General features: G+C 40.7%; 2 protein-coding genes and 1 pseudogene across 3 annotated transcripts; 1 reads left to right on the top strand and 2 right to left on the bottom strand.

Annotated features, from left to right (window-relative positions):
* Nucleotides 1-930: 930 nt before the first annotated feature.
* SPTLC2 (serine palmitoyltransferase long chain base subunit 2) lies at nt 931-102,289 on the bottom strand. Of its 2 annotated transcripts, XM_021679803.2 has the most exons (13): nt 102,070-102,289; nt 78,476-78,670; nt 65,938-66,092; nt 64,115-64,263; nt 61,944-62,068; nt 57,237-57,330; nt 54,007-54,112; nt 53,044-53,263; nt 50,300-50,426; nt 8,856-8,991; nt 6,214-6,343; nt 3,628-3,673; nt 1,209-1,312 (listed from the first exon to the last, which is right to left on the bottom strand). In XM_021679803.2, exons 1-13 carry the CDS (start codon nt 102,196-102,198, stop codon nt 1,293-1,295), a joined length of 1,632 nt encoding a protein of 543 aa, XP_021535478.1. In that variant the 5' UTR covers nt 102,199-102,289; the 3' UTR covers nt 1,209-1,292. The 2 variants fall into 2 exon arrangements, with proteins under 2 accessions (XP_021535477.1, XP_021535478.1); XM_021679802.1 differs by lacking the exon at nt 3,628-3,673 and having other exon boundaries at nt 931-1,312.
* Nucleotides 24,553-50,211, bottom strand: LOC110571705 (ubiquitin carboxyl-terminal hydrolase isozyme L5-like). Its single transcript, XM_044918012.1, is given in 2 exon segments — nt 24,553-25,536; nt 50,175-50,211. Coding segments are annotated over 2 exon segments (984 nt in total). The 3' UTR covers nt 24,553-24,589.
* Nucleotides 102,290-106,751: 4,462 nt separating the features above from the next.
* On the top strand, nt 106,752-107,029 carry LOC110571734 (annotated as a pseudogene).
* Nucleotides 107,030-121,896: the final 14,867 nt, after the last annotated feature.

Here is a 121,896-nt window from a genome sequence, read left to right as displayed (position 1 = left end):
AATAAAAGAAAAAAAAGAGACCCTAAACCCCAGATGCCAGATTAGAATTGTCTTAGGACATTAAGAGTAAAGGAGAACTAGCACTCAGAAGAGTAATGTTTAAATGGGTCAGCTTCTAAAAAGGGTAAGTTAACTTTAATCCTTAAACAGGAACATGACAAATGATTTCTGAGCAGAGGATTTACCAACATTTTCTTTTATCAGTTTAAATCCTCATCTGGACCCAGACCCAGGCAGAGGCACTGACAGTTCTGAAAGGCAGAAAGCAGTAGGAACCAAGCACGGACGTTCTGCCAGCTCTGTGCCCGCGGCCCCGGCCCCCGGGCCACTGTGCACACAGGACACACAGGGAGGCGGCAGGCGGCCTCACCACACAGGGCTGACCGGGGCGGGGGGGCGGGGGGGGGGGGGGGGGGGCTTTCTCAACAATGTAAGCATTTTAAATAGCAGGTGGGAGTGTTAGTTTAGAGCTTAGGAAGGACCCAGAAATTGGACATACCCCTCAGACAGTGACCATCATCAATATCTGATGGTGAAAGAAGAAATCACCTGGTGACCAGAACAAGACCAAACCTTGGGAGGCTCCTGGCCAGGGCGAGTTACACAACGAGGGGCAGTTTTTAGCCATGTTAGTGTTTACGGTTTTCCTTAAACAGCTGAACTTCAGACAAAAGGGAGAACACTTAGGTTGAACACTTGACTGGTTCAGTAAGGTTTCCAAGGTTGGCGGCCTCTGAGACCTGGACTGGAAGTAAGTGGAAGGCACTTGCTCCCTGGGGAGGAGGGCTGGGTGAGTCTCGAGGCTGCAGTTCCGGGGCGAGCAGGAGCTTTGGATGGGCCAAGTCTGTAGGCGGCGGGGAGAGGGTAATGGCCTGTGTGGTTAGCCAGGGCCAGGCTAGGGTCAGCGGGATTTCATAAGAAGAAGAGTTATAAAATAAAATATTTTTAATGGACAAAAAAGTAGAGTGAGGTCACCTCTTTTCTTAAAGGTGAAATGTAGCAAAGGAAGAATGTGAAGCAGTTTTTTTACTATTTACAAAATGCCATTTAGAACGAGGTGGCCACCGTCAGTAGTTGAGGAAACGTCTCTTGCGTGAGATGGCCACAGAAGTATGGTTCCTGGAACTGGCTCAGAAAGGCCACACGCTGTCCTGGGGGAGGGAGAGTTCCTCCAAGGGAGCACCAAAAAGGCTCAGTCTTCTGTTTCTTCATAGGTAGTCTCGTCAAAGGGCCTGTCCAGTAGAGGCACCAACCGATGACGGGAATACTTGAGTTGCAACAGGTCCCCAACTTCATCTATCTCCTTTAAAGCCTAAAAATATATAAGGGTAGAGGTCAGTCGGAGCCAGTAGGATGCAGGCATGCCTGGTGCTTTATGGTTCTAAAAACATCCATGGCACGATTATCCTCTCGTGTAACCATGTGCATCTAGTGCATTAACTCTGATCAGACTACAGGACAGCTATGGAAAGAGCCACTTTTTGAGCAAGAACGTCAGGCTGGTCATGAATAATAGGTTGTGAAGAGCAGTTATGTAGGATAAGGGGTAGAGCTCATCAAAGTATGCTATGCTTAGGAGAAAAAGGAATATGCGCCCTGAACTGCCAGGCTGGCTACCACTGTCATTCGTCCTTTCATACTTCAGTCCTTGCTGTTTCTATTTAACTACAAGAAAACCGATGGGAAGTCTGCGTTGAGATGCTTCCTAGATACAAGATGAAGAGAGTCCCCAAAGTGCACTGAGGATCAGACTTAGTAAGAAAGAGGAGAAGCTGTTAGGAGACTCTGGGTAGGTCATGGACAGGGTGGGGGTGAGGTAGCAAGAATGGACAGAGCCGGGACTTAAACTCAGACATGAGTTTGAACTCTAAAATCCTAATCTTGAGAGATCATCTTATCTTCCCATCAAAAACTAGTTATCTCAGTGTAACTTTCTTTCTTATAAAACTTCCTCTTTTGTTTTTCAAAAAAAATTCAAGCACTAAGAAAAGTTACGAAATGGAAAGTTTCTTCCTGATTGCTACACCCATCAGCTCACTGAGTTAACCTTTCCAAACAGCGGCACAGAGTGTCAGAACAGAAAATCCCAATACAAGAAGGGGATACGTGTTCACGATTTCTCAGGAAAAATCTAATAGAAGGACATGGACACTCGAAGCCCCAGATACTTCTCAGAGAAATCCAAAGAAGACTGTAAAAATATTGTAATCTTAGGTTCTAAGGCTTTTTAATAAAAGCACCTCACGCAGGCCTCACAAATGCAGTTTCCATGGCAGCTCTCCAGCCCTATTATTCACTCCCCAGCACCTGTGGATATTACCCAGTGGATCCAGTGACAAATCTAGGGGGAAGGGCCTTAGCTTTGGAGACAGGGCTCTCTCTGTGACACCATCTCATTAGACTAGGAAATGGTGAGGTGAGCAGTAGATGCCGGAATGTGACTGTCCAAATTCCCATCACATCATATACATCTGTCCACTCTTACGTTCATAATTTCATATGAAAATTTATACCTTCTACTTCATAACAGGAGTCAGTCAGTTGAATATTAGTAAAAGACACATTTACTTGTTCTTAAATTTTAACTTTTATCTTTTAAAAAGATTTTATTTATTTGAGAGAGAGAATGAATGAGTGGGGGGAGGGACAGAGGGAGAAAGAGAATCCTCAAACAGACTCCCCGCTGAGCACGGAGCCCAAAGAGGGGCTCAATCTCATGACCTGCGCTGAAATCAAGAGTCAGACACTTAACCGAGTGAGCCACCCAGGCGCCCCTAAATTTAACTTAAAAATCAGCATTCATAGGGGCACCTGGGTGGCTCAGTCGGTTAAGTGTCTGCCTTCAGCTTAGGTCTTGATCTCTGGGTCCTGGGATAGAGCCCCACATTGGGCTTCCTGCTTGGCAGGGAGTCTGCTTCTCTCTCTCCCATCACTCGTTCTCTCTCTCAAATAAAACCTTAAAAAAAAAAAAATCAGCATTTGTAGAGAGAAAAAAACCCCACCAATAAATATTCCTTATTTATTCTAGCATAAGAAAAAAATTCTTCATTCCAAATGTGGAAAATATAGAAAGCAAATTAAGAGCTGGACCTCAGTATGCTTTCAGAACAGGGCTATCTTGGGGCGCCTGGGTGGCTCAGTCAGTTAAGTGTCTGCCTTTGGCTCAGGTCATGATTCCAGGGTCCTGTGATCGAGCCTCACATCAGGCTCCCTGCTCAGCGGGGGTCTGCTTCTACCTCTCCTGTTCCCCCTGCTTATGCTCTCTAATAAATTAAAAAAAAAAAAAAAATCTTAAAAAGAAAAAAAAAGAACAGTGGTTATCTTTAAGAAAAGGTTTAACTGAAAGCTCCATATGGAAACAATTTAGGATTGAATTTCAGCTGGGAGAACCCATTAACCATTTATCCCCCCTGACCTCTGATATAGGATTTATTAATTTAAAACAACACATGACTAAGATCACAAAGTAAAAGACATTTATGAACTCTGACTTTAGAATATTTTTTTCATCGATGTAAAAAAAGAAAATGAATAGACAGAAAAACCCACAGTAGCCCAAAGGGATCTAGATTCCATGATTTCCTCTGATCCCATACCAAATATTTCAGATAAATAGGTTTTACTTACATAAAACTGCAACTAGAAACTGCCAGTTTGCCATTATGTGGGTCACCTGGTTTGAGTAGGAATAAGGGACCGTTACAAGTATCCTCATCTGTTAGCAGATAATCTACACTCAACCACTGGATTACAAGGTGAGATGGGTTCTTAGGGGGAAAAACATGTAAATCACAGAGTTGAGTTTGGTCCTTGAATGAGAGAATATTCTAGGACAGCTGTGCCCTGGAGCTGATCGATAACCTTGCCTTTCTCATTTTTAAAAATAAGTTTTATTGTGATACAATTCACATGCCATAAAAGTCACCTTATTAAAGTGTACAATTCAGTGCTTCTTAGTATATTCACAGAGCTGTACAATTTTCATCAGTATCTAAAGTATTATCACCTTAAAAAAGAAACCCCATACTCACATCCTCACCTCTGCCTTCCCCAGGCCCTGACAACCATCAGTCTATTTTCTGACCCTATGGATTTGCCTATTCTGGGCATTTCATAATGTGGTCTTTTGTGCCTGGCTTCTTTTACGTAGCATGATGTTTTCGGGTTCATCCATGTTGTAGGGCTCCAACTTCATTCTTTTGCATGTGGTTATCCAGTTGTCCAGTACCATTTGTTGAAGAGACTATTCTTATCCTATTAACTAGTCTGGGCTCTCTTGTAGAAAATCAACTGGCCATAGATGCTTGAGTGTATTTATGGACTCTCAATTCTCTTCCACCATTAGTCTACATGTCTATCCTTATGCTAGTCCACCACTGCCTTAATTACTGTAGCTTGTAGTAAGTTTCACATCTGGGAAGTTTGACTCCACCGACTTAGATTTTCTCTCTCCGTACTGTTTTGGCTACCTGGGGTCCCTTAACAGTTCCATATAAACTTTTTTTAAAGGCAAGTCAAACTTTTAAACACCTAAATAGAAGAGAATGGAAGAAAAGCTGGTATCAGTGGGTTAAAAAAATAATCAGTGCAGAAATTGCTAGTAAGATTTTTGAGAAATGGGAAAATCTATTGAAAAAAATCTGAAAGGCACAATCAAAATAAAGATACAGTACCAGTAATAAACTGAATCCAATTTTCCAGTGTCAGAATGTGATTAAGAATATACTCATACTGGGGCGCCTGGGTGGCTCAGTCGTTAAGCGTCTGCCTTCGGCTCAGGTCATGGTCCCAGGGTCCTGGGATCGAGCCCCGCATCGGGCTCCCTGCTCCGCGGGAAGCCTGCTTCTCCCTCTCCCATTCCCCCTGCTTGTGTTCCCTCTCTCACTTTGTCTCTCTCTGTCATATAAATAAAATCTTAAAAAAAATATATATATATATATATACTCATACTTGTGGAAGTTTTGTTATATAGAAATAAGGAAGAAAAATCAGTCTTCAGCTGCTCAGAAATAAAAGTGTCAATTAAATTGCTACAATGAACTCTTAAAAACATGTATTCATAATATTCTTTAGTAGCTCTCCAATGAATTAATGGGTACTTCTAGCAACTGCAGCTGACCCATGAACAACGAGGGTTTGAACTGTGTGTGGGTCCACTTACATGTGGATTTTTTCGATAAATACAGTACTATAAATGTCTTTTTTCCTTATGATCTTCTTAATAACATTTTTCTTCTAGCTTACTTTATTGTAAGACTATAGTATATAACACATATAACTTACAAAATATGTATTAAATGCCTGTTTGTTATCAGTAAGGCTTCCAGTTGAATAGTACTTAAGTTTTGGGGGAGGCAAAAGTTACATGTAGATTTTTTTACTTTGGGATGGGGGGGTGTGTTAGCTCTCCTACCCCTGCGCCCGTGTTGTTCAAGGTCAACCATAATTTTATGCAAATACCACATTCTAGAGTTCTATAAACTCCCAGAAAGCAATACTTATTTAAAGTCTGAAGTCTTGGATGTGAAATAACAGCATGTTAAGAGAATATCACAAGAATAAATAAAGAAACCATAATTAAATTCAGTAATTATGAGCCCTTACTATGCCTGGCACTGTGGTAGGTCCTGGAGATATAGAACGAGCAAAAGAGACTTAGTCTCTGCCCTCAAGCTTTATCCAGTGGAGAAGATCGCCATTAAATAATTCCAGGTGGGAAGGATTTACTAAGGGGGTATCTTAAGATTCCAAGGAAATGGCAAGCAAGAGGACTGGGGAATACCCTTGAGCAAGTTTACTTTAAGTGGAGATGTGAAGAGTCAGTAGAAGTCAGCCAGGCAAAGGAGAGAGAGGGCTCAAGAGAGAAAATTCTAGAGACACAAAACAAGATACAAGAAGGCTTGCAGTAGAAACAGCTAGAGTACAAAGAGAGACAGTTGTAGAGGCCATAAGGGAGAGCGTGGAACAAGATAAAGCCATAAATTCCCCAGAGCCCTGACTGCACAGGGTCTAGTGGGCAATGCTAAACAGTTTTGAATTTTTTTTTTGTAAATAGCAATGTTTTAAGCAGCATCGCATACTCCCTCCTCTATTTTACCAGTTAATACCTCAGGTGCTCAAAGAACATCAGGATCAACAGATGATCAATTTCATCTGATATCCAGGCCTCCTTAGTATAGGTATATTTATATCAAGGTGAGAGTGTCTACTTACAGTATCAAGTATTTCTTTGGTATGAGCTGCTGACAGGCAAAACCGGGCTCTGGACTCAATAATTGGAGTAGCAGGAAATCCCACCACAACTACACCAATATTCCGCTTTAGCATCTCCCGTCCAAAGGCGCTGTGAGGAGAAAACAGGGTAAAGACACCAGGAAGAGTAATAAACCACAGAACAAAGGTCCTGAATGATTTAAACTCTTAGATGATACAGACATTGGCAACTTCTATTAGGAATTTCCTCTTCTTTTTAAGTTAAAATTGCCAGACTTAGGGGCATCCGGGTGGCTCAGTCGGTTAGGCAGCTGACTCTTGATTTCGGCTCAGGTCGTGACCTCGGGGTCCTGGGATTGAGCCCCACATTGCAGCACTGCATCGGGCTTCATGCTCAGCGGGGAGTCTGTCTGTCTCCCCCTCTCTCTGCTCCTCCCCACTGCTGGCTCGCACACACATGCTCACACACACTCTCTCTCTCAGATGGATAAATAAATCTTAAAAAAAATTGCCAGACTTCAATTCAATCCTAAAGTGGTCTTCTCCCAAATGGTTTCCTTCACAAAGGTGAAGAATATAGTTGTCAGAGACCAAATTTTAATAGGGCTTCTCTAAACTAATTTGCAGTTACAGCCTTAAAATGTTCCTGACACGTAAGAATGGTTCAGAGGCTTCAAAATGAACTCAAGTTTAAAAGTTTGTCCTTGAGGGGTGCCTGGGTGGCTCAGTCGTTGAGCGTCTGCCTTCGGCTCAGGTCACGATCCCAGGGTCCTGGGATTGAGCCGCGCATCAGGCTCCCTGCTCAGCAGGAGAGTCTGCTTCTCCCTCTCCCACTCCTCCTGCTTGTGTTCCCTCTCTCGCTGTGTCTCTCTCTGTCAAGTAAAGAAATAAGATCTTTAAAATAAATAAATAAATAAATAAATAAATAAATAAATAAATAAAATCTTATTCCCTGAAATGTTAGATTTGGCAGCTCAAACAATTCTTTTTTTTTTTTTTTTTTTAAGATTTTATTTATTTGACAGAGAGTGCACAAGCAGGGGGAGCCACAGGCAGAGGGAGAGGGGAAGCAGGCTTCCCGCTGAGTGGGGAGTCGGATGAGGGGCTCGATCCCAGGACCCTGGGATCAGGGCCTGAGCCGAAGGCAGACGCTTAACCGACTGAGCCACCCAGGCGCCCCAGTTTAAACAATTCTTAAGATTAAGGATGCCGATGGGACGCCTGGGTGGCTCAGTCGGTTAAGCATCTGCCTTTGGCTCGAGTCATGGTCCCGGGGTCCTAGGATTGAGTCCCAAGTTGGGCTCCTTGCTCAGCAGGGTGCCTGCTTCTCCCTCTGCCTGCCCCTCCCCCTGCCGCTCCCCCTGCTTGTGCTCTCTCTCTCTGACAAATAAATAAATAAAATCTTTAAAAACAAAAAACAAAAAGATTAAGGATGCAGAGGATCTGCTATAACATGGACATCTTTCTGCTGACAGAATGACTGACTAGCATTAGCCCTCTAGATCAGGCACTTCTTTTTTCCCCAAGTTTATTTATTTATTTATTATTATTTTTTTTTAAGAAGATTTTATTTATTTATTTATTTGACAGAGAGAGAGAGAGACACAGCGAGAGAGGGTACACAAGCAGGGGGAGCGGGAGAGGGAGAAGCAGGTTTTCCGCGGAGCAGGAAGCCCGATGCGGGGATCCCAGGACCCCGGGCCCACGACCCGAGCCGAAGGTAGACACCCAACGACTGAGCCACCCAGGCGCCCCTGTTTATTTATTTATTTCAGTGATCTCTACACCCAACGCGGGACTCGAACTCACCACCCCGAGATCAAGAGTCATCTGCCTGCCCTCTCAATCTCCCATATCCTGGTCTACTTTTCCCCGTAACATGTATCGTCTTCTTCTTTTTTTTTTAAAGATTTATTTATTTGAGAGAGAGAGAGAGAGAGAGTGAGCATGAGAGGGTGGAGGGTCAGAGGGAGAAGCAACGCCCCGCTGAGCAGGGAGCCCGATGCGGGACTCGATCCTGGGACTCCGGGATCATGACCTGAGCCGAAGGCAGTTGCTTAACCAACTGAGCCACCCATGCGCCCCCATCTTCTAACAAATTACATAATGTATTTATTACATTTGTCTGACTCCTGCCCCGTTAGAACATAAGCTCCACAATGGCAGGGATTTTTATGTTTGTGTTCTGTCCACTGACCTATCCTAATCTCCTAGAAGAGTGCATTAAACTCAGTATTTGTTTAATAAAAGACTAACAAGTTAACTTATTTTATAAATTGGAATCCACTATTTAATCTATGGAATTTCTAGCAAATCTAGAAGGTTAACATAATGAGGCCAAGACAATTTTTCCTAACAAAATACACAAGCCTGAGTGTAATATCACGGAAGCCTTGAGTCTAATGAGACCAGTCTGTAGCCTGCAACAGAACATACCCAATTTTGGGGCACCTGAGTGGCTCAGTTGTTAAGCGTCTGCCTTCAGCTCAGGTCATGATCCCAGGGTCCTGGGATCAAGCCCTGCATCGGGGCTCCCTGCTCCGCAAGAAGCCTCCTTCTCCCTCTCCCACTCTCCCTGCTTGTGTTCCCTCTCTCGCTGTGTCTCTGTCAAAAAAAAAAAAAAAAAAAAAAAAAGAACATACCCAATTTTGGCCGGCATGTAGAGCATCAAAGGCACCACTGGAGAGTCTTCATTCCCATAGATGATGAAGCCCATCTCTTTCAGACGTCTCCTGAAATACTTCGTGTTTTCAGCTAACTGCTGGATACACTCTGTGCCTGGAAAATCATGAGGAGGAAAACACAAATAACACTAAGAAAAAAGGAGTGGAAAAAAGACAGCAATGTATCTCCATTTTGTCAATCAGTCCTATGTTTGGTTCTTCATTTCTAACATAAAATGTTTTCACGTAACAAACTGTATGAAATATAAATATAAACAAATCTTGCTTTGTGGTCTGCCACAGGTGTTCCTAGCAGCTTTTGTAATAACATACAAAATGAAGTTTAATGATTAGTATTGTCATGGCACATTAGCATCCTTAAACATTTTCATCAATACACCTCATTTAACACTCTACCATCCCTTCACAGTAGGTAGAATGTTCACTGTTCTCTTCATTTTATCGATTAGGTGACTCTCACAAAGGTGGTGACTGGCCTGCAGTCACAAGGTAATAAGGCACAGTTGAGACTAGAATCTAGGTCTCTCAACCTCAATATTCATCCCAATGAACCAAGCTGCAAATACTTTTACACATATGACCAGATGTAGAGCCATTAGAGCCCCAAATTTTCCTCTTAAGAGTTTGATTTTATGTCACCATCTCCCTGAAACTTCTATCAGACAACAGTTGTGTATCCATAATAACATATATATTTTTTTAAAGATTTTATTTATTTATTTGACAGAGAGAGACACAGCGAGAGAAGGATCACAAGCAGGGGGGAGTGGGAGAGGGAGAAGCAGGCTTCCCACAGAGCAGGGAGCCCTATGTGGGGCTCAATCCCAGGACCCTGGGATCATGACCTGAGCAGAAGGCAGACGCTTAATGACTGAGCCACCCAGGTGCCCCCATAATATCATATTTTTAATCCTAGTTTGTTCATCTTCCCTAAAATATAAAGGGATTAAAACAAACATTTCTCAAACTGCTAACTAACTAACTAAATGTTTAGACTGGGTTTTGACATTACGGTAGGTCAATCTATGAACAGACGTCCAAACAATCATTCTGTTCTAAAAAGAGTAAGCCTAAATTCAAAACATCAGCTTGCAAAGGGCTAAGAACTGTTTCAGGGTCTTCTCGACCACAAATACTCATAAACAAGAAAAGGTTGCAGTCATTTTCTCACATATATTAGAAAGCCAACAAATTCACATTTTAAAAAATACAAATTTCATACAATTCAAAAGATAAGTAATCAGTTTATCAGAAATACAGGTGGTTAACAAATGTCCTTAGAATACCAACTTATCCAACCATTCACTGATGAAAAGCTACCCTCAATAAGTCTGCTATAAATAACCCACAGTTAATACTTTGTGCAAATAATTTCAGGTTGACTTCGATTGGCTTACTGTGAGCGCTGAAGAACGCCACTTCAGTTATGAACCCTGTCTCACAATAAAGCAGACATTAAAGTATGGTACATTTCGGTATGTCTATAACTGATGATCCTGTGCCCAGTTTTTCCCCAGAAATACCAATACATGCTTACTCCACATTTAGAAAAAGAGACTTCCACTTCTGGCCAGGATAGAGTACCCGGGACCAGATTTACCTTTCTGCTGTCCACAACAGAAAACTGGACAAAGCACATAAAACAAAATGCATATAAAATGATTTTCAAACACCAGGTCATAGGCAGCACTGGACTGTGCTATTGGAGAGAAGGAAAACAAAACATGAGCCTCTGGATTGCTCCCTGACTGGCTAGAGGCAGGTCCCAGGCTGTTTGCTGCCCAGGGAGAGGAACCTAGTCTGGTTAGGGGAGGACACCAGAGACTGGAGTTGGGGGTTCTGCAGCAGGGTCCCCTACAGCCTTTGGAGGAGTGCCATCTGCTCTGCATGAGAAGAAACCACCAGGGGCTGGGGAAAGAACCACCAGAAAGCAGCAGAGTCAATAGTTCCTGGTGCTCATATGGAGTTGGCAACAGTTTGTATTTTCATCTCCCAAAATGGGAAGACCTCAGAATCACACTAGCCGTGGAGTGAAATTAGCCCTAGACTAAAAGTTGCTGTGGGTCTATCCTAACAAACCTTAAAAGCAAGTCTGGAAAGGATCCAACTGATTCCAAGAACAAAGTCCAACAACACTACCTAAAGGAATACAACAAAGCGCAACCCCTGATAATGTAAAATTTACAACGTCTGGCATACAATAAAAAATTCCAGGCATTCAAAGAAACAGGAAAATATGACCCATCAACCAGGAGATAAGTCAATCAACAGAAACAGACCAGAAATGACAGAGTATCAGGAGACAAGGATGTACAAAATGCTATTATAAATACCCTCCATACATTCAGAAAGGTGGAGGAAACACGATAAAGGGAGAAAGGAAATATATAAAAAGGAACAAACAATTGATACAGGCAACAATGCTGATGGATCTCAAAAGCATTATGTTACATGAAATAAGCCAGACACAAATAAGCCTCTCACAAAGGTGGTGACTGGCCTGCAGTCACAAGGTAATAAGGCACAGTTGAGACTAGAATCTAGGTCTCTCAACCTCAATATTCATCCCAATGAACGAAGCTGCAAATACTTTTATACATATGACCAGATGTAGAGCCATTAGATCCCCCAATTTTCCTCTTAAGAGTTTGATTTTATGTCACCATCTCCCTGAAACTTCTATCAGACAACAGTTGTGTATCCATAATAACATATATTTTTTTAAAGATTTTATTTATTTATTTGACAGAGAGAGACACAGCGAGAGAAGGATCACAAGCAGGGGGGAGTGGGAGAGGGAGAAGCAGGCTTATACACTGTATGCATTCATTTATAGGAAAAGTCTAAAAGACATAATTATAGATACAGAAAACAGATTAGTGATTGCCAGGGACTGGAGAGAGAACTGACAGCACAGGGGTATGAGGGAACTTTTGGGGGGTGACAAAAATATTCTAGCCCTTGATTGTGGTATGGTTACCTGACTGTATACATTTATCAAAACTCATGGAATTATACACTTAAAATTGGTGAATTTTACTGTATACAAATGATATCTCGTTAAAGATTATTTATTATTTTTTAAAAGTTTATTTATTTATTTGACAGAGAGAGAGAGAGACACAGCGAGAGAGGGAACATAAGCAGGGGGAGTGGGAGAGGGAGAAGCAGGCTTCCCGCGGAGCAGGGAGCCCGATGCGAGTCTCGATCCCAGGACCCTGGGATCATGACCTGAGCCGAAGGCAGACGCTTAACGACTGAGCCACCCATGCGCCCCTAAAGATTTTTTTAAAAATTTAATGAAACACTTGCATATTAGTATATGTTATTTTTTTTTTCTGTACCCACTTTATTATTTTGCAACTTGCTACCTTTTTCTCATCACAAACCAACTAGTTAAAAATTTTTTTTTCTCCAAGAATATCAAGAAAAATTATCAAGGAAGAAAAGAAATCTTAAGGATGTAGACCTTAACTTTTCCTTTTTTTTTTTTTAAAGATTTTATTTATTTATGAGAGAGAGAGAGCACAAGCAGGAGGAGGGGCTGAGGGAGAAGCAGGCTCCCCAATGAGTGGGGAGCCCAACTCGGGGCTTGATCCCAGGACTCCGGGATCATGACCTGAGCCAAAGGCAGATGCTTAACTGACTGAGCCATCCAAGTGCCCCAGACCTTAACTTTTCCAATTAGTGTATCATTCTAAGTAAGTTTTCTTTAATGAAAGGAAGTGAAAATCTCAGTCTCACTATTCATCACCATCTGCTCCCTGACAAGAAGAGTCCCAGAAGAAAATACATCTAAAACGACACTCACATAACACAACCTGAAGATAGTGGGAATAGCATTTAAAGTCTCCAACTTACACATCCCATTATTGTTGAACAGTATTCCTTTGTAAAGATACACCACCATTGTTTTGTTTGTATATCCACTCATATGTTACTGGACATCAGGGATTACCAACCTTCACTTTGGCAGCTATAAAGTTTAGATTAAAAAGAATTCTCTCCTAAACATGTATTTAAGCATCCTAGTCACACTGGAATTGAAATAAAATTTAAAAATAAAATGAAAAGAATTAAAAAAAAAAGAATTAACAGCTCAATTTCACTTGATCCTGACTGCTTTTAGATGGTTATAATAAAAGAATGTACTATTTATACTTTACACATAAAGAAACAGGCCCAGGGGTGTTAAATTATTTCTCTAAGGCCTTTCAGGAGGCAGATCAAGGTTTTCTGATTCTGTCAGTGCTTTTTCTTCTACACCAAACCAAGCAATTATGTATTTTTCAAACTTTAAAGTGTTCAGCCCTTTATTGGGTAAGAGTACCTGTGTCTTATTTTTAAACAGCACTTACTGGCAATGAATGGGGTAGGGATGAATGGGTGCAGGAGCCTAAGGAGACACAGGGCAAGTATGAGACAAGTGAAAAGCAATTCTTCCAATAAATTCACCCTGAACAGCAAACTGCAATCTCTGCTGTTGAGTACCGGAATAAAGACTGAGCGGAAGTGTCAGGCCAGTGCTAAAGAAGTCGGCTCAGAAATGGCAGTCGTAGGGAATCACACAAATTAAGTGGTCTGTTGGACCTACAGAAGTCATAGCCTGAACCAGAAACTGCTGATATTTGACTGTCACCTAAAAATGGCAATTTCTTATGGTTCAACCAAATAATTTCAAAGACAATAATAGGAAAAGTAGACAAATAACTGCAGACAATTCAGTAAGCTCTGGCGCTTATACATACTGGGAAGTAGTTACATAGTTATTCCTTATTCTTAAGGTGATGCTGAATTTTAAAGACAACACAGTTACCCATTTTGAATTAAATATCATCTAAAATACTAGTTAAGAGGCACCTGGGTGGCTCAGTCAGTTAAGCGTCTGCCTTCAGCTCAGGTCATGATCCTAGGGTCCTGGGATCCAGCCCCAGGCTGGGCTCTCTGCTCAGCAGGAAGCCTGCTTCTCCCTCTCCCCAACCCATCCCCACCATGTGCGTGCTCTCTGTCTGAAATAAATAAGATCCTTAATAATATAAAATAAAATACTAGTTAATACTAATGCAAGAAGTGTAATTGCTACTTAAATCCAATCTGCTAGCTCAATTCGAAGAAGTTTTCTTACCGGAGCTGCAGCAAGTTATAATGGGCTGGAAGAATGGTCTAACAGCGATTTTTTTCTTTCTTTCTTTCTTTTTTAAGTAATCTCTACACCAACACGGGCTCAAACTGATGACCCCAACAAGAGTCACATGTTCTACCAAGTGAGCCAGGCAGATGCCCCTCTAACAGGGATTTAAAACATGTAAAAAAAGAAGGCTTAGCCTTATTTAAAAAAAATTCTAACTCTTAAAATGTCTTTATTCTTTTAAGAACACAGATGGTAACAGAAGAGGTCAGCATTCTTCTCCACTTTTCAAACATAAATCTTTACTTTTAAGGATGATAAAAAGCAAAGCAATTCTGAGAAAATCTCTACACTGATTCTCTTGAACTTTACAACTAAACCTCACTCTGTGGCTGTGTTTGTGGAGTCCTTCAGTAAAAATCTGTGGCATGGTATAAAAGAGAAAGAAAAGGAAACAGGAGTACATAATTTAATTTTTCAGAAAATGTAAAAGATAACTTTAATAGGTCATTTTTAGTCCTCAACTTCTTTGCAATAAATTTTATGCTTAGGAAGTGATGAAGGATCAAAAGATTGTGATGGCATCATTAGATTTAATTCTTTTAAGGAAAGAGAAAACCTAAAAAGGAGGGGCATCACAATTATTTACCTATTGATAACCTATATTAATAACTTTACATCACTTTTATGAAATAGGATTAGATTTGGAGCTATATATATTAACCACTGCCAAACAGATTGTGAAGTTGAACCAACTGCATTCCAGATGTTCTCCAAAAGGTATATTTTATCACGTCTTAATCCAGATTCCTCGGGATTTTCATTCAGCCATGTAAACTTAATGTTTGAAGGAACTACTGGTTTATCACTCAAATGAAATTTCAATGCCCCCTCAGGTATCAATCAGACCAGATAGTATTCTATGAGCTACAAATTTTCTAAAGTCTCAGGACTGGTTAAAAAAACGGGATAAGACCTATGTACAAAGTAAGGGGATACAAAAGGCAGCAGATATTTTGTCTTAAATGGCATTAGTGCTAACTACTCAGAAGTTATGCTTGAAAGAATATAACATGTACTCACCTGCTTAAATAGCAATATAATTGTCAATTTAGCTGATGAGCTTTTATATAACTTATAACACAATCAACAAAATATGTCTCAGTCTGCAACTTCAAAAACAACATTTCCGGTGTTAACTGAAATCTTTCAAAATAAAGGACACAAATATAAATGATGTTCAGCCAGAGTTGATCCCCTAACTCACATCATACTCCATTATACAGCTCCTAATCTTCTTAGATTTCCTGGATATGCTGATATAATCTGCTTTCCTGGGAAAAATAAAATAAAATTACTGCTACTCTTCAGACTTCTACTTCCCAATTAATTATAATGGGCTGGAAGAATTTGAAATTGAAGAACTTCTTCCCCCACTCCCCCCTTCTTCTTAAAGGTCATAATTTCAAAGCAGATAAGGGTTTTCTTAATTGAGGGTCCCCCAAACAAAACAGGTAGCCCCAAGAATGGTTTCAATTAGTTTTCAGCATTAACCACAAGGTAAGGGTCATAAGGCAGGATAAAATATGGAAAAAAAACTACCCAACACCTTGTTCTAATTTATACTATTAAACACATTACATTGTGGATATTTCACATAATATCTCTTAATACTTTATGTCTCAGAATTGAATTTAACTATCAATCTTTTATTTTTTTTTTAAAGATTTTATTTATTTATTTGACAGAGAGAGACACAGCGAGAGAGGGAACACAAGCAGGGGGAGTGGGAGAGGGAGAAGCAGGCTTCCAGCCGAGCAGGGAGCCCGACGCGGGGCTCGATCCCAGGACCCCGGGATCATGACCTGAGCCGAAGGCAGACGCTTAAAGACTGAGCCACCCAGGCGCCCCTTAACTATCAATCTTTTAGTTTAATCATCTGTCCAAATGTCTCATTTTTGCTATCTGGAAAGTTACTTTTTCTAATATTTTACTGTGGTTGGATTATACTGCAGAGTGGAAAGGAACGATGTTTCACTCCAGTGGTTTTTCCTCTTGAAAAGCATTTTTTAAAAATAGAATAAACAGGGACATTCTGTGTTTACTTTGCCTATGTTAAGCATGTGTTGCCACTGAAATCTACAATGAGGTTATATCTTAAAGATCTCTTAAATAAATGTTTATATAATATTAGGTGAATGAGATCACATGCAAACTATGTTTTCAAAGGCTATTCCCATGATTATGGAAGCTCTTCGTACTTTTCTCTTCAAGGCACAGAAAGGATGTAATCTAGCAAGCACAGTGCCAGGCTCCATAAATCCTTCTTTCCTTTCCTTTTTGTTTCAGCTACTGTATCTCGAAATATTACCAGGTTGACTACCACCCAGCCTTATCTTCTGATAAGATACTACTTTATAGTCTACTGTCAGTGAATGTAAGAATATGGTGATTCATATTAATCTAAATTGGCGTTCTCTTCTACTAGCGGTGCTACATCTGAAATCCAATGTTAGGCCAACAGCTCAATCTCTTGCTAGCCTGGAAGTATTCTGGGCCGAGGTGAAGAGGGAATCAGGTCTGCCTTAACTATTGCCACCATGGCAGTTCCGAGAACTGTCAATTATTTGCATGGTAGAAGATCTCAGATGCAAAATCACGATGACACTTTCCAAAGAGACAAGTACACCTAAGGCTGAGAATAAAAATTCCTTTTATGCTCAATACGTAAACCACAGCGTCTTTCCTACATCAGTAACTTCTAAGAGGAAGAACAGACTTAGTAGGGCTGCACTCCTTTCCCTTTTAGAAACAGGAAATTTAAGAGTTATTTCGCAGCAGAGGAAACTAAACCAATGCCCAGAGGTGCTAAGTCACTCCAATGGAGGAACCAGGATTTGAACACCCTGGTTCTTCTAGTCTTTTTTCTTTTCTTCTCTCTCTTTTTTTTTAAGATTTATTTATTTATTTTAAAGGGGCAGGGAGAGAAAAACTTAGGCAGACTCTACTAGATGCTGAGCCAGACGCAGAGCTCGATCTCTTGACCCCTGAGATCACGACCTGAGCTGAAACCAAGAGCCGGAGGCTTAACTGATGGAGCCACCCAGACGCCCCACTGGTTCTTCTAGTTTCTAAGACTGTGCCCTTAACCACTGCTCGCTGATCCACTCCAGCTTCTGTATTAAGTAGGTCTTGAAAGGGAATGGTAGTTAACGGGAATGAAAAAGGAGAACTGAGTAACTGTTTAATTGAAGTCACTGACAGGGCTTGCTGGCGCATACCCTGGAGACTTACCTGCCTCTTAGGACCTTTCACTAACTTTGCCTCCACCACCCCGGCCCAGGAGGCCACTCGGCTCCTGGATTCTTGGGCCCTGTCCATCTGGTCCTAGGGAAAGAGATGGTGCCCAGAGACTTCCTTTCATCTGTAGCCTCCTTCGTAACAGCGCACCAACTGGTCTTAAGGGTTAAACTGCTTCAAGCTTCTGCATTCTTCGCTTCCTGACCTAAGTCCCTGATCTGTCGCAGACCTGACTTATTTCCTTTGAGATTTGCAGACCACTGGTCTTGAGGCGTGGAGGACTCAACCTTCCCGCAGATAAGGCCTGACTCCACGCGAAAACAGCTGCCCTGATGCCAGACGTCTGTTCAGGCTCATGTCCACTCAGGAGTAGCTGCCGGACGCTGGCTTCTCCTGCATGCAGCCCCCTCCCCTTTCCCATGCCTTCCCTTTTAAAAGCCTCGGGCTTGCCCTGGATGGGGAAGATGGTCTTTGAGACGCTAGTCTACCATCTTCCCAGGTTGCTGGTTTTCTGAATAAAGCAACCTTTCTTTTCCCACCATCACTTGTCTCTCCAGTATCGATTTTCGTATGGCAAGGAGCCGAATCTGAGTTTGGAACTGGTTCTCTTGTCTGGTAAATTTCCATTCTAAGATTTCTATCACTGCTCCACCTTCCAAAGGGGGGCATCCTGGAATATTTCAGTCAACCATTGCCAGTATTTCTTAGTAAGACTGCTATTGGCATTTGGGGCACAGTTCTTGGTTAAGGCTGTCCAGTGTCCTGAAGAACATTTAGAATCACTGATCCCTTGGCGATAAATGCCAATACCACTTCCTCACAGCCCAGTCTGTGACAACCAAACATGCCCCTAGATGTTTCCCAATGTGTCTTAGGAAGGCAGCACAGTTCTTGGTTAGTTGAGAACTACTATTGGCCCTAAAGTTATTTCTTTACAGGGAGCATGGGTTTCTTTTCTCTTTAGCCTTAAACTTAAGCTGGAGATGCATTAGCTGTATATAGATCTTGGGCATGTTTTTACCTCCCTTAGATTCAATTACCAATTATCTAGAAGAAGATATACATGTGGGGCAATCTGGTATATTTAAAGTATAAAACCACACATGGGAAAAACCAATATAAAATAAAAGCTAACTGATTAACAGTGTATTAAAAGGCAATACTTTATGATTAGGTAGGGCCTCTCTTCAGCAGGCCCTTTCCTTACCTTTCTGGAATTTTATTTCTGTTCCATTAATTTGGACTGTTCCAAATTATTACAGCTTATATCATAAATTGTACTCCCTCATTACTCTACTCTCTCCAGTTTTTCTCCTCCTTCTATTGAGATATAATTCACGTCCTGTAAAATTCACCCCTTTACAATGTACAATTCAGTGGTTTTTAGTATAGTCACAAAGTTGTGCCACCATCACCGGTATGTCATTCATCCCCCTTTCCCCCCAAGGAAACTCCATACCTGTTAGCAGTCGTTCCCCATTTCCTCTCCCATTAATCTACTTCTTGTCTCTAGGAATTTGCCTATTCTGGACGTTTCATATAAATGGAAAAATATGATATGTGGCCCATGGTGTCTTCCTCCTTTCACTTAACATGATGTTTTCAAGGTTCATCCGTGTTGTAGCATGCGTTGGTACTTCATTCTTTTTTAATTGTCTTTGCATGGATACACCACATTTTGTTTACCCACTCGTCAGCTGATGCCCACTGGGTTGTTTTCACTTTTTGGCTATTGTGAATAATGCTGCTTTAAACATTCATGTACAAGTTATCATGTAGACATACGTTTTCAATTTGGTTGGGAATATACCTAGGAAGAGAATTTCTGGGTAATATGCTAATTCCATGCTTGCTGTGCGAGAAACTGGGAACTGTTTTCCAAAGTAGCCTGGCAATTTTACATTTCCACCAGTAACGTGGGAGCATTCCAATTTCTTGGATCCTCACTAACAATGTTAGTCTGTCTTTTTTATTCTGGTGCATGTAAAGTGCTTTCCTGTGGTTTTCATTTGCAAATCCCTAATGTCTAACAGGTTTGAATAACTTCTTTTTTTTGCGCTTATTGGCCATTTATGTATCTTTTTTGGAGAGATACTTATTTAAATCCTTTGCCCATTTTTTAATTGGGTGTTTTAATTGGTTTTAGTGTGAGTTGTAAAAGTTCTTTCTTATCAGACATGATTTACAAAATTCCTCCCATTCTGAGGGCTGTATTTTCACTTTCTGGATGAGGTGTCTTTCAAAGAACAAAAGCTTTGATGAAGTACAATTTATTTTTCTTGGTTGCTTGTTCTTTTGGGTGTTAGAACTGAGAAATCACTGCCTGCGTGCCTCGATGGTGCAGTCGGTAAGACTCTCTCCCCCTCTCCCTCTGTCCTTCCCTGGATGCACACACTCTCTTTCTCAAAAATAAATAAATCTTAAAAAAAAAAAAAAAAAAAAAATGAAATCCGTCTAATCCCACAGTTATGAGGATTTACATCTACGTTTCTTCTAAGAGTTTTGTAAATTTAGCTCTTACATTTAGGCCTTTGATCCATTTTGAGTTATTTTTATATATGGTGGGAGGTAGGGGTCCAACTTCATTTTTTTGCATGTGGATATGCAGTTTTCTCAGAATCCTTCATTAGAAGAGACTGTTCTTTCCCCATTGGACAGTCTTGTTGAATACCAACTAATCATAAATTAAAAAGTTTACTTCTGGACTCTCAGTTGTATAGCTTTTTTTTTTTTAAGATTTATTTATTTTAGATAGAGCGAGCAGGAGAAGGGTCGCAGAGGGAGAGAGAGAATCCTGAAGCAGATTCCCCGCTGAGTGCAGAGCCCGACACAGGGCTCAATTCCAGGACCCCGAGATCATGACCTGAGCCGAAACTGAGAGTCAGCCACTCAACTGACTGAGCCATCCTGGTGGCCTAGACTCTCAGTTGTATTTCTTGGTCTGTGTATTTATACTTGTGCTGGTATGACACTATCTTGATACTACAGCTTTGGGACATGAGACTCCTCTAACTTTGTTCTTTTTCAAGTCTATTATAGGTCTCTTGCATTTCCACATGAATATTAGGATTTGCTTGCCAATTTCTACAAAAAAGGTAGCTGGGATTTTGAAAGGGATATTGTTGAATCTATAGATCAACTTGGGAGGTACTGTCATCTTAACAATACTAAGTCCTCCAACCCATGAGCACAGGTATCTTTCCATTTGCTTAGGTCTTCTTCCTGCTTTTTTGGTACATTTTTTTCTTGGGTAGAATGTAGTAAATATTGCCAAAATATTGAGTTGGGTTGAGAAGGCAAGGCAAAGGAAGAAATGAATAAACACATTTAATATAAAATGATACAGTTCCTTAACCATCTGAGCCACCCAGGTGCCCCAAAATGATACAGTCCCTAATTTGAGTAAGAATAAATAATGTTTCTTCTTTTCTCCACTTCCATCTCTAATCCCCTCTGGAAATGTGTTTTTAAATGTATTAAAATGTGTTGGAAAGGTTATACTGAGTATTGACAAAAGAGTATCTGGAACTCTCAAGATGTTGCTAGTGAGACTGTGAACTGGGACTTTGTAAAAATGGCAATAAATGCTGAACCTAAGCATATGTCTATTCTATGACCTGGCAATTCTATTCCTAGGTACAAACACCCAACAGAATTGTGTACCAAAAGACACATACAAGAGTGCCACTCTTTTTTTTTTTAAAGAATTTTTTTTTTTTAGATTTATTTATTTATTTATTTGAGAGAGAGAGAGAATGAGAGAGAGAGCATGAGAGGGAAGAGGGTCAGAGGGAGAAGCAGACTCCCTGCCAAGCAGGGAGCCCGATGCGGGACTCGATCCCGGGACTCCAGGATCATGACCTGAGCCAAAGGCAGTCGCTTAACCAACTGAGCCACCCAGGCGCCCTAGAAATATATTCTAACAATATTTATTGTTTGATACTAGGCAGCAATGCAAATGAACTTATTGTTCCACCCAAATGTGCAGATAAATCTCAAAAGACATAATGATGAATAATACACAACAGATTCAAAAGAGTGATTATACGTATTATATGTATGATTCCACTCATATGAAGTTCAAGAACAGGCAAAACTAATAAATAGTGACAGAAGTCAAAATAGTGTCAAAATTATCTTTAGCCACTACATCAAAAACTAATGATGTAATGTATGGTGATTAACATAACATAAAAAAACAAACAAACCATTATGTTGCATGCCTTAAACTTAAAAAAAAAAATTATCTTTAGCAAGTTGGAATGGAGACTGGGAAGAGGCACAAGATAGCTTTTTGGGAAACAGAAATGTTCTATCTCATGATCTGGGTGGTGGTTAGACAGGTGTGTATTCACTGAACTGTATGCCTAAGATTTGTGCACATTACTGTAGGAATGTTAATACTTAAATAAAAGTAAAAATTAACATTTAAATACTTGGAAAATCAAAGGAAGTTAAAAAAACTGGAATGAGGGGCGCCTGGGTGGCTCAGTTGGTTAAGCGACTGCCTTCGGCTCAGGTCATGGTCCTGGAGTCCCGGGATCGAGTCCCGCATCGGACTCCCTGCTCGGCGGGGAGTCTGCTTCTCCCTCTGACCCTCCCCCCTCTCATGTGCTCTCTCTCAAATAAATAAATAAAATCTTTAAAAAAAAAAAAAAACTGGAATGAGATTAAATTTCTGATCCCTCAATTTATAATCTTAAGTATATCCAACTACTATTTAAGTAATCACCCTTAATAAAAACCACCCTTTTACTTAAAAAACAAAACCAAACAGAACCATCTAGATATTACAGGGTAGTCTCAGGCATTCTCCTGCCAGCCTTTGTTACTCAAGACAAACCTGGAAAAATACTGAAATTTTTTGGTGCTGTGTGTTCCAGGAATTTCTAAGACAGGGGAAGTGTTATGAAGCCCTTGCCTGGAGGCAGGAAATGAAAGCATAAAGGGGCTGGCCCTTCCTTTCTTTCCTCCGTTGTCTTTTTATTTATTTATTTATTTTTAAATTTTTAAGATTTTATTTATTTATTTGAGAGAGAGAGTGAGAGAGAGAGCACATGAGAGGGGGGAGGGTCAGAGGGAGAAGCAGACCCCCCGCCGAGCAGGGAGCCCGATGCGGGACTCGATCCAGGGACTCCAGGATCATGACCTGAGCCGAAGGCAGTCGCCCAACCAACTGAGCCACCCAGGCGCCCGCCTCCGTTGTCTTTTTAAATGATCATATGAATAAAGGCACAAATCAGACAATACTAGCCATAAAAATATTTATTTTCCACCTGTGCATCTGCTTTCATTCTCATAAAGTCATTTTTCCCTAGACGTTTTAGTATCAGGTTTTTCTTCTACATACTTTGCAAGAGGGAGAAACTGAGGAAAGGCCAGCACAAAGTATCGCTAACAAGTCTGGTTCCCACTGCCTACTGGACGACTGCCTTTTAGGAGAGCTACGGGGCATTATAATTGGAATTATCAGCATGTGATGGGGCACAGAACTACTCAGCAGAGAACAAGTTAAAATGATGCTACCGTAGGACTGCAGCAGGAATAAGCGTTCACTAGAGAGATCAACTTGGGATTAAAAAAGCTTAACCGTCTCTGGGTGAGTGTAGTATTATCAAGGCACAAAAGAACACGGTCTCTTGAGACTGTGTTTTCTAAGAAAGACTCAAATCTGATAATCTGACCATCAAATATGGTAATGTTGGCAAAATATTAATTTCTTAGGACTAATGCTTTTGATAAATTAGAAGAGAAGGATGGGTTTTTTGGAAAGTGGAGGGTGTGACTTCCATTTTAAAAGGGGTAAAGCTGAGCAGAGGGAGTAGATGCAGGCAGACAGTTTAGGAAAGGCTGGACTTGTCCCAGGACTTAAGAGATTCCTGAACTATTTAACCCCAGGTAAACAGAACATTCCTTACATGTGCAAGCATATCCTTTAACACGGAGAACTGCTGGGATTCCTGACTCCACTTAATCAGGAAATCAGAGTTCTAAAAATAACTTTTATTTCTTCCAAGAAAGAAGAAGTGGGTTGGCAAGTGAACATTTAGATTTGACAACCAACAGTAATAAAAAATATTCTGAAGTCTCTGGGGTTTTCAGGAGCCTAAAGGAAAACAGCTGAATGTTGAATCCCCATTAAAACTGCTACTTATTTTTTTTTAAATATGTACATCTACAAAAGTCTCAATAAAATGTGTAAGTTTGTTTCACACCATATTACTACTCCATATAAATGATGAACTATTCCATCAAATTCAATATTGTCAATTAAAAGTGCTCAGATTTGAGAAAAATGACCAATTTATATTAAGTTCACCAAGTAAGAGTTAAAACTGTGCATATACAGTAGCTGTGAATATGCTTTAGGATTTTTTTTAAGTCTGCTAAAATAAAATTGGGATGTTTATTACTTTTTCTACTGGCAGCAGCGAAAATCAGTAGACACTATACTTTTGTCTTTTTCAAATGAGCTGCATTAAAACTACACTTTCTCAAGACAATACTCAGTTTCAAAATCCTCAAAATGTATAGATATCAAAAAAAAAATACAGATTTTTTTTTTCATTAATGAGGAGAAACAAGAGATCCAGTTTAATCAAGATCTGCCATTTATATGATAGTGTACATCCACAGAACCAACAGAAGTTCTCAGATCCAGTGTCAAATAATGGAATTGAACAAGCACTCTTTTCTTTTCTTTTTTTTTTTTTAAAGATTATTTATTTGAGAGAGAGAGAGAGACAGAAAGAGCAGGAGCAGGGGCAGGGGGAAGGGCAGAGGAAGAGGGAGAAGCAGACTCCCTGCTGGGCAGGGAGCCCAAAGAGGGGCCAAAGGCAGACACTTAACCCACTGGCACCCTGGACAAACTTTCGTAACATCACTTTTATTTAATATGCACTACATACACATGATGCAGGTAAGGAAAGAGTCCATGCATTAAAGACAAGACAGATTGGTACTATTGCCAAACATTGCAGAGTCAATTAGGATGTTGCTCAAAGTTCTTTTATTTATTTTTTTTAAAGATTTTATTTGAGATGGGGGGGGAGGAGCAGCAGAGGGAGAGAGAGAAGCAGGCTCTCCACTGAGCAGGGAGCCCAACGTGGGGCTTGATCCCAGGACCCTAGGATCATGACATGAGCTGAAGGCAGACACTTAACCGACTGAGCCACCCAGGTGCCCCTCAAAGTTCTTTATACTTAATGGTTTCCATTAAATAAGTGCAGAAGCAGAAATGTGTACACATCGCACAGCATCTTCTTCATTTGGTTTCCTGTGCTTTCTTTGCATTCTGTTTTTCTTTTGCCTTTTCTACTAGTGGTATTAACTGCTGGTGTTCTACTAGAGTCTTTAATGATTCCATAATGAAAGGCAGATAATTATGCTTCCTTCTGATATTTTCAAATCTTTTTAGTTTCTGTATTTCTTCTTCAGTAAGCATCTGATTTTTGGTAACCTCTGACTGAATAGCATTTAACATATTATTACCCTGATCTGTATCCATGGGTTCCTCAGCAAGTTGTCTTTGTAACTCTGCTATCGTCTCTTCAGATATCATTTTTCTATCAGATACAATGGCTGTTAAGTTAAATCGAATTTCACCTTCACTGTACTTTTGTACCCTTTTTTCTATGACTGGCCTCACTGTGCTGATCCAGTCATCTTGATGGTGTGCACTGAAACCAATCGGTCCTTCTCTTAATCCATCTAATTCATGCAATCTTGCATTTCCAGGAACATAACTGACAAAGTGAAAATGAAAAGCATCTTCTTCTTTTGCTGATGTCTTTGCACCAAATTCAAACATCTGCTGTCTGGCAAAACTGTTGTGTACATGTCAAATCACATCTGAACTGCTGAGTGCCAAACCTTTCATAGCTGCATCAAAGCTCTGTGAAAATTCTTTAAACTCTGATAATGCCTCTCCTAAATGGACATCTTGATGGGTATAGTTCAATAACACACTTACTATGGCTTGAGTAGCACAATCATTATTAATTACCCGCTTGACAAAAAATATCGTGTCAGGTCTGGCGTCCTGAACTACAGAGCCCGCTGGTTCTTCTGGCTGCCACTTGAAAAGGAAAATTAACCCATCAACTGGCTTTAACTTTTCAAAACTCCGTATTTCTTCTACTTGGGCTCCTTGGCAACCAAATTCTTCAATGAGTTCAGTGAAGACCCTGGGGTTGCTTTTCATGAGGCACACTCCCCGGGCCACACACAGCCCCAGCTGCTACCTCAGGCTCTGCCCACCTCCCACCTCCCCAACCAACTGCCACGGGCCGGGCCGCTGGTCTCAGTGATCACAGCAAATCTGCCGCTGAGTTCATCAGCCCCTTTGTCATCCTGCCTACTCCCCCTGACAGCCTGCTTCAGGATTTCTTAAAGAAATAAAAGTAAACACCTAAAGAAGTTCAGTTTGGGGACTACTAACATTTTTTGAAGGCTTATTTAACTTTAAGATATAAAACTGCTAAAAAAAAAATCTAGTACATAAAAATAAAGAATAAAAATTTCATTTATTTTAGCATATATTTGGTAGAAATACAGGAGATAGAAAAGTAGCATCATAGTCTTCACACCAAAGACAAAAATCTCTCTAGGAAGATGACACAGAAAGGGAAGAACGGCTTATGTGCTCGGCAAGCAGCCATTAAACAAATATATCCTGAGTATCCACCCAGTGTGTGGCAGACATCTAGGCCCTGGATATACTATATGGAATGAAAGAGACAAAACTCCTGCCTGCATGGAGCATACATTCCGATGTGGGAGATGGACAACAAAAAAGGTAAATAGCCCACCTTCTGATGTGTGAGAAATAACCTGGATGAGCCAAACACTATCTCCACGAAGTGCCAAGGCCCAGAAGCAAAAGCACGGGATGCCTGGGTGGCTCCGTTGGGCAGCTGCCTTCGGCTCGGGAGTCTGCTTCTCCTTCTGACCCTCCCTGCTCTTGTACTCTCTCTCTCTTAAATAAATGAATAAAATCTTAAAAAAAAAAAAAAAAAAAAGCAGCAGCAGCAGCAGAAGCACACGTGGCATTTCCTAGGGCAGAGTGAACCAGCAGGGTTGGAACAGAACGTCCACAGGGGGCCAGATCACAAGGGACTCATAGTCTTTACTGTAAGAAAGGATCTGACTCTGACTTTGCTTTGAGAAGCAGGAGAGTCCCCGGGAGAATTCTTAAACAGAAGATTGATAAGATCTCCTATGTTTCCACAGGATCACCCAGAGTGCTGCATTTAAACAGAGGTGAGGACAGAAGTAGAGAGGGCATGGGAGGGGACAGTGGCTCAGACTAAGGTGACAGCAACACGTATGAAAAGTAGATAGGGGATATATTTTGAAGGTAGACAGAAATGTTACAAATCATTAAAGAGCATAGAAGATACAGAATAAATGTTTAATGAATGAATGAATCTTGGATAGGAAGGAGACCTATGTGGACTAGAGTACTCAGGAAAGGCATCCAAGAATCATCACACTGCACGGGAACTCTCTGCATGGAGGTCTCTAATTTTCAGCATTGTTTATCTATCTTAATTCTTCCAGTTCATTTTTTCTTGACTGATCCCTCTATGACTATTAAATCCATGTGAAAATAGAAGTCTAAGTCAAGTCAGTAACAGTGGGAATACAGAATATGTTCAAAGATATTAAGGAGGCACAATCTAAAGGCTCTGGTGATTAAATATATGGAATGGAGAAGCAAAGAAAATATAATAGTGATTTCTTGTTTGGACAACTTCATAAACAGTGATGCCATTATCTGAGGGAACACAAAAGGAAAAGCATGTTTGAGGGGAAACAAATGGAAAAGGCTAAAAACTTTAGAGAAACAAAACTCGATTTGGGAGGACCAAGTATTTTTAAAGTCTAAAGGTTTAGGGGTGCCTGAGTGCCTCAGTCTTTAAGCATCTGCCTTCACCTCAGGTCATGATCCCAGGGTCCTGGGATCGAGCCCCGCAACAGGGAGCCTGCTTCTCCCTCTCCCACTCCCTCTGCTTGTGTTCCCTCTTTCGCTGTGTCTCTGTCAAATAAATAAATAAAATCTTTAAAAAAAAAAAAAAGTCTAAAGGTTTAAAATCAAGTAGGTCAAGACTACTGCTTCTAAACTTGGATTGGCATATTAAAAGTTAATTACTGTTTGGAATGATGAGAAGATTCTGGAAATGGACAGTGGTAATGGTTGCACAACGCTGTAAAATGTACTTGATGCCAGTGAAGTGTAGACCCCAAATTAGTTAAAATGTTAAATTTTATGTTACATATATTTTACCACAGTGTTCACTCACTAGAGGTCAAGTTTTTTTTAATGAGATATAATTCACATTCTATACAGTTCACCCATTTAAAACATGTAATTCAATGTTTTTAGTATATTTGTAGAATTATGCAACCATCATAAACATTAATTTTAGAATATTTTTATTGCCCCTCAAAAGAAAACAGTACACATCAGCAGTCAGTCATTCCCATTTCAACCGAATCTTCCAGCCTATATGTCAGGTGTAAGCAATACTTTTTTTTGTTTTTGAAGGATGTAATATAATTTATCTGAAAGTCACTTTTTTCTATGTAAACAAAAGACTTAAGGGGTAACTTCTGAAAAAAGTCCACACCTCTTCTAACCTTGAGTCTTTCTCCACCATTAGCTTGATGGTAAAATACACAGCTCTACTGTGTAAAAATTCCTGGACAATTTTTCTGCAGTTTAGATGAAAATCATACAAATCAGTAAATACGAGCAATTTGCTTTTTCATTTCCATTTTGTTTTTGTTATTTTCTACCAATGTTTTATGTATTTCTAAGCCTGAAAAACTCCAAAGGAACCACGAGCTCTATGAAAGATGAAGGACAGAAGTAAAAAAAAAAAAAAAATTAGGTTATGGAAAAATTCCTGGGACCTTTTAAGACATGCCTCTGCTCTGTACATCATTAATTTGCTCTTTTTGTAAGTTTCTGTTTCTGTTCTTACACCTTTCATGTGTGGTCTCCTGTCTTCAAAACAAACTGCAAACTCTGAGGGCAAATACAGTTTTCTCTCCAGCACCTCCCCCCAAAACATTCAAGTTGGTCTGAGAAAATGGAAACCCTTTTATGTGCTCAAACTAATTTGGATTCACAGCAGAATTAACTATATCCAATTACACTAAGGCAAATAATAATGAAATATCTCATATACAAAAAGCATTCTGACATCTGAAACTGGATGTCCAGGTTCAAATTCTGGCTCTAACACTTAGTAATTCTGTGACCTTGGGGAAGCAACTTAACCTCTCTGCTGCCTCATTTTATAAAAGTAGGAGAATTATGTCTAATACTTGTTCTAAGAATTTATTTACAAACTTAGAGCAGTGCTCAGTATATAGTAAACACAGTAACATGTTCACTATTATTACTTCCTTCCATTTGTGTATTTTTCCCTTAAAATTATGCCATTTATATCTTCCACAACATTACATGATCTGACCCTGCAGCTTAGCTTTCAAAGATGAAATAAAGGATCCTCTTGCTTTCCCTCACTGTTTCTAGTTCTCCACTTTTTAATCCCTTTTCATACTCTTAACACATAACACAGGCCACAGCTGATATTACCAACATTTAAACACATAACAGATAAAGGTTTACAATTTATAAATACGCCTCATGTATTACATGCTCTACCATACTATCGACTTTCCAAAGCTAGTTTTAGCCAGTGTTCCCAAATCTCTGCCATCACATCACCCATTAATTGCCATCCAGATGAGGCTAACTTCCTATGCAACTGGAGTATTCAAGATGGCAAGCAGATGCCCTTATTTTCTGAAAACCACTCCTCACCATAACAGGGATGGAACCTGGTCTCTACCTGGGCTAAACAGATTGTCTCCCCTAATACGGAACAGGCATACAGAGTTGCTTGTGCTGGCATTTTAAAATCTGAAACCATCAGACAGCTATTTTGAAGTGAGACATCAAAGCAGTAAAAGCAGGTCTGAGAAAGACAGGAAATAACTCTACTGTCTTCCTAAATTTCACTCCTGAGCTGTAGCTTGGTTCTTTGGTGGCATGGACACTTCTGAAGTCAGACTGTCTGGGTTTATGTTCTGGCTCCATCCTCCACTAGCTGTAACGTTGTGGCTAGGTCACTTAACCTCTCTGAGCACAGTTTCCTCATCTGCAAAATGGAATTCATAATGACAATGATTTCACCTACTTTGTAAGGTTGTTTTAAGGATTAAGTGAAGTAATACAGGCAAAGTGCTTAATAAAATGCCTTGTACATAGTGTTTAAAAACTCATTATTTCAATTATTTTATGTTTATATATGTAAGAATTTATTATTTTTATTATTTTACCTGTAACATTATTTTAAGGTCTTATTCTTCTTTCTTCAAATCAGAAAAAAGCCAGGAATAGATGAGTATATATACTTTGTCTTCTAAGGATATACTAAAGATCTTGAGCAAAAAGAGAAAAAGCAAGCCAACTGACTCTTCTAACTCTAAAACCTAATCAGATGCTAAAAAGGACAGAATAAAAATTAATAAAACATAGAAGGGGTTAGGAGGTATTAAGAAATACTAGGAAAATGTTGTTCATTTTGAGAATTCAAAAAACTGAATGTTTTGCCTTAAGAAGTTTTTGAAGATTCTATGTCATTTTTCATGGCTGACACACGATAAGTAGTTAAAAAGTGATTGCTGAGTAATGAAACCTTATTGTGTCTTAAACTAAAAAAAAAAAAAAAGCCAAAACCAGATAGAGGAGGTAGAAGAAGTTCTCTCTGGATGTGTTAAAGATCAGATATCAATTAAAGGAATAATATGCTTTAAAAAGACTAAAAAAGATAAAAATGTGACACAGCTCTTATCTGCTAATAAAATAAATTTAACAACATATTCTCAATTAACTATGCAGATGGGGGAAGAGTGAGGTACAACAACAGTGGTGCTCACATAACCAAGAAAGTCTCCATTTGAATTTGAAATATATATTTTATTTGTTAATTTTTAAAGATTTTTATTTATTTATTTGAGAGAGGGAGAGAGAGTGTGAGCCATGAGGAGTGGAGAGGGGCAGAGGGAGAAGCAGACCCCCCTACTGAGCAGGGAGCCCAACGTGGAGCTCGATCCCAGGACCCTGAGATCATGACCTGAGCCAAAGGCAGACGCTTAATTGACTAAGCCGCCCAGACGCCCCTGAAATATATTTTAGTATCTTAAAAGCAGACTTACCTTATTGCTAACATTTAACTTTGGCATAAGTCTACATACGGCAGTTCCACCAAGAGGGGAAAAGACTAACACATATTTAGGGGAAATGATATACACGTTTAGTTGCAGAGGTGGATTAGGATGACAAATGTGCCATAATCTGTTTGTAAAACCAAAAATATATGAAACATGCAAAATCTAAGAATAAACAAAAATTAAGAAGGTCTGTTTGCAATCACTTTAAACATACAGAAGAACAAACAAGTTCAACCCAAAGCAGCACATTCAGCTATCAAAAGTAACTTTTCCCAAGCAATGCCTTATCATGGCCTCTTTTCATTTCAATTACTGTTTTGAGCTTAGAAGTGCAAGAATTCTAGGTATAGAGACTGTGTGATCTGGACATAACATAACCCCTTTCAGGAGGGATGAGGGATCTGTAAGCAAATGTGTTCCAGCATAATCCTATGGAGATGCACCTTCAGACTTTCAGGCTTCTCCTCTTGAATCTCCTGTAATTATGGCAGGTTTCTGGCAATTCACTGTTTCTTCTACTATCCTCACAATTACTGGTCAATAGTCCCAGGCTGCAGTGACATTTGTGATGCTTTACACAGTATCAAAGGCCTTCACTAACTAATCCTATTTCTTGCTGATCATTACTAGCTGAGTTCTCAACCACTGCCTCGAAGAAACCTCCAGAAGTCATGAAATGTGCATTTGAACACCTGGCATAATTCACTCCTTACTTGTGTGATAGCTCTATCACTTGCACACATTTGCTGGCCATTTCACATAGGTCCAAACTGTTTGACAGAACACAAAACACACAACAGAAAAAGAAGACACCACCAATGCTCAAGTTAAGATAGAGAAAGAGCCTCTTGCCCAAGAGTTATCTGTGTTCTGCCGGGGCACAGAGTAATTCTCACTGGTCTAAAGTTGAGGAGGGCAACTGGCGAGACTCAACCCTCACCAACTCTTGAACTGTGGGGAGGAATTAACAAGGAACAGTAACAGAATGGCTTATTTTAGGGGCGCCTGGGTGGCCTCTGCCTCTCTCTCTCTCTGACTCTCATGAATAAATAAAACATTAAAAAAAAATGGCTTATTTTATTTTGTTTCATTTTTTTAATACTTCAGAGAGAATTAACATTGTAATACATTAGCCTCATATGGGGTGCTACCAGGTGAAGGTATGCACATGAAATGCTGGAACAATATGGAACACTTCACTTACCATATTGACAAGATCCTGACATTCAAGCCAACTTGGATATGATCAATTGTTTAGGCATTGTTAGCGCCCCCATTTACAGAGAATTCACAAGCTGACAGTCCTCTCACAATGTGATTTCCTTCTCTTTTGTTATTCTTTTTTTTTTTTCCAAAGGTTTTATTTATTTATTTGACAGAGAGAGAGAGAGAGCGAGAGCAGGAACACAAGCAGCAGGGGTGGGAGAGGGAGAAGCAGGCTCCCCACCCAGCAGGGAGCCCGATGCCGGGCTCGATCCCAGGACCCTGGGATCATGACCTGAGCTGAAGGCAGACGCTTAACGACTGAGCCACCCAGGCGCCCCTCTTCTGTTATTCTTAAGCACTATTAAACACAGAGGGTAGAGGAGGTATCCTAGCAGGACTCATCTGTTTTTTGTTCTGCCAAAATTATGGAGTACAGTCTAACAACCCTAGAACAAAACTGTCTCCAGTAACTGCTAAAAAGGAAATAAGTATTCTCATTTTCTTCCCTCCCATAACTACCGAACTCTTCTAATCAAGTGGTGTTATTTATATGCTATTGCTAAAAAGGAGTAACAGTAATAATCTGTAGACTATATGCCAAACAACTGACATGGGTTATCCAAGGACATACGATCATAGGGACTATACTTTCTGTGACATATGTATAATATCTGGGTTTTGAAAATAAGCATGTATTAGTTTTATAAACAAAATAAAGAATGAATAGACGAATACATTTAAATTGGTATTAAAAATCCTGCATTTTGGATCCTTAAGACTGATCCCTGAACTTCATATATTCATTCATGTTATTGATAATCTACTTTCTAGCAAATTGCCCAGGGTATAAACATCATTAATGGGACCAACTAAAAATCAACTAACAAATAGAAACTAAAATATAAAGTTAACTAACTTAATATTATAAAAACTGTTTACATTTGAAGAAAACCAGAGTTTAGAACCCAAAGCTGAGTCTTCACTGCCAAGCACAATATGGAGGGGGGGGAAAAACTGACAGGCCTAGAACAGAGTTTATTCACTTATTTACATCTACTGAACCTGGAAAACTTTGCAGGCAATTTTTAATATTCAAAAAAGTGGGCTAATCCACTGAGAATGCAGTGATGGCTAGTTTTATGTGTCAACCTGCCTGAGCCACAGTGACCAGATATTTGGTCAAACATAATTTGGGTGTGCTTTGTGAGGACATTTGGGATGAGATTAACATTTGAATTGGTGGACTGAGTAAAACTGAGTAAAGACTGTGCTCTGGGGAGACCTGGGTGGCGCAGTTAGTTGTCTGACTCTTGGGGTTTCGACTCAGGTTATGATCTAGGGTTGTGAGATCTGAGCCCTGTGACAGGCTCTGCGCTCAGTGGAGTGTCTGCTTAAGACCCTCTCTCCCTCTCCCTCTGCCCCCCTCCCCCGCTCTCTCTAAAATAAATAAATAAATCTTAAAAAAAAGGATTGTCTTCCCTAATGTGGGTGGGCTTCATCCAATCGTTTGAAGGTCTCAAAAGAACAAACGGGCCCTCCCAAACAGGGAGGAATTCCTCCTGCCTGTCATGCTGGCACATCAGGTTTTTTTCTGCCTTCAGACTTGAACTGAAGCATCAGCTCTTCCTGGGTCCCGAGACTAATGGCATTTGGACTAGAATTATATCAGTTCTTTTGGGTCTCCAGCTTGCCAAATGCAGATCTTAAAACTTTTTTTTTTTTTTAAGATTTTATTTATTTATTTGACAGAGAGAGACACAGCGAGGGAGGGAACACAAGCAAGGGGAGTGGGAGAGGGAGAAGCAGGCTTCCCGCGGAGCAGGGAGCCCGATGCGGGGCTCGATCCCAGGACCCTGAGATCATGACCTGAGCCGAAGGCAGACGCTTAACGACTGAGCCACCCAGGCATCCCTGGATCTTGAGACTTGTGAGCCTCCATAACTATGTGAGCCAATTTCCTATAATATCTCTGTTTTCCACTCTCCTTTTTCCTCTCTATAAAAACACCAAATAGGAAAAGTCCAGCAAATTCTTTATGATGATGATTGCAACTCTGATGCCTCAGAAAGCTTAGGATCCTGTCCAAGAAATAGCCATCTATTCTTCTGACCAAGTTATCCCAAGCCCAATGGGACTCAGATGATACTTAATGGAACATTTTCTTGAACAATGGCCACACTTTTACTTAGACATTAAAAATAATCTCTAACTGCTGTTAAAACCAGTCATCTTTAACTATCTTCTTTCTACTTCTCTCCCCAAACGGTTACCATCCCCACCATTAATGTTTGAAGAATAAGCACAGAATTAGAAAGAGTACTAACCCATACAATTACTGTACTTCATTTAGACAGTTTTGGTTATAAAAAAGAGATAAGAACGCCCTCCCCATACCAAACACAGAAGCTGCTAGGTACTTCCTTTACTCTTCATCAATGGCAAAAAATAGCACTCTAGGTCTCCACGGAAGACCCCACCCTGCCATTGATGGGGTGTTGTTTAGGAATCACTGAATGGTACACATTACTCAAGTCACATATAGCAGCAAGTATCTTAGACCGAAAATCTTGTAGCCAATACTCTCTGTACATTCCTCCAAGAACAGGGTATGTTAAAGAATTAAAAACTGAATAAGTGTAGTAAAGGTAAAGATCCATTAATGGAGAAAAGAAAACCAAAATGGAGAAAAGAAAAATTTTTGCTTATCTTATGAATCTTATGAGTACATAAGTACCAAAGTTGATTTCCATGCCAACAGAAATATATTGATAATTAACAAGGTTAAACCACAAAGGAACTTCCACTCCATATTATTTTTATTTTTTCACATTTAGATGATACCTTAGTGTAGAGGATGGCAGAACAGGGATGAATTCTTAACTAAGTCATCCAAGTTTCTTTCCTAAAGAAGCAGCAGTCTCTCCTTCACTCACGTTTCTTAATTATCAACGGTCACCTTCTATGGACAGGTCTAAAGTGGGTGGAGAAGGCGGCAGACAACACTTTCCACTCATCACAGCACTTTCTAGAGCAATAAATTGTACATTTATCACAAGTACCCAATCAGGATGTACTGGGAAGAGTAGGATCTCATAGCTTACTGGAAAGGACAGAGAGGGACAAAAGAATGCCTAAAGACACAAATCAGCCGCCATTAAAGGTCTTCCTTTGTTCTTTAACTTCTACATGAACAGCTGCAGAATTTCAACCTGTAGATTGAAATTAAGATCACTATACCCAAAAATACCTTCAAGTACTAAATAAGACTAGAGAAGGAAGGAAGGGTGGGAGAGAGAGGAGAGCATGGGATGTAAAGAAAAAAACATTAGCAAAGCTATTCCAACACCCCACACTGTGCTGGAATTTGAATTTATGAGTTCAGGTTTTTCACATGATTTCAGAGAAAGAAGGATAAAGTATCTTATCCAGAAATGTTAACCTAAAACAAAAGAAGTATTAGCTAGAAGGCAGGGCAGACTGATTTGAATAACATGTTCCCCTTAAGTAAACTGCACTAGAAAATCTTGGTTTTAAGGTCCTTAAGAGACCCAAGGAATAGGAAAATAAATGTACCTCCGACCCACTCTTTACAAGCTACTTTCGGGCTCCAGTGAACAGTCTTGTAAAAGGGATATTTATAAGGGACTTCTAGAAAGCAAGAGTTCAATAACTGTTTAACACTAAAGCAAAATGAGAAGGAGCTACGTTCACCATCTCCTAGAAGCAGCCCTATTTTGCCAGACTGGCAACAAATAAAGTGCTCAGCTCAGGTAATTGTCAAGCTGATGAACATCAAAGCAGACAGCCTGCCTCTCCCTCCCCTAGGGACACTGTTCCAAAGCTGACTTTGGTGTTTTGTCTCCCTACAAGAATTCGGCCAAGGATCTGACTCTACTCTCCCGTATTACTACTGCTATTTCTCTCATCTGCAACCAGAGCAGCTTTTGCTAAGTGACTCTCTCAAGCACCGTTTATCACCCTCTCCATAGTGACAGCTTAATCCTTTAATTAGTTTCAATGCCAAAAACTAGGATTTCCTGAGGACTGCCACAGGATGTGCACCAAGCAGCAGGGGCCAAGGCTTAAAGTTGTTCAAGAGTTTCAAAGAATGGTTGCTAACGCACAGCCAGGAACAGAGAGCCCTAAACAAAAGGAAGAAAGGAGGGGAAGTGCCTTCGAAAAATTAAGGAAATGAGTTTTATTTGAAAGCGAGAGAGAGAGAGAGAGAGAGAGAGAGAGAGAGAGAGAGCATGATCAGGAGGGAGGGGCAGAGGGAGAGAAAAGCAGACTCCCAGGACTCTGGGATCATGACCTAAGCAGATGCTTAACCCACTGAACCACCCAGGCACCCCAAGGAACTGAGTTTTAGAGAGTGCCAGCTCACTATCAGGACAGAAAGTCTTCATTTGTCCAAAGATCATCCTACTGTCGGGCGCCTGGGTGGCTCAGATGGTTAAGCGTCTGCCTTCGGCTCGGGTCGTGATCCCGGGGTCCTGGGATCGAGTCCCACATCGGGCTCCCCGCTCAGCGGGGAGCCTGCTTCTCCCTCTGACCCTCTCCCCTCTTATGCTGTTTCTCTCTCGCTCGCTCTCTAAAAAATAAATAAAATCTTTAAAAAAAAAAAAAAAAAAAGATCATCCTACTGTCCTTTGGGGCTGGAACACATAACAAGCTACTTTTAAGTCCAAACTCCAGGGATGAGGAAATCTGTGTACCTCGCTCAAGCACCCACCACCTTCAGATGAGGGAGGAGGATCAGCAAATAAGGCAATTGCTGGTAAAGGCAAGGCTTGGAATTAACCTAGGAGTTGCAGAGGTGGAAGACAAGGACATAATAAGTTTCACAAACTAATCAGTATTGAACTTTTTAAAGTTTATAGTGGGCAAGGCCATCTGTAGGTTATGCACTAAAAAATTTGATTCTGAATTAATAGGCCATTAAAAAAAAAGTGAAACAAAAATAAATGCAACCAGACTTAAAGAGCCAACCATGGGTCTCTGAATTCTTAGTTCTCTTTCTCCCCTCTTAGTTGGTTTCTGAGTTCTCCACCCATGCCTCTGACTCATTCAGCAAGGATCATCAGCTCTCTAGAAGAAAGCATAAAGGGATCCAGATTTCCAAAAATGATGAAAACTGGCAACCCAGCTTTACCACTAAGCTCCTGTTCCACAAGCCAACATGTCCCTTATTTTTCTTTCAAAAGAAAGAGACCATATGTCTGGCTTTCCAGTTTCCTTTCCTTCCCAAGTTACTACCTCTCAGTAGAGCAGCTCTTGGTTCTCTTTGGTGTAAACAAGCCCAAACAAAGAAACAAACAAATAGCCCTTAAGTCCCTTAAAAATTAGTTTGCATTTTAAACTGAGGTTTTCTTCAAAATGCACATTCTAGGACCTGGTCCACCAAGACTTGGTGGTCTGGTAGAGTGGACTAGAATCCTCATTTCTAACAAGCTCTACAACAGTGGTGCTCAACCCTGGCTACACATTAAGATCTGGGGTGCTTTTAAGTAACACCCTGCAGGGGCCTCACCCCCCAGAAACTCAAACGGTCTGCAAGGGGCCCTGACATCAGCAATATGACTAATTTTGAAGCTTTCCTCTGTGAAAGCAAGGTTAGGGACCACCACACGAACAGTTCCTCTGATGCAACACGGCCCATGGACAAAGTGTGAGAACAGAGGCTCACAAGAGTACACCTGAATGAGGTCTTTCTGAACCTTGCTCCACCACCAAAGCAGATGGCAGGCAGAGTAAAATATTTAGATAATTAGAAAAACCATAAGTGACTTTTTTTTTTTTTAATCAATTCCTCTTCAGAAAGCTCTTCAGAAGGGTATCTGGTTCTTAATTGAGAACAGAGTCCATCTATCTTCTCACTTGTTTATACATATTAAGTATTCTGTAGCAGTAAATCGCAAAGTTGATGAAAAACTAGGGTCAAGTCTCCTAGACAAGGTCCTCCGAAATAATTCTGGGGAAAAAAACACTTCTAACCATGTAAAGGTTTAGAAAGTTATTCTTCTTCAAACAAAACAGAGCCTGGATTATAAGGTTCACAAATTACAAGTCATAAGAAGAATAGGTTGAAGTAATAATGGTCATAAGTCTCAGCTAAACAGTAACTGAATAAATCCAATTGTGGGGGAAAAATCTTTAAAATAAATTTGATTATGAAATAAAACTAAGGTAACTCACCCACTTCAATCTTAAAAAACAAACAACTCTGACTCACAGTACTTTAAGAATTAGTTTCCTTATATCATCTTACTAAATCTCCAAAATGAGGGACATCTAGTCAGGGCTCCTTTCCTGTCCTAGGGGAACAACCTCAAACTCCTTATTTATGTTTTGTATTAAGAACAATATTCTACTAAATGAACAAGTCTACATTTGTTCAAAGATTAGCTCCCAGGGCTGCTGCCTGTGGGCATCTTACTTAATAGCTAGCTTCAAACAAACTCTGAAACAAGACACAAAAGGAGAGACCACTCTTGTGGTGAGAAACTTTTATTAGCATTTGGATTTGGAAGACAGAAAGAAACTGGAAGTGGAAAAAGAAACATACCCGAGCAACAGAAAGCTCTTGAGTATTCTGAACAAATTTCTGAAGCAGAGAGGGAGGCTAAGAGGGTTACTGATCCACAGAGAGGAAACAGATAGGTAAATGCCCCCAAAGGGCTTTCATTTGTATAGCTGATTACTCAGAACTATATTTAGCTGTGTTTTGGAAAATTAACAGACCAGAAATCAGAAAATTAGAAAGAGGTTAAAAGGTCTGTTTTAATAAAATGTTAAATACCCTTACTGCAACTTTAGAAGAGGCTGGAGTTCAAGAAAGCCACGTTCTTTCTATTCAGAGACAAGATACTGAGAAAACTGGTACCATTTGTGGGCGCAAATTTCTCCACCAATAAAGTGGTCGTATTGCTTGCTGACTTTAGAAAGCTTAAGCCATTGGTTTAAAAGCCCTTTGGGCTAGATAATAATGAAGCTAACTTACAAAAGGAAAATCCTTCTTTTCCTTTGACAGCTGGTAATTTACTAGAGTGATAAGCTTCTATAGAAAAAATCTGCTTAGGGGCGCCTGGGTGGCTCAGTCGGTTAAGCGTCTGCCTTCGGCTCAGGTCATGGTCCCAGGGTCCTGGGATCGAGCCCCGCATCAGGCTCCCTGCTCGGCGGGGAGCCTGCTTCTCCCTCTCCCTCTGCTGCTCCCCCTGCTTGTGCTCTCTCTCTGTCAAATAAATAAATAAAATATTTAAAAAAAAAAAAAGAAAAAGAAAAAATCTGCTTAGAAAGATTGATAAGGAACGTAAGACTAATAAGATCTGAGTTGGCTTCAAATAATTAACTGGTTTTAAGGAAGTTTAAGATTTTGGTGGTGGGCGCGGGGTGGTGGTGGTAAGGAAGGAGCTTTTTGGAGAGGAGACAGAAGGAGGAACCGGAGAAAAAGGGAAGCTGAACAAAGGAAGAATTTGCCTGTGTCTCTGAGACCAGCCATTCTCTGGAATCCTATCCTTACCACTAGACTGGATATTTTTTCAAAGGCAGAGATCATGTATTGTTCAACCCTGCACTGCTCAACTGCAAACCCACCACAGGATACAGAGTAGATGCTTGATAAATGTTTTATAAATGTGGAATCCAATATTTTTTTTAACGGCATCCTAGGCAGTCAGTTATAAAGAAAGGAGGTAATCTAGTCTGACTCTCAGGGTCAGATACATTGCTAAGTATCTGTAAGTAAGAAGAAAACTGTGTTTATGAGAATTTGATTTTTATTTACATGAATTTCTAATAGTGAAATAAACAAATTAGGTAAAAGCAGATAAATAATGATAAAGAAGAAAGTGGAACCAAAACAGTCCGGGGCTCAGAAAGCACAGGACTTGGAGGGGGATGTCCAGGCTCAGCCAGTCCACCAAACAACAAGGGGATGTAAAAGCCATCAGCCTCCTGCAGAGAAGCAGGAAATTCTCCCTATGCCCGCTCCCCATCCAAGATTGTTTTCTTTAACAGTTCTGCCTCCTTAGCAGAACTCCTTTTTTTTTTTTTTTAAAGTTTCTCAGTTCTCCTAAATCAATTTTTGACAGTCCCTGGGATTCTCAAGATGATCATTTAACACCTCATTAACAAGTCTATTATAGGAATTAATTCAAATGAGCCAAAACTAATTTTAATTAAACCTCAATCTGCCCAAGGTATTCCTTTTTTCTCCTACACCAGTAGCCGCTGAAATAGGCCCAGTTCTTTCAAAATTAAGAAGTACAAAAAGTGCAGTTTTCTGGAAAATTACCTGTCATTTTTAAAAAAGATTTTATGTATTTATTTGAGAGAGAGAGCCCGTGTGCACTGGAGCAGGAAGGAGGGGCAGAGGGAGGGAGAAGCAGACTCCCTGCTGAGCAGGGAGCCTGAGGACACAGGGCTCCTCCATCCCAGGACCCTGGGATCAAGACCTGAGCCAAAGGCAGATGCTTAACCAACTGAGCCACCCAGGCGCCCCACTTGTCATCATTTTTAAATTTACCTAGTAAAATGTACCTATTTATTTTGTTCCATGATTTGGCCATTTGGTTTAACATTCATCTACTCAAGCAACATTCATCTACTCAAGCAACCATTTTCTAATAGTTATGGATCATGTGTGCATCCATTCATTCATTCATTCATTCAGCAAATTTATCAAAAGGCTACTGGATGTCAGACACTAAGCTGGGTGCTGTGCATGTTCTTAATTACATCTCTGGCCAGAAATAAAATACAGCCACGCACAGCTCTGGAAAATGGAAAAGCACAATTTTAGTTTCTTTGCTCAGACATGTTTTGCCTTGACTCATAAATAGATCTTACAGCTAAGTTTCCATTACTGGATGGATGTGTGTGTGTGTGTGTGTGTGTTTATGAAGTAAAAGCTAGAATTTCAAATGTCTAATGGAATTTGTCAGAATTTCCTTGGTGTCAGTTTTCTACTCACCAGCCTGTCCTCACTCCTATGTCCACCAAGCAGGCTGGCAGCACACCTCCCACCCACCAGTCCCTCCCTTCGGTTCTGAGGTAAGATGCCTCCCAATGTCTACTCACCAACCTAGTGGCATGTCCCTCTCTTCTTTGGGAAAAGGATAACGACTGGAGGGAGAATGCAGGAAAGGTGTGAGGAAGAAAAAGGAGTGCTTACAAAGTAGGGTAGGGGATGGATCTCAACTTCCCTTGCATGCTGTAGCTTTCCTGAAGGCTCTACATTCTGATCACCGCAGAGCAACCCATCTTCTCACCAAAAAAAATGAGAACATTGCTTAACAATCAATCATGTAATATTTGTGTGTATGTTTAAGCCTTACTTTCAACCATATTTTAAGCAAGATTTATTTCCAAAGAAGTTATTCATGTAGTGTGGAATCTGATAACAAAAAAAGTCTAACTCATAAAAGTAACACATTCATACGGTAAAATAAAATTCTAGCAGTACAGAATATTAAATACAAAGTACAGAAGTCCCCCCTCCCCGCCTTGGCCAGCCACCTCCATTCCCATCCCAGGAAGCAGTGCCAGGTTCTCCTTCCCGCATTTTTGACAGCTAGCACTACAGTGCTGAATCCACTTACCCCTCTGCTTCTCCTTCCAAAAACCCTATGTGGTAGTGTGGTGAGACAGCTGTGCTCCTGCTACTTTCCATGTTTCTTTGACTAATCACCACCAAGTTTTGTCATATTACCATTTTTAATTCTAGTAGCCAGTCACCTTCATAAACCTAAAGACAATTCCTTAACGTAAAAACGTGCTGATTTATAAACAAGATAGTATCTATTAACTCTTCACCAAGTACATAACAGAAACTGATACACTTCCATGTCCCTCACCTTCCTATATCCCCTTTCTACACCTCCTGTCTGCTACTGTTTACATTGTCAAGGTTTTTGTTCTTTATATCTGGTTTATAATCACTGCTCAAGTTTCCATGCTTTACCTGTAACTGACCCTACGAACTAGAAACTAACTGAAAGCAATAATACTATGATTATTTTACCCCACTTGTATTAAACAAAAGAAAATCTTCCAAGTGTCAAAGCTAAGTGATTTCTCCTCTTTTTTTTTTTGAAGATTTTATTTATTTATTTATTTGACAGAGAGAGACACAGGGAGAGAAGGAACACAAGCAGGGGGAGTGGGAGAGGGAGAAGCAGGCTTCCTGCGGAGCAGGGAGCCCCATGTGGGGGCTCGATCCCAGGACACTGGGATCATGACCTGAGCTGAAGGCAGATGCCTAATGACTGAGCCACGCAGGAGCCCCTGATTTCTCTTTTTTTAACCCCTAACAATTCAAGTCACATTTTAGTTTTGATTTCATCTTAAATGAGGATGAGTTGTTCACCCATTTCATAGCTCATCGTATTATCATTACAAAACAACTATTTCAGATCCACTAATTCTGGCTTGGAAGGGAAAAAAGAGAAAAATCATACTAAGTCCAGAACTGGAGAGAGAACAGTAGCCCCTGTGAAAACATACAGTGCCATAAATCCTACATTCTGACACAGGTAGTATCTTTGCTTAGAATAGAATAGATACTGGGGAGCCTGGGTGGCTCAGTCGTTAAGCGTCTGCCTTCGGCTCAGGTCATGATCCCAGGGTCCTAGGATCGAGCCCCACATCGGGCTCCCTGCTCTGCGGGAAGCCTGCTTCTCCCTCTTCCGCTCTCCCTGCTTGTGTTCCCTCTCTTGCTGTATCTCTCTCTGTCAAATAAATAAATAAAATCTTTAAAAAAAAAAAAAAAAGAATAGAATAGATATTAGTGGACAACCTTAAAATCCAACTGGAGTACTTAATGATAAGCAAATATTTATATTTTAATTCAAGACTAATCTGTTTTACAGTTACCTATAAATCCTATTTATAAGAAACTAAGTTTAGCTTCTCTATCCTAATCTGATTTATAATGTTCCTCCAATGATTCTTAGGCTCCATTTCTTTTTTACTGATGAGATACACCTGCCAGTTAGAATGGAACAAATGCTTCCTGGGCTTGGAAGGTGAGCTTACAAATGGTTGCTGCTGGTTACAAGAGGACCTGGCTAGGGAGAGCAAAGGCCAAACCACCTGTATCATCGAAGTATGAAGATTTATCCCACTAAGAGAAAATCAGTAACAGCATCAAAGATACATTTATATTTTTTAAACTAAATTATTAATCTTAAATCTAACATATTTTTTTCCCCCAAGTCCTATTATTCTAAGAACATTGATCAGTATACATGAGGCTTCCATTCAAGAATGATCCTGTATAAGTGAATGAGGGATCTTATCCTCTTAGGTGTATAAATTTCTTAAGTCCTCAGCATTTAAGAACACAAAGAATATAATAAGAGACTAAATCATAGATCATTAACTCTTACAATGCCTCTCTTCAAGGCACCAAAGTATTACTCATTTAACCATCTACCAAGCATTTACTGCATGCCTACTATGTGCCAAACATGGTTTTAAACAGAAGCAATAAAGTGAACACGACGGCCAAATCTCCATGTTTTCATGGAGTTTATAATCCACTTTGGGAAGATAGATAACAATTTTGTGAATAATCAAGTCAAACAAACTACTGACTCTAAGTTCCTGATACAGGCACTATTTAAGATGCAAAGGAGGAGCAGGACAAGGGTCCTAACAGGGGAGCTGACACTGACATGCAAAAACCACATAAAGGGTTAGTGAGGCTTTCACACATTATACTGTGATATCCCTAAGCTACTGGTTGATGATCTGTGTCACCTGGCCAACAAGCTTTCGGAGTTACTGCCCAATAATACTGCCTATTAAACTGAAAGTTCATTTTTGGGAAAGTCTCCCTCTTTCTAGAACAGTATTATTCTAGTACTTTATTCCATTTCATCTCTGTATTACCAAACATGTTTGCTAAAGGTACAAAATAAAGTGTGGATACTAATAAGATAACACAGGATCAGGGGTGCCCAGGTGGCGCAGTCGTTTAACTGTCCAACTCTTTTTTTTTTTTAGCATCCAACTCTTGATTTCATCTGAGGTCATGATCTCGGGCTCCTGAGATAGAGCCCTGAGTTGGGCTCAGTGCTCAGCATGGAGTCTGCTTGGATTCTCTCTCCTTCCCCCCACCCCCTGCCACCCCCCACATGTGCTCTCTCTTTTCCAAAAATAAGTAAATGAATTTTAAAGAAAAAATTTAACATGGGACTCAAACTTCAAGACAAAACCAAAAATTATTAGACATACTGAATGAGGCAATAATAAACTTTATATGCTCGTTGGAATTGTGCTGTAGCTACACAATCAGTTATGAAGAAAAGGATCAAAATCAAGTAACAAAATACTTGAAACAGTCAAAATTATAATGAAAAGGTAAGGCTTAGAGATTTCATTATATGTTCGGTATTTTAGGACTGGACACAAACTGTAACATGTAGCAGTTAAGTCTACTGATTGACTTGCATACACACTTTAAACAAAACATTGTGTTCAAACATTAAACACTGGCTCTGTGAGACAAGATTATAAATTTGTGATATTATAAAGTTGTGAAATAGGGCTTTTGGGAGAAAAAGGGTATTAGCACAAAAGACACAGCCTTTCAGCTCCCCCCATTTCCAATCCACAGCACTATGGAAATTCAATGAGAGACAGAAATATTGTTGCAGCTCAGATGTAAACCTGACTCCTTCCAGGCAAATTTCTTCAAAATATAGAAACTGAAGAACAGGGGCGCCTGGGTGGCTCAGGTGTTAAGCATCTGCCTTCAGCTCAGGTCATGATCCCAGGGTCCTGGGATCGAGCCCCGCATCGGGCTCCCTGCTCCGCGGGAAGCCTGCTTCTCCCTCTCCCACTCCCCCTGCTTGTGTTCCCTCTCTCACTATATCTCTCTCTGTCAAATAAATAAATAAAATCTTAAACAAACAAACTACAATGAGATTGTATTTCACAAAGATTATGTTTGCAGAAATTAAAGGGATCGACAAAATCTAAAAAGGGATGGAAATGGATAAACTATAACTTTCATACTAGAATGGGAGACTAAACTGCTAAGGACTCTTGAAAGAATCTGGCAACTTCTATCACTGTTAAGATGAAGAATCTCAGCCACCGGAAAGGGGCAAAATTATCTCAGCAAATGAGACCCATGTAAGGATTGTCACTGTGGTACTATGTAACAACAGTTAAAAAGACCTAACAATCTAAATGTCCATCAATAGAGTAATGAACACAGAAGCTGTGGTAATACTTGGTGGAATATTACATAACACTGAAAATGAATAAGAACCTCCTACACTCAACAGGGATAATGCAAACAAATAATATTAAGCAAATAAAATAAGTTGTGGAAAAACTTCCCCAATATGACCAATCTATGTAACATTTAAAACACAGGGGTGCCTGGGTGGCTCAGATGGTTAAGTGTTTGTCTTCAGCTTGGGTCACAATCTCCAGGTCTCGGGATTGAGCTCCATATCGGGCTCCCTGCTCAGCGGGGAGCCTGCTTCTCCCTCTCCCTCTGCCTCTTCTCCTTCTTGTGCTCTGTCTCTCAAACAAATAAATAAAATCTTAAAAAAAAAACATTTAAAAACACAAAACAACAGGAGCATCTGGGTGGCTCAGTCAGTTAAGTGTCTGACTCTGGCCCAGGTCATGATCTCAGGGTCCTGTGGGGGGGGCTCCCTGCTCAGCACGGAATCTGCTTCTCCCTCTCCCTCTGCTCCTTCCCCTGCTCATGCTCTGGCGTGCACGCTCACTCTTTCTCTCTCAAATAAGCAAAATCTTTTGGGGAAAAAAATCACACACACAAAACAACATAGACAGTCCTTGTTACTGGAATCCAGGCTGTTCCTAAAAGTGTGTTACAGTGTGAATTTTCAGGTAGCAGAGTCTGTATTACATCATTCAAAAACAGGAAAAATCACATGTTCCTGGCTCATCCAAAACTCCAAACAATTTTTTTCCCAAGCTATGAAATACTCTTAAATATCTACATAATAACCTATCAAAAATTCCTATAAAATAGAAAGCATCGGGGCACCTGGGTGGCTCAGTCGTTAAGAGTCTGCCTTAGCTCGGGTCATGATCCCAGGGTCCTGGGATCGAGCCCCGCATCGGGCTCCCTGCTCGGCGGGAAGCCTGCTTCTCTCTCTCCCACTCACCCTGCTTGTGTTCCCTCTCTCGCTGAATCTGTCAAATAAATAAAATCTTTAAAAAAAAAAAATAGAGGGCGCCTGGGTGGCTCAGTTGGTTAAGCGACTGCCTTCGGCTCAGGTCATGATCCTGGAGTCCCTGGATCGAGTCCCGCATCGGGCTCCCTGCTCGGCAGGGAGCCTACTTCTGCCTCTGACCCTCCCCCTTCTCATGTGCGCTCTCTCTCTCTCTCTCTCATTCTGTCTCAAATAAATAAATAAAATCTTTAAAAAAAAAAAAATAGAAAGCATCTAAAATACCAATGACCTATTTTAACCCCGAGATAACTGACTCAGTGTAAGACTCAGTGATGAGGCACAATATGGAGTCCATTATATTCCCAGGTAGGCATTCCCTTGTCTCAATGAGCTTTAGCATTCCCACATGTTCCGCAAATGCAGGGAAATCTGTGGTCCTCCTTTGCTCATCTACTTTCTTCATAGGTTTTTCTGCATGTCACAGGACATTTTCATTAGTAATGTGGGGAAGATGACAGAAATATTGTACAACACATTTAACAACTCAAAGTGAACAGGAGACCAGGTCCTATCAGGAAAAGAGCAGAAGTACCACTGAAATACACTCCACAGCCTCTTCCCCAGACTCATGCCCAACCGAAAACATCTTTACTGGTGTGCTCATGACAATTTATTATAGTGGGTTTTGATTCAGTTAAATGTCATAAGCATTTCTGCAAGTCGTCACGGCAAAGAGTAAGCCTTCAAACAGTGGGGGTACTGACACTATATGGATACGGTCATAGTAAGTGCACAGAAGCACAGAAAGAAACAATTTCAGAATAGTGATTATCTCTGGGGAAGGGGTGAGAGAAACAGAATCAAGAAGGGACCCTAAAGGGAGTTTTAGCTACCTTTTTCTTTTTAAAAAGTGAGATAAATGGGGTGAGATATTATCATTAAAATATGGGATCATGGGTACATTATTTTCTGTACCTTTTCATAAAATATGAAGGACCAATAACATTCTTAACCTGTCTGATGCACGCCAGAAGCCTGCCAGCATTAAGCAGCCCACGGATTCAAAGGAATCTGAATTCAATACCAAACAAGACTCTGAATTTGATTTTAGGGCAAGAGAACCAGTGTGTGTCTTTCTGTGGCACCCTAACACCCTTCACTAGTCTGCCTCCCATCAGAACTGCCATCCTTCGAACCTCTACCTTTCCCCACTCAATCATTCACAATCCCTCTATCTCTACTACGATGCTCAGGCCATAGTGGCCTCCATCTGCAGGTCTTTTTATCCCTGGATTTTCAGGGCCAAGTCCTCACCTTCTTCAAATTCTTGCTAAAAGTCTTACCTTTTCAATGACTGCCTTATTTGAAATTGCAAACTGGGTCCCCAGAACCCCTGGTCACCCATCTTCCCTACTTCCCTTTTTGCCAGGGTACTTATCATTTTCTAGCACACTGTATAATTTACTTCCTACACTAGAAACCCCATTATGCAAAAACTTTGGGGTGTTTCATTCTTGATGAATCACAAGTGTCTAGCAATAGCACCTAGCACACAGAGGGCAAATACTTGGTAAAGTGATTAATATAACAATTTTCCTGTTACAGTACTCTCTGGGACTAATAGAACAAGCCACTATCCTCTGTATCTCCAATACTCCACAAGTATATACTCCTCTCAAATCATCTGCTTGTATGCCCATTTCCTGTGGATTCTGATTCAGAGTCTAACACAGAGTGAGATACTCAATGTTTGTGGAAGGAATGAAATTCAAGGTCTTGAACATAAAATATTAAGTTTCACTCAGGGCAGACCACTTCTACTATAAACTCACACTCAGGTAAATTAATTGCAGATACCTCTTTTTTTAAAAAGATTTTTATTTATTTATTTGACAGAGAGAGACACAGCGAGAGAGGGAACACAAGCAGGGGGAGCGGGAGAGGGAGAAGCAGGCTTCCCGCTGAGCAGGGAGCCCAATGCGGGGCTTGATCCCAGGACCCCAGGATCATGACCTGAGCCGAAGGCAGACGCTTAACCCACTGAGCCACCCAGGCGCCCCGCAGATACCTCTTTTTAAAGGTCACCTTAAGGCACAAAGGGCTGCTACTTGATTCACACTTTCTTTCTACTACAAGGACAATAAAAAGATGCATTTAATGATGCCATAAAAATAAGCATTACCTTACACACTCAAATCTAAAAGAAATCAGGTCAAATTTAATTAAGATCAGGTAGCTAGATTTAAGAAAGACGGTACTTCTACTTTTGGTTACATTTTTATTATCCTCTATTTTGGCAGAGAAGCAATGTAGCCAAAAGTTTGCCTATACTAATTAAAAGTTTTAGAGAGCAATTTTTAAAATATATAAAAGCTGGTGGTGGCAAATCGTAAAAATGGCCACAAATTCTTGGACCCACTTTCCATTTGATGTGGAATCTGATTTCCCATGCTCTGCAATCTGGACTGGCCTTAGTGACCTGCTTGTTAACAACAAATCAGCAAAGGTCATGGGGTTTCAGCAGGTTATTTGGGAACACTTGCTCTGAAGCATCCCCTCTGGATTCCCATGCTATGAGGAGCCCATGACTCATAGGAAAGACATGTGAAGGTGCTCTGGTCAACAGCCTCAGTTCAGCCCAGTGTTCAAGTCACTTCAGCCCAAGTGACATGGGAGGGAAGAAGCTTCCAGATGATCCCAGCCCCTAGCCATCTAAGTCCTCCCGGAGGCTTGGGTCTTCCAAGCTCAAGCCCTGGATATTATGGAGCAAAGACAAGCCATCCCTGCTGTGCCCTGACCGAATTCCTGACCTGCAGAATCTGTGAGCATAATAAGATGGCTGTTGTTTCACACCACTAAGCTGGGGGCGGGGGGGGGGGGGGCCCGTCAGAGAGGCAATAAATAAACTGGAAAATGAGTGCTAACCCAAAGCCTGTAACTAATTACCACATTTCATTTTCTCACCACCAGCAGAGCCTAGATTTCATTACTTAGTACAGATAAGTCATATATGCAGAGGTCACATATCACACAGATCCACGTTCTAGGACAGGGCAAAGAAATTATCCAAAATTAACTCTGATAGCTATTAGCCATTCAATTTAGTCACCTTTCTGTACCCTGAATCAATAAGGTTGATGCACCTATGTGAAGTAACTAGATAATTGCTAGCTATATAAACATATATCTCAGATCAAAACACACTACTTCTACTAACACCATGAGGAAGGACAGAAGATAACGTAGCTACTGTTAAGAGGCGGTTACTCCCAAGGCTCCATGCTGTGTTCACAACATGAATGAAATATTTTCTTTCCCAAGGAATCAATTCATGAAACTGAAAATGATCAACACTTTGAAAATCTATTTCCAAAAATCTCTCGCTAGAGATAAGAATATACCACAGATGAGAAAAAAATTAAGGAAAAATTCTGATTTAAGAAAACAGGTTTGCATCCATCAAAATCAGATTACTTTCTTCTTGTTTTCCAATACAAATCAAAACAATCTTACCATAAAATTTATATAAATGAAGAGTGGAGAGCTCAAGGCTGATAGTGTAAAATCTTTTACAAGAATAAAACTCATTTTAGAAGCATTTAAAAAGCAAGTAAAATTAATGTATGTCTCATACAATGGAAATACTTTTAGAAGTAAAAAAACAAAACAAAACAAAAATCCCAATTGTTCTAACTTTTCTGCAATCAACACTGCCCTCTAGTGATGCAGAATAAAAGTAAAATAAAAAAGCAAGTACCACATTTTATTTATTGTTCATTTCAGTGTGTTTATGTCAGAGCATCTAGTTCGGACTACAAATTCCACCAAAGACAGAATAAACAAATTCCGGATGACTTTTATTACCTATTGTTAAATTAGAAACTCTTTAAAAAGGCATTAAATCAAGGACATTAATACATGCAAAGAGCAGCTTTTAAATACAATAGGAATGAAACATCGCTACACAGTGAGTTACATCTTCATACAAAATTCAGGAAAGACCCTGCAACTTAGACCCTAAGACCTTAAGACCCTGCAAAATTCATACAATTCAGGAAAGACCCTGCGGCTTATCACTGAAGACTTATGAAAATAGGTAGAACAGTAAGATTAAATAAAGCTTCACCATCTATAAACAAGAAAATTCAACAGGAAGCAAGCCAGGCTAGTTCTCATGGCAGATGTTTATCAAACACACTGAAAAATGTCCGTAGCAACCAAGGCCTCACACACCTGACAGTTCTGCCCAGTAGTATACCCGACTCCTCATTTTAGGAAAAAAGTTCGAGGAAAAGAGCATGTTTGGTTGCTAAGCCTTTATTGAGCAGGGGAAGTTTTCCAAGAAAACATAGACTTACCAAGGGTCGTGCCATCCTGCCCCATGATGCACTTCATAGAGGTGACAATCTGTTCCACGACAGGTGGCGACAGTGACGTGGCGTACACAGCACTGTGAGAATGTGTCCGCAGATAGTCTATCAGCTCCTGGGGAGTTCACAGAAGCAAGGCGTTAGAGGGAAAGCCTGAATTCTCTGCAATGTCACTGAACTCCTTCCAGGTGCAAGCACACTCTTCCTCCCTTCACCACCACTGAAAGAGGGACACTAATCTGAGATGCAGAGGTCAGAGGATACTATCAGCAACAACTGCATCTGACACATGCGAACCTCCTTAGGCTCAGGCTTTGTTTTGTTTTTTAAACATGCCACAACATGAAAGAAAGAAAAACTAGTTTTAAAGAAGCCCTCTAAATTTGGAGAACATATCACACTTAATGTTATAAACAGATCTACAATGCTGAATTAAAGTGCTTAGATTGCTTTTCAGACACAATAATTCACTTATAACTATTACAAAAAATATCATCTGCATATTACCCTATACCTGCAAAGCCCTGAGTAAGAGAAAGACAGTTCTCTAACATCAATTTTAAAGGGATTAAATGTCCTCCAGATACATAGAAGTTTATAAAATGATATAAATATGGCAGAAATTAAATAGAAATTCACTGGGTCTTTCATGACAACAGGAAAGCCATCTCACTGAATAAAGAAAAACTTTGTATGTCAGTTACAAGGAGTCCAAAACAATCAGTTGTATATCCCTATTCTCTCCTTTTAACTTCACTAAATCTTTAAATAAAATGTGCAAAGTAGCTTACGTACCAGAACCCAACAAGGAGATACAAAATAGGACTGTAAAACAGTATATCACTTCAAAAACACTAAAAACTGTACAAAAGCCACAAAAGCATAGATACACCAGACCTATGATGTCCCAGATTATTACTTTAAGTCCTTTGGTTTAGCAATAAATCTTACCAAAAAGCAAGCAACTTTCCAAAGTGAGCCTGGTCCCATTAACAAAAATTTGAGGTAAAAATCTATCAAACTTGGGGCGCCTGGGTGGCTCAGTCGTTAAGCGTCTGCCTTCAGCTCAGGTCATGATCCCAGGGTCCGGGGATCGAGCCCCGCATCGGGCTCCCTGCTCGGCGGGAAGCCTGCTTCTCCCTCTCCCACTCCCCCTGCTTGTGTTCCCTCTCTCGTTCTGTCGCTCTCTGTCAAATAAATAAAATTAAAAAAAAAAAAATCTATCAAACTTGACTAAAACCACTAATGAGTTTTCTCTAAAAGGCAATTTTTTTTTTTTAAAGATTTTATTTATTTATTTGACAGAGAGATAGAGAGAACAAGTATGCAGAGAGGCAGGCAGAGGGAGAGGGAGAAACAGGCTCCCCGCTGAGCAGGGAGCCCGATGCGGGACTTGATCCCAGGACTCCGGGACCACGACCTGAGCCAAAGGCAGTCGCTTAACCGACTGAGCCACCCAGGCGCCCCCAATGTCAAGTTTTAAAAAGGAATTAAAGATATTTATGAGCTCCTACTACATGCCACATACAAATACTTGACAATGTATTTTTATTAATACTATGGAGTTTTTTTTTTACAGTAACAGTTTTATTGAGATATAATTCACTTTTCTAAAGTGTACAGTTCAGTGGCTTTTAGTATATTCACAGAACTGTGCAACTTTCATCACTAATTTTTTTAATTTAATTAATTAATTATTAAGTAGGCTCCACGCCCAACATGGGACTTGAACTCACGACTCCAGGATCAAGAGTCATACGCTCTACCGACTGAGCCAGCCAGGCACCCCCACTATCTAATTTTAGAACATTTCATTATCTCAGAAAGAAACCTCATACCCATCAGAAGTCACCTTCCACTCACCCCATCCCCTCAGCCCTTGGCAACTACGAACGTACCTTCTGTCTCTGATTTACCTGTTCCGCATATATCACATAAAAGAAATACTACGTGACCTTTTGTGATTGACTTCTTTAAATTAACACAATGCTTTCAAGTTCATCCATGTTGTAGCATGGACGTACACTATTCTTTCAACCCTTACTACAATCTTATAAGCTGGGCATATTTATCTCTGTTTTACTGATAAGGAAATGGGAAGGTTAAATGCTTTGCCCCAGGGCTCACAAAGTTAGGGAAATATTCAAACCTAGGCCTCTGTCTCATGGTTCAACCATTTCCACCACACCACATTGATTCTCAAATGCCTCAGAATTCATTACACAATTTTTAAATTGAAAAATACAATGCCTTATAGTAAACCAGAGCAGGCAAAATAATCTTTTAACTTTCTATCTTTATGCTCACCCAAGATGCATTTGAGGCCAAGGGCAAGGAAACTGGTCTTCTATTCCCACTGGCTCTCATTATAAACTCACTACTTTTGAAATTGTGGGTACAACTCAAACCCAGAAGAAGACTGTGGCAAACAGGCAGCACCACTGTGTGTCCTTTCATATAAGAGGGTGTTCTGTATGTCGGACCAGCATGTGGTTTAGAAAGAAGCTCAAGTAAGAAAACAACAAACAATGAACAGAACCAGCCTTTAGTTCATCAGTCACTCACTGAGCAGCTCAAGTGTGAAGCCCACTGGCACTGTGAGCCTATGCCACAAACAAATTCAGGATCTCTACATCCCAGTTCGGGATGCTTACCTGCCACACGCTGAGTTACCAAATGTGGTAGCCAGAACCACCTTTACCCTTAATTGTTCAATTTGCATGCCCATTTACCTTCTTGCCTCCAATGTATCCTCCAGAAGCACCAAAGCTCTTTGTGAATGTGCCCATCATAACGTCCACATCCTCAGGATCCAGGCCAAAGTAATCTACCACACCTCGACCTCTAGGGCCCAGAGCCCCAATGCTGTGAGCTTCATCTAGATATAAGTACGCCTTGTATTTCTTCTTAAGGGCAATCACTTCAGGAAGGCGAACAATAGATCCCTCCATGCTGGCAAAATGGATAAAAAATACACACACTGAGACTTTTTAACTCTCAAAATTAGGAGTTGGTCACCTTACTACTACTATTAATTTTCCCAGTTTATTGCTTTTTTAAATGGTTTGACAACTCTGCCTGTGATTTTAAACTGGCAAAGTTAAATGATGCCATGGCTAGGCAGATGTCTAGGGGAAAGGAAACTGGATCTTTTCAAACAAGCACCAGAACAGAATTGACCTTAATTCACCCCCGATGGATAAAGGTCACAGCAGATTCTTCTAACACTTGCAATGACAGGCAAGGTTAGATTTTGCATTACACTGCAGATGAAATTAAAATAGCAGAATAAAAGAATAAAAAAGATAGGAGGTAAGAGAGTTAAGTGCAAGGGCTGCAAATAAACCCAAATAAAATTGTTCTTAAAATGGAATGATGTAGAATTTGTTTTGACACATTAGAAAACATATTCCAATTCTTGCCCCTATGTATACATTCCCTCTACAAACAGTAGAAAAATAAAGGATGCAAAAAGAAAGGGAATTTGAAGACCATTAGCAAGATGGAAAGAATAAAGAAAAGCCAGACAAAAGACTTCTGTGCCAGTGCTGACTCTGCTTCCAGGTATTTTATCAAGTCATAAACACTGCCTCCTTGGTGTCCAGAGGGGTCCAGATTACTGTTCCCTTCTGCTTAAAAACTCTGTAACTTCCTGGAGCCAAATCAGAAAGATAAGAATAAGAAAACAGGATTACCTATATATTCCCTCCACAAGGATTAGAATTTTCTTCCAGGGCCTTCGTGTCCGAGGCTGACCATAAACAATGGCATCTTTCAACAGCTTCTCTAGGCTTTGCATATCTGTATGTAGCACACAAAAAAGAATTTCAACACAAAGTACCTTCCTCTTTCTGAACCCTACTTCCCAAATGCAAATACACATTTCTTCTTCAGGAAGTGTGTCTCAGATGGCACAGGACATTAACATAATCATAACTGAGCCGAAAAAGATAAGGCAAAATGGGTGAGCTACTGCTAGCTTGAATGACAACCTCATCCAAAACGTAATGAATGTTCAAAACCACGGGAACTCCACTAAATGACTGTGGCACAGGCAGTTCCACTGGGTAGCATGCCTGTGAAATGACTGATGTTTCATGTTAAATACCAGGCCGTTCAGTTAGTGGGGTTTGTTTGTTTTGTTTTGTTGTTTTGTATTTGTAGAGTCAACTGTATCTTTAATCCTAGTGAGTCATCCAGAAATACATGCATAAAGAAGACTGAGCAAGAGAGTGCAAATAAACAAATACATACACCTCCTAAAAAGCAAATATGGGGGAAAATTCAAACCGTACGCCCCATTTCCTTTCACCTAGGATACCCTCAATAAACGCTTGTTAAATAGCTTTATCTTAGCAGTGGGCTCAAAATACACCAGTCTGGGCATGCATGAGACTATGTGGTAAGAAAGCTTGGCAATCAGTTGAGACTTCCATGTTTGACTTGATCAGCTCTCTTGGTCCTTAAGGATGGTTACCAGGCCCAGAAACAACTTGGCTGGTACTACCACTAATGAGGATCATAATTTTCCTGTTAAAGATAAATGCTGTGAAGACCACTGTTACCACGACAGTAGAATTCATACTTAAAATATCTGCCCTGAAATAATGGCCTTAAGGACCTTTCCCCCAAAATCTATGCACTATTAAGTCTGGGGTATATTTAACAGGGGTGGAAGGCACCCCATCATGAAATGTGATTTTATATTCTTTATTGCTCAGGACTGAAGGAGGGGGTTACAAAGTTACATGATTTTGCTCTTTCTATGAAAGGACTTTGGTTAGGAAAGAGAAGTAAGGTAATAAAAACACATACCACAAGTGAGATGGCCAAAAGTTGTGACTGTGTTCATCCCTTCGGTTATTCAGAACAAAACAGTCTGCTACCTAACCCACAAAGGAGATGCTACCACAGAAGTATGTCTATTGTGAAGCTGCTATTTCTGCTGCAGAGACCAATGTGTGGCACCCAGCAGGAGACAAATAAAAATGCACTCATTGTTTTAGTTTCCTCTGTTTATATACAGAAAGGAAGAGAAAAATATTGACTCAAAATTTTAGATGAAAGGAAGTACCTATACAATGCTTGACCATTATCACCTACTCAGGGAAAAAAAATTCAATTATCTCTCTCATATTATGCTTCCTAAATTCCATGCAAATTAAAGATTTAAATAAAAAATATACCACAAAACCACGAAAAGAAAATATAAGAGAGTAACTTTATGATCTTAAAACGGGGGAGGCATTATGCAAAATCTAAAACTCATAAGAATAAATGTGTCAACATCACCAGTTTAATAAATCTACCAGCAAGACACTAAAAGTTAAAAACGAAATAAAAAATATTGCAACATAGAAAAAAGAGTAATTAATATAAAGGGCTCTTATACTCAGTGGAAAACAGAAACAGCTTGAAAATGGCCAATTCACAAAGAAATACAAACACAATTAACTGTATAAAAAAGTTGCTTAAAACCTAATAATCAAAGAAACAGAAATTAACATGTTATTGACTTATTCAACTAGAAAATATTTTAAGTGATTCATAATGTCCTATGTCAGCCTGTAAGTAGAGTCACTGTCATGTTGTTGAGTAAAAATTTGTACCATATTTGGAGGCAATTTGGAAAAGTCTAAAAATTTTATAACCTTTTAATCAGGCATCCTAAGACTGCTAGGAATTTATCCTAAGGCATTAATCAGACCACTGAGCAAAAATGTGAGTAGGTAGTACTCTTTCTAGTAGAAAAATTTAGAAACCACCTTGATGTCCAAATTGAGGGATGGACTGAATGAGGGCAACTCTAGACACCACCTGCCACCCTGGCCTTAGGGGAGGAGGAGAGTCACATGGACTGTCAAACAAAGTTCACGATGTGTTTTAAGGAAATAGGTTACACAATTGTGCTTAATAATGCCATGTACTTCATAAAACAAAATACTGTATGGGGGCGCCTGGGTGGCTCAGTCATTAAGTGTCTGCCTTCGGCTCAGGTCATGGTCCCAGGGTCCTGGGATCGAGCCCCACATCGGGTTCCCTGCTCCGCGGGAAGCCTGCTTCTCCCTCTCCCATTCCCCCCTGCTTGTGTTCCCTCTCTCGCTGTGTCTCTGTCAAATAAATACAATCTTTAAAAAAAAAAACAAAAAACAAAAAATAAAATACTGTATGTATCATTCTCATTATAAAACATTTTAGACAAGACAAAGACAGAAGGAAGAAAGTTATTAGCATCCACACGCCTCCCAACCAGAGTACAGATCTAACATTTGGGTGTTTATTCTTCCAGACTTTTGTCTGTACGTGTACGCATTTTGGCAAAAAAATGGTATTAGATGTACACTTTGGTAATCTTTCCTTCCTACACGCTAGTATTTTAACTGTAAAAGTTACTTTCTTCTTGTAAATCATTATTTTAATAATACACAAGACGCCTCCACTTGGGGAGCAAGTTCTGGCAGAGCCGTCTTCCTCTATGAAGCAGCTGTTCACACCGGCACTCCAGTACCTGTTCTGTATCGGTGGTATTCCACTAGGGCTTTCTCTAGAGTCTCTTCATTAACCGGCCAGAGCTCCTTAAGATGAGACCCTGCTTTATTCATCTCAGTAGCCCTGGTGTTATGGCAAGACACACCATAGGCATCTAGTAAATGCCTACTGAGCAAGTGACTCGTACACAAGGAAGATGAAAGAGCTGAAAGCTAAATAAAAGGAGAATATTGTATTTTGTACAGCCTCTGTAGAAATATGTATGAAATAGAGGCCGAAGAGGATAACTTTTAAAAGACTGGACCAGAAGGACACTTTAAATGTTGCTACATGCTTCATTTAGATCTTCCACTATTAATGTAACTAATGTTACCACTGCCATTAACCCAAAGAATATTAAACACTAAGGCTGCAGTGAATTCCACATCAAACTCACTGTTGTGTTTGAAGATTCGAATGGTTGCTCCCGAGAGTCTGGCTCCTAGAACCAGCGAAGCATGGTTCAGTTCATCACTCAGAATCAAGCAACCCTGCAAAACCACCAGCACAGAAAGGTAAGAAGCTAGGGGGAAAGGTTTACTTACACAAATTACAAAATGCTAAAATCATTAATAATGGTATCTTACTAAGGAAAGCTTATACAACAGCAAAATTATCAATTTCAAGAAGGAAAGTATACATGTTTTTGTTTTTGCAAAATTAACTTAGTTAAGTAGATACAAAATTCTAGCCTTTTAATTTCTTCAGTTCTATGACTGACTTAAATATTCAGATATGTAGCAACAGGCTATTATTTATACCTAAAATCTGATATATCAGATAGTCTTCATGGGGTTTCAGTTTCGCTGGTTTGATGGCATTCCATATGAGTTTTGGTATGATGTGCTACTGTTTGTGGAAAAAGTGGTGGACAAGGGAGCTGAGGGAGTAAAACTTTCTTCCTCTCACTCCTAATAATACCCTGAATTCAATGAGGATTCCACTTACTAATACTCTCCCCACTGACATGAAGTGTAGGCCTCAATTTTGCCTTTAAAATCCCTCAGTAAGCTCTACTTTAACATGTTAACATGAGTTTCTCCTAAGGCAACAAGAAAAGGCTGAAATTCTCAGGGATTTTATTTCATCCCAGGTTCTTACTCTTCCACAGCTCAGGCCCTTCAACCTGTAAGAACTGAACTCAGAAACAGGTTTTTCTGCCAACAGTGTCCTCAAAATATCCACTTAGATTTTACAGTAAGGTGCAGAAAGTATCAGCATGTTCCCGGGAGAAAAAAAAAAGAAGACACACACACACAAACACACACACACACAGATTTATAACAAAATATTCTTAGAGGGATACTTAAGAAACTCATAACAGCAGATGTCTGCAATTTTTACACTGTGCAAAATTTTTATTATTAAGATAAAAAGCTACCTAGTTAAAAATGTGTACGTTAAAAAGGAGAAGTAGAGCTGGAGGTACCAGTATGGGCTGATGGGTTTTAAAATGTATATGTAAAGTATACACATACACACAGACCTGTGTATGCATGAGTTAGGATACAAGCATATATTTTTCTAGCTCTAAGCACTGAGGGACAAGAAGCAGTGACACCCAAGTGGCCGTAAACACAACAGACCTTGATTTCTAAATACCACCCTCCAGTAAAAGGAACCAGGGCTCAATGGAGAACTGGTTGACCCCAAAGCTAAAACAGGTTTAAAAAAAAAAAAAAAAGCTCAGAGCCTCTTGTCATGCTACAAAGTAAGAAAGTGCTCTTCAGGGGGAAAAAAAAGGATGAGCACATATTCAAATGGCACAGGAGCCCACCTGAAAGATCTCCCAATGGCCAAAACTGGAACAACCCAAGCAACAAAATAAAGGGCAATCATGCTGGACCCAAATAATAAAATATTCACGAATCTATACTAATGTAAATGAATAGGGGAGAAGCAACAACTCTTCCTTCAGAAGAGTCAAGGTAAGGAAAGACAGGAACTGTCACACATTGGAGACTGAGGAGATACCATGCAGATCCTCGACAGAAAATGGTATCGGTGGAAAACCTGGTGAAATTGAAATAAGTTCTGTACTTCAGTGAATTGTATTGTATCAAGATTAATTTTTTGGGTCTGAAAAATTCCACTGTTATGTACGATATTAACATAAAAGGAAGCTGAGTGAAGGGTATACAGGAACTCTGTATTCTTTTACAACTCTAAATTAATCTTTGAAAAAAGTGTTAAAATTGGGGGGGGGTGGAAAAGGAGAGAAACTGGGGAAGAAAATGAAGAGATACTGAATTTCTCTTCTGCAAGTCTTCAGCCCTTTACTTACCACTCTTGGCATTCCACTATACCTTAAAAGGATCCCCCTCCTTCCCCTCCATACAATTTTATTTTCTTCTCTTTACAGCTCATTTTTTTCTTGACAAAATCTGCAATATAACTTGCTATTTGCCTCCTTTTTAGACAGCCTTATTCACCATTTCTATGTATCAATCTACTATGAGGCTCTATTATATCGTTAGTTCAAAAATAAAATAAAAATTAAATGTCAGCAGTTAAAAGCTAAGTGCTTAATATGTTCCAGGCCTTATGTTAAGGGTTTTAAAGGCAATATTACTTTTAATCCCCATTAAAAAAATCTATGAGGCAGGTACTATTATTATCCCCACTTTACATAAGAGGAAGCTCCCTTTTAGAGGAGTTACAAATCTTGCTCAAGGTCACAAGCTTAGTGAGTGTGACTCATTACAAAGCTTCTGCTTCCAGAACACATGATCTTAATCTATAATACACTACTTCCCACCTTTAAGCTGAAAAATCAACCACCTCACAAATTTAGTATCAGATTCAAAGAAATATTAAAACTGGATTAGTTTCTGTCTTTAATGGATTAAATGATACTTAATAACATTCAGCTATAAAGTTTGATTTGAAAGATAAATCTTTAAGGTAGTATCTTCCAAGTCTGTATACAAGATCTCTAATTCTACATGATTAGTTTCTGAACATACAGGGAAGAGCAGGATGAGATCATTTAACCCTCTAGTGTGAAAAGTTCTGAGAAATTCCAAATAAGAATCTCAAGATTTATGCCACTCAAACGCAGGACAGGAATGTATTATAATCAATATGAAGTCAAAGAACTATACATTTATGTCTTTCGAGGTATCTGTCCATTGTATCTAAGTTATTGAATTTACCAGCATAAAGTTGTTCTTAATATTTCCTGTTATCCTTTTAATGTCTGTAGGATGTGTAGTGATGTATCCTTTCTCATTCCTGCTACTGGTATTTGTGTCTTCTCTAGTTTTTGTCTTCACCATCACCAGTCTGGCTAGAGATTTATCAATTTTATTCATTTTCTCAAAGAACCACCTTTGCGGGACACCTGGGGGCTTGCTTAGTTGGTTAAGTGTTTGCCTTTGGCTCAGGTCATGATCCCGGGGTCCTGGGATCGGGCCTCGGGTCTGGCTCCCTGCTCAGAGGGGAACCTGCTTCTCCCTCTCCCTCTGTCTCTCAAATAAATAAATAAAATCTTAAAAAAAAAAAAAAAAAAAAAAGAACCACCTTGGTTTCACTCATTTTTCCTAATTCATTGACTTCTGAATTTAGCTTTATTTTATCCTTCCTCTATTTGAAATCTTTGGGTTTAATCTGCTCTTCTTTTTTGAAGTCCTTATGTAGATGGCTGATTCAAAACTTTTCTTTTTTTCTTAATACAAGCCCTTAACAGCTATATATTCCATCTGAGTATTGCTTTAGCTTCATCCCACATACTGTAATATGCTGCATTTCCATTTAGCTCAAAGTATTTTCTATTTTTCCTTTCTTCTTTGACTTACGGGTTATTTGGAAGTATGTTGTTTCATTTTCAAATATTTGAGGATTTTCCAGGTATCTTTGTGTTATTGACTTCTAATTTAATTCCATATGATCAGAGAACATACTTTGAATAATTTAAATTTTTAAAAATTTGTTGAGGCTTTTTTAACAGCCCAGAAAATGGTCTATCTTGGTAAATGTTTTGCTGTTGTTGGGTGAAGTGTTTCATAAATGTCAATTAAGTCAAGTTGGGTGATGTTTTTCAAGTGTTCCATAACCTTACTAAATTTCTGTCTAGTTCTTCTTATCAATTATTCAGAGAGGGGAATGGAGATCTCTAATAATAATTATGTATTTGTCTATTTCTCCTTTCAATTTCTTCAACTTTTCCTTCATGTACTTCGAAGCTCTATTATTAGGTACCTACACGTTTAAAATTGTTATGTCTTTTTGGGACACCTGGGTGGCTCAGTCAGTTAAGCACCCAACTGTTGATTTCAGCTCAGGTCTGGACTCAGGGTCATGGGACTGAGCCCCATGCTGGGCTCTGTGCTCGGCACAAAGTCTGCCTGAGATTCTCTCTCCCTCTCTGTCTGCCCCTCCCGACCCCCCAATTTGTGCACTTGTGTGTGTGTGTGTGTGTATGCACACGCATACACGCGCTCTCTCTAAAAAAAATAAAAAATAAAAACCTTGAGGGCTCTTTCAAGCTGAGAGTGCCAACCTGCTAAAATGTGATTTACAGAGTTTCTTCTCTCTTCTCTCCTTAACTGCCCCCTTACAAACTTTACCCACACATACACTTTTATTACTATTATTACTACTACTTGTAATCTTCATTATTATTAACCTATATTATTACTTTTAACCTGTATCATTACCTGTATTTTACATATATACACATATTTTGCCCATGTATCTCTGAGCACCATGCATTATGATAGGAACAAGTATTAGGGTATTTATGTATTTTTGTATTTTTCTACTTAGGAAAAACCATCTGTTAAATAACCTTCCAAACTAAACATTCTTTCTTTCAAAATTTTAGCCTTTTATGAGGTTTTTATTTCTTAGAATCCCCTTCAAAACTATATGAAATGAAGAAGGCAAGAGTCATCTAATGGGAGAGAAAGAATCATGGGTTCTAGCAAGAAAGCTTCAACTGATGTAAGTCTCCTTGGGATATACTTATCGAAAATTTGTGATAGAAATATCTTTGGGTAGACCATGTGTAGTCTGAAGTTTACAACAGCCGTGGGCTTGCTCTGAATGCTTTACAAAACAAAATATACAAGAGAGTTTTCATAAATGACAGACTAAGTCTTACTTTGCCAACAAGAGCAGGAATGTTCATTGAATTTGTTGCAAATCCCATGCCATATGCCATAGCAGCTTCTACTCCCAAGAAACTTGCCACAAGCTTTTCTAGCTCTTCATGCTTGTCCAGGTTTCCTGTATGGAGAAGTTAATGAAGTTAATGCTACCAAATCCCAAATTTAAAAATCACTCATTACTTTATAAAAAGAAATCATAGTCTACATGTGACGACCTTTTCAGACTAAGCTCCATGGAAGAGTATTATGAAGAGAAATGGCTGATAAAGGACACAGTAGTTGAATTCGCCACGTCTGATGGAATTCCTGCAAAGAAGGTTGCCAACAATTTCTCCCATTCCTGCAAACACATGCCAGTTCCAATACAGGCTTTACGAGGCCTGGCAACATCTGCTTTTATACTTTTGGAGTCAGCTACCACGTAAAACCGTCTAACTAGCTGTTGTAAAGAGAAACCACATGGAGAGGGAGAAGCTCTGGAGGATAAGAGACTATCTGAAAGGGGAATGCAGGGCTCAGTCAGCCCTCACCTGATCCCAATATCCAGCTGAGGTGCCAAACATGTAAGTGAAGCCATCCTGGACACTCTGTCATCGGCCAGAATGCCCCACCCATATCACATGGAGTCAAGATAAATGTCAAGCCCTCCCCAAATCGCAGCATCAAGCAAATAAATGTATGTTTCTAAGTCACTAAATTTTGGAATGATATGTTATGTAGCAAAAGACAAATTAAAAAGCATCCTCCTTCACTTTGTATTGTGATTTTATATCAATACTCAAATCCTTAAGGACCAAACAAGACTGATCAATGATACTAGCTAAATGCAGAAAAGATGATGAGAAAAAAGACTGCTGAACTAGGATGCTACATGTCCTCAAAGCTTTAAGCAAGTCATCTAACCTCTCTGGGCTTCAGTTTCTTATCTGCTAAATACTAATAATAATATTTGCCCTATCTACCTCATGATATTGTTGAGGACCCAAAGAGAGAATAGGTTCAAGCAGTTTATAAAGTATAAAATGCCATAAAGATGTAAGGTTTGATTACTGTATGTCGTCACTGCACAATGCTTCCTTAACCACATCATTAAGGACCCTGAAGGTAAATGACCCAGCTACATTTGCCAGTCTTTAGATCCACGAGAAATAATGAGGAATTATTGTCTTAATCCACTAAGTTTTGGGGTGATTCACTGTAATAAATATCCTGGAAGTTGCCTTATAATTTCTATAGTAATCAGTTCTCTCAAACAAAATGGAAGAATTTGGAATCTTCCTATGAACAAAAATTAATTCTCTTCAGGGGCTCCTGGGTAGCTCAGTTGGTTAACTGCCTTTGGCTCAGGTCATGATCCTGGGGTCCTGGGTTCGAGCCCCGCATCTCGAGCTCCCTGCTCAGCCTGCTTCTCCCTCTGCACTCGCGCTACCTCAAATAAATAAACAAAATCTTTAAAAAAAAAATTAATTCTCTTTATACAAACCTGTTCACCTTTACATTTTATAGACTTAACAATAATAAAAATAGTTAACATTGTTTTCCATGTCACAAGCACCTTACATGAATTAGCTAATTCTTTTTTTTTTTTTTAAAGATTTCATTTATTTATTTGACAGAGCGAGAGAGCACAAGCAGGGGGAGCAGGAGAAGGTGAGGGAGAAGCAGGCTCCCCGCCGAGCAGGGAGCCCGATGCGGGGCCCGATCCCAGGACCCCGGGATCATGACCTGAGCCGAAGGCAGACGTCCAACCAACTGAGCCACCCAGGCGCCTCTGATTTAATTCTTAAAAGAGCCCTATAAGATAGGAATTATTATTAGCCTCCAATTACCGGTATGGAAACATATTAACCGTCATATGTCCATGGGGTCAGTAGTAGTAAGTGGCACCCTTAACCACTATCATTTGTAAAAGCGAACAAAGTCAACATTAAAGTAATAAATGAATCAAATATTTATGGAACCTTTCTAGACACATTTTATAATATAATGAAAAAGGCAAGTATGTCTCAAAATGTGTTGAAAGCATTAAAATCATCCATTACTTCAGAAGCTATAAGGCAAAGTACATATTTGGATGCTTACTATTCTAGCTCTGTACCAGCATTATTCCCTCCTGAGTAGCACAGTTAAGAACATCAGCTGGCCAAACAGAGCCTACGCTTACCGATTTCCTGCCGAGTGCTACACACTCCAACTCCATACTCCTCTAGGACTTTGGCAGCTGCTTCTTGACATGATCCTGTGTTCCGTGCAAAGCCGAGATAGTTGTAGGAACCCATGTTTATCACGCCTTTAATTATATTCCCTGTGTACCTGTGTTTCAATAGCATAAAAGTTCATGAAACTCATGAGCAAATCAAATACTTACATGTGATAATAAACATATTGGTAGTACAAAAGGAAGCACAATATACAGGAAATAAGGAGAATATGGCCTAGGTGAAAAGCAGCTCAAACTCACTACCAATTAAGAAAATGAAAGGTAAAACAAAATACTAATTTTCACTTACCAATAATGATAAAGATTTAAAAACTGACCATATCCAGTGCTGGCCAGGACAGTCTCATATACTGTAGATAAGAATATCAGTCAGTACTTTTTTTTTTTTGGAGGGCAGTTTGGCAGCACTTATCCATTTAAAAGATAAACATACTTTTTGACTCAGCAATCTCCACACACATATGAAAAAATATATGCATAAAGATCCTTTAAGAGTCACTACACAATGGGGTACCTGGGTGGCTCAGTTGATTGAGCATCGAACTCTTGGTTTTGGCTCAGGTCATGACCTCAGGGTGGTGGGATAGAGCCCCGAGTTGGGCTCTGTGCTCTGCAGGGAGTCTGTCTGAGATTCTCTCCTTCTCCCTCTGTCCCTCCACCCCTCTGCGCACTCTCTCTCTAAAATAAGTAAAATCAAATCTTAAAAAAAAAAAAAAAGAGTCACTACACAATTTTACTTACTACACTGGCACACAGACCAGTGACATTCCACATGCGGAAGCTCAGTCAGCCTGGGCCCACAAGTGACAACAACATGGTTCAGAGGCTCCACCAACCTAAGGCGGACACGAAGTGTGGACAAGAAATAAACCATTGCTACTTGAACTCTGAGATTTTGGGGTTTTTAACAAAGGATGATGTGACCCAACCTCTATATACTATATACGGCTATACTTTAGGATACTCAGTAGCCACTACTAATAATGAATTTGCTGTGATACAGATAAGCAGGATATTACCAGCATGTTAGCAAGTAAAAAAGCAAGACATAAAATGATTTCTATAGTATGATTCCATTTTTATAAATCAAAAACTACCTGTATGTCACCCCATAGATTCACTACATACATGCCCCACAGAAAACATCTGGAGGAATCATATACAACAAACTGGTAACAATGGTCACCTCTGGGGAGTGAAGACTTGTGAAGAAGTGGGTTTGCAGAAGGGATAGTGGTTAGTTGTCATGGGAGAACATTTCATTTATCTGTATTATCTGTCTTTTTTTTTTTTAAATGATAACAATGCAACCATGTAATACTTGTGCTATCTAAACAATAAAATTTTATGAATATGAAAAGTTTTCTAAACTATTCAATCTAAAAGCATTCCATATGTCCTTGAATCATGTGAGAAATCAAAATATCCAGAAGTAAATTCAGACACTTGATTCTGGTAAGTGGCGTAACCGGACAGTTTTTCTTTGTTTTTTTGTTTGTTTTTCTTTTTAATTAAGTTGAGTTTTGTTTCCAATTATAATCCAACACAGTAGCAAATGTAATAGAAAAATGCATTTTAAAAACCTGGATAACAAAAAAGATCTGGATAACAATGAACAATATGCAAGGAAAGTAATTATGTTGTACTGTACTCTCGGCTTCTACTCTTGTTTTAACAGATTACTCAATTTGCAATAGAATGTATTCTGAAGCGAAGAAATTCTTTTTTTCTTGCTGTCAAGAAATAATTTCCCAACTGAGACTCACTTGAAGGACCAGTTGTAATCATGAGACTGCCTCTCCATGATGTCCACCCTGGCTCCAGGCACACTGCAGATCGGTCGATTCCAGTTGTCTCTAATCCTCATGTAGAGGTTCCTTGTATAGAAGTTTTCGAAATCCTGATACAATGACACAAAGTCCTGCCAACAGATGGTGAAATACCATGAATTTAACTGAATTACTTCAGAAAATTTTTACAACTTCCCTTTCCATATTGCAAAAGTGCTTGAAAATGAGAGGCCAATTATACTGAATTAACTGATAAGGAAAACATTTGGAAAGGCACCAATTCTCTACCTTAAAACAACTTTAAAACAACTCCTGGAGCATCTGGCTGGCTCAATCAGTAAGAGCATGCAACTCTTTCTTTTTTCTTTTTTTTAAAGTTTATTTATTTATTTGACAGAGAGACAGCGAGAGAGGGAACACAAGCAGAGGGGAGAGGAAGAGGGAGAAGCAGGCCTCCCGCTGAGCAGGGAGCCTGATGTGGGGCTTGATCCCAGGACCCTGGGATCATGACCTGAGCCGAAGGCAGATGCTTAATGACTGAGCCACCCAGGCACCCCAAGAGCATGCAACTCTTGATCTCAGGATCGTGAGTTCAAGCCCCATATTGGGCATAGAGATTACTTAAAAAAAAAAAAAAAAAAAACTCTTAATCAGGTACACGTCACTCGGCTCTGATGGTTACCTATATGAAATGGTTGTGAATAACTATCTGACTGCATGAATATAAAGCCAAAGAATTTAACTTAATAAGTAGACCTCATAAAAATAAAACTTCGTTGTACAATTCTGTCATTTAAATGACTTTCCTTGCTAATAACCTCAAAAGGACTTCTCTCCTGCCTCTCAAGTAATATATTGGGAAATGCCATTAAAAAACACTATAATTTCAGGGCGCCTGGGTGGCTCAGTTGGTTAAGCGACTGCCTTCGGCTCAGGTCATGATCCTGGAGTCCCGGGATCGAGTCCCGCATCGGGCTCCCTGCTCAGCAGGGGGTCTGCTTCTCCCTCTGCCCTCTTCCCTCTCGTGCTCTCTGTCTCTCATTCTCTCTGTCTCAAATAAATAAATAAAATCTTTAAAAAAAAAAAAACACTATAATTTCAGTTTCAAACAAGAAAAGTAATTCTGGAATTAAAATTCCATCTCTGCATATTTTCAAGGATCAAAGTGAAAGACATCCAAAGAAAAATGATAAACAAGAAACACTTAAAAGTAGTTTATATAGAAAGACACTTATCTCAGGTTTCTGTCCTTGGATGGGAGTTAAAAAAAAAAAAAAATTCTTATGATGAATTCCCATGACCAGGGACTTAGAGCCCTCCCTTCTTCTATGAAATAAGTTACACTAAAAATTAAGTCTATAAAAAATAATCTGGAGCTAAAATGAATGCATAATGTCATGTCCCATGTGGTATGGGACTGCTCAGAACATGATCAGACCACATTGGATAAACTCCTGAAGATAAGGGGTAAACCAAACAAAAAGAAAACTATACTATAGTTTTACTATAGTTAGTAAACTGCCGAACTTCCAGCTCTTGAGATCTGGACTTACGTTAAATAAGCTAATCAGAAACATTCAAGTTTAAGCCTTATTTTGTTAGACTTTCATTGCTAAAGAAGACTCTTCATAAAATTTTATAATTAACAAACTTCTATGACATTGGGCTCTAAAGTAACTACTAAATAAACCTCACAGTAGATAAAATCTTAAATCAGGCTGAGCAGAGTCAGAAAGTACTCTTGGGAATGTGCAGGGGCAGGGGCGCCTGGGTGGCTCAGTTGGTTAAGCGACTGCCTTCGGCTCAGGTCATGATCCCAGGGTCCTGGAATCGAGCCCCACATCTGGCTTCTTGCTCAGAGGGGAGCCTGCTTCTCTCTCTCCCTCTACCTGCTACTCCACCTGCTTGTGCTCTCTCTCTGTCAAATAAATAAATAAAAATTCTTTTTTTTTGAAAGATTTTATTTATTTATTTGACAGAGACACAGCGAGAGGGAACACAAGCAGGGGAGTGGGAGAGGGAGAAGCAGGCTTCCCGCAGAGCAGGGAGCCCGATGTGGGGCTCGATCCCAGGACCTTGGGATCATGACCTGAGCCGAAGGCAGTTGCTTTAACGATTGAGCCACCCAGGAGCCCCATAAATAAAAATTCTTAAAAAAAAAAAAAAAAAAGGTACTCTTAGGAATGTGCAGTACCTGATACCATCTCTTTCACGACTGGTTCTAACATTTACATTTCCTTAGAGAAAATATCCATAAATAATGTGTCTATCACAATTGGAAACTTATTACTTAACTGGTATGTCCCTTTTGATAGTCTCCTCTTCCAACAAGAATACTGAGTGAATGAAAACATCCAAATTCTTTTTTTTTTTTTTTTAAAGATTTTATTTATTTTTTAGAGAGCGAGTGAGAGGGAAACAGCATGAGAGGGGAGAGGGTCAGAGGGAGAAGCAGGTTCCCCGCTGAGCCGGGAGCCCGATGTGGGACTCGATCCCAGGACCCTGGGATCATGACCTGAGCCGAAGGCAGACGCTTAACCATCTGAGCCACCCAGGCGCCCGACATCCAAATTCTAATTTGGGACTTTTCATTCACATGCATTTATTTCCCAAAGGAAAAAAACAAAACAAAACAAAAAAGTTGTCTTCAATCCTTTTCAAGTCACATCAAATAGGGTAAACAGTACTAATTCTTCTTGATCTCATTTCCTTATAACCTTTCTAAACACTGCACATTAATGTTAAAGGTATTGACTCAAACACTGCACATTAATGTTAAAGGTATTAACCCAAACACCTGAGAGAAATACTCCATCACAGACAAATTTTTATTAGCAACAAAGAGCACTATTTTTGCTTTTACTATATAAACAGCAGAAAACACTTTAAAAGTCTGGTCCCCCATCCAAATACTAACCAGGCCCGACCCTGCTCAGCTTCCGAGATCAGTCTGGTCCCATTTACCAGAAGGCTTACCAAACCCCAGTATAGTAGGAAGGCTGCAGGCTAAAGTGAAGTAGAGCTCTGGGGAACCAGTGACCTAGTGGTGTGTGGCTGGGAGGGGAGAGAGGGAGGGGTTCCATTCTCCGTAACAGACACTGCCAACATCAGGGAGCTCACGGCTCAGCCTTACACTGAGAGAACAACCAAGTCCCTGAGATGGGAACAGACTTGCACAGATGGGAAGTTCCCACGGTGAGGGGATGTTAGAGACCAAAGGCAGTTGGGACAGAATGACAGAAGAGACGGACTCATGGCCAGGGCACCAGTCTCACCGCAGTTAGAAGGTTTGGTGGAAAGAGCTGAAAGGCAGCTACCAAACTCCCTGCAGCTTAGCAATGAAAAATGGAAATGGAAAGGGATCACTATTCAGGGTTTTAGTTCTAGGCAACAAGGGTGAGTGTCCATTTCAAAAAATATCTCATCCAGTTTAAATATTCAAGGACTAGAGCCTTCTCTCTTCATTCATCCATTCAAATACCTTTTACTGAATACTTCTGCCAGCCTCTGGATATATTAAAGAACATGACCGTTCTTTCTGCAAACTCTGACACCCCCACTACTCCTACCCCCCCCCCCCCCACCCTGTCCCCCATCCCACTCCACAACCCCACCCCACTCCCTTTTCCCCCCTCAGTTTAGTCACTGTGAAATGACTTTAGTCAGGGCTGACCTAATGCCTGTTTGCTCAGTAACTGAACAAACATTTACTGACCTGTTCTTTCCAGGGACTAAGCTAGGCATTGGGGATAAAAATGAGTAAGACGCAACCTCTACACTCCCACGATCTCTCAAAGGAGTGGAGTGGCACACAAATGAAGTTACAATACAGTGTAACAAGCACTCTAAAGGGATACTTGCCCAAACAAAAAATACTTAACTGGTGGGTGAGTGGCAATGATAGAGTCAAGTACAAATAGTCTTCATGCACTGTTTGAACTTGATGCATTCCTCTTACACATGTTTCCTGAAGACCTTTCAACAAACCCCACATACTAGCAGATATACATGATAAACAGAGAACAATATCTAGTTAAGCTACACTCTGGATTGCTGGATGTGAAATCCCCAGGTAAGTAACTTCTACCAGTAGCCTCAAAGAAAAAAATTCAAATTCATGGATTTGTTAATTTGGGATCATTGAAGACCTTACCAAAAGTAGTCTGGAGTCATCTCAATAATTAGACAATAAATATCTTTTATTGGTTGAGGTTGAGTCTTTTAGAAAACATCGTATACTATTCAAAATAAATAGGTACTACCTATTCTAGTGCCTATGCAGGCCTTAAGATCACAGTGGAAAAGGCTGAGTACTACCACTTTCAGAAGCTGACTTTATTATAACAATTGCCTGTGGTTGTTAAGAGCAATTCTGGCCCAACACAGATGTCCAAATATGATGATAATAAAGATGATGATAATCACAACAGCAGAAAGAGTTCTATTTGAGTACTTATGACACTTACGGTATGTCTTGAGTACTTGATATGTCTTGCATTACATACATTTGCTCTTAAATATCCCTGAACCCTCTTAAAAAAAGATATTACTCCCAATTTCAGAAAGACAAAATGGCTTTCCCATTTAGGGAACGAGCCAGAGGCAGAGCCAGGAACTTATCCAGGCCTCTTCATTCCAAAGTCTATGCCCATACATTTCCATGACATACAATTTTTTCTGAAAGGTTTATGTGTCACAGCTTGTTGAGCTGCCTGACTTAACAATGTGCATCCCAATTTACTTAGCGGAACATCTGATCACAAGAAAATCTACTTCATCTGATGGTGCTAAGATACTTATGTATCTGGCAAAGATCAGGATGCTTCAAAACTCTCAACCACTGAAACTAAAGACACACAATGACATTTCAAAATTAAAGATAGCTGTTTCTTAGATCTAAAATGGAGTCATCTGTTTGTATGTCCATGTGTATACACACACACATGCACACACACAACCCTATGAATAATCCAAAAGACTCAACACTTTTCATTGTTATTACCACCACTCCCAATATTATTATCTTAAACATTTACTGAATGTCTAGTAAGTGCAAAACACTCTTCTAGGCACTGGGTGTATAGTAGTAAACAAAAAGATAACAATAATCTCTGCCCTTGTGGAATTTATATTTTGGTGGAAGAGACAGATACTAAATGAGACAAATGTATAAAGTATCTTAAACGATGAAAAATGCTAATGGAAACAAAAATCAGATAAGGAAGGGGGCTGTAAAATGCTGGAGCCATGCTAAAACTTAGCTAGGGTGGTCACAGTAGAATAAAAGAAAAGGAAGCGAGGGAACTCTCCATTTGACCATCTGGAGGAAGAGCTTCCCTGGTAGGCAAACAGCTAATACAACAGCAGTTGGGCGGGAATGTACCCGGTTTATCAAGGAACTCCAAAAGGCCAGTGTGGCTGGAGCAGATGAGCAACAGGCTAAGGAGGAGATGATGTCCAGGTTGATAAGTAGCTGAATCTGGATTTCCTGATGGGCTACACATGGCGTGTGACAGAAAGAAGAGTCAAGGGTATCACTGCTGTTTTCAGCCTAAGCAACAGAAGAAGAGAACTGTTATCCATAGAGATGTGGAAGATAGCCAGCTGTTCAGGAGGGGATGTCAGCTTAGTTTTGGACATGTAAAGTTTGAGATGCCTGTGTGGAGACGTCAAATGGGCAGCTAGATACCCAGGTGTAGAGTTCAATGAGAAAGTCAGTGCTAGAGATATAAACATGGACGTTATCAGCATACAAAGGTACCAAAAGCCATGATAATGGATGAAATCACCAAAAGAGTCCGTACAGATGAGATAAGGACCAAGGATGAAGCCAATGCCGTACCCATATCAACATTTAGAAGTTGGGCTGATGATAAGGATCTAGGAAGAGAGAATGAGAAAGGCAGGAGAAAAACCAGGCCAGTATAATGCCTGAAAACCAACCAAGTAAGCAAAATGCTTCTGGAAGGAGAGTGATCAATTGTGTCAAATGCTGCTGGCAGGCCAAACAAGGTAAAGACTGAGTAAGGAATATGAGATTCTGCAACACAGGTGTCACGGGTGATCCTGAGAAGAATCATTTTAGTTGAAGTGATAGGGGCAAAATCCTGACTGGAGTGAGTTCAGTAAAGAATGGGAAACAAGACACTGGAAACACCTATGTCAGAGAATTTTACTGTACAAGGAAAAAAGAGGGGTGCCTGGCTGGCTCAGTCGGTAGAACATGGTAGAACAAGAACAAGACCCTTGATCTTGGGGTTGTGAGTTCAAGCCCCACACTGGGCGTAAAGCTTACTTAAAAAAAAATAAAATAAATAAAATAAATAAATAAATGTTAGAAGGCATGGAGTAGATGGAGGAGAAAGGATCAAGAGAAAGCTTGTTTTTTAAGATGGGAAAAACAACATGTCTATGCTACTGAGAATGATCTGGCAGAAGACAAACGGATGCAAAGCTGATTCACTAGACTCCTAATGGTCAAAATGGAATGTGTAGTAAATAGGAGCAGAGTATTGGCCAGCCATCATGTGCTGTCTCTAATGAGCTCCACCGGATGGCCAGGTTTAGTAGAGTAGATCACTTCTTTACATTTTCAGGTATTTACTACCAAAGCTGTCATGGGAGTTTCAAAATGCTTTCATGAGAAATATATATAAAACCAAAATACAGCTTAAAATGTAAGGAAACCAACAGGGTTTCTTCAACTGGGATCGAAGAACTGTTGAGGGTTTGTGGGTAGTCTTAAGAATCTAGGAATTCTATTTTTTTAAACTTTACTTCTTCATTTTGATAAACACTTTAAATCAGTTTACCGTTTAGCACCCTAACGGTACTCAATTTAAACTTGAAATGACTTAGGATATTAGACAGGGCACCAGATCTTTAAACTTTTACATTCTCAGTTAGTAGTAAAAAAACAGTTCCAAATTGCTAAATGCAAAGAAAAGCTGAACAGAGAGAGCCTAAAGATTTGAAAGACCAAAAAAAAAAAAAAAAAAAGGGGGGGGGGGGGGGGTGCCTTGCTAAAAAAAAAAGCTGCACTGTTGCTCTAAACAGAAAAGCCCAATAGGTGACAGGGAAACTTTTGCAAATCTATGAATGTCACCAGTGCAAAAGAATAAAGTGGTTACCTAGGACAAAACTCTTTAAGAAGGTTTATTTGGGATACAGCTTTGTACCAGTGAGAAGTCCCTAGAGTAAGTAAAAATAGATGACTGTTAACATAATAAAATTAAATTTAAAAAAATTGACTGTTCTATACGATGGAATTCAGCACTACAAAGTAATGAATTACTGAAATCTACCAAAACATGGATGAAGCTCAAAAACACTATGCCAAGTGAAAGGGGGCAGACACAAAAGATCACCCACTGTATGATCCCATTTATAGGAAACATCTAGAGACAGAAAGTAGATTAGTGGTTGCCTAGGGGGACGAGGGGGACTAATGAGTGACTGCTAATGGGTACGGGGTTTCTTTTTCAGATGATAAAAATGTCATAAAATTAGACTATGGTGCTGGCTACACACCTGTGAAACTACAGTTGACCCTTGAACAACATGGGTTTGAACTGTGCAGGTCCACCTACACACGGATTTTTCCCAATAAATAAAGTACAGTATGATACATGTATTTTCTCCTTATAATTCTTTTTCTTTTTTTTTTTTTTTAAAGATTTTATGTATTTATGTGACAGAAAGAGACACAGCGAGAGAGGGAACACAAGCAGGGGGAGTGGGAGAGGGAGAAGCAGGCTCCCCATGGAGCAGGGAGCCTGATGCGGGGCTCGATCCCAGGACCCTGGGATCATGACCTGAGCCAAAGGCAGACGCTTAACGACTGAGCCACCCAGGCGCCCCTCCTTATAATCTTAATAACATTTTCTTTTCTCTAGCTTACTTTATTATAAGAATACAGTGTATAATGCATACAACTTACAAAATGTGTGTTAATTGACTGTTTATGTTATCGGCAAGGCTTTGGGTCAAAAGCAATTAAGTTTTAGGGGAGTCAAAGGTTACACATGAATTTTCAGCAGTGTGAGGGAAGAGTTGGCACCTTTTTCAAGGGTTAACTGTAATGCTAAAAACAACCGAACTATACATTTTAAACAGGTGACCTTTATGGTATATAAATTATATCTCAATGAAGCTATTAAAAAAATAAATAAAGGACTGCCGTCCGGGTCTCCACACACATAAAATAATGGCAAGTAGAGCTCTTTGTAAATCCCCAGAACTAAAAAAGACAAACTAACTGATAATCCACCAGCTTAATACATCAAGTAACTGTACTACATTAATAGTTTCCAAAGATACTGCTAAAATGACAATTATCAGAATATTCTTAGTATACCACTTTTTAAAGGAGGTCAAGAATAAAATCCTTCCAGGAATTCCTGTTAATATATTTCAATCAATTTCCTTCTTTTGTATCTTCAAAATTAAACATATCAGGAGATGAATATATAATGTTCCTTCCTAATATCCTATCCTCCCATTTTTGAATATGTGGTCATGAACAAACTGTAGAGGCAAAATGTTATGTTTAGTAAGTGTGTGGTAACCACCTGTCATAATTTGCTCCTTAGACTCCTAGGTATTTCCTATCTAGATACTAGAACATTTTAAATTCAACCTTTGGCTTTATCTAATCACATATATGATTCTGGAGTGCTAGTTTCACTTCACATAAAAAAGAAACAGACCCACAGATTGGGGAAAACAACACTCTCATCCAAAACAACACTAATAACAGAGGATCAAGTAGTAAAGAATTCAAAGAATTTTTTGCAATTTACATAGAACAAACTCACGCTAACTCATCTTTATTTTTTAAAAATTTTAAATTTTTCTTTTGCTAACTTTATTATTTTTTTAAGATTTTATTTATTTATTTGAGAGAAAGAGAAAGCACATATGGGGGGGGAGGGGCAGAGGGAGAAAGAGAAACAGACTCCCCACTGAGCAGGGACCCTGATGTGGGGTTGGGGTTTGGTCTCAGAACCCCAGGAACAAAACAGGAGCCTAAGGCAGACACTTAACCAACTGAACCACCCAGGCGCCCCTAACTTATCTTTATAGTGGGACCATGGGACTCAGTTCTACCCAAAGCAACATATGAAGATCCAGCATAGGGCGCCTGGGTGGCTCAGTTGGTTAAAGGACTGCTTTCGGCTCAGGTCATGATCCTGGAGTCCCTGGATCGAGTCCCGCATCGGGCTCCCTGCTCGGCAGGGAGCCTGCTTCTCCCTCTGACCCTCCCCCCTCTCATGTGCTCTCTCTCTCTCTCTCTGTCTCAAATAAGTAAATAAAATCTTAAAAAAAAAAAAAATCCAGCATAAACAGTTAAGATGGACTCTCTTTTATAATGGAATGAGGAAGAAAATAAGGATGTGGTTATAAACACCACTCACGCAGTGAAATGAGGAAGTGGCAACATTCTATTTGAATTTTATGATCCCAACCAGGCACTTTCCCTAACCTCTTCCAGTGTAACACCTTAAAATTTGCATATCCCTCTCACTACATCAAATCCAGAATCAGAAAACAAACATGTTCTACCATAAGGCTGAATGATCTTCCTTCCCTCTAAAAGCTGAATTTTGTAAGAAAATGGCAGAATTCAGTTGGTTTAACTGTTAATGTTATCTACTGTGAAAAGCTTACTGAAATGATTTTGAATAAATTAGCACAGTCCTTTAAATTAGCAAATGTCCCCCCCCCCTCCCCCATATTTCCTCCTATTACTTCTTCCTCCAAGAATTATTTCCTGATTAACTCGATGCCACTCAGTTATTTTTTTGTTCTACACCTGCATACAATTCAAACACTACTTACCTGTATAGGGCTTTTACAAAGACCTGTTAGATTTGAACACTTTATGTTTCCTCAACAAAGTCAGAAATAATACTTAAGAATGAAATCTATATGGTCTAATACTTTACAGAAAGGTCAAGTACACTCAGGCCGTCACAATACTCAGGAGTCAATTCATCCTCTGGAACATGAAATAAGGTCCAAACATAATGTACTTTTTCACAAAGTAATTTGGATACAACTCCATTGTTCACTCATTCTTCACCACACTTTGACAAAACACCAGCTGTGCAATCTCTCCTGTCACACCCCTATGCAAAAACCACCCAGATTCCTCATTGCCTACCAAAGTTCGTTTGACATTCAAAACAATCTTTCATACACCCACATTCCAGGTTCTCCCAAACGTCCCTCATGCCTCCCCTCAGCCAGGATCACAATCAGCACCCCCGATGCCCACCTTCACATGTTAGTTAGCAGGTCCCTACAGTGTGTCCACACTAGGAGAGGTCCCTATAAATAAAGATTTTCTAATTTGAATATGGGAATAAAACTTTAGCTCCCATCAGTCACAACCACCATCAACTCAGTCTGACAGGAAGATACTGGCCTGTAAACAAGTAACTGTAATACCAGACAACCCTGCAAGTATACAGTAAGCTCTAACTTACAGTAAGTGGGTCACACCTGAGCGATGTACAGAATCAACATACTGTCGATGCACTCTAGCCACAAAGTCTATTTGGGATGTACAGAGGTAGAAAAAAGGAAGAATCAAAAAATTTAAAAATTTGTTCTGGTTTTCAATGATCAAAACTAGTTTGGCCCACTGGACCAAGCTCTGAATACAGGGCTTTGCTTGCATTAGGTATTCAAGAAATACCTTCTTGATGAAATGAATATGTAGGCATTTCAGGGCAATGAGAAGGAGGACCAACTTGTGGTGCTGGGGCTGGGAATGGTGCAGAATGGCTGAGATGAGACAGAAGAGAGCCTGGATCCTGGGTTCTCCCAGGACCAGAATCTTCAATCCCCTTACTGACTGGTTTGGATCCTTTCTTTCCCCATGTTTCTAGATGCTCCCTTGCCCTTCCCCCCACAGGACCACCACCCATTCCCAGTATCTAATGGCTCCTCTCTCAGTGGTGACCTTGCTGCCATCACATCTGCCTCTCTCCTCTAATACCCCACAAAAATGAGAGGTATGATGGCCAAAAAAATCTAACTTCGGAAGCCCTTCTCTAACCTAGTATATTCCTTGGGCTAGAGGACAACCTCTCCATACTTTACATGCCAAGAACAAACAAGTTTGTTTTTAGAAAAACCAGGCATTTCACTCTCATTTTATTTATTTTTGAGAATAGGCAACACATGTATCCTGTACAGAACTCCAGAGGTGCAAAGGAGTATACAGAGAAAAGTGAAGTGAGGTCCTTCCCCCCCAGAGACAATCATTATCATCTCTATTTACAATTATTAAAACAAGACTGCTTTTTTTGTTTTTTGGTTTTTTAAACTGTGAACGGAGTAGCTCAGCCACATTCTGTTTTCAGGTTTGTTTGGGGAAAGGAGCGATCTGTGAGCCAAACACCTATGTATAATGTGTCTATGAGAAAACATATCATATGAGTCTTCCAGAACTTGTCTTCTCAGAAGACTGGAGCCACAGCTTGAGATACAGCACAATACCACGAACATAAAGAACATGGCTTCTGGCATTTCACAAACCCATGTCTGTGTACCAGCTCTGACACTAAGTAACTCAGGAAATGTTATTTTAACTTGTGCATTTTAGCTTTCTCATTCATCAAACAGGAATAGATTCTTGTGATGATTAAATTGGAAATATGTTAAATGTGGGGTGCCTAGGTGGCTCAATCGGTTGAGCATCCAACTCTTGGTTCCAGCTCAGGTTATGATCTCAGGGTCCTGGGACTGAGCCCAGGAGCCCAGCTCAGCAACCAGCTCAGCGCTCAGCAGGGAGCCTGCTTGAGATTCTCTCTCCCTCTGCCCCTCCCCTCAGCGCCAATGCATGTGCACTCGCTCTCAAACAAAGAAATAGACCTTTAGGGGCGCCTGGGTGGCTCAGTCGTTAAGCATCTGCCTAGGCTCAGGTCATGATCCCAGGGTCCTGTGATCGAGCCCCACACTGGGCTCCCTGCTCAGCGGGAAGCCTGTTTCTCCCTCTCCCAACTTGCCCTACTTGTGTTCCCTCTCCCACGGTCTGTCAAATAAGTAAATAAAATCTTAAAAAAAAAAAAAAAAATAGACCTTTAAAAAATAAAAAAAGAAATACGTTAAATGCTTTGATTTTTCCATGCCTTAACCTTGTTTTCTGCTTTCTTTGTGAAATACTTTCATTACCTGCATCTGGAATATTTTTATTTTATCCAATGTATCCAAATTTTTTTTTTTTAAGATTTTATTTATTTATTTGAGAGAGAGAGAGCGCACACAAGCAGGGGGAGCAGCAGAGGGAGAGGCAGAAGCAGGCTCCCCGCTGAGCAGGGAGCCCAGGGTGGGGCTCGATCACAGGACCCCGGGATCATGACCTGAGCCAAAGGCAGACACTTAACCAACTGAGCCACCCAGGCACCCCACGTGTATCCAAATTTCTAAATAAAAAAATGAGTGAGAATACCAGAATGTCTATAAAAGGCTTCCATTTACAGAATCGAAGACTCTTAACAATTACCTGTTGTTCTTTTCTTTCTGTTGCATGATGACACTTTTCAATTCTCCAATGCCTCAAGAAATCTCGAAGATATCCAAAGAGAGTGAGTACACCATACCCCACATAAGTAAGCACAGCAACCAGCATTGGTGTTTCTTCAAAAGCTTCATTAAATGGTCTTTTGTAAAGTCCTCCATTTTGTGTAATATGATGGATCTAAAACAAAGGTTAAAAATATTTATTTCGATCCCACAAAAAAGATTACTACTTAAAACCTAATTCCTTACAGATCTGCATAACTTCAGAATTCTCTAATAGTCAAAAAAATCCACTAAGATCTATCAGGGCATAATTTTTTTCAACAGAAATATTATAAGTTATATATACTTTAAATAAACAGTAAAGAAAGGAAAACAGAGAAGGAACTGCTTTGTCATTATTTGATTTTTTAACTAGATCTTAAAGCACTATGGTTGGAGCGTGTAAAATTTCCTTTGTTCTAATAAAGCCGATAAAAAAAATGAATCAACAAAGAAAAAGCCTATCCTGAAAAATAGTATATTAGCTTACAAATGAAGTAGTCAAAGTAAACCAGTCCTAGAATAAACTAAAATATTTATGTTTTCCTGCTGTACAGTCTTTTTTTTCCTGCTCTATAGTCTTAAAGCCACCAGCCGTCGTATTCCAAATAATGACCAGCACTAGGCCCCTGTGGTAATCTGTGGTTTATTAACAGCCTCTGTTGTGATAACATAAATAAATAATGCATAAAAGTAAAATGCTTACATAACAGTGGTTCAGCACTGTACAGAAGCAGAAAGTAGAATGCAACACAAGGGGAAAAGCAGTTAAGAGTGATCAGTAACTGTCATGAAATCATTCTGTCCCCCTTCATCTTGACCTAAGTATCCATTTCCACTTTTAAGATTATCCCTGGTTTCATCCTTTGGGATACTTGAATTTTAACATACAGATACCAAGCTACTGCACTTTTGATCTCAGAGCTTAAAGCTTTTTACTTTTTGGCCAATCTTAATGGAAATCTTTTATGGAAAAATCTCATCAGAGAAGTTTGTGTGTTAACTTTAATCTTAACTTTGAAACAGCCAACTGCAGTGAGGATGCTCGTTCACTATTTACCAGGAACATATTTTCAACTGAGGACTGTACTAGAGTTATGAAAAGCCCCTATTATGAAAGAATAAAAGATGCTTTCTTGGCCTGTCAGGCAACTTGATCCAAGGGTTAAATATATTTTAGAATATTATATCCCAATAATATTCTTTGGGGAAAGCTACCTGAATGCTGCAAGTTAGAACAGCTGGAAAAGAAATAGATGTTCTTAACAAGGGAAAGGCTTTCAGATAGGCATGATCCCTGGAATCCGCTGTCACTGCTTCAATTTGATGACCTAAAGAACTTCTGAAAACTATTTGAAAAACTGATACAGGTCTTCATCAATCTCTTCCTCAAAGGGGTGGAAATCTGTGTCAATGTTTACTACTTAAACTTTTATGCAGGAGCACGTTGCAATGTGTTTATAACAGAATAGCTAGAAGTGAGCCAATAACTGAAGAGATTGTTTAAAAATTAATAATATAGCATATAAACAAGCTATTAAGCTGGACAAAGCAAAATCAAAAACACTTAAACACAACAAAAATAATATTCTGATCATCTCTTTAAAAAACTGTATCTAAAAGAACACTGTATTTAATACCAGTACCCAACTCTCCTTAACTCTGAAACTGTTTTCTCTCAATGGAACATACTAGTAAAAAGTAAGGCAACTTTCAGAGCTCTAAGTCTCTAACAATTGTGTGACAGATGTATATGTCAGGAATGCTGTGGGTGGATCCCTTTAAAAGATATCCGCCTTGATCTGAGACACACCCAAACCAGCATGACCAAGTATATTCATACAGTTGGCTGGACGGTCTAGGAAGGAGGAAGTTAAATCATTAGTTTGCTTTTAAATATTGTGATTCTATCACAGTGTCACTTTAAATTAACTGCATTTTAAGGAACTGAGATTCATCTATAAAGTAACTTTTGGAAAACAGCCTCAGTAAAAACACAGGTCACTCTGATCATTCAGGGTGAGAATGTACAGGCCAACTGATAGGCAAGCCTCTGGTAGTTGACAAAATCTTAGAAATCAGAGAAAAAAAATCACTTGATCTTCAATTACTGATGCTAAATTTTATTTGACATGATTCAAATAAAAACAGTAGTATTACCACATCTGAAACTAAAGATGTACTATATGTTGACTAATTGAATCTAAATAAAAAATGGAAAAGAATAGTAGTATTACCATCTTATACATGTATAATGTTCCATAAGGGAAAGCACCAGGCTTATTTTATTTTGCTCATTAGCACACATCTAGCACTCAGGATAGTATTCATTAAGTGCTTAACAAATAGTAAGTATTCAGTAATGTTTCCTTTTATTACTATTAGTATTACAGAAAGTGGCACCTTATAGAAGCTCAATAAGCATTTGTTGAATGAATGAAAATACACATTATGCTTTTTGCTCTTTCAACAATAAGTACCCTGTAACAGAAGGGTTTAAACAAGTTACAGTGACTACACAATTAATATTAGGACATTTCCAGAACCCACATCTAATACCTTTTGGTCTCAACTACATTGGAGGTCAAATTCACACTAAACAAAACATGGGCTACAAACTCTTCCAGGGTATTTCATATTCTGGATTCACAAAGTAAGAGGGCTCTTAAGAGGCCTTTCATTCATTCTAACAAGAATTACACTGTCAACAAGGCAATCAAGAAAAATATTAGCTTATCACTCCCTCCAGGTTAAAAAAAAAAACAACAGTTCAGTCTGCTCACATTAAACAGACAAGAGTGTAACTGTGCTAGTATTATTAATCAAGGGAAGATTTAAGTACTCCAACGAAAATCAAGATAGTTTGCTTGAAAAGTAACATTTTTTTCAAGCAAATGCAAAAGAAAAAAAGGCCAAAGAAGAAATTTTTTTTTCCAGTCAAAATCATAAGCACATCACCATAAAACACATTACAAGAAGAGGAGAGGGGAAAAAACCAAACCAATAAGCCATTTTGTTCACATGCCTGTAGACCATCAATTACACTTACTAAACAGCTGAAAAAAGACTCTTAACCAAAGCAATAATGGAAAGGTATAATCAAGATAAACCATAAACAATATATATGCATTAAAATCATCTGGAAGGAGACACAAATTGGAGTGGGGAGTGGGATAGAGGTAGAACGCCTACTTCCTATTTATAACCCTCTGAACCAATTTGCTTTTTCATTTTTACCAGAGTACACATACTGAATTTTCATTTATCAGTTTGTTTTAAAAATGTTTAAAATGAATTTTCTCACTGATTTTATTCACTATTAGGACTAAAACAGAGTTAATAAAAGCAACATATGCCTCTCATGATAACCTCAGGTCTCTACCTACAGCCTCTCTAGAGAACTGTCATCTACTTGCTAGCTCTAAAACAGACTGTAAATGCTGGTAAGTATGCACAAATCTACATGTCAATTCCAAATTTTCCCCAGAACTCCAAATTTACATTTCGACCTGCCACCTCTAAGTTCCACTTGGACATCCCAACTCAACAAGTCTGAACTTCTCTCACCATCTTCACTCCTTCCTCAGTTAAAACCAGATTATCCTCCTGTATCACCCACCTGGTTGGCAGCATCACCACCCAGTCTACCCAGTCTCCCAGCTTTGGAGTCTTCTTTAGCTCCACCTCATTTTCGGACTTCATTCTAGATCCAGTAATGAATTTGTGTGCCTTGGTTCAAGACCTTCTTGTGGGGCACCAGGGAATTTTAAGGAGGTTGGAAATGTTCTACATCTTGAGAGAGGTATTGGAGACACAGTACACACACAGGTAAAAAGTCATGGAGCATGATATATTTTATGCACTTACCTGAATGTATGTTACTCCTCAATTTTAAAAAACCCTCAGTGCCTCTTCCTTCATTGGACCACTGTAATACCCTCCCCCCTTCCTGTCTGGTCTCCCCGCCACCAAGACCCTCTCCACACCCCAATTATCCTTCTAGTCACACTAAACTTCTTGCCGCAGTCTTTCCAACAAGAATCCTCCCCTAGAGAAGGACTGCAAATCTTCTGACAGCAATAAGGCAATAATAAATAATGTTTACCGTGAGAAGTCAAGAAGCAGTAAAATAAGCATTTTAGAATGTGGAGGTAAACACCAAAAAGAAGATGGAAAAAGAGTAAAAGAGAGCAGAAGACTGCTGTATATTTCATAACAAGCCTTGTGGAACCATCAGATGCTTGAAACCATGTGCTACAGGCTGTTAGGAATTCTTAGATCCTACAGGACTGGGCCACAGAGCTATTTCGCTGTGAATGTATGCTATTTTAAAGACAAAAAAGAATAATTCCAAAGACAATTCAGATATCATCAGGGTACCCTTCTCAGTTTCAAAGGTGGGGGACCATCACTTCAGATAGAATCAATAGGTAAGTGCCTCAGAAAGGAAGCCTGAAGCATAGGGGGTAGAGGGTAGTGACTCCCATCCCAATGGGTCCAGAGGGCATAGCATCAAACCAAAGAGGATTATTCTTGATCCTTAGGATCTCATGGAATTTGCCTTGCTAAATTTTGGACTTGGTTGGGACCCATCACCCCTTTCTTCCTTCTGATTTCTCTCTTTTGGAATGGAAATGTTTATCCTCTGCCCGTCCCACCACAGTATTTTCGAAGCACATAACTTACATGGCTTCACGAGCTCAGAGCTGGAGAGGAATTGTCTTAGGATAAATTGTATCTCGAGTTTCACTCATATCAGATGTAAATGATATTTAGATGAGACTTTGGACTATAGACTTTAGAGCTGATGCTGGAATGAGTTAAGACTTTTGAGGTTGCTAGGGCAGAATGAACGTATTTTGCATGCATTAAGAATATGATTTTAGGGGGATAATGGGCAGAATGTTATAGGCTGAATATGTCTCCCCCCCACCTCATTCATATACTGAAGCTCTAGTGTGATGCTGTTTCAAAGTAGGGCCTTTGGGAGGTAATTAGGTTTACATTAGGTCATGAGGATAGGCCCGATAATGTGGGGGAGAAGGCAGAGAGCTCCACTGAAGAATAGCTCTGTGAACACACTATGAGAAAGCTATCTACAAGTCAGGAAGAACGCCCTCACCAAGAACTCAATCTGCCAGCAACCTGATCTTGGACTTCCTGAACCATGACAAATATCTGTTGTTTAAGCAATCTTGTCTATGGTATTTTCTTATGGCAGCCCAAGCTGACTAAAACAAAGATAAAGGGAGAGAATGTATACAACCTACTCTCAATCGGTTCAGGAAAAAGTAATTGTGTGGTGTGGGTATGGGTGTGTACGTGTGTGTGTAGAGAGAGAACAATGGAGAATTTTCTTCATGAACCATCTGAGTAAGGTGCAGCTATGATGTACCTTTATACATCAGTGTGTCTCTCTTAAAAACAAAGATATTCTCTTACATAACTACAGAACAATTTTCAAAACTAGGAAACCAACAGAATACTAATATCTAGTCTACAGACTTTATTTAGATTTTGCCAATTGTCCTAATAATGTCTTTATAGCAAAAAAAAAAAAAAATCCTAGATCATGTGTTGCATTCTGTCTCTCTAGTTTCAGAATAAAGAAAAAGGGTAAGTTTTGATTACACTGTAAACTGACTTATAAGGAATGATCCTAAGCAGAGGTTTTGAGAATCCCATGAAAGAACAGAGGGTAACTATGTAATTATGCAATAATGGGGAAGTAATTAGCGGGAAACAAAAGCACACACTTCTGATGTGAATTAAAAAATCACATGAGCATGATTTTATAAGCAAATAGACATATTCTTGCTGAATATGTCAGTATGACAGAATCCGCCCACCTGGCAGATAGTTTGGAAAATTAAAAAAAAAAAATTAATGTCCAATATGAACAACCATTATTGTTTGGCAATCAAAAGACTGCCATCATGCCTTTTCTGCTAAACGAACCCCATTCACTTCCAGTGGTATATTCTGTTGTTCCTTAAAATTAGTTCTGCTGAAATGGCCCTTTCTTGGAATTTTACTGAAATGTACTAGCCTCTCCCTACTGCATACCATACATACTAAAGAAAACAGTTTGGAGCTTTGCACCAGTCACAGAAGCTATTCCACACTCTGAACATGTATTTCCAGAAGTGTCCTCTTTTTTCCACAAGCAACTTTAGAAAAGTAGGGAGTCCACATTTTTTCTTGCAATTAGGATAAATTCCCTACTTTTTGTCAAAAAGTAACTCCTATGGAATGGACTGTGCGTCCAAAGCTTGCTGGAAAACAAACATATTTTTTTTTAAAGATTTTATTTATTTATTTGACAGAGAGACAGAGAAAGAGCACAGTAGGCAGAGAGGCAGGCAGGCAGAGGGAGAGGGAGAAGCAGGCTCTCCACTGAGCAGGGAGCCCAATATGGGGCTTAATTCCAGGACCCTGGGATCATGACCTGAGCTGAAGGCAAACACTTAACCGACTGAACCACCCAGGTGCCCCAACAAACATATTTTGACATTACGATTTTCCTGTTTGAAAACTCAAAAATGGAGATGCCCACATATATATGCCCTGGCACTTGTTCAGTTCAGTGGCATCCCGTGCACTCGGGCAGCGAGGTTCTGGCCCGGAGTTACCATTCTCCCTTGCCACCCACACCTCCTCTGTAGCGCTTCCCAATCTCCAGATAAGCTTCGTGGCGTAACAGTCGGCTGCACCGTCAGGAGATCTGAGCATGAGTGCCGCTCTGCCACAGATTCTGCTCCTTGATCGGAGCTCTCTTCCACCTCTGACTTGTTCTGGGCCTGTGAGCCCACGCCCTCCACGCTGGTTCTGGAGTGGACACCACCTGAGGGACAGCCTGGTTCGCATCAATTTCCCCTCTCTGCGGATAATCTCTGATATATGGGGGTAGGCCCCTGGTGGTCACTTCTGTGCAGTATGACTGTATTCCTAGGTCCTAACTGACTGTCACGGGAGTAGGCACCAATGGTACAATGAACCCAACAACCCCCTTATGGGGATTTAAAATTTTCGGGGGGGAGGGGCGCCTGGTGGCTCAGTCGGTTAAGCGTCTGCCTTCACCTCAGGTCATGATCCTGGAGTCCCGGGATCGAGTCCCACATCGGGCTCCCTGCTCAGCAGGGAGTCTGCTTCTCCCTCTGATCTTTCCCCCTCTCATGAGCGCGCTCTCTCTCTCTCTCATTCTCGCTCTCTCAAATAAATAAATAAAATCTTTAAAAATAAAATAAAATAAAATTTCCGGGGGGAGAGTTTGTCCTTAGGAGAATAGTATTTGTGTTACACTCCTCATCAGAGTTTACACATCTGAAAAGGTTTACATTTTTTCAGTTTTAACAACTATTTTCTGAACATTTCAATAAAATTTAAAATGGACACATGTAGTGTTTTTCTTTAAGATTTTATTTATTTGAGAGAGGGAGAACACGAGTTAGAGGAGGGGCAGAGGGAGAGGAAGAAGTGGACTCTCTCCCTAGTGGGGAGCCTGATGCCAGGCTCCATCCCAGGACCCCGAGATCATGACCTGAGCCAAAGTAGATGCTTAACTGACTGAGCCACCCAGGCGCCCCTGTAGTGTTTCTGTTGTAAAGTCAACATACTTTACATGCAATTTTATCTGAAAATATTGGAGTTGGAAAAACATCATACTTGCAAAACATCAAACCAACACATTAAAATATAAAGAAAATAAATATCTCCTGAAATTCTACAACCCAGAGATAACCACTGTAACATTTTGATGTATATCCTGCCAGACAAATATACATACACACACAAACACACACAAAAATACAAATATATATATATGTTTATATATGTGCAATAGGCAGGGAGGGAGTACAATTTTATATAAAAGAAGTTGCTTAATATCATTAATTCTTTTGCTTAATATCGTTAATATATCCTATCACCAATCAATAAGATAAATATCATTCTTTTAAGGGGTACATAAATTCCATAATATGAATCTATAGTGTAATTTAATGAATCCCTGTGCATAATGTGTAGACTTTCCCCAATATTTTCAATATGTGAACACTTTATACATTTCACTTTTGATTTTTTCATAAGGATAAATGCGTAGAAATAGATTGTTACTCAAAAAGTGTATATGTATGTGTGTATATATATGATTCTGATCAGAATCAGAATATCATTTTAAAATGAAATTTTTTTAAATTTTATTTATTTATTTGACAGAGATAGTGAGAGCAGGAACACAAGCAGGGGGAGTGGGAGAGGGAGAAGCAGGCCTCCCGCCTAGCAAGGAGCCTGATGCGGGGCTCGATCCCAGGACTCTGGGACCACGACCTGAGCCGAAGGCAGATGCCTAACAACTGAGCCACCCAGGCGCCCCATGAAAATGTTTTAAAGTTGTGGTGATGGTTGTACCACTATGTGAATATAATAAAAACCACTGAACCGTACGTACACTTAGGACAAATTAAATGATTTGTTAATTATATTTCAATAAAACTTATTTAAAAAACAGAAGCCTTGGGGCACCTGGGTGGCTCAGTCATTAAGCGTCTGCCTTCAGCTCAGGTCATGGTCCCAGGGTCCTGGGATCGAGCCCCGCATCGGGCTCCCTGCTTCACAGGAAGCCTGCCTCTCCCTCTCCTGCTCCCCCTGCTTGTGTTCCCTCTCTCGCTGTGTCTCTCTCTGTCAAATAAATAAAATCTTAAAACAACAACAACAACAACAAAACAGAAGCCTTGTGCACCATATGACGTCATAAACAAAGTGACACCAAAAGTGAAAAAACAAGCCATGGTCTGGGAGGAGACATTTGTAACACCTCACGGATAAAGGGCTAGTATCCTAACCAGAAAGCCTTATAAATTAGTGAGAAACAAGTGTGCACTCCAGGAGAAAAATGGGCAAAAGACAGGAACTGTCAATTCATAGGAAAAAAGGAACTTGATTGGAATAATATGAATATGCGGCTGGTCCGATGGTAGTGGGTTATCAGAACCTATTAACATTAGTGTCACTAAAGTTGGAATAATATGAATATGCTCATCCTCACTAGTTCAAGTTACTATAAATTAAAACAGTCAGGTAACTGTTTTCATCTGTAGCTTTTGAAAGCTATAAAAATATGACCATATTAAAGGTTGACACTTATGTAGCAATGGGAACTTGTATACAGGTGCTCTTAGCATAAATTGGTGCAATTGCCTTGGAGAACAATTTAGCAATTCTACAAAAGTTGAGATACACATTCCTAATGACTACCCTATTAAGTTTGTCTCTGGGTATATACGACAACTGAGGTTTTCAAACATTTTTGAAGTACTGAACATTTTGAACATTTCAAACTAAGAAAGAACATTTTTATATCAACCTAATGCACATGTAATGTGTGAGGTATTGGGCGTTAGGACTTCAACATATTACTTTTGGGGGAATCAATTCAACTATAACACATGGTTTTCCGAAGAAATTCTGCTCATGGCACAAGGAGACATATTTAAGAAAGTTTACTGTAAAAACGTAAGAACAAAAAATTCGAAGTAACCTAGCTTTTCCTTAGTAGGAGAATGACTTACCCACCCATCCCCACCCCCACAACAAACAAGAAAACTGGTATGGCATATTGATACACTGAATACAGCACTGAAAAGATGAACTGAGATCTATATTACAGACATGGGCAAATCTCAGACACATATTGTTAAACAAAAGTTGCAGAAAGATACATACAGTATGATATGTATGTAAGGATTAAAAACATGCAGGGCAATACCATACTGTTTATGGCTATGTATTTATATAAGAAAGGTATTTATTTTTGAAAGGAAAGGTATTTTTTATTTTCTATTTATTTTTATTTTTATTTTTTTTTAAAGATTTTATTTATTTTTTAGAGAGCGAGAGAGAAACAGCATGAGAGGGGAGAGGATCAGAGGGAGAAGCAGGCTCCCCGCTGAGCGGGGAGAGGAAAGGTATTTTTTAAATGCATGGAAATAATAAACACCAAATTGAGGGTAGCTTTTATACTTTTGGGGAAAAAAGGAAATAGCACTTCCCCAGGACAAACTTCTTAAAAGGATTGGGGAACTGCTTAAACATAAGTCAGAGCATGACGCTCTCCGGAGAACTTCCTATCGCTGACAACAAAAGACAGTTTCTGTTGGTTTACAAGGCCCTGTATCATCTGGCTCTCACACTCTTCTGACTTCATGTCCTGACAGGTCACTGCCCTCCAGCCAAGCAGGCCTTTTTCTGTCCTTCCCCAAACACATGGAGTGCACCTACTCCAGGGCTTGTGTCCTCATGTTAGCTCAGCCTGGAAAACTTTTCTCCTTAGTTTTCTCCCCACCTCCATGTAGATTTTGCTTACCCCTTACCTCCTTCAGAGAGATTATCCTTGACCACCTCGTCTAAAATGCTTTCCTCTTGCCATGATTTTTTTTTCCTGGTTACAGAACTTACAAACTGCCTGGTACTTTATTATATATCTACTTATTTATTGTCCACCTCTCCCTCCGGAGTGTATGGTACTGTATTCTAGTGCTCAGATCATGCTTAGCTCGTAGTAGAGGCTCAGTAAGTATCAGTGGAATAAATGAAAGAATGAATAACTTTCATGTTTTATTTAGTGGGAAAAAATAAGATCTAAGCCTATAAGCTAATTGTTAAGTTTTGATAAAACTACATGTTGAGTAGACTTTTATCTTTTTTTGTATTAATTACAGTATGCTATTTCGTACATACTTGCTGACAAAAAACACTTTCCCAAAATAATGTAAACATACACAAGAAACAGGTTGTGGTAAAGACACCCATAGCGCACTTTTTAGCATTTCGGGCTTGCAGGTGGTTAAAGTCTGTAGGGGCTTACTGAGCGTTCCTGGGAGTGGTGACAGCTTGTGAGGAGGAATAAGAACAGGCCGATGAGGGTCCAGTGGTCTGGAAATGGCCCTGACCCACTCTATAATCGCCCTTCCATGAGCTCTTCCTAAGGGGCGGCGTGGCCAGTAGTGGGACTTCTGTAGCACCCGCTCCCATTGTCTTATGAGGGGTCTAAACTGTGAGATGATGCTTAGTGCTTCCCTTAGAGAAAGGAAACCTGTCAGCACTGACTTTCTGCCATTTCTCCCGTTCTCACCTTGATTTGAAAATGCCATGAGGCTGGGCTGAGAAACCTGGTCTGTGATCACCGATTGGACTGTAATAGAGCCACCTGTCCAAAAGCTCTGCTGTACTTGCTAAAGTATAGTACCTAATTGCCTCCTGTACACACTTGGCTTGTATATAGAGGCGAAGGAAGCAGATTATTTCTAAGACAGCAAAGTTAGTGTTCTGGTTTTAAAGACAGAGATTTTTTTTTTTTTAAAGATTTTATTTATTTATTTGTCAGAGAGAGAGCACAAGCAGGGGGGGTGGCAAGCAGGGGGAGTGGCAGGCAGAGGGAGAAGCAGGTTCCCCACTGAGCAAGGAGCCTGATGCGGGACTCGATCCCAGGACCCTGGGATCATGACCTGAGCCAAAGGCAGCCGCTTAACCGACTGAGCCACCCAGGCGTCCCAGACATTTTTTTAACAGAGGAAGCTCATATAACTACTTATCTCAATCCAAGTATAGCTAGTAATATGAACAGCAAAATTAGCTAATTCTATATGAAGAGCAAAAAGGAGCACAAGGGGTGAGTTTAAAGTGAAATTCTAATATTAAGCCACTGATTTTTTTTTTTTAAAGATTTTATTTATCTATTTGCCAGAGAGAGAGAGAGGGAGAGTACAAGCAGGGGGAGTGAGTGGCAGGCAGAGGAAGAAGTAGGCTCCCTGCTAAGCAAGGAGCCTGATGCAGAACTCGATCCCAGGACCCTGAGATCATGACCTGAGCCGAAGGCAGATGCTTAACCATCTGAGCCATCCAGGCACCCAAGCCACTGATGATTTTAAAACAATCAGACTAAGTTGTAGTATTTCTGAAATCATTAAAGGAAAACGATTCATAGAAAATCTCGGAAATATGACTAAGAAATGGCAATAAATAGAAAATGTAAAGACTTGGATTCTAATCCCAACTTTGAATTTAGTTTTATGACTGGACACTTTGCTTAATCTCCTTTCTTTTTTTTTTTTTTTTTTTTAAATTTTATTTATTTCTTGGACAGAGAGAGACATAGTGAGAGCAGGAACACAAGCGGGGGGAGTGGTAGAGGGAGAAGCAGGCTTCCTGCGGAGCAGGGAGCCCAATGTGGGACTCTATCCCAGGACCCTGGGACCATGACCTGAGCCAAAGGCAGATGCTTAACAACTGAGCCACCTAGGTGCCCCGCTTAATCTCCTTTCTTTGGGGTTGTCACTTAGTTATGTGAAGAGGAAGAGTGGGAATCACTTGTGAAAGAAATGTTTCTCACTTTTTATGTATTTTTTATCCTGCATATTTAAATATAAATCCCTTTGACAGTATTCTTTAAAATAGTTTCCTTATTCTTTTTTTATCTCAAAAACCATGCTGATCTTTGTATCCTTTTTTGGAAAAAAAAAAAAAACCTGAAGAATTCTTGAATACTAGGATTATCTCCTATTTTTTTAATCTTTTTTTTTAAAAAAATATTTTATTTTTCAGTAATCTCTACACCCAATGTGGGGCTCGAACTCACAACCTCGAGATCAAGAGTCATACACTCCACTGACTTAGCCAGCCAGGCACCCCGGATTATCTCCTCTTTATATTTTCCAGTACAGAGTACAGTCCTTGACATAGAGAGAGGAAATATTTGTTGAAAAGAATGAGATGATTATGCTAATTTTGAGCTCCTTGGTAGAAAGGGAGCTCTGGGTTCCTAGAAGTGGCTTTGATGTCTGAAAGTTATTTGTGCAGTTTTGAAATGTTAAAAAACTACACAGGAGGAATGTCCATTTCTGGGCACATGAAATTAAAGGGAGGGAGGGGTCAAGCCCTAAGGGATTTCCCAGGGCTCGCAGTACTGCAGCGGTGAGAGGGAATGTGTAGACTGCTGTGTCCTCTGCCTTCTCTCTCCTTCAGTCATGCCCACATTCCCACCCTGCTCCCTGGGAAAGCAGACATTTTTGATTGCTTGCTGGACATAACGGACCTGCAGAGATGCAAGTCCATGTTCTTTTCATCTTTTGCGCTCTTAGGTACCGTGTGGGGCTGAGCACCCACCATCTAATCAGGAATGGAGCTGGGTGGAGCTGGGCTAAAGCTTTGGGTAGATTCAGTCCACTCTGGGGAGCACTAAGGATGGGATCCATTGTGTGTTTGTTGCAAGCCCCTCCCTCTAGTATGACTTTATCTCCTAAGCATTTTAAGATTGTGGTTGATTTCAAGTCACCTTTCTAGTCCAGCTCTCCAGCTTTTCTAGCACTTGGTAAGTGTCCTGTGCAGAAAACTGGCCATGCAGCTGGGGCTGTGCTAGAATTTAGTCTGTCACATCATCCTATAGAGCTGTCATAAGCTCCGCTGGTTTTTCTTTCTCTTGGCAGAGTTCTTCTGCCTATGGCAAGTCCAGTTATGATCATTCATGCTCACCACCAGGTGAGAAAATGACTAGCAATTTCAGCTCACTAAGGAAAGGTTCTTCCCTCTCTGGAATTTTAGTGTATCTTGCCCTTTTTGCTTTGCATGGAAGACAGTTCTTCATTGTCTTTAAAACTACTTCTTGTCTTAAGTAATCTATGTTGTTTTATCTAGTTGTTCTGTGAAATTGATGGCTTGCCTCTACCTATGAATTTTAACCTAGAAGCGTTTTTGTTTTAATTTTTTTGTTTTTGTTGTTGTAAATATGACATAAAAATAAAGTTGTTCAAACAGTATAGAAATTATTTCTCTCCATAAAGTCTGAAGGTAGACTGGTAGCACTCGGTAGGTAGATTACGAGCTATCTTCTTTGTTGTTCTGTAATCTTTTAGGATGTTGTATTTGCATCTCAGTCTCAACCACATCTCCATTCCAAGCCACTGGCAGAGAGAAAGAAAAGTGGAAGGAGAGCAATTGCTGTTTTAAAGGCCTGGTACCTGTCCCCATTTCCTCTTTGGCCAGAATTTCATCACATGGCTACCTAGCTGCTGGAGAGACTGGGAAATGTAGACTATAGCTAGGTGGCCATGGACCCAGCTAAAACTGAGGGGTTCTATTACTAAAGGGGAGATAGGGAGAATATCCACAGGGAGCCAGTTTGCCCTCTCTGGCATAGTATGGTGTGAGGAGAAGCTCTAATCAGAGGGTTTTTTCCTAAATAGTCAATTTTCTTAAACTCTTGTATTAAATAATCTATTACATCCCCTTTGGTTTATGATTTTTCAACCATGAAAGAGTCTTGTTTACTGGTTATGAGCACGTTCTCCGCAGTTAGGCAAAGTTAGCAGACAAATATTGTCTGAATTTTAATCTGTGGTCTGCTGTTCCCCTTTTTAAAAATACTAGTTCAGATTTTTTTGTTTTCCTTTTTTGGTCTATCTTCATGTGTATTAATGAGAACCTGGAAACAGTTTAGTTATAGCAGGCAATGAGAATCTCATGTGCTTCAATACCTTATAATTTTGAACCAGGTATCCCTTATCCTAGATAAAGAGTGAACAATATTCCAAGTGCACAAAATTGACAGTTGAGAGACATATTTAAAAATTTTACTGAAACTCTAAAAGTCTATAGGCTCTGTTAACATATAAATACCCAGTCGATAAGTGTACAAAAGAAGTTCTAAGAGATTTTAACATGGAATATGGAATATGTATCTGTTAGATTTCTTTCAGTTAAGGGGCACCTGGGTGGCTCAGTTGGTTAAGCGGCTGACTTCAGCTCAGGTCATGATCTCAGGGTCCTGGGATGGAGCCCTACACTCTCCGCTCCGAGCTCAGCAGGGAGTCCGCTTGTCTCTCTCCCTCTCTCTCTGCCCCCCCCCCCAGCTTGTACTCTGTCTCTCTCAAATAAATAAGTAAAATCTTTAAACAAAAAATAAAAAATAAATACATTTTTTTCAGTTGATAGCAACAGAAACTGACTCTATCTAAACAAAAAGGTGATTTATTGCAAGGATGATAGGCATGCAAAAAAAAAATAAAAGGAGGGAGTAAGGTAGAACTGATGAATAACTCAGAGAAGTCAGGCAGGAAACAGCACAGCACTTGGGACCTCAGCAGCAGGAGTTCACGGAGCTCTTCTCCAGGATGTTGGAGGTCTAGTGCCCTTCAAGCTCTTAACCTGTTGAAATCGTAAATCCCCATGAGAGAGGGTTGTTAGGTTCATTTTGGCCTAGGTGTCGGTCAGTTAGGACCCAGGAATACAGTCATACTGCACAGAAGTGACCACCAGGGGCCTACCCCCATATATCAGAGATTATCCGCAGAGAGGGGAAATTGATGCGAACCAGGCTGTCCCTCAGGTGGTGTCCACTCCAGAACCAGCGTGGAGGGCGTGGGCTCACAGGCCCAGAACAAGTCAGAGGTGGAAGAGAGCTCCGATCAAGGAGCAGAATCTGTGGCAGAGCGGCACTCATGCTCAGATCTCCTGACGGTGCAGCCGACTGTTACGCCACGAAGCTTATCTGGAGATCGGGAAGCGCTACAGAGGAGGTGTGGGTGGCAAGGGAGAATGGTAACTCCGGGCCAGAACCTCGCTGCCCGAGTGCACGGGATGCCACTGAACTGAACAAGTGCCAGGGCATATATATGTGGGCGTCTCCATTTTTGAGTTTTCAAACAGGAAAATCGTAATGTCAAAATATGTTTGTTTTCCAGCGAGCTTTGGAAGCAGTCTTCAGTCCATTCCATAGGAGATACTTATCGACAAAAAGTAGGGAATTTATCCTGATTGCAAGAAAAAATGTGGACTCCCTACTTTTCCAAAGTTGCCTGTGGAACAAAGAGGACACTTTTGGAAATATATGCTCAGAGTGTGGAATATCTTGTGGCATATCTAATTTAAACTCCTCAAATGTTACCAGTAATTTTTGAACTGCCAAATTCAGTGGCTTAATAGAGTAAGATAAACCAGGCTCTACCAACTAACTAACTGGGACAGTTATTTAAATGGTCTGGAATTGTCTTATTTAGAACCTGGTGATAATATTTGCCCTGCAAGGCCCTTGTGAAGATCAGATGGGTGAAGAAGCTGGGGGAGGTCCTGGTCACAGTAAAGGGTACCTATTATAATTACATCTTTGGTTTCCCGCCACCAAGATGTTGCTTACCCCTCTCTAATTCAAACAGCCTTCCTTTCCTAGGGCTTTCTCATACCACTTCCTAATGCTTCTGTTCTCTCACAATCAACCTTCCTGGGGCGCCTGGGTGGCTCAGTCGGTTAAGCGGCTGCCTCCGGCTCAGGTCATAATCCTGGAGTCCCAGGATGGAGTCCCGCATCAGGCTCCCTGCTCACGGGGAGTAGGCTTCTCCCGCTGACCCTCCCCACTCCCATGTGCTCTCTCTCTCTCTCATTCTCTCTCAATAAACAAAATCTTAAAAAAACAAAAAACAAAAAACAAAACAACAATCAACCTTCCTCAGCAGTGTGTGTGTCTTCCAGTAACATTATGATTCCCCAATATTACATCCTCCATGCTTCCTCTTCTTGCTTAATGCCATCTTCTATCTGCTTCACCAACTTGCACGGCTTCAATGATCACCCATCCATTCCTTCAACTAAGATTTCCTGAGTTCCTATTACATACTAGGCACAGTGCAAATATGGTAGTCCCTCCCAATGTCCACGTGTTCAGTTACCCACGGTCAACCAGTCTGAAAGCTGATGATCCTCCTTCTGACATAATCATCAAAAGCTAAACAGTAGGCTTAATGCTGTGTTACAGTGCCTACATCAGTCCCCTCACTTCATCTCACCATGTAGGCATATTACCATCTCACATCATCGCAAGAAGGGTTAAGTATAGTACAACAAGATATTTTGAGAGAGACCACATCCACATGACTTTTACGACAGCATGTTGTTATAATTTTCTATTTTATTATTAGTTATTGCTGTTACTCTCTTATTGTGCCTAATTTATAAATTAACCTTTATCATGGGTATGCATGCATAGAAAAAAAATAGTATACACAGGGTTTGGTACTATCCACTATATACAGTGGGTTCAGGCATCCACTGATGGTCTTGGAACATATGCCCTGCAGATAAAGGGGACTACTGCAGTAAAATCTCAGATGTTTGCTGAAAGGGCACCAACAGGCTTATTTAGAATAAGTCAAAACCTTCACATGTGAGATGTCAGTACTTTATCTACACAATAGTTTCTAAACTTCCCAGATTACAAAAATTGTTGAATACTTTCCCCAACCTCAATATGTGTTATTTGGAGTAAGGCTGGATCATACCCATAGTCTCAGTACAACTGCATATTTCACTATACTTAGAAATTATCAGAAAGCAGGAGTCTGGTAAAACAGACCACATTAAAAAAATTAACCCCCAACACCAGGGGCTATCACAATCCTTTAGAGTACTATAGTACACATGTATTATTCCTATAATCAGAAGCAAAATATTTTAAAACAAATGGAAAAATAGCAACCTTAATCTTTATAATGGGTCTTAAAGGTAGCCTTAAAGGCAACAAAAGTTAAGATAAATTTTCTGACATTAAATGTGTGAAGAGCAAGGACTTACTTGCTTAATCAGTCACAAACTACAAATTATATTAGAAGCTATTCAGAAGGCAACTGACTTTTGAGGCCACAAACCATGTATTTAATCAAGTAAGGCACACCCACTCAGAATGCAAACGCAGTCTCTACCCATCCCTCTCAATTGCCCATTCTGCCAATAAACACTACTTCTTTCTTTCAAAAATTGAATCTAATTGAATCTCAACCAATTAACTATCTTGCCCAGAGCACTATGAAGTTTCTAGGGCACCTACGCCAACCCTAAAAAGTGGGCAAGTCTGCTTTCTCTGAATATGCAAGTTTTAAAAGATGATCTTAAGAACACAGAGGTTTATGTATTAAATACTTGTCTCATTTACCAAGAATTTTTATTAAAAAGAATTCCTGAGGGGCGCCTGGGTGGCTCAGTTGGTTAAGCGACTGCCTTCGGCTCAGGTCATGATCCCAGGGTCCTGGGATCAAGCCCCGCTCCGGGCTCCCTGCTGAGCAGGGGGCCTGCTTCTCCCTCTCCCTCTGCCGCTCCCACTGCTTGTGCTCTCCTGCTCTCTCTCTGTCAAATAAGTAAATAAAATCTTAAAAAAAAAAAAGAATTCCTGAGTATCTCGAATGACTCTGGAATCTTTCAGATCCAGCCCCGTAAGATCTGAAATGTTCTCCTTGAGACAAAAAGCATTCAAAACAAAAATCTAGTCCCACAGCTGTAGTTACAGTATTATTTTTGCAAAGCCTTGAGGTCTTCGGATGTCTCATCAGGCCTTCAAAACTTGAACAGGTATCCAGGCCATTCTAGATACTCCTCCCATTCTCGTCTCATAACTAACTTTTCAGTTACTGTTTCCTGTCAGTGGAAACAAAAGCTAGTAGCTATTTAGTAAATCACCCTTCATTATTCATTTGCCTCCTTCTAAGTAGCAGTACTAAGCTCTTTGTTCTTTCAACTTTGCTTGTCCTAAAGAACTTGACTTGTGCCCCAAGTCCTCCTTAGAATCTTACCTATTTTGGCAGCTAGAAGGCTGTCATCCTTCTAATATCTCATTAAAACTACTTCTAAAGGGAAGAATGTTAGGCTCAAAACAGTCTCAAAGGCAGACAGTTTCTTTCCTTCAATACTTGTTAACTAATTAAGGAAGGTAAAATGCATGTCTAAATCTCAAAAGTTCTATAAAGAAATGGAAGATCTAAAAAAAGTGCTGTAAACAAGGAGCTCTAAAAGTAAAAACAGACAGTATTGTATTTCAGGTGCAACCAAAATATGGCACTTATTTAATCAAACGTTAAATCCACAGTAAAAGACTCTTGTAATTAAAATCACTGAACGCTGCAACATGCTGCTGAAACAATTTCCTGCAAATCCTCTAGAGGTCTTTCAAAATAGGATAGAATCATCTATCAAGATCAGTTTTAATAAAGTCCTACAAAAAGATAAAAGGACTGAATTACGTAAACCCCTAAAGGTTTCTTCCAGCTCTAATTTTGCCAAAGCTTCCAATTCTAACTCTTTCAGTTTCCCTAGTGCTAACTGCCGCCCTTTACCTCAAATAAAGGCTGACCCTCCTCCCCTCTCCTCTCTGAATGGCAAGGGAGGAAAAATTACTGCTTTATTGCTCCTCTTCCTTGTGACAGCTCTGTGTCTGTCATCCTTAAAAAACAGTAATGTCTACCCATGGCTGCCGTAAAAACAAAACCCAATACTCCTGCGATGCTTCTCCTCCACTCTCACAGAGCTACCCACCCTCACAGCACTTCTGACACCTGAGAGTGTCAGATCCCTCAAGTGAAGGACTTGGTCCCAGGAGTCTGCTCCCTGCCCCACCTCCGCCTCAGATGCCTGTCGCAAGTCCAGGTTGTCCCCTGTGCTTCTAACCCATAAGCTATAAATCAGGTTCCCACCACTTCCTCCTCTGGTTGATAATTTGCTATAATGGCTCACGGAACTCAGGAAAACTGTTTACCTACTGTTTCCGAGTTTATTATAAAAAGATATGATAAAGGATAGAGATGAACATCCAGGTGGAAGAGGTGCACAGGGGGGAAGGTGTGTGGGAAGGGGCACGCCACTCTCCTAGCATCTCCACATGTTCAGCAACCCGGAAGCTCTCTCAACCTGGTACTTTGGGGATTTTTATGGAAGCCTCACCACATCGGCATGAGCAATCATTAACTTCATTTCCAGCCCCTTAACCTCCTCTCTGGAGAATGTGGGGAGGGGCTGAAAATTCCAAGCTTCTAATCATGGCTTGGTCTTTCTGGAGAGCAGCCCCCATCCAGGAGCCCACCCAGAGTCAGCTCATTAGAACAAAAGACACAGCTATCACCAGGGAAATTCCAAGGGATTTAGGAACTCTCTGTCAGGAATAAGGGTCAAAGACTAAATATTAGAACAAAAGATGCTCCTAGTATTCCTATCACTTAGGAAATTACACAAGTTTTAGGAGTTCTGTGCCAGGAACTAGAAGCAGAAACATATATGCATACTTTTCCCCTATTATCTCACAGCTACTATGCAAAAAAACCCCAAACAAACAGAAAATAACAATTGTTGGTGAGGATGTGGAGAAATAGGAAGCCTTGTGCACTGTTGATGGGAACGTAAAATGGTGTAGCTGCTGTGGAAAACAGTGTGGCATTTCCTCAAAAAATTAAAAATAGAATTATGTGATCCAGCTTCTGGGTATATCCAAGAAAACTGAAAGCAGGGTCTTGAAGAGATATTTGTACACCCATGTTCAAAGCAGCATTATTCAAAATACCTAAACCCTGAAAGCAACCCAAGTGTCCACTGACAATATGTTGCAATGGAATATTATTCAGCCTTAAAAAGGAAGGAAATTTGGGGGCACTTGGGTGGCTCAGTCGGTTAAGCGTCTGCCTTCAGGTCATGATCCCAGGGTCGTGGGACTGAATCCCACACTGGGCTCCCTGCTCAGCAGGAGTCTGCTTCTCCCTCTCCCTCTGTCCCTGCCCCCTGCTCATGCTCGCTCATTCTCTCTCTAATAAATAAAATCTTAAAAAAAGGGGGGGGGGGGAAGGAAATTCTGATACACACTGCTACATGGATGAACCATGAGGACATTATGCTACATGACATAAGCCAGACACAAAAAGAAAAATATAGTATGATTTCATTTATCTGAGGTACTTACAGCAGTCAAATTCATAGAGAAAGAAAGCAGAATGGTGGTTGCCAAGGACTGGGAGGAGAGAATGGGGAGTTACTGTTTAATGGGTACAGAGTTTCAGTTCTACAAGATGAAAAAAGTTATGACAGTGGATGGTGGTGATGGTTGCACAACATGAGGAATGCATTTAATGGCACTTAATTTTAGGCTTACAAATGGATAAGATGGTAAATTTTATGTTATGTGTGTTTTACCACAATAAGAAAAAAATTGGAGAAAAAAATCGGAAAACAAAAACAAACAGAAATGTTTGTTTTATATGCCCTTTCTACCACAGGATCAATTTACTCAAACTCTAAACCCAAATCTAACAAAGGGCAAGCACATATATTCATCCCTTCAAACACTGAAACTCTTGAGAGTGTAAAAGAATCCTAGAAGTTTCTAACTTCTCTCCTGTTCATTAAAAGACAAATGTTGGGATATGTAAGGAAATGAATGTATATCCCGGGTTTAAAAACTCTAAATTTATATTTTAGTTAAAAGATGACACACACCTGCACACTTAACATCTTATGTGTATTTTTATGGCACAATTGGCAACATTTCCCCCAGAAAGTAGGGGGAAATAAATAGGGGTTGGTGCACTATCACTTTAATTGAAACAAAAACAATTTAAATTATTTTAAAGAAACTCTTGCTCCCATGAAGTTACCAAAAGCCTCTCTTTTGCTTAAGAAAATAAAAAAAACAAAAACTAATAGATAATATTCCTCATATTCATGTACAAAGCTATATCCCTAAAGTCTTTGTTTTAAAAACACTCGTGACAAAGAGTTTTCTAGAAGGGATACTGGAGCCCTAACCACTTTTTTCAGGCATTCCAGTAGACCAGTCTTCCAGATGCCACCATAGTGCCTTGAGTGGAATTTTTCACTAAAATATACTAGAAAAAGCCAGATGTTAGAGTCATACAGATTTTTAAATTTCACTTTAGCAACTTGATATGTCTTCATTTTACTATTGGTTGGTAACCTATGAAGAAATATCATACCTACAAATGCTAGATTATTAGAGATTATGGGAGAAATTTATTATTAAATCAGAACATAACTCTTATGTTAAGTGAAAAGAGCACCTAAACACAAAATGCCTCTGAACACCTTTCTCTTGACTTCCTTTTCCCTCTTAAAAGATCATAATTCACTCCAGCTGCAATGTATTTTCTGACTCCCACCAATCAGGTTTCTCTGTTACATTCTCTACCACCGCAATTTTGTCTTATTAACCATTTATGTTGCTAAAAAAACCCTTACACAGCCAAAAATGAAGATAAATCTTTGGAATATGTACATTATGGTGCCTTCCACCTTCAGGGAAGGTCAAGGCTCTTTTATGTGTTTTCCCAACTCTCATAGCCTTGCTATGTCAACATGACTCGGAGGAATGCTTTATTTTCTGTTTCACACCAAACAGTAACAGACCTATCTATCCCATCTACTGACTGGGGGAGGAGGCTGCTAGGTATCTATATCAAAGCCAAATTAAATCACAAGAGTCACACTACTGCTATTGGGAACAGATGACTTTGGGGCAAGAAAACGTTTTCCTTAATATCTAAATGGGATTTATAAGCATGAAAGTCAATTGCAAATTTCACAACACTCTTCCAGCAATACTGATCTTTTAATCTTTTTAACCAGCTCGTCTTTAAAAATACATTTCAGGGGCGCCTGGGTGGCTCAGTTGATTAAGCGACTGCCTTCGGCTCAGGTCATGATCCTGGAGTCCCGGGATCGAGTCCCACATCAGGCTCCCTGCTCAGCAGGGAGTCTGCTTCTCCCTCTGACCCTCCCCCATCTCATGCTCTCTCTGTCTCATTCTCTCTCTCAAATAAATAAATAAAATATTTAAAAAAAAAATACATTTCAGGAGAACCTGTCAATCCAGAGAATTGGAAGGCTGTTACTAATTACTGTCTTCAAAACTTTTTCAAAATATTTCAGAACTCCCTGGACTTGGTTGATGATTCAGCCTTGGTTAACTCGTATGAAGACTCATCACAAGTCACCACCTGGGTTCAACAAGCCCCTTGTGCGATAGCACTCTTGCTCACAGGGCCCACCTAACTCAACCTGGAGCCCGGGATGGGGTCTCACCACAGGGTAAGAGCATAACGCTAGTGAGGCACCAGCCCAGGTTCACTGCCAGATGTGTGGTCCAGTGCCCTGTTTGCAGAAGGGGTAGGTACGTGGTAGGAAGAGACTTGGGTGTGTTTCCGCCTGGTACCACCTCCTAACTTTCTTTGCCTCCTGAGGACCTCGAGGACTGTTTTCCTTGGAGGGTTTCAGGACTCTTAAGAGGAAGCAACCACCTCGAGGACATGAGGAGGGAGCCTCGAGAGAAAGAACCAAGAGCCCTCGAGTGGATCCTCCCGGGGTCCGCGGGGTCACTCCCGGCTTCCCCGGGGGGCCAGCCCATATTTCTGGCCAGATCAGGGGGAGGAGGGTACTCGGACTGTGAGCCAGAGCCCAAACCTCCAAAGGAAAGGAGGAAGACCTCAGACGCGGAGACACGAGGGAGCCCCTACGCCGCCCTTGAGCCTCCCGCTTGGGGCAGGCCCGGTCAGCGCCAGGACACCGCCGCCAGCACACCTGAGTCGTGCCCGGCGCCCGCCCCCGCGGACGGTCACTGCGACCTCGCCCCGCCCGGCCGCCCCTCTGCCGGCTCCGCACGGGCTCAGCTCGCGGGGTCCCGGCCCGCCACCTCCGGCTCAGCCCGGCCGCCCGGTCCCACCATACCTGGCCGGCGGCGGCTGCGGCGACAGCAGCGCTGCTCCTCACGTACCCGTTCCGCACTTCCCCGTTCGCCACGCAGCCGTTCGCCCGCACCGGGCGACGGCAGCAGCAGCCTCCGGGCCCCGGCCGCATCGTCCCGACAGCACCAGGCGCAAGGCAGGTTCTGTAAGCGGCAGCCCAGGCGGCGGCGGCGGCTCCAGTCCCGCTCCGCACGCCACCCACCTCCCCGAAACCGGAAATGGCTGCACGCCGCCGCCAATTACCGGCCTGGCCGTCACAAGGGGCGGGGCCCACTCCCGCGGAGGCTGTGGCTCGCCCAAGGCCCGGCGGCCAAGGGGAAACGGGGCGGGGTCGGACAGGAGGGACATGAGCCTGAGGACTGCTGGCCAATCTGGAGGAGGAGGAGGCGGACCCCATGCTGCTGTCTGGCCAATCACGGACGACAGCAAAGGCGGCTCGCTGGTGTCGAGGAGGGGCCTGGGTAGAGTTTGGCGGCTTCTTGGTCCACGCAGAGGAGGCGGGGCCCAGGAAGAAGTAGGCCAATTAGAAAGTGAGGAAAGGAAGGGGCTGAGCCCTAGTGTCCAGAGCAGGTTCCCGGGTTCTCTTGGACAGGTGGCGCCCTCTCTGCCTTTGCCTCCGGGGAAGTTCTGGGATCTGAATCCCAGGGGGAGACAGGGCTCCTTGATTTAATCAGCGAATTCCTATGTGGGTATCTATAGGATAGCATTTTCAGCATTCTCTCACCATTCTTCAGTATGCTGCGTACATTAACACATTTCTTAATAATTCGGATGTCTCTTTGCCCTTCACATCTGCCCCTAATCAGGGTTTTCTGTACAATTTCCTTTAAAGAATACCTCCTTAAGAGTCAGGAAACCTGGTCTCATTCCAACTCTGCCAATAACTGAAAGCTAAACCTTGAGTATTTAGCCACTTCGGGAGCCAAATTCTCTAAAATAGAGTTAATATTTTCTGTCTCATAGGCTCATTGCAAGAAATACGTTAATAAAACATTGTGCACCTATCATAATGCCTGGCCCATGGTAGGAGCATAATAAATATTATTTTGCACCCCTTGAGTTCTATCTTCCCATAGGAGTTAGAAAGGAAATGGATCTACATCATAACAAGAGACTTTTGGTTACCCATAAAGAATTTAGTTCTTTAGGAAAGGGATTGACAACTATCAGTTTTTCCTGGTTTAGGAGCTGAACAATCTAACAGCAGGTGGACAGAGCAGATATCTTCTTTGAGTCAATAAACACTATGATCCTAAAGAACATAAGTTTGTGATAGAAGTATAAGGCTAAAAGAAAAACATGTGGCTTGCACCACGTGGGGCTTACATTCTAGTGAGAGAAAAGGTGTACATGTATAACACAAACAGCAATAAAAGGCCTACAGAAGGCTGGAGTTCTGATGAGGAAGGCTGGACTACAGTGACAAGTCTAGACTTTCCATACAAAAACTTTTTCAGGGCAAGAATCTGGTTGGAAGCCAGGCTAAGGGATTTAATTGAAGCTTTCCAATTTGGAATTTGGAAAAGACTTGGGAAGAAGATGTAGGATGAGCTTAATCTTGAAGGATGAGCAGTATTTGCAGAACTGGGGATGAGAGGTAAGGGGAGGGTGTTCCCAGGAGAGGGAACCTTCAGAAGCTCAGGTACAGAGGCTGGAAAGCACAAAGCCTTAAATTAGAGCCTAGGAGTGAGGACCGTGACTAGATTAGAGGAATCCTGTTAGCCAGTCCCTCTCTCTGGAGGGCAGGACACAGGTCCTTGTCTTGTTCTGCCACTTACTCACCATGTGTGGTCTTGGATGAGTCATGCAACATCAGCCTTGGTTTCCTCACCCATCTTACAAAATTAATACCTGTACTACTTACCTCACAGGGTTTTTGTGAGCATCAATGATATAATACACAAATGATCTGATAACCTTGCACACCATTGCTAAATCACAAAAGGGATGCCGCAGAAGGCAGTAGGTAACACCCCAGGCTCCATGCAAACAGGAAAACAGCTCCTTCCAGATGCATAAGCCACCTCATCACCATTTTACTGAGTTCACATGCAAAGTTCTGGGCTAGGCACCGGGGTTACAAGTCTTCCTTCAAGATTGCTCAAACCATTTCAACTGTAAAACCTTTCTTGAATTCCAACTGCCTCACAAAATTAGTCTCTTTCTTCACTGTAAACTTTATACACACCTGTGTTAGCAAGCACGTGTCACATTACTTTGGGAATTTTTTTTTTTTTTTTTTAGAGTGAGATTAGAGTGGTTCAGAGCAAGAGCTCCATGGCCACACAGGATTGGAGACTCAGCTCTAGCACTTAAAAGCCTTGTGACTTTGGCAAAGCTGCTTGACTTCCTTCCCTGTGACTCAGTTACTTCGTCTGTAAAATGAAACATACATCAAAGAGTTGTGAGAATGAAAAAAGAAAACCATTTAGTACCAGAGCCTGTCACATAATAGTTAATACGTGCTGTCAATCATTTGTTGAGGAAATGAATTATTTGTCAAATGAATGAAGGAATGAATGAATGAATACACTTATACCCCCAACTAGACAGAGAACAAGCTCCCTGAGGTCAGGGGATTGTCTAGTTCACCTTTGGGTTCCTAGCACCTAGCACATAGTAAATACTCAATAAATGTCTGATGAATAACACATGGACAAATGAATGAAAATCTGGCCCTGCCTCCAAGGAGCCTTCTATCATATGGCGACTGTGTTAAGATTCTTGTGATTGGGGGCGCCTGGGTGGCTCAGTCAGTTAAGCGTCTGCCTTCAGCTCAGGTCATGATCCCAGGGTCCTGGATCGAGCCCCGCATTGGGCTCCCTGCTCAGTGGGAAGCCTGCTTCTCCCTCTCCCACTCCCCCTGCTTGTGTTCCCTCTCTCGCTGTGTCTCTCTCTGTCAAATAAATAAATAAAATCTTTTAAAAAAATTAAAAAAAAGATTCTTGTGATTGCAGCTAACATAGGTCAATATTAGAAGACTTTATCAAGGAAGGCAAAATTATTGCAATGCTCCTCAAGATAGGGAAGTGTTGGGACTCAAAAATCCCAAACTTTGGCAACAGAAAATTATAGGCCATCCTCCTAGCACCAACCCACTTGTGAGGTTTAGCTCTCAGCCACCTACTACTTTCATATTCCCTAGGTCAAATTTATAAATTCCCAGGAAGGAGAGATCTGATTGGCCCAGCTTAGGGTAAGATGTCTAATGCTCGCCCAATCCATGGTGGTCAAAGCACAAGGACAAGCTGCTGGAGGTGAGGAATCAGTTACACAGAAGGATGAATTGCTGCAGAGAAGAAAGGACAGCCTTATCATTGTCTGCTACAAGGAGCTAGAACCTGGAAATGAATAGAACAAATAACAATCACTTGGAAGGAGTATTGAAGGAGGAGCCTTCCAATATAGCATTAAAAAAATTTTTTTTGAGTAAACTCCATGGCCAACGTGGGGCTTGAACTCACGACCCTGAGATCAAGAGTTGCCTGCTTTACCGACTGAGCCAGCCAGGCACCCCCAGTATAGCATTTTTAAAGAGCCATGCAAGACTGCCTAGGAAGAGAAATGAAGTGAGAGAAAGCAGGCTATTTAGCCAGAGGAGCAGGCAGCCTGCCCCATGAGGGGTCTTGGTTGCATGGATGCAAGTTCATTCATTGGAAGGTTATTAGCAGCTCAGTGACATGGCTAAAGGCTGGAGGACTGGGCTTAGAAAAAGTCAGGAGTAAGAGGATCTCCAGAGGGCTGGGCAGCAAGGGCCTCAGGAGGGTTTATGGCAGAAACTCTCTGATGAGTATACCACCACCAAAAGAAATGAGCTCCAACTACATTTACCATCTTGGGTCACTTGCCCAAGAGTTAAAGTCCCAGGAGAGAGCATCTGATTGGCTGAGTTTAGGTCACATGGGTCCATATGTGGAGGGGCTGAAGGAGGGCAAACAGAAGGATAAGGTTCTTTTACCTTTCATGGTGAGAGTTGCTTTCCAAAATTCACCCTCCCAAAAAGAGGGTGCGAAATGAAGAGAGGTGATTTCCCAAAAGGAAATTGGGGACCTCGTAGAAAAAGGGAGTGAACACTGGGCAGGAAGAAATGATGAACATCAGTTAAGACTGCAGAGGATTCATAAGGGAAAAGGGGCCCTTTAGAGGTACTCTGCTTCAGTACAAAAACTAGGGCTGGATAACTCAGAGGTAATTATTTGATCCTGGCCCTGAGATCATCACTTGGTCTTTCCTTTCCAAGCTTTTCTTTCTTTTTTTCTTTTTTTAAAGATTTTATTTATTTATTTGAGAGAGAGAGAGAGAAAGCACAAGCAGAAGGGAAGGGTAGAGGGAGAAGCAGACTCCCCACTGAGCAGGGAGCCCGACACGGGGCTCGATCCCAAGACCCTGGGATCATGACCTGAGCTGAAGGCAGACGCTTCACTGACTGACTGAACCACCCAGGCACCCTCCTTTCCAAACTTTTCATGCTTGTTCATTCATTTTTGTATTTGGCCAGTCGTTCGACAAATACTTTTTCTGGGCATCATGTTATTACATCAGGTACTACAAATACAATGATAGGGCGTCTGGCTGGCTTAGTTGGTAGAGCATGTGACTCTCGATCTTAGGGTTGTGAGTTCGAGCCCCATGTTAGGGATAGAGTTTAATTAAAAAAAAAATACAATGAGGTCAACAGCCATGAATTTTGGGTACAAGAGCTTCCAGCCACAGCACCAGACAAGGGCAGCTTCCCACTGGATCACTTTGGTGAACATAAAAGCTTTAAAGAGAAATTCATCAAGTATCTCCCTGACAATAAAATCAAAAATGCTTTGTGCAGAAATGAATCAAAAGACTATTTAGAATGCAGAATGGAGAGGCGGCTGATGGCACAAAAACCCCTGGAAAAACTGGGATTTGATCTGATTGATGGAAAACCAGAGGCAAAAACTAACTTCTAATGGCAAAAAGACAACCTTCCGCTGGGTCATCCAGGATTGACCTTGTCACCTGAGGATTTATGGTTAAGTGCTGTGACTTAAAAAGGAGCTTCCAGAATGCCCTCCTTGATGGAAACATCTCATCCTGATGTTTCCTAGGTTATTTTGAAAAATTATTGTTCCTTTTAGATTTCATTCTCCCCCAAGAGTGTTAGGTTTTTGTTTTTTTCTTTAAAAGGTTTTTTTAAAGTAATCTCTACACCCAATGTGGGGCTCAAACTCACAACCCCAAGATTAAGAGTTGCTGGCCCCACTGAGCCAGTCAGGTGTCCCCCCTTTTTTTTCTTAAAGATTTGATTTTTTTTTTTTTTAAGAGTGTTAGGTTTAAAAAAAAATAAAGAAAGAATGTTAGGTTTTATCTTTACATTGTGTACAGCAGAGTTCCTAGGGAGACCCATGACGGGAGGTCAGAATGTGGAGTCAGGCCTGTTTAGTGAGGGGACACATGGGCCTCTGTGAAGTGGTGACTCCATATGGTAATACTCTGCATAGCTTCTCAATACTGACATGGTGAATGTTCACAGCTTCAGCCTTTTATATAGATATTATCAGAAAACCATTCCCTAGCAAAATGGTTTCCTTTCTGTACTCACAAATATATATGCCGGTTTATTTCCTTTTTGAAAAACAAAAAGAGTATAAACTTGAAAATGAGGGAAAAAAATGCAATGACAAACAGAAAGAAACATAATCTCTGCCCTTGTGGAGCTTATGGTCTTTATTTATTTTTTTAAAGATTTTATTTATTTATTCATGAGAGACAGAGAGAGAGAGGCAGAGGGAGAAGCAGGCTCCCAAGGAGCAGAGAGCCCGATGCGGGACTCGATCCCAGGACCCTGGGATCATGACCTGAGCCGAAGGCAGACGCTTAACCATCTGAGCCACCCAGGCGCCCAGAGCTTATGGTCTTGATTGACAAGAAATGGGTTTGTTATTTCCCTTTTTACTACTCCTAACCTAATACAGTGAGTGAAAGAGTCTGATTCTTTCCCTGCGTTTCTGGCCCTACTTTTGCCAGAAAATCTTGGATAACATTTTTGGACCATTTTCAGTGGCAATATTTGCGCCCACAAAACTGAGTAGGCCCTGGGGACAAGAGCTTAGAATTGCATTATTATTTTAAAGCCTGGGCTGTTTAAAGGAATGATTGCATGCAAATATGAAACTTTAATAGGAATGGTGGTTCCCGATTGGCTTGGGGTGCCTGCAAAGCACCCAGTAGAGTGATTTTAATCTGTGTCTAACAAGGGACTCCTGGGTGGCTCAATTGGTTAAGGGTCTGCCTTTGGCTCAGGTCATGATCTCAGGATCCTGGGATAGAGACCCTCTTCAGGCTGCCTGCTCAGCAGGAGGTCAGCTTCTCCCTCTCCCTCTGCCTGCAGCTCCCCTTGCTTATGCTCTCTCTCTTTCTCTCTCTCAAATAAATAAATAAAATCTTAAAAAAAAAATCTGTGTCGGGCGCCTGGGTGGCTCAGTTGGTTGAGCGACTGCCTTCGGCTCAGGTCATGATCCTGGAGTCTCAGGATCGAGTCCCGCATCAGGCTTCCTGCTCAGCAGGGAGTCTGCTTCTCCTTCTGACCCTCCCCCCTCTCATGTGCTCTCTCTCTCTCTTTCTTATTCTCTCTCTCAAATAAATAAATAAAATCTTAAAAAAAAAATCTGTGTCTATCAAAGTATTTGCAGTTGGAGCTGGGAGAGAAGACAGATGAGTGCTCCAGGAACAGGCAGGTAGAGCCTGTGTCTCAATGGTAGCTATCTGCGTGTGTGTTTCCTCTGCCCTAGAAGCACCTCCAAGCCTCCCACTCAACCACCACACCCCACACTGCCACCCTGGACTTCCTGTGGGCATTCACTCAGTTGACTGTCACAGTCATCTGAGGTTCTGCTTCAGGAAGTGGACTTTTGCTTCTGGCTCCAGGAAGAAGGGGTGGGTGCTGCAGATAACCATTATAATGGTGGTGCTATTAGTCAAAGCTTTTTGAGTTGCAAGTTTTGAAACTGAATTCAAACTGGACCAAGTATAAAGGAGATTTATTGGCTCACATAACCAAAAAGAGTAGGGGATAGCTCTAACTGGATTCATGTGCTCAAACCATGCCATCAGGAATCCATCTCCATTCTTGGCTTGGCGTCCCTCTGAGTTGGCTTCATTCACACATAAGGCGTCCCTCTGAGTTGGCTTCATTCACACATAAGGCGTCCCTCTGAGTTGGCTTCATTCACACATAAGGGGTCACACATGTCATGGTAAAGAGGGCTCATGGCTGGCAAGCTTGCATTCAACCAGCCTTAAAATCTCAGCTGAGAGAGAGTGCTTCCTTTCTGGACTCTGAGTGAGGGTCCTAGCGAAGTTCCCATTGGCCCAGCTCAGGTCACATGCCTCAGGCGGATGTTGAATTGATTGGCCATGCCTGAGTCTTGGGCCCACTCACTCCCTCAGGTCTGAGGCAAGAGCTCTGAGAAGGGGAGACCAATGGTTTCTGGAATGGGAGAGAGAGGTGCTGTTTCCAGAAAAAATGGGTGCTGGGCAGGCATAAACAACAGATATACTGCTCATGTTGGATATGACAATAACAACAAGCAGCAGGAGGTAAGAATGCCTAGGAGATTCTCACCACTTTTAGAAGACATTATTAAGAAATACCGATTTTAGACTTTCCCTCCTCCCCAAATCCAACCTCCAAAATTTACTCCAAATTTATATTTATTTAAACTGATTAAAGTGATTGGTATCTTATCTTTTTCATCTTCATCAAATCATCATCCCAAAGCAATTAATAAACAACCTCTGTGTATGTAGTTGTATCAGAAAAATAGAAATATCATCTCTACAAACTGAGAATTTACTCTCACAGGGAGCATAAATGATGACAGATGACTCATAGACAACCATACTAGTTCTGAATATGTTATGTATTGTCAGTTTGAATTGTATATGTAATTGTATATGTAATACATACACAATAACAATATACAGTTGTAATTGTATATGTAATACAATATGAATTGTATATGTAAAGGATACCTCAGTTAAAAAAAAAGTTTAGAGAAAAATGACATAAGTTAGAAGGTTCATTCATTCCTAGGCAGGGTGGCATATGTATCCTATGGAGTGATGAGATTTGCATATCTATTTTTTTTTTAAGTAGGCTCCATGCCCAACATGGAGCTTGAATTCAGCAGCCTGAGATCAAGAGTCTACCCACTAGCCAGCCAGGAGCTCTCAGTCCAATCTTGACTTTCCTCAAGTTGACCATTCCATATTGATTTGCCAACCCATAGCTTGCATTTCAATGGGTTGCTTCTCTATCATCCATTCCACTCTTCTTTCACTGGTTAGTAGTCATATATTTAGAGTGGGGTTAACTACTGCCCAGGCCCTTGCCACGGCGACAGATTTACGGACATACAAAGCTTAGTTGATTCAATCGTGGTAAGACTGGAATTTTGGGTTCAATGAGTGGAGGAAGGAAACCTATCTATTCTCCTGGAAGGTGTGCTATATGAATGTGAAGCTTACAACTGCTGCAGCCATTTGGCTACCAGAAAGAAAACTTGTGTAAGGATGAAGCCAACATCAGGAAGTGAGCAGAGTGGCTCACGGACATGTGGAGGGGATGCTCTGATCAAACCATGCCTGAAGCTTACATCTAGATATTTCAGTTATACTGAGGCAAGAAATTTTCCTTAATTGTTTATGCCACTTGAATTTTTTTTAAGTTGGAACTTAGAGCACCCTAAGTATTACTGTCCCTCAGGAGAACTTTTTTACAACATTACTGATGTATAATTGACATCATGTAAACTATATATATTTAACTGTAAGATGAGCTTTGACATATGTACACACCTGTGAAATCATCTCCACAATCCAAATAATGAAAATATTCCAACAGCCTCAAAGTACATCTTGGAATCCCTCCCTCCTTCACTACCTTTCTCCATCCCTTTCTGTCAATACACTAGTTTGCATTATCTAAATTTTATGTAACAGAAACCCTGAGCTGTTGTTTAAGACAATGAAAGAGGGGCACCTGGCTGGCTCAGTTGGAAGAGCATGTGACACTTGACCTTGGGGTTGTGAGTTTGAGCCCCACATCGAGTGTAGGGATTACTTAGAAATAAAATCTTAAAAAAAAATAAAAATAAGACAATGGAAGAGTGCAAAGGAGGAGCCATTGGTGCCTGTGATGCCCCAGTGCACTGCTCTGTCTCAAGTCACAGGCCCTGCTTCCGACATTCTGACACCTAGCTCCTTGGGCACTCCAGACGCAGTTCTTGCAGACCCCCAGGTGGACTCTCTCTCTCTCTTTTTTTTTAAATAATGTTTGTTTCTATTACAAAAGCAACATATTTAATATAGGAAAGTTAGAATATAATATAAACAAAAGAAAAGGGGAAGATAAAAGGGAAAGAAATTAAAACCACTAATAATATATATTGAAATATGACCTTCCAGGAATAATAAGCAAGAAAAAAAAATAGTGAAAGAAAGATGGGAAGAAAATTTGGGGCAAAATGCGCAGCACGAGCAGTCACCAAGATACAAAACAGCCTAGAATGTGGGCAGACAACACAGCTGCTTGTTTTTTCTGGAGCAGAGTCCTAGAGTAGTTTTCATGCTACAGTCCCGTAATGAAGTATAGCACTCAACATGTGTCATTTTATATTCAAGGTATTTGTGTACCCACTTACATTTGTTTTCTCATCCACTAATAGAAACTAGTGAAACATACTCAGTTAATTTGTCGGGTTACTTATGTATCTTTTCATGCATCTGTATCCCAAAGAATCAGACCCAAGAATTCTGTGTTCAGGTTGTGATGATTCAGTGTTTTCCTACTTTTCAGTTGTTGGTTGGTTTTTTTTTTTAAAGATTTTATTTATTTATTTGACAGAGAGAGACACAGCGAGAGAGGGAACACAAGCAGGGGGAGTGGGAGAGGGAGAAGCAGGCTTCCCGCGGAGCAGGGAGCCCGATGTGGGGCTCGATCCCAGGACCCTGGGATCATGACCTGAGCTGAAGGCAGACGCTTAACGACTGAGCCACCCAGGCGCCTGGTTGGTTTTTTTTTTTTTTTAAGATTTTATTTATTTATTTGAGAGAGAGAGAGCAAGCTCAATGGGCTGGGGTAGAGGCAGAGGGAGAGAGAGAAGCAGACTCCCCACTGAGCAGGGAGCCTGACGTGGGGCTCAATCCCAGGACCCTGGGATCATGACCTGAGCTGAAGGCAGACACTTAATGGACTGAACCACCCAGGTGCTCCCCTACTTTTCAGTTTTTAAAAATTTTGTTTCTACTTTTCAGTGTTTAAAAAAGAATCTATTTATAATTATAATAATTAAAAAGCTAATGACAGAGTGGGACTATAAGTTTGTTTTAATGTTTAACATTTTAAAAAATTAACATATACTTTATTTTAATAGAACAAAGGACAGGGATGCCTGGGTGGCTCAGTCGGTTGAACATCCGACTCTTGGTTTCTGCTAGGGTCACCATCTCAGGGTTGTGAGATCAAGCCCTGCAGTGGGCTCCGCAGTGGGGAGTCCGCTTGAGATTCTCTTTCCCACTCCTTCTGCAACAAAATGAAATAAAAGTCATCCAGATTAGAAAGGAGGAAGTATAAGAATCTCTATTTGCTGGTGACACAATCTTATACATAGAAAATACCAAGGATACACTAACAAATGGTCAGTATTAATAGATAAGTTAAATACAAAGGTTTCAGGATATAAGGTTAATAAACAAAAATCAATAGTATTTCTATATTCTAGCAATAAGCATTCTCAAAATGAAATTAAGAAAACAATTCTATTAAACAACAGCCCATCAAAGACTAAAATAGAGAGAAAAAAACAATTAACAAAAGGGGCACTTGGGTGACTCAATTGCTTAAGTGAGTGACTCTTGATTTTAGCTCACATCATGATCTCAGGATCCTGGGACTGAGCCCTGAGTTGGGCTCAGCACCCAGAGGGGAGTCTGCTTCAGGATTCTCTCTCTCCCTCTGCCTCTCTCTCCCTCTCTCTCTCCCTTTATATGAGACAATCCCACTCTCTCATATAAATAAATAAATCTTTAAAAAAATTAACAGAAAAGTGCAAGGTTTATACACTGAAAACTACAAAATATTACTGAAAAAATGTAATCTAAATAATGCAAAGATATCCCATTTCAGGGATTGAAAGACTTACTATTGTGAAGATGACACTGCTGATTCAGTGCCCTCTCCATCTAAATCCCAGCTGTGTTTTTTGGAGACATTGACAAGCTGATCCTAAAATTGCTAGGGAATGGCAAGGCACCCAGTCAAAACAGCCTTGATAAAGAAGAACAAAATTAGAGGACTTACACTGCCTGATTTCCAAACTTTACTATACAGCTGCAATAATCAAGACAGTGTGCTAGCATTAGAATAGGCATAGGGGCGCCTGGGTGGCTCAGTCAGTTAGGCGGCTGCCTTCGGCTCGGGTCATGATCCCAGGGTCCTGGGATCAAGCCCCACATCGGGCTCCCTGCCCCGCGGGAGGCCTGCTTCTCCCTCTGCCACTCCCCCTGCTTGTGTTCCCTCTCTCGCTGTGTCTCTCTCTGTCAAATAAATAAAATCTTTAAAAAAAAAAAAAAAAAGAATAGGCATAAACAATGGAATAAAATTCAGAATCCAGAAGTAAACCCTGATATTGACGATCACTTGATTTTCAACAAGAGTGCCTGGACAACTGAAGGACGGAAAGAATGATCTTTTCAACAGGGCGCCTGGGTGGCTCAGTTGGTTAAGCGACTGCCTTCGGCTCAGGTCATGATCCTGGAGTCCCTGGATCGAGTCCCGCATCGGGCTCCCTGCACGGCGGGGAGTCTGCTTCTCCCTCTGACCCTCCCCCCTCTCATGTGCTCTCTCTCATTCTCTCTGTCTCAAATAAATAAATAAAATCTTTAAAAAAAAAAAAAAGAAAGAATGATCTTTTCAACAAATGGTGCCGGTACAACTAGATATCCACACGCAAAATAATGAAATTAGACCCCTAACCACATACAAAAATTAAGTCAAATGTATCAAGGACCTAAAAGTAAGCACTAATACTATAAAATTCTTAGAAGAAAATATAGGTATAAATCTTCACATCCATGGATTAGGCAATGGTTTTAGATATGACACCAAAAGCATAAGCAACCAAAGTAAAAATATATACATTGGATTTCATCAAATTTAAGAACTTTTGTTCTCTGAAGGACACCATTAAGAAAGTGAAAAAACAGGGTACCTGGGTGGTCCAGTCAGTTAAATGTCTGACTCTTGATCTCAGCTCAGGTCTTGATCCCAGTGTTGTGAGTTCAAGCCCCATGTTGGGCTCCATGCTGGGTGTGGAGCTTACTTAAAAAAAAAAAAAAATTAAAGTAAAAAACAACCCATAGAATGGAAGAAAATATTTATTTGCAAATCATATATCTGATAAGAGACTTGTATCACATATGTAAAGAACTCTCATAACTTAATAATAAAAAGACAACTAAAAAAAAGCACCCTATTTTCAAATGGGCGAAGGACTTGAATAGACATTTATCCAAAACACCTAATAAAAAAATTCCAGAACCAAGAAAACAAAGGGATCAAAACAAAAAGAAAAACAAAAAGAAGAAAGAAAGAAAAGCAAATGACTAGTAAGCTAATGGAAACACACTCAACTTCATTTGTCGTTTAGGAAATGTCAGTCAAAACCACAATGAGATACCAGGTCATACCCACTAGGATAGCTAAAATTAAAAGCCACACAACAAATGTTAGTGAGGATGTGGAGGAATTGGAATCCTCATACATTGCTGGTGGGAATGGAGAATGGTGCAGTAGCTTTGTAAAACAATTTGGCAGGTCTTCAAAATGTTAAATACAGAGTTAGTATATGATTATACAATTCCTTTCCTCTAGGGACCTACCCAGGAGAGATGAAAACATATGCCAACATAAAAACTTGTATTCAAATCTTCATAGCAGCATTATGCATAATATCTAAAATGTAGAAACAACTCAAATGTACATATCACCTGATGAATGGATAAACAAAGGGTCATCTATCCATACAATGGAATAAAAAGGAATGAAATACACATGCTGCAACATACATGAAACTTGAAAACATTATGCTAAGTGAGAAAAGCCAGATAAAAAGACTACATATTGGTCCAGAACAGGCAAATCAGAGACAGAAAATAAATTAGTGATTGCCTTACGCTGGGGCATAGGGTGGGGGGAGGGTGAGGGGAGGAAGGTGGGATTGGGACTGAATACTGATGGATGCAAGGTTTCTATTTGGGACCATGAAGATGTTCTAAAATTAAATGATGGTAATGGTTGTGCAAGTCTGTAAATACTAAAACCACTGCATTGTATACTATAGGTGTTGAAGTTTAAGGTATATAAATTACATCTCAATAAAGCTTTAAAAAACAAAACCTAATGGGGCGCCTGGGTGGCTCAGTCGGTTAGGCATCTGCCTTCAGCTCAGGTCATGATCCCAGGATCCTGGGATTGAGCCCCGAGTCGGGGCTCACTGCTCAGCGGGGAGCCTGCTTCTCCCTCTCCCTCGGCCTGCCCCTCCGCCTGCCCCTCTGCCTGCTTATGCGCGTGCTCTCTCTCTGTCAAATAAATAAATAAAATCTTAAAAAAAACAAACAACCCAAGACACTTTATTTAAAAAAAAAAAAAAACTCTCACAGGAATAATGTCCTCTTCATTGAAGGGGAAGGGATTGTGTTTTGTAAATCATGTAATTTCAACACCTACCTCAGTGCCTGGCCAATGGAGCACTTGATGACAGTTTAATAAAAGGAAGGAAGGAAAGAAGGAAAGAGGGAAGAGATGAATAGATATGACTATGATATTCCTTCAAAAACTATTCACTTTCTCTAGTGTGCCAAGAACCTAACATACATTGTCATTGGCCTCACCTTGCAAATGAGGAAACTGGATCTCTTTGGAGGATCAGTAACTGACTCAAATCCCTTATGCTAGTGAACAGTGGAGGGAAAATCAGAACCCAAGTCTGTATATGCCAAAGCCAATATTCTGTATATTCATTTCTGTAATTTTGATGAAGATTTGAAACTATAGGGGTGATTGGAAGCTGTGTTGACATGAGTTGGAGAACTGTGTAGGCATGTGCACGAACACACTGGAGGATGGACAAGGGAAGGAAAGGGGTAGCTTCTGAAAATTTATGTTAGGTATTGGTGGGATTCGAAGGGGCCCGATAAATAATACTCTTATTCTTATTAAAGTTCTGAACAAACTGAGAAATAAGACAGAAGGTGAAAGTGCAGGGTTGGATTGGTGGGCTTGGGGCCCATGTGAGTTGCACTTGGGTTAATGCTTTGCCATCACTGTCTTGCAATTCTTGGTACTTTCTTGCAATTCTTGGTACTTCCGATTTTGTACTAGGTCCTACAATTATGTAACTGACAAAGATGTCACCTGACAAAATATCACCTTTATTACTGTTAGAAGGGGTCTGGGAGCATGTGGCTTGAGTGTGACAGCAAACTCCTAACCTTCAGTCTAGACCTTGGGCAACCCACCTAAGGGAAAGTTTGAGTCTGCAACATGTATGCATTTTATTCACTCCCACTGGTCCCAGTGGAAAAAGAAAGAAAGAGACCAGACCCCCCAAGCCGGACCATTGATAAATCCCTCCCATTCAGTGGAGAAATCTATTCCACGCCAACCAGGTACCTGACTCCACCTCCCTGGGAAGGGGTAAAGGATGGGGCAGGAGTCCAAGAGTGATTAGGTAAACCAGAGAAATGAGGAAACATTCCTTTTTACAGTAGTCAAGATCCTTTTGGTTACAAATAACAGACACAATCAAATTAGCTTAAATGGAACAGGACGTTTTGAAAAGGTGTTGCCAACAGTCTTTGTTTTAAAGCAACACCCAGGGGCACCCACCTGGCTCAGTTGGAAGAGTGTGTGACTCTTGATCTTGGTTGGGGTCATGAGTTGGAGCCCTATGTTAGGTGTAGAGGTTACTTAAATAAATAAAAAACTTAAATTAAAAAAAATAATAAAGCAACACCAAATCCTTTCCCCCCTTTTCCCCTGCTAATTTTGTTCAGGTACAGAAAGGAAATTCCTTGATCTCAGAGAAACAGATGTCCTGCCAGCTCTATGAATCATAATCATGGAAATCCAATTCCCTTTTCCTTGCCAGGCACTCACGTTTCCAGCCTGTGTTGCAGGTAGAGTAAATATATGAAACAGTTCTAGCCAATAAGATATAAGAACTTCTATGGAGACTCTAAGAAGGAGGGATTTTTTTCATTAACAAAAACTAAGCCTCTTTCCATCTGCTCCCTTCCTTCTTACTTGATGCAATGATGTGAGGACATGACATCTGGAGCCATGGAAGCCATATCGAGACCATGAAGAAACAAGCACAGAATGCAAAGTCGACATGCTGAATGGCATAGCCAAAAGATGAAGGAGTCGGGGTCCTTGATGATATAGCTGAACAGAACACACCCTAGCTCTGCCTGCCTTCAGACTTCTTAAGGAAACAATGTGTCCTAATGGCTCAAGCCACGGTCACTTAGGTTATCTCTTACCTGTAGTCAAATACATCCAAACTCCTACAGACTTAACATCACACTCGTAGTGTCAGACGTACACCACACTCATAGTGACAGACTTACACCACACTCATAGTGAATACCAAGGAAGCCAAGGGCAGCTGCTCTCCAACAGGAAGCAGGAACTGGAAAGTTGTCACACTCCTAGGCAGTTAACTCTCTCTTCCACCCTCCTCTCTGAGAACGTGTGTCTTTCTTCATTGTTTCTACAGACCAGTTTTCACTGATGCAACATTCACACAGCAAAGCCTTCCACGTCTGCATTTCCTGCATCTAAGAGACCAGCTCAGGCTGCAACAGCATCTCAAGCTCAATTCCAAAGTCTAGAAGAGAGGGGAGGTTTGACCCCGTTGTGGGTCCTGTATTTCCCTGGCACCCTAGGGGCAAAGTCACACGCTGGAACACGGCTACCAAGGGCCCCTCCATGTGTGTTTGAGATTCCCAGAGAAAGGGGAGGCATGGGCTAAAAGATACCCCTATCTATCTACCTTATCGGCTGAGCAAAAAAGGAAGGGAGATAAAAGCCAGTTTAAGTATGTTAGAGAGTGGGCGGGAAGGGGCCTGAGAGATGAAAAGATTCTGGCAGCAAGTGGAAAAGCTGAAAGAGGGATGAGCTACCTCCGGGGTGTAGCTGAGAAATTCCTCATGAGTCAAAATTCAATCCCCTAAAGACTTTCCTTGAATGAGGAGTGAAGGAGAGAGGTGGCCCGGGAAATAAGAAGGAAGGAAAGGAGTGGCCCTGAAGAAGGAAAAAGCTGTCACCGAGAAAACAGAGGGTAGGACTGGACGCGCCTCGAACCTCCCCGGCCCCGCCCCCCAAGAGGGAAAGCCAAGGACTTATGCAGATTTTAGGCCGAAGTGCCCCCCCCCCCCCCCCAGGACGTGTGTTTGTGTGCGTTCCCTGGCAGTCGCTGGCAGCAAACGTTTCTGTCGAGACAAGGTCACTGCAACAGATTGGGGTCAGCCTTAATGCTGTTTCCCCACAGAGACGAGAACACAGCGGCGTGGAGGCCGGAACGCTGCCCCCAGGGTCCCCTGCTTCCCACGTGGCCGCCCAGATAAACGCCACAGCTGGGAGGGGGGACTGGGGGGCACAGAGGGATTCCGAGAAGGATGCGCGGGCGGAGCGGGAGGCGGGGTGCGTCATGGGGCGCGGGGTGGCCGCCGAGCCCCTCCCCCTCTCCCGGGTGCGCCGGGGCCGGGGCGGGGCGGAAGGCGTGCGCAGGCGCAGGCGCTGGCCCAGGGGAAGCTGAAGGACGTGTTCCGGGAAAGCGCAGGAAGGAAGTCGGGGCGGCCAGATAGCGCGGGCTGGGGAGTCACGGTGGACAATTCTGGGAACACAGAGGCTGGGGTCGATTTGGATCCAACCCCTTTTCCTCCCCGCCTCTTTCTCTGCATTCCTGCATAATTTGTGAGCACGGCCCTGGGCCTCTGCGCACGCACTTTCCACTTGGTCTCCGGGAGGGATCGGGCGTGCTTGGTTCACTATGGGTCATCCAGTGCAGTGCTCCGCACATAGGAGGTGCTCAGCAGATATTTCTTCCATGAGTCAGTGCGTGGAACTTTGTCACCAGAAGAAAGGATCCAAGACATAAGCTGATGTGTTGGTTGTCTAAGAAGGGGGTACTCCCGGAGAAGAGTAACCTTTACACCGTTTTTGGCTCTGCCCTCCGAAATGTTACTGATGGGTTTGTTTTGTGTGGGTAGACTAAGGAGGCAGGAAAAAAGGTTTGGAACCACTGGACCAATTAGTAATTTCCCAGACTAATTCGTAGGAGGGGAATATTTTTAAGTGAAATTTCACCTGGATGTCTAAACAAATCACAGAGATTAACAACAACAAAACCAATAGTTGCTCTTCTGCCGGATCCTCAGTGAAGAGTTGGTTTTCAAAATCATTCATCCGGTGCCTGGTGGGTTCTGTCTATAAAGCGTGGGACTCTTGATCTCCGCGTCATGAGTTCGAGCCCCACAATGGGGGGGGGGAGAAAGAAAGAAAAACATTCATCTGCTGCTACTCCAGGGTTACTGGTAAAGAACTGAGGCCCAGATGGATGATAACTAAAATTATTGTAATCTTTTCATAATATATGTATGTCAAGTCATTATGCTGTACATCTTAAACTTATAGTGTTGTATGTCAATTATATCTTAATGAAACAAAAAATAAGTAAATGGTTTAATTTAAAAAACAGTACTGAAGCCCAGAGAGGCTAAGTGACTTACTCAGTGCCACACAGCAAAGAAGGAATGAAAGAGGGCAACAACAACTAAAAAACCACAGGAATTTGAGTAAAAGCCAAGAGAAAATGATGGCTTGCAGTTCAGATTCTACTTGTTGCCTGTTTTTATACAACTTGAGATCAAAGAATTTTTTTACACTTTTAAATGGTTAAAAAATCAAGAAGAATATTATTTTGTGACTTGTGATTATATGAAATTCACATGTCAGTGTCCACAAATAAAGTTTGATTGGTACACAGCCATGCCCATTCACTTACTGCTGCTTTCAACACTACAAAGGTAGAACTGAGTAGTTAGTACGCAAACTATAAGTGGCCCACAAAGCCTGAAATATTTACCATCTGGCCCTTTACAGAAAAAGTTTGCTTAGTTCAGGTCTGGAATTCTCAGGGGTTCCTTAGGTTTTCAACTACTTTAGAAAGACTTAGATGCTGGGATCTGGGTGGATTATGTGACAGTGAGTGGTGAGGGGAGAGAGGACTGCAGATACTGGGGTCCTTTGATTAAAGGCCTAGAAAGCAAGGGCAAGTTCACGGCCAGCTGTAGGCAGTACAGGAAAGAGAGCAGGTCTAACCTAAGCTAGGTAATTATGAAATCAGGGACAACCTGACTTTTTGAGACTCTCCTATGGTCTCCTCTGGGTACTGTAGGGTTTATAAACAAGTTCCTAGGATGCTGCACAAGAGACTCACAGTGCTGTTCGAAGACTGTCTACACACCATGAATGGTAAGAACACTCTGGTAATGATGGTGGACAATGTCAGCTTCTTGCCAGGCTCTGTCCTTCCTCCTCTTATATTAGCTTTTATTGAACACTTTTTCTGTACCAGGCACTATGCTAAATACCTTTCAAACATTATTTCTTCTATGGGATAGACTTTAGTATATATCTTTTAAAGATTTCATTTCTTTGAGAGAGGGAGAGAGTTCATGCACATGAGCAAGGGGAGGGACAGAGGGAGAGAGAGAAGCAGACTCCCTGCTGAGCAGGGAGCCCAGGACCCCAGGACCATGACTGAGCCGAAGGGGCTTACCCGACTGAGTCACCCAGGTGCCCGTCTCCATTTTGCAGATGAGGAAACTAAAACTTAGTGAGACTAATGTCCCCCTATGGAGACTGAACAAGGAAGTGGGTGGGGTCAGGATCCAAACTTAGATCAGCCTAATTTTATAGTGTATTTTTTTTAAGATTTATTTATTTTAGAGAGACAGCAAGTGTACAAGTGGGGGGGAGGGGCAGAGGGAGAAGAAGAGAAGCTGACTCCCCACTGAACACGGGGCTTGATCCTATGACCCTGAAATCATGACCTGAGTGGAAATCAAGAGTCAGACACCCAACCAACTGAGCCACCCAGGTGCCCCTATGGTGTATTTCTTAAGCAGCACACTGTATTGCCAGTGATGGGAGTTGGGTACATCCTAGTCCATGTAATGCCCCCTGAGAATGACATAGTGAATCATTCAGGGTCTGATCGGGAGAAGGGAAACCACTCTGAGTACTTGAAACAGAAGGGAGTGGGATGCAGAGAATTGGTGATAGAAAAGCTGAGAAGACTGTGGGAGACAATAAGACAGCCCAGAATTAGCAAAAGCAGAATACTACCAGCACTCCTAAGCTGGAAATGTGTCTTAGTCTATACAGGCCACCATAACAAAATACCACAGACTGGGTGACTTAAACAAGAGGAATTTCTTTCTTAGAGTTCTGGGGAAGATCTTGGGAAGTCCAAGATCAAGGTGCTGGCAAGGCAGAATTCATCCTGAGGCCTCTCCTCTTGGCTTGTAGGTGGCTGCCCCCTCTCTGTGTGCTTACATGATCTCTTCTTTGTGTCTCAGTGACGAGTGACAGCAAGCTCTCCAGTGTCTCTTCTTATTAGGGTACTAATGCCATTGGATCAGCACCTCATCCTGATGGTCTTGTTTAACCTTAATTACCTCCATAAAGGCCCTATCTGCAAACACA

The sequence above is a fragment of the Neomonachus schauinslandi genome, chromosome 9 (genome assembly GCF_002201575.2).
Source record: "Neomonachus schauinslandi chromosome 9, ASM220157v2, whole genome shotgun sequence".
NCBI classification, from domain to species: domain Eukaryota; kingdom Metazoa; phylum Chordata; class Mammalia; order Carnivora; family Phocidae; genus Neomonachus; species Neomonachus schauinslandi.
The sequence above is the reverse complement of the archived record's forward strand: the minus strand, read 5'-3'. Positions and strand labels throughout refer to the sequence as shown.

Bases quoted from the DNA above. Each gene is read 5' to 3' on its own strand.
- SPTLC2 (XM_021679802.1), bottom strand. From the start codon at position 102,198: ATGCGGCCGGGGCCCGGAGGCTGCTGCTGCCGTCGCCCGGTGCGGGCG. The intron at 54,113-57,236 runs GTGAGTTTGATG...TGCTACATACAG, and splicing joins TCGAATCTTCAAACACAACA to ATATGCAAAGCCTAGAGAAG. The intron at 53,264-54,006 runs GTAATCCTGTTT...CCATTTTGCCAG, and splicing joins CTTGTGGAGGGAATATATAG to CATGGAGGGATCTATTGTTC.